Source organism: Urocitellus parryii, chromosome 12, assembly GCF_045843805.1.
Source record: "Urocitellus parryii isolate mUroPar1 chromosome 12, mUroPar1.hap1, whole genome shotgun sequence".
Lineage (NCBI taxonomy): Eukaryota > Metazoa > Chordata > Mammalia > Rodentia > Sciuridae > Urocitellus > Urocitellus parryii.
The window spans coordinates 24,133,433-24,277,611 of record NC_135542.1 but is presented as its reverse complement, the minus strand read 5'-3'; the positions used below and the strand labels follow the sequence as shown (position 1 = coordinate 24,277,611).

Genomic DNA, 144,179 nt, shown 5'->3' with positions numbered 1-144,179 from the left:
AAAAAAATGCACAACTGGAAAATGAGATTCGTGAACTTAAAAAGAGGGTATCAGAGTTTAAGCAAGAAACATACAATTGAAACAACAACTCCATGATTTAAGGTATTATATCCTAGAATGAAAGAATAGGTGAATCCTTTCCTTTATTCCAGTAGAAATAAGAAGGAGAATTTTTTTAACTGCTGACTTATCTGTTAGCACTTTGCAAGGGAGAAAACTTGAATAAATTATAAAATTCTTACAAATATGGTAGTATATTATTAAATGTGATTACTTCTAAAAACTAAGTGCATATTTTGCCTCATCACATTTTTAATGGCTCCATGGAACCCCATCTGCTAGAAATCTATTTATTTAAGAAACAGAATTTGGGATTGTTATTTCTTTATATTTTTAAATTTTATTACAATTAATGTTTCAAGAAATATCATTTAGAAAAAAAATAATTTTCTACTCAGATACCATGGCATCTGCCTATAATTCCAGCAGCTTGGAAAACAGAGACAGGAGGATGAAAGGTTCAAATCAATCCTCATCAAAATAGCAAACTAGTGATATGCTGTTTCCAAATTTTAAAAAAATGAAAAAGGCCTTGGGATGTAGCTAAGTGATTTAGCTTCTCTGGGTTCAATCCCTGGTACAAAAGATGGGGGTGAGAACAAAAGAAAAGAAAAAATAATTTTCTATATTTCTGTTTACTTTGAAAAATTTTCAATATAGAGTTATTTGGTTAAACTTGGGAAACTTTAAAAAGATTTCAGGATTTTTAAGTTGCTCTCAAGAAGTTTGTATTCCACCAATGAGGCATTTTTCACTGCCCTGAAACATGCTTCTATACATTTACAGTTTTTATTCTGATGTTTAGGATCAAACCCAGGGTTTTGTGTGACTAATATGATGTGCTAGTGCTGAGCTACACCCTCAGCTACACATTTAACAATGACATTAATTAAAAAGTGAAATGGAAACTGATTTTAAATTATTTTATTCTAATTCACTCTCATCAGAAATTAAATTTGTTCAGATTTCTATATTGAAAGGACATAAACTTTTTAAGGTATACATGACACTAGACTATATGTTGATATAAATTTATTTTTATGGCTAATATACCATTGTGTGTGTGTGTGTGTTTGTGTGTGGTGTATATATATGTATATGTATGTATATATATATATATATATATATATATATATATATATATATATATATATATACAATATTTTCTTTATCCATTCATCTGTTGAAGGACATTATTTTTCATTATTGGATTAAATACTAGGTCCTTTCTTGTTCAAAAGTGGATTTTAATTTATTTGTAAAATACATAATGATCAATGAGGAAATTTGAAAGTGTTACCATAAAAGAAACATAAAAAGGGTAATAATAGTTATTGGATTTCTTATCCCAGTTTGGGGTTATAGTAATACAAAAGATATATTTTTCATATCTTTATTTTATTTATATGTGGTGCTAAGGATTGAACCTAGCACCTCACCCATGCTAGGCAACCACTTCATCACTGAGCTACAGTCCCAGCTTCAAAAGATACATATTGAAAGAAGAATTTCTGAATATGCTGTTACACTGTAAGCAAGTTGTAGGTATACCTGACATATTATATGAAGATAAATTATATTACTACTGAATTCATAGGTTTTTACACAAACAATAAGTCTTTAAAACTTACTTAGCTTGAAATTATCTTTTTAATTGGGGAGGATCTATGATAGTGCAAAAATAATCACCTTTAACTTGTCAATTTACCAAATCCTTTCAAAATTCCTTTTGTGTAGTATCTACTTTCAATTATGTATGTTTTCGACAAGATTAAGGGAGAAACTAAAAATGTTAAACTAGAAAAACTTCAGAGAAGATAGAATTTTTATGAGGATACTAAATCAGTATGCAAAGATCCAGAAAATAAAAAGAAATTTTTGTTTTCTGGCAAAAATCAATTAAAACATAACTATAAGTCCTGCAGCCAGCAGACGCTTTTGCAAGCGGCTGACACCCGGAGCAGCTTGGCCCGCTCTGCCCGAACCGGCAGTTGGCCTCCGCCATCCGGGCTCCCCTGGGAGGCCTAGTGCTTGCTCTGGGAGCAGCGGCCTCACCTGCCCGGTTCCTAACCACGTGGCCGCAGCTACCTGGGTCTACAGGTGGCCCCCCTGGCGGGCGCAGAGGTCCAATCCTGCAGCCACCAGCAGCTTCTGAAAGCGACGGCGTCCCAGAGTGGAGTGGCAGCCCAAACCGGCAGACGCCCCCACCATCCCAGCTCTCCCGGGAGGCCCTGCTCTCGCTCTGCGAACAGCCAAACCACCCGCCTGGATCCTAGCCATGCAGACACAGCTGCCCCGCTCTTCAGGCGGCTCCTGGTGGCCCGACTCAGCTAGAAGGGTCCCCGCATGGTCCAGCACATGACCATGCCCTCCGGGCTCTGCTAACAGCCCCGCCCACCTGGCGAACAACTGGGAAAGTGCAAAATCTCTTCGTGGACGTGACCGCAAGGACCAAAGGGCTCTCGACCCCCAACTCCCCCTACTGCCAGAGTCAGGCAGACCTGAGACCCACCAGCGGAACAGGCCTAGAGGCCTGCCAGCATGGTAGACACGTCACTCCAATTGGAGTAGGGGCAGAGCAGAGCAGCCACCCGCATCCGGATCAGGCCCAACGACCCAAGGGGGTGGTAGTCACATCGCCACAATTGGAGTAGGGGCAGAGCAGAGCCGCCAACCAAACCCGCAGGGTGGGCAGACCTGCGAACAACCGGCAGAGCAGGCCTAGCGGCACACCAGAGCGGTAGACAAAACACCCCAATTAGAGGAGAAACACAGCCACTGCCCGCCCTGCAAGGGAGATTTTTCAACTATACAAGAGCAATATAAATAATTAGGGGGAAAACCTCATAAACACAACAGTTTCACCAAGCAGAAAGAAACGTGAGCAGCATGAAAAGACAAGGAAAGAAAGGACCACAAGCAATGCAGGTCAACTCAACTTTAGAAGAGGTAACAGCTGCAACAGAGGGAATGTCAGAGACAGAGTTCAGGATATACATGCTACAGATGATGTGGAGTCTCAAGGAAGACATGCTACAAAAAAATCAGACAATGAAAGATCACATTGACAAACAAATTAAGGAAGTAAAAGATCAATTTCACAGGGAGATAGAGGTAATAAAAAACAAACAAATAGAAATGCTAGAAATGCAGGAAGCAATAAACCAACTTAAAAACTCAATTGAGAATACTACCAGCAGAGTAGATCACTTAGACGATAGAACATCAGGCAATGAAGACAAAGTATTTCAACTTGAAAAGAACATAGACAGCTCAGCAAGACTGCTAAGAAACCATGAGCAGAACATCCAGGAATAATGGGATGACATTAAAAGACCAAACTTAAGAGTCATTGGGATACAGGAAGGCACAGAGCTCCAAACCAAAGGAATAAACAATGTATTCAGTGAAATAATACGAGAAAACTTCCCAGACTTGAAGAATGAGACAGAATCCCAAATCCTAGAAGCCAACAGGACGCCAAATGTGCAAAATCATAAGAGATCCACACCTAGACACATTATAATGAAGATGTCCAACATACATTATAAGGAGAGAATTTTAAAAGCTACAAGAGAAAGGAAGCAGATTACATTTAGGGGTAAACCAATCAGGATAACGGCTGATCTCTCAACACAGACTCTGAAAGCTAGAAGATCCTGGAATAACATATTTCAAACACTGAAAGAAAATGGGTTCCAACCAAGAATCGTGTATCCGGCGAAATTAAGCTTCAGGATGGAAGATGAAATTAAAACCTTCCATGATAAACAAAAGTTAAAAGAATTCGCAGCTAGAAAACCATCTCTTCAAAAAATCCTTGGCAACACATTACAGGAAGAGGAAATGGAAAATAACATTGAAAACCAACAGCAGGATGTAGGACAGTAAAAGGGGGAAAGTAATCAAAGAGGAAAACAAAACAGGTTTAGTAACATTAATAAACAAATATGGCTGGAAGATCAAACCATATCTCAATAATAACTCTAAATGTTAATGGCTTAAACTCACCAATTAAGAGACACAGGCTAGTAGAATGGATCACAAAACAAGACCCAACAATATGCTGCCTACAGGAGACACATATGATAGAAAAAAATATACATAGACTGAAAGTGAAAGGTTGGGAAAAATCATACCATTCATATGGACTGCGGAAACAAGCAGGAGTATCCATACTCATATCTAATAAAATAGATTTCAAGCAAAAGTTAATCAAAAGGGATAAAGAGGGACACTACATACTGCTCAAGGGAACCATACACCAACAAGACATAACAATCATAAATATATATGCTCCAAATAATGGTGCAACTATGTTCATCAAGCAAACACTTCTCAAGTTCAAGAGTCTAATAGACCACCATACAATAATCATGGGAGACTTCAACACACCTCTCTCACCACTGGACAAATCTTCCAAACAAAAGTTAAACAAGGAAACTATAGAACTCAACACAATTAATAACCTAGACTTAATTGACATATATAGAGTATACCACCCAACATCAAGCAGCTACACTTTTTTCTCAGCAGCACATGGAACCTTCTCAAAAATAGACCATATACAATGTCACAGGGCAACTCTTAGACAATATAAAAGAGTAGAGATAATACCATGCATCTTATCTGATCATAATGGAATGAAACTGAAAATCAATGATAAAAGAAGGAAGGAAAAATCAAGTATCACTTGGAGAATGAACAATAGGTTACTAAATGATCAATGGGTTTTAGAAGACATCAAGGAGGAAATTAAAAACTTCTTAGAGTTAAATGAAAACACAGACACAATATATTGGAATCTATGGGACACATTGAAAGCAGTTCTAAGAGGAAAATTCATTGCCTGGAGTTCATTCCTTAAGAAAAGAAAAAAACAACAAATAAATTATCTCATTCTTCATCTCGAAATCCTAGAAAAAGAAGAGCAAAACAACAGCAAAAGAAGTATAAGGCAAGAAATAATTAAAATCAGAGCTGAAATTAATGAAATTGAAACAAAAGAAACAATTGAAAAAATTGACAAAACTAAAAGTTGGTTCTTTGAAAAAATAAATAAAATCGACAGACCCTTAGCCATGCTAACAAAGAGAAGAAGAGAGAGAACCCAAATTACTAGCATACGGGATGAAAAAGGTAATATCACAACAGACACTTCAGAAATACAGAACATAATCAGAAATTATTTTGAATCCTTATACTCCAATAAAATAGAAGATTGTGAAGGCATAGATAAATTTCTTAAGTCTTATGATCTGCCCAGATTGAGTCAGGAGGATATAGACAACCTAAACAGACCAATGACAATAGAGGAAATAGAAGAAACCATCAAAAGACTACCAACTAAGAAAAGCCCAGGACCAGATGGGTATACAGCAGAGTTTTACAAAACCTTTAAAGAGGAACTAACACCAATACTTTTCAAACTATTTCAGGAAATAGAAAAAGAGGGAGAACTTCCAAATTCATTCTACGAGGCCAATATCACTCTGAGCCCTAAACCAGACAAAGACACTTCAAAGAAAGAAAACTACAGACCAATATCTCTAATGAATCTAGACGCAAAAATCCTCAATAAAATTCTGGCGAATCGGATTCAAAAATATATCAAAAAAATTGTGCACCATGATCAATTAGGATTCATCCCTGGAATGCAAGGCTGGTTCAATATACGGAAATCAATAAATGTTATTCACCACATCAATAGACTTAAAAATAAGAACCATATGATCATCTCGATAGATGCAGAAAAAGCATTCGACAAAGTACAGCATCCCTTTATGTTCAAAACTCTAGAAAAATTAGGGATAACAGGATCATACCTCAACATTGTAAAAGCAATCTATGATAAGCCACAGGCCAGCATCATTCTGAATAGAGAAAAATTGAAGGCATTTCCTCTAAGATCTGGTACAAGACAGGGATGCCCTCTCTCACCACTTCTGTTCAACATAGTCCTCGAAACACTGGCCAGAGCAATTAGACAGACGATAAAAATTAAAGGCATAAAAATAGGAAAAGAAGAACTTAAATTATCACTATTTGCAGATGACATGATCCTTTACCTAGCAGACCCAAAAGGGTCTACAAAGAAACTATTAGAGCTAATAAATGAATTCAGCAAAGTGGCAGGATATAAGATCAACACGCATAAATCAAAGGCATTCCTGTATATCAGCGACAAATCCTCTGAAATGGAAATGAGGACAACTACTCCATTCACAATATCCTCCAAAAAAATAAAATACTTTTGAATCAACCTAACAAAAGAGATGAAAGACTTATACAATGAAAATTATAGAACCCTAAAGAAAGATATAGAAAAAGATCTTAGAAGATGGAATAATATACCCTGTTCATGGATAGGCCGAACTAACATCATCAAAATGGCGATATTACCAAAAGTTCTCTATAAGTTCAATGCAATGCCAATGAAAATCCCAACAGCATTTCTTGTAGAAATAGATAAAACAATCATGAAGTTCATATGGAATAACAAAAGACCCAGAATAGCAAAAACAATGCTAAGCAGGAAGTGTGAATCAGGTGGAATAGCGATACCAGACTTCAAACTATACTACAGAGCAATAGTAACAAAAACAGCATGGTACTGGTACCAAAACAGGGGGGTGGACCAATAGTACAGAATAGAGGACACAGAAACCAATCCACAAAACTACAACTATCTTATATTTGATAAAGGGGCTAAAAGCATGCAATGGAGGAAAGATAGCATCTTCAACAAATGGTGCTGGGAAAACTGGAAATCCATTTGCATCAAAATGAAACTGAATCTCTTTCTCTCGCCATGCACAAAAGTTAACTCAAAATGGATCAAGGAGCTTGATATCAAAACAGAGACACAGCGTCTGATAGAAGAAAAAGTTGGCTACGATCTACATACCATGGGGTCGGGCTCCAAATTCCTCAATAGGACACCCATAGCGCAAGAGTTAACAACTAGAATTAACAAATGGGACTTATTCAAACTAAAAAGTTTTTTCTCAGCAAAAGAAACAATAAGAGAGGTAAATAGGGAGCCTACATCCTGGGAACAAATCTTTACTCCTCACACTTCAGATAGAGCCCTAATATCCAGAGTATACAAGGAACTCAAAAAATTAGACAAAAAGACAACAAATAACCCAATCAACAAATGGGCCAAGGACCTGAACAGACTCTTCTCAGAGGAGGACATACAATTAATCAATAAGTACATGAAAAAATGCTCACCATCTCTAGCAGTCAGAGAAATGCAAATCAAAACCACCCTAAGATACCATCTCACTCCAGTAAGAATGGCAGCCATTATGAAGTCAAATAACAACAAGTGTTGGCGAGGATGTGGGGAAAAGGGTACACTGGTTCATTGTTGGTGGGACTGCAAATTGGTGCAGCCAAATTGGAAAGCAGTATGGAGATTTCTTGGAAAGCTGGGAATGGGACCACCATTTGACCCAGCTATTCCCCTTCTTGGTCTATTCCCCAAAGACCTAATAAGAGCATGGTACAGGGACACTGCTACATCGATGTTCATAGCAGCACAATTCACGATAGCAAGATTGTGGAACCAACCTAGATGCCCTTCAATAGATGAATGGATAAAAAAAATGTGGCATTTATACACAATGGAGTATTACTCTGCATTAAGAAATGACAAGATCATAGAATTCGGAGGGAAATGGTTGGCATTAGAGCAGGTTATGCTAAGTGAAGCTAGCCAATCCTTAAAAAACAAATGCAAATGACTTCTTTGATATAAGGGAAGTAACTAAGGACAGAGTAGGGATGAAGAACAGGAGAAGAAGATCAACATTAATAGACATGAGAGGGGGGAGGGAAAGGGAGAGAGAAGGGAAATTGCATGGAAAGGGATGGTGATCCTCAGGGTTATGCAAAATTACATACAAGAGGAAGTGAGGGGTAAGGAAAGAATAATACAAGTGGAAGAAGTGTTTTACAGTAAAGGGGGTTGAGAGAGAAGAGGGGAGGGGAGGGGAGGGGAGGGGGGATAGTACAGAATAGGATAGAGTGCAGAATTCATCAGACACTAGAATGGCAATATGTAAATCAATGGAAATGTAATTGATGTAACTGATGTGATTCAGCAATCTGTATACGGGGTTAAAAATGGGAGTTCATAACCCTTTTGAATCAAACTGTGAAATATATCAAAATAGATGTAATGTTTTGAACTACCAACAATTAAAAAAAAACATAACTATATTTAACTTCAGATATACCTTAAAAGAAGAAAAGGCAAAGAGAAAAAAAATGATGATATGCTACATGAAAAAAATAAGAACCCATTAAAAGAAACAGAATATAACAAAGAGGATCAAGTGAGAAAGCAAGCTGAAATCTCTGTACAATAGATACAGAATTGGAGACTGCAAGAAATTATTTTAATCAGGTAAATGAACCTTCAGTAAAGTTTCAAGTTTTTACTTTATTTTATCTGCATTATTTATAAGGTCACTTTAACTTACTGTATGTGGCCATGTTTCAATTAATGATGGCAATGTGGTCTGAGGAATGTGCTGTTTGGCAATTTCACCAACATGCAGTCATCATGTGTGTGTACATCCACACACTTCAGACATCTCCCACAATTCCAGGAAATACAGACTTACAGGACCTCCACTTACATGAAGTCTGCTGTTCCACAAATCTTTGGTATGTGGGGTATGAACTACTATTTTGATTTAAAACACAATATTATCTGACTCTAAAATTAAATGATGACATTTATGACAAAACTAGTTACAGCAAATCTTAGCATCTGGTAGATGTTCAGCATTTGTTTTCTAAATGAAGAAGTTTAGTTTAATAACTAACATAATTACCAATTTATGGGTTTTTTTATGTTAAGATACAGACTAAATAGCTATGCAACTAGTTAAAACATTTTTTAAAAGTGTTTCACAATTACATTTCTGCCTGTATTTAAGAAATGTTTTCATTCACCCAAATTTATCTATCATTTGTGCAGTTGAAATGTAAGAAACTGACTCATAAACAATAAATTTACCTTTTAGTATTATTTTTTAATCTTTAAGGTACCACTCTTTAATTAAGCTTTTGGACTTCTATCACCTGCTGATATACAGCCAATATCTTGCTGAAATAAATTTGTAGATTTTAGCAGAAAAAATTAAACCTACAGACAATTTCCATGAGACCAGAATTCCAGAATTTATAATATGAAATTTCAGTAATACATATTTACAAACAAAAAGGGATAGACATATGCAGAAAGAAAATGTTTCCTGAATTATTTTCTTCTGTTTTGAAATGAGTGTGTGTGTGTGTGTGTGTGTGTGTAACATAGTTAAACAGTAACTCTATTAAATCATGGGAAAATATAGAGGGATTTAAATTCATAAATTTATAACTAGAATGTACATATTTTAGAGGTGAGGGTGGCATTTTTTGTCCTATTGAATTAAATAATGTTCTCAATCCAACTCTATTTCTCTGCAGCAATCCCATGATGACTTTAATAACAGCCTTATAAAGAGAAAAGAATTTTCATATTTTCCACAGGAATAGATGATTTTTCTATGATATCAAAACCCTTGCTTCTAATAGTAAATTTCTAGTTTGGGGAAGTGACTTCACTCTCTTATTGTGTTAATGTGTCTTACTATTCCACTGTTAAGTAAGGAGGAAAAGTGGGGCCAGTAAATACCCTGGTTTTGTATATCATTTTTCTCACTTTTGAGAAGGGAAAAAAAAAAAAACACTTTGCTCCAAGTAATCTCCTACTTCAGCACAAAACACCTTTGGAAAAAATGGCATACCATAATATGTTCTTAGAAATAAATTACTGGTAAATATTTGTTCTTAATACATACGATCCATTTATTTGCCTTATTTTATATTGAGTCATCTTTCAAACTTCACTGAGATGAAACAAATGCTACTGTGTAGCAATCTTGGGATTTTCTGAGTAGAGCCTTACACATTTTGCCTTATTTGTCATTTTTATTTTGAAACACAGGCCTTCTTTGGCGTTTATCCATTCAGAGGACAGAAATAACTGACTTTGTGGATTAGTATTAGAAGCAGAGGCAAAAGACTTGGATAAATCGTGCAACTTGCCTATGTTTTTAGCCTTGCGCTCCTTTTCAGAATTTTGATACATTGTTCATTGATGTACATAATGTATTTAATGCTGTTCCTACATTTATCATTTGTCAATACATGCAATTTTTATTCACAGCTACACAATATTAGAAAACAAAATATTCTAGGAATATTTTTAGGAAAAGACTTTGGGGAACTTTTGTATGTCTTGGTAGATGTAGACCTAAGGCTTTTACTATGGGCTGGTTGAATACATAAAGTATCAGATGATGAACATATTTTTCTTAAACTTAAATGTTCTTGTAATTGCCACTGAAGCCATCCCAAAAGATAGGTCCATAATAAAATATTTGGGGTTTTTAACTGTTTAACGTGTAGATCATATGATCCTAAAAGTGGATCAATGTGAGAAATAGTGAATTTTTATTTTTTATTGACTTTTTTAAGGTATAATTACAGTAGAGCAGGTTTTGTATAGTATGTAACTTTTTCTATTTAGGATCCCATTCCTGTGGTTGAAAATGTTGTAGAGTTTTGCTGGTCATGTATTCATATGTGAACATAGGGATGTGATGTCAGATACATTGTACTTTCTTTCCCCTCCCTTCTCAGCCCTTTATTCCCTTCTGTCTAATCCAACAAACTTCTATTCTTTCCTACCCCACACTTAGGTGTGTTATCATCCACATATTAAGGAGAATATTCAGACTTTGGATTTGGAAAACTGGCTTATTTCACTTGACATGATACTCTCCAGTTCCATCGATTTACCAACAAATGCCATAATTTCTTTCTTCATGGCTGAATCCGTAGTTTATATATGAAACATTTTCTTTATCCATTCAAATGTTGAAAGTCACCTAGGTTGGTTCCACAGCTTAGCTTTTGTGAAAAGATGCTGTAAATATTTATGTGGCTGTGTCACTATAGTATCATTTGTGTATATACTGAGGAGCAGAATAACTGGGACAAATGATCTTTCCATTCTATACTGCTTTCCTGAGTGATTGCTTGGTGCAATGTATGAGTGAATCTTTTCCCCACATTCTTACCAACATTTATTGTGACTTGCATTCTTTATATTTATCATTTTAACTAGTGTGAGGTGGAATCTCAAAATAGTTTTAATTTGCATTTTTCTAATTGCTAAAGATGTTGAACATTTTATTTTCATATATTTGTGAACTGTTTGCACATCTTCTTCTTTGAAGTGCCTGCTCAGTTTTTTTTTTTGTTCATTTATTGATTTGGTTATTTGTTTGTTTGTTTTGTGTGGGGGAGGGTGTTTCTGTGTGTATGTTATATTTTTGAGTTGTTTATATATTCTGGAGATTAATGCTCTATCTGAGGTGTCAGTAACAAAGATTTTCTCCCACTCTCAGGCTGTCTACTCACATTCTCGATGGTTCCCTTTGTTGTAAAGATACCATCCCATTTATTGATTCTTTATTGTAATTCTTGTGCTTTAAGGGTCTTTTTGAGGAATTCAGTTCCTGCACGAACATGATGGAGTGCTGGGCCAGTCTTGTCTTGTAACAGGCCTAGGATTTTTTTTCTAATGTCTAGGTCCTTCATCCACTTTGTGTTGAGTTTTGCATGGAGTTAGAAATAGGGGTTAAATTTCTCCTACTACACATGGGTTTTCAGTTTTCCCAGAACCATTAGTTGAAGAACCTATGCTTTTTCCCAATACATGTTTTATAGTGTGTTTGTCTAGTACTAGATAACTGTATATATGTGGGTTTTCTTGGTGACTTCTCTTCTGTGTCTGCAAAGTTATTTTTTTTTTTACATTGGAAAACTAACTAATAACTTAATCTATTCTTTCATTCTGGTGTAATGAAGATTTTTTATTCCTTAATATTTTTTTATAATCAGGAATTGAATGAGGGTGCTCAACAACTGAGATGCATTTCCAGCTATTTATTTATTTATTTATTTATTTATTAATGAATGATTCAGGGTCTCACTGAATTGCTGAAGATTTGTTTGAACCTGTGATCCTCCTGCCTCAGTCTCCTGAGACATTGGAATTAGGGGCATATGCCTCTGGACCTGTCAGTTCTTACATCCTTTAAGTTGTAACTTTCTTTTACTCTCATAGATCCATTTTCTTGAATTCACTTTTGAACTCTTGGGGATTTATATTTCTATAAGCTCAGAAGTTTACATCTAACTTTTATTCAGTGGGCTATCTATTTATTGAAACCCTTTCACCATATAAATGTACAGGTTATTCTTTAATTTCAGTGAAAAATATGAAATAACATTTTATTAAATGCTAGCTAAATGTTTCCTTGGTTTTATTTAGGTTTCTACTAGTGATAGGACAGAGAACAAGCTATTGCATCAATATTACGGGAATAAGGATGAAATCTCCATGAAGAGACTGGGAATGGACACAATAAAATATCAGAACCTGGAAAATAAGTGCTTTGAGAATCCTCAAATTTTAACAGAAAAGAATAGCACTCTTCCATGGACACAAAAATTGAATGAGGAAACACTTAGGAAAATATTCAAGGACAAAAAAACAGTTGGATATTTGGAAATCTCAGAGTACACTGGAGAGTGGGAAAACAAAGCATAGAAATACCAGAAACAGAAGTCAAATCCCACCCTACCAGACCTGGTACTGATCCACACCATCATGGTGAAAGTCCAACACCAAAAAGAAATCTAGAACTTGCTTTCCAGAAAACAAGAGATGAAGACTTTAGTTCGCAGAAAGAAAATAATATTAATATATCTAACCTAAAAGTTATTTGTGAGATTTCTTCCCAACAGGTTCCAAAGTCTGAAAAAAAAATGACCTAGAAAACAAGCCATGTCAGACAAGAGGTACTCTGAGAGTAATGACTTTGGCTACAGAACAAGTAAACAGACACCTAAAACAAAGACAGTGCCAACTGAAGTGGATGGAACACCGGTATCAAAATGAACAAAGAAAAAGGAATGAACACCTCAGAAAGCAGGAAGCTTCTAGAGAGAAGGTACCTAAACTACAAAGTGAAACTACATTGTGTGAAGACCAATTGCATGACTATCAGAACAAAGGTGACAATAAAAAGATGGAGTTATTAATATTCAAACCCAAATTTATTATGTTATAAAAAAACTTCAAGCTCAGAATGAAAGATATCATCTCATGCTGGAAAACAAATATTTGGAATTAATCAATAAAACCAATCATTTAAAAGAACAACTGGATCAATATGGAAAGGAGAATGCAGAAGAAGTAAGTATCAAGCAAGTTAACTGCATAAAGGGTCTTCGAAGGAATATTCAAAGTGATACCTGCTTATGGCTAAATGTTGAATCTTGATGAATATAAAAGTGTAGATATTAAAACTGTGTTTTCTATATCAAAAGAGTACAACCTGTTTTCCAGCAAATATAATTTAGGCATCATTCACAGCACAACCAATCTGTGTTTGAACTGCTAAGCCTTCCAATTTCCCTATTCTGATTCTTGCACACTGTGTACATATTTTAAAATATCTATAGTTACTCATATGCCAACTAAACACAAAAGACTTAGATCGATTTTAATATTTAAAAAGGAGGAAATTTTTTGAACCTTGGGCCTGACAGATCCCTCAATTTAAGAAGTTATGTTTCTTATAAAGATTTAAGAGATTGAGTTACAGATTTTTTGTAGATGTATACACTGACATTAGTAATATGGTATCAATAATGTTGAAACAATATCTAATTTTGGTGCTGTTAATTCAACCCAAATTTTACACATATTCTACCAATAAGCTACATTCTATCACTGAATAACAATTTTAATGTGTTCTCATTGCCATACTTTAAGTTCACAATGAAACAGATAATGGAAATGCTCATACCTAGTTTCAATTAAATTAGTTACTTTGACATTTCATTCCAGATTTCCCAGTTGAACTGAAATGTAGATGCTGTATTTTGTAATAGACTTTCTCCACTATTTTTATATATTTCTAATTGGTAAATTTATTTTTAGTCATTTCAATTCAACTTAAATCTGAAAATAACTGTCCTGATATTTTTTGTTTTCATTCATGACTTGTCCACCTCTTTAAAATCATCTATATGTCATTGTCGTAAATTGGGACTAATGTGATGAATTGCAGCAAAACCAAATTTTTTTCATCTGTAATTTATTGCATATATCCATGATAACTTGCTAATACTTTTCTTCATTTCATGGCCCATTTCCTATTCTGAAAGTTATATAGTGTCTTTAAGTAGAGAGATAATTGTAGCCATCTAAATTTCATTAATTTGTCACTGAACCCCCATGTCCAGACTAATGAGGGTGGCAGGGTTTATGTACAGTAGGAGTGGTGTGAGGACCAGTGAGAATTCTAGAAGATATGGACAGGCAGTGAGGTGGAAACCAGGTTACCTAGGGTCTCCTTTATTCTTTGTGAAAGTATATTGGAATTATTGTATCAAAGATTCATGAATGTATATTGGAATTATTTTAGCAAAGTTTAAAGATGTGAGGATGTGGGGTATTAATTTGAGCTTCTAATAAGAGAGGGATAATAACCTCTGCAGAATTCACCACCACCAATGAGACCTGTGTAACCATTTCTCATTGAGAATTCAGTAGGTTGTTAAACATTACAACTTTATCAAGGGCAGTATGTAGAGATACAGGGTTTGACCCTGTTGTCTAAGGAATGTGATAGTTATTAGACAGGAGTACACAACCTTCAGTTTCCCTAAGGGAATTCAGAAATAAACAGGAGTGTACAAACATGTAAAAAAAAAAAAAGAGAGAGAATAAACGTGTGTAATGATATTTTTTCAGAGTAAACATAATTATAAAATGTTATTAATATACTTTTAAAGTGAGCTGAGTAACAAAATCATTAACAGAAATATCAGATAGTTGTGAGACTGGTAACATGAAATTACCATTTGTATCAGAGTTTTCACTAAAAGATTTACCACATTTTCACATAAATTTAAAAGACAAAGACAGGATTTAATGAAGACACTAAGACAAATGACAAGTATGTCTAAAACTGAACATGTCATATTCTGTAAATCTACATCTACTTAAGTAATAAAAAATGTTCTGGGATAGTAATTTCAATGAACAGCTTTCTATATATTTTAATTATAATTGATTTTATTATATATGGGGATTTTTATACTGCATTTATTTCTTACACTTAAAATTGTATTTTGGAATTTTTGTCTTACAAACTCATGCATCTTTTATTAAAATATCTAGTCTGAGGAAAGCTGAGACTTTTTTCTATAACCCAGAAGCTTTTAATGCTATCTCTACTTTCATGTTACAATAAGAAAAATTAAATCAGAGGTACTTTTTAATAGAATGTTTCAGAAAATTTTGTTACTTTTACTTTCATTTTTGTGCATCTATACAGAATCTGCAGGTAATTGATAAATTATTTTTTTTAAATGTGTACAAAAAGGTTTTATGCATTTCTTAAAATGCAGGTATATTTTAGGTTATTGTTTAATTATTGAAAAACTTGGGCTGTTTCTTTTTGTTTTATTTTAGATACATTATGAAAGCATATAAATATTTGTATTATTTCTAGACTGATATTCCAAACTAGTAAATAAAAAATGTTAGCTAAGTTTTTTTTTTCAGTAGATCTCTTAAAAGGCATTTTAATGATATATGTAATGCACATCCAATTCACCCATTTAACATGTAAAATTCAGTGTCTCTTAGTTCATTAACAGAGTTATATAACCATTTAAACAGTTAATTTTTAGAACATTTTCATGTTTTGAAAAAAAACCTGGAACCTTTTAGTCTTCAGTTTTTTAATCCCTACACTTCCAAAGTCCTGGAAAACTACCAATATATTTTTTACTTATTTATAAATGTAAACAATAGTAATTTACTTATTTATTTATTTTTATTTTTACATATACATGTCAGTAGACTGTATTTTCATATTTAAATACATGGAGTATAACTTCACATTATTTTATTTATACATAATGTGGAGTTACACTGGTCATGTATTCATATGTGAACATAGGAAAGTCGTGTCATATTTATTCTACTGTTTTTTCTGTATTCATTCTCACTCCCATCCCTTTTGTCTAATCCAATGAAATTCTATTCTTTTCTCCAGCATTCTTTACTGTGTGTTAGCATCCACTTATGAGAGACAACTTCCAGCCTTTGGATTTGAGTGATTGGCTTATTTCACTTAGCATGTTAATCTCCAGTTCTATTCATTTATTGGCAAATGCCATAATTTCATTCTTTCTCCCAGCTGAGTAATATTCCATTGTGTGTATATGACACATTTTTAAAAATCCATTCTTCTATTGAAGGACACCTCATTTGGTTTAATAGCTTAATTATTGTGATTTGAGCTGCTACAGTCATTGTTGTGGCTGTGTCCCTGTAGTATGATGATATTAAGGATTTTGTGTGTAAACCAAGGAGTTAGATAAGTGGGTCAAACGGTGGCTACATTTCAAGATTGCTGAGGACTCTCCATACTTCTGTTCAGAGTTATTGCACCAATTTGCAGTACCATATCTTTGTCATACTTATGTTGTGCTTTCTATATTGCCTGTTTTTGTTGACTTTATCTCTTTTACTCAGAGCTCACATAAAAGTAAATTTTTCTTTTCAGGAACTTTCTCTGACTTTTCTTTCACCAACAGTATTTGCATGGTGATCATCTTATTGAGCAATAAATTCACTCAAGGTTAGAGTACTATCTAATGTTCACACCTATTCTAGAATGAATGGAAAATATTACTGACCAATATTTTTTAAACAAAATTATTATTTGATATCAAGCAATTATTTTTGTTAGTAGATTGACCTGATAAGTCTTTTATTCTATTTCAGTGATAAAACATAAAATTAAATTAACATAATCCAATAGTGAATTCATCTGTATAATGTTCATACTTTTGTTAGTATTTGAAAAAATCTTCTATATAGATTTCCCCAACATTTATTATGCCAGAATTGGAATTTATAGATCTGTAATTCTTGACCAACAGAAAAGCTAATATATCTTATTATAGAAACTTAATCTACTCATCAAAATGCTGGTATAAATTATGTTTTGTTGCAATTGAATTTATGTAAAATTTGTTGTTTCAGTTTGTGTCAAATATTTTAAATATCTTATTTTCATGTTGTGTTATTTCATACTTATTTTATTCATGCAGATGGATGATCTTACTACAAAGATGGACAATGTATCTTCAAAGCATTTACATTTGAAAATAAATTATGACTTTTTTATGCAGAACTTTTTTTGGGGGGGTGGAAGTATACAAGATAAATTTGAAAAAAAAGAGAGAAATCAAAAGAAGTTGGAAGAAAATGTTATATACTCCCCAAGGCACACACAGAGCACTGGAGTAAAATGAGGCCAAGGAGTATGGTAGGAATGTGACATTGAACAATGAGCAAGATGGAATTTAGAGGAGAAGTAAAAATAAGTACTTCTGGTTTTGTAGGCTATCTTATTTATCTGCAGTGTGTTTTGATCCATTTAATTGTAAATTCTATTTTGGACATATATATTACATGTGTATTCTATATCTCTAGAGGAAAGTTGTTGCATAGATTTCTAAGAGGAAGAAAACATTTGATAACCCTTAAAATACCTCAGTTTACATCATTCTTATAGCTAATTCGATCTGAGTAATGATTTTCATCAGATAACTGTTGGATACTTGATAATAGTGGGCATAAATAAAACTATGAGGAGAAAAGAAAAAAATGTGATGCAGAAATATAACATACTTTTGAATTGTTAGGTTAAATTTTTCAACTTCTATATGTTGAATTGATTCTATTATTCTTTAAATTGTCAGATGATCTAAGTACTAACATGAGAATGATTCATGACTGAGATCACTTTCCAATGGTACATAGCTAGCCTAGCTTGTGCAAGGGCCTGGGTTCCATTTGCAATAGAAAGGAGGAGGAGGAGGCAGGAGGGGGGAGGGGGATAGGGAGGAGGAGGAGGGCAGGGAATGTGGAGGGAAAGGAGGAGAGGAAGAATTCAATTATTAGTTCTTATTTAATGTAATTGAGAGAGAGATGAGAGAAGTTTTAAGTCTGGCATTTTTTTTTCTTCACATTTAAAATTGCTGTCTGAATTTTTTACTCAGAACTAAATGAAATAAATACATAATAATTGGGTTCTAATTTTTTTTTAAAAAAAATACTCTTTATTTTTTTTAGGCACATTCAGTAGCTGCATAAATTTCAGAGCAGTTAAAAAAGACTAATTTTGCTTCAATAAGAAGTCAGATGGAACTCAGAATTAGAAATCTGGAATCTGAACTGAAAATTCTAAGAAATACAACTGAAAGAGTATAGGCACTTCTATATAGAAGAATCCAAATTTGAAACGTATGTCAAAACCTAGACTGAAAGAGAGCAACTTAGTCTCCTTAATTTGTCTATAACTGCATAACTTTGAGACAGGTTCATGAGATCAGTAGCATGCAAAAGTAACTAGATAATAAATTTGTGGAATTAATGTTAGGAAAGTTTATCTTTCACCCACCTTTGCATTTTACATCTGGAAGCAAACTATCAAGCTTTCTTCCCCTACTGTTCTCCTATATGTAATCTGGTCTATTAGACTTTTAGTTAAGTGTTTTTGAAGTTTTGTAATTCAGATAGTTATATTGTGACAAAACTGCTTCTATGTGGAAACATGAACAAGTTTCACAATTTTGAAAGTTTATAACTTAAACCTTAAGTGTCCAGTGTTGCTATAAACTACACTCTGAGTACATTCTAATTCCTGATATATTAACTGCTTTTTATTTTAATCTTTGATATTATCCTTACATGTACATAGAGACAAAGTGTTCTATATAGTTTTTCCTCTCTACATTATAATACTTGTGATGAAAGGAAACATAATCACGGGGATGAAGGGAAGTATAACATGCAAAGTGGTTAAATATATTCTCGTCGTCATTGTTCGGGCCTGTAAATGACAGAATAAATGGGCAGGAGTCTCTTGAAGCCCTGGTAACAAATTCATGAGCCAACTTTCTTGGCAGCAGCTTTAATATATCTTGATCACCAACCCAGCTATCTTGTTCTGCACCAGTGGTTGTTGCTCTGAATTGTCTCAGTGCCAAATGCTTAATTTACCTAGGTAATAAGTCGAATGTGCATGAAAATGCTTGAAAAAATCTTCAAGGAATATTCTTTAAGTCCTTGAACTAGTTCACTAAATATGAATCTTTCTAGTCTTAGTAAGATTTTCTAGTTGCATATATTTAAGGAAACCAACACAATAAAATGGCTTTGGTAGTCAGCTAAAATAATGTATACATCATCTGCTATATTTATCTTTAAAATACCAATATTTCTAAAGGCTTCCTCAAGAGTCTTCCAAGGAGAATCTTTCAAGAAGGCAGCATTGTTACCTGCCACACCATACATCTCTGATTTCTGTCTCTCTTTCTCTACATTGCTTTAATTGCAAGTTTGAAGCCCCCTAGAAATATGTACACTGCTTTAGAAAAATTACGAACCCATAATTGCGTGCACTACCTCTGTTCTGATTCTTTTCAGTGTTGTGCCCACTTACTTAGAATTTCCACCTACTCTTTTTTAAAAAATATTTTATTTAATTGTAGATGGACATAATGTTTTTATTTTGTTTATTTATTTTATATAGTGCTGAGAATTGAACCTAGTGCCTAGCACTTGTAGGCAAGTACCCTACAACTGAGCCACAATCCCTCCACTTACTTTTATGACTACTTTTTAAATTATTCTTTTATTTGATGATAATTTAAAAAATGCTTTTATATATAGATAAAATTGAGGTTAATTTTGACATAAGCATAAAATTTATTGTGCTCCAATTAAGTGACCAGTACTTCCACTTTATCTCCCCTGCTTCATCCCTGTGTTCTCTTTCTTCTGCTCTACTGATCTTACACATATTTGTAGTTTTTAAATTTTTTAAAATTATACATTATGGATACACATGAAGATGAAATTTACTGTGGTATGTTCATATACATACCCAGAAAAAAAAATTATCAGATTCATTCCACTATTCTATACTGAGTGTTGTCCCCAACTGGGTTGGGTTGGGTTAGTTTTAGGATTAGGGTTATGGTTGCATTGTGTAACAGGAGCCCTTCAGTACAACAAGGTGATTTTCTTTATACTAAGACTTCATTTGAACAAGTCAAATATTATTCCAGCAATGATGAGCTATATTTTTAAGAGCTGAAAAAATATTCAATTATTTTGAATCCATTTGAAGATATTTCTATAATATTTGAAAAATCTTATTCAGGGGTAATATTGTAACAATGAAATATCTGCTTGAAAATGAACAAATTAAAGATAACATCTTGCTTTCATTGTCTGTCATTGTTGTTTGAATACCCATGTTAGTGCACCTTGGTTTAGAGATTCCATGCTATTTCCATTTTTTTTTTTTTTTGTAAAAGGGATTGAACCCAGGGGCACTCAACCATTGAGCCACATACCCAGGCCTATTTTGTACTTTATTTAGAAATAAAATACAAAACTCAAGGGTCTCACTGAGTTGCTTAGAGGCTCACCATTTCTGAGGCTGGCTTTGAACTCAAGACCCTCCTGTCTCTACTTCTTAAGCCACTGCAATTATAGGAATGTGTCATCACACCCTGCTTCCATGGTGTTTTGATGATCTTCTTAGCACACAGTAAAGTCGTGCATACCTGTGGAAATGTGGCCTCAGCCTTATTCTTTTATTTGCCATTTGACTTAAAAATATCACAGGAGTACAAATCTAAACTTTAAAAAAACAACACTGAAATAAAATAGTGTGACAGAAATAATTTTATTATATAAATTATAATGTAATTTAATAGCTGATATATATATATATATATATATATATATATATATATATATATATATTTCAGTTTCTTAGCTTACATGAATACCTTTCTGAAAAAATGAGAGAATCAGATTTGAAGTGCTTGAGTCATGAAATTGGATGACTATGTACAAAAACAGCATGAAATTTAGTTGTTATGCATGATGCAAGTATAAGTTCTTATTAGTTCTTATTAGTTCTTACCAGAAAAAAATGAGATAATTTACCATTTACAAAAGAATGATACATTGTGTGCGAATGTAGACACACTGTAAAGGGAGATTTTGGGGGGCAACTCTTTTTTCATAGTATTTCTGTGAGAAAGTGATGTTTCTTTTTTACTTATTCATAAGCTAGTTTATTTAAAAATTAATCTAATACTTCTACATTTCCTTGTGGAACATTAGTTTTCTATATCATTCTAGTCTTAATGAGAGAGTTTAAAAAACACTCTTCTATCAAGATACAAAGATATGTCTCCTTAATCACTGCAGAATGCCACAAAAGAGGAAAGGAGAAAAATACTAGAGAGGAAGAGTGATAAATTATTTTATGTGTGTCTGTGAATATTTCATAATCAATTCCACTATTATGTATAATTAAATGCACCAGTAAAAATTTTGTTTAAAATAATTTCCTTGAAAAATAGAACAGAATAAGAGAAAGACAGGAATGGGAATTCTGTCAGTCAAAATCATTTTTTTCACATCAAAATTGTAAAGGAATTGGATGTCACCTTATTGTTATCACAATGACATACTTACCATGTTTAGTAATCTATTTTAGACTCTTTGGAGGGAATTATTAATAAAACAGCTTTTATACAAAGAACACTCTACATGGCGATATTTATATTAAGATTTGAAAGTATTTTCACACATTTCTCATAAAGTACACATCTAAAATGCCCCAAATGCTTAAAATATGCTGGTCATTAACTTCTGAGAAGAAATCAATTACAATTAAAGAGCTATGTATTTTTTTCCAAGTCTGAAAATCAAAATCAAAGATCTTAAGTTTGAAATTGCTTTTTTTTTTTTTGATTCTTTCCCACTATGAAACTGTCAGACTATAGGTGAATTTTTTTTGTGGGAAAAAAAATGGCATCACCCATTTTCTGTTGTTTCTGGCCAAAATGTATGACTGTTACTGACCTAGTAACAGTCATGCATTTAAAATACCCTGTCCTGACTCCATCGTTAGTTTACATGTTGCCCTCAAGAAAAGTATGAAATTTCTTAGCCAAAAATTAAAATACTCAAATCACTTGGATTTTTGTCAGGTTATTAAGCCTGTCTCCTCTCACTTGCTTACTGTCACTTTACTCTAGACTCTACTGACACTGTTCCACTGTGATTCCATAAGTGTTATTTCTCATCTTGGTGTCTGCATGCACCTCTTGCCTCTCTGTCACAATTTCTCCTTTTCCTTCAGATGTTAAATCACATATAACTTTCACTAAAGTACCTGAAACACTGACACAAATTTGGGACAGAAGTCCCTTCTAAGTGTTCCAGTATTATCCCTGTCATAATGCCAATGACTCTGTATGAAAATTGCCTGCTTGCCTGCTTTTCAAGCTATGGTATATGACTGGTGAGGGATGTCCATTATCATCTCCATGTTGTCATTCCAGTGCTTGCCAGAATACCCTAGAATATGGTTGTCAAATTTATGCATAAAGGGTGGAAAACCCAAAGCTCTAATACTTGGTCATAATGATAACTGTGTATGAAAATATGGGTATATTGCTTTTCAATTTTATATTGTGAACCTACATATCTATTTTCTCATTCTTATAAACAATGAAAAGTTCTCAACTTCTTCACTGATTCATACTTATAAAATCTTTGAGGCAAAAATATAATTCTTTTTCTCTTCACTTGCTGCAGAATTTGAATCCTGACCATGGGAGCTTCTGCCTTAAAATTTACTAATAAGCCAAGAAAAGATGTACTTTTGGAAACATCATAAGGATATACAAAAATTTTAAGAAAAAAATATATGAAAGCTAATATTGTGTTTTTAGACTGTTGACATAATATTTAAATTGTTTATAAAATGTATGATATAAAAATTTATTGAAATGGATGTGTGTATCATATATATGAGGAAATATTCGAAATATGAAAATTATTTACATCTATAAGAAAATTTGAAATGCAATTGCAAACCCAGTTTTTACTAAGACGTGCTTTCAAACTATCTAAATGCTAGCATTTACACTCAATTCAACAACCAAATTGTCAACACTAATTTGATAGATCTAAATATCACATTAATGATGGATTATTTGTATTATAAAAATATATCACGGAATATGGATCCAGAGAATTAGGCAACATTATTTTGGTATACTGGTTACTATTATATTCACTAGTGGATAAATGTATTAAAATTATTATACTGCCATCAAACATACAATCTATAATATTTTATAATTTTAATTTGAGGCACTGACTTAAGAATTTTTCCTAATAAGAAACAATATTTGCTTAATTTTTTTTCCATTTCTCGTTGTTTACACAATCTTGGGAAATAATAGTAAATTTACAGGTTCTAATATAAAGTAATTTTGTCTGCTGAAGCATTTTAAATTGAATTGCTAACATATACTATCATTCATGATATTTTTAGTATTTTCTACAAGTCAGAACATGCTAGATAAAGGCAATACAACCTTCATTCATTATGAATGAATTTTTCAAATATTAACAATTAACAGTATACTTGTTAATCATATCAGTTTCATTATAAAGGTTATTTTGTTATCTAGCATGTTCTGACTTGTAGGAAATAATAAAAATATCATGAAATATGGCATATATTAGTAATTTACTTTAAAATGCTTCAGTGGACAAAAGTAATTTATAGTAGAACCTACAACTTCACAAATATTTTCCAAGTTTTTATAAAGAGAAAAAGGAAAAAAAAATTAAGCAAATGCTGTTTCTCAAATCAATACTCATACATTTTATCATAATGCCTTCAACCACTTAATCCTCAGATTATTTTCATGTTTTTCTAGTAGCCTGATATTGTCCTTTATAAAAATATTTCGTTCAGAGCCATAAAATTATCTTAATTGTTGTATTTTATAGATGCCTTCAGATTTAAATATTCCTTAGTCTTTTCTTAACTTTCATGACCTTGAAACTTTTCAGCGAGAAAGCTCATAAAATGTGCTTAAGATAGATTCTCTGTTTTTTTTTTTATGATTGGAACTAGATTACATGTTTTTTGGCAAGAGTATCACAGAATAAATTCTGTGATTTTCTCTTTGAATGACATCATGTGACCTATAATATCATCATTACTGCTGATGTTAATCTTAGTCATTAAGGTGGTATTTGCAGGATTTTACTTTGTAATTATTTTTTGTGGGGAGATAGTTTGAGACTATAAATACTTTTGTTAATTATTCACCATAAAATTTATTCATTTATTAAACCTATAAAAATTCATGGTTTATTTTATTGAGTATGCTGTTAATTATTAATATTTTAAAAATTTATTTTTCTTTCAGAAATGTTCTATTTTGACAATTTCAGATTTATAGAATATTTAAAACAGTAGTGAAAAGAATTCCTAAGAAACATTACCCAAATGTTACTATTTTGTTAACTGGTTTTATCTCTTCTTTTCCATTTCTAGATAAGTATAGGTACATAAGAGTTTTTTTTTTAATCTGTGAGCCATTTGCAAGATGCACACAATGTCTTTTTATTCCTAAATATTCACATTTTCTAAAAATGAGAAGTTTTCTTCTATAAATATGGTGCAATGATCAAAATAGGGAAACTATATTATGAATATTCACTCTACAAATCTTATTCAAAATTTCACGTTATTTTAACAATTGTCTTTGAAAAAAATAAATCCAGTTTGGGGAAGTTTGAATATCAATTATTCACTGTGTCCAGTGGTCTTTTTCTTCTTCTATTTTTTTTTTTTTTTAATCTGCGATGGTTCCTGAGTATCTATGGGCTATTCAAGACACCTATTAATTTTTGAATGGTTTATGTCAGTAGTCATTCTGTAGATTTTCCATCAATTTAGAATCATGATGTCTTCTCATGAGTGGATTCAGGTTATGCCATTAGAAGAAGACCATCATGTATGCAATGCCTAGTTCTTACACTAGAGCATATTCTGGAAGCACTGAAAGACATGGTCAAAAATTATGATCAGCCTCTAGTAATTTTGGACATATTGTCTAGGATCTAGAGTCAACCTCTACTTAAATGTAAGCAAATATATGGGGCCTCAATCACACAGGCACAAGAAACTATGGAGATATACAGTGTCAGTTGGTTCCATCTCTGGTTATTGTTGACTAATTATTTGGTTAAGTAGTATCTGCCAGGTTGGTCCATGGTAAACATGGTATTTATTTACCCTTTATATTTCATAAATATTTTGTGTGGAGATACTTTGAAAGTTTATAAATATATCCTTGGTCCCTAAATTTTCACCTACTAGAATTAATATTTCATTGATGATTCCTCCTTGTGTCAAATTATTACTATTGGGATAGCCAAATGATGATTTTTTTCATTGATTGTATATAACCAAAAATAGAAAAACCAACCAAAAGAGGGCAATAAGAAAAAAGCTTACCATTTTGGTACTCTCTCACCCCAGACAGATGTAGACAGCAACTGCAATTTCAAGCTGATTACACATCTTTTTGATGCGTCCAATTCATCCTGGAGTACATTTGACTTTCTTGCAAAACAAAATGTTTCAAGCACATCATTTATTTTCTTGTTCCAGAGCTAGAATTAGCTGGAAGCTCTGTTTTCTGTTAGAGGAGGAATATCTGACCAGTATTTGTGTTGGTTTTCATTTTTACCTTTGGGGTTTTCATGTTAAGGACATGTATCATATCTATAATATAAAAATGTGTATTTTTTTTAATAAGTTTTTAGTTGTCAATGACCCTTTATTTTTTTATTGATGCACGGTGCTGTGAATAAAGCCCAGTGCCTCACTCATGCTAGGTAAGCCCTCTACCACTGAGGCACAACCCCAGACTAAAATGTGTATATTTTATATAAAAAACACATGAAGAAGGGTCTTTTGCATATATTCTGATTTTGTCTGTATATATTCATTTATAAAAAGATTTATACTGATAAATTACATATACACATGTAAAGAATATTTATTACAAATTTTTTTAAGAAATTGTCTATGTACTCTTTAAGAATTCAGTTTTTATATCTGTAAAATAATGTAGTATGTAATCATTTTTGAAAATAAGGTGAGATTTATAGAATATGTATTATTTCAAATACAAAACATATTTAAAGCTCTAGTTTGTTAACACATCTTAAGTTCATTTTGTTCTAATACTTCTAACAACTTGCCAAGTTGCAGAAAGAAGCTGCCTGCCACACTGGCACTCTACCTGGTTACAGAAATTGTATTCATAATTAAATTTTAATTTTCATTACCAGTTGATAAGTACTCAAAATATTTGACTCTCAAATTAACCTGAATGCTGCTGGTGAATTGCACATAGGGTTCCCTGTTCCACAAACCTGCCAATATATTTGGTGATATTAAAATTATAACAGGGAAATATTTCTTCAGAGGGCCACATCATGAAAACTTTAGGCTTTGTGAACCAAATTTTTTCTGTGGTAATAGCCTCAAATCTGCAATATATAATAACTGAATGCCTGATGTCATTCCAATAAAACAATATTTTCAGGGTAAGGGGGTGAGGCTCAGTGGTAGAGTACTTGCATAGCAAACACAAAGCCTGAGGACAAATCTCAGCATGGCAAAAGAAAACAACAGTAGAAACACTTTATTTGCCACACTTTATTTGCATAACCACTGTCCCACTCCCTGCTCCCTCACCATCTTCACCATCTAGTTGCTTGACAGGGAAGTTTTCTCTGGGAAGATCATGCTTCTGGTGATGAGATACTGTTCCAGAAGGGGCTAAAGAGTGATGAACCAGGGAGAGGAGGGTTCACCCAGCTGAATCTAGTCCTCAACCTCAGCCTGGAACTCATACCCATCTCATCAAGTATTCTGATGATCAAGTATTCAAGGCCTAGGAGGGGTCTGAGGCCTGTCTGCACACTTGTCAGGCAAGGGATTCTGGGTTCTTACTGAAGAGCATTTGCTCATTTGAAACTCACTGTTCAGACTCCTGGGAGCTACAAATGGCCTTTATCAAACAGTCCAGGTGTGTACTTACTCACCCCAGTCTCCAAATACACCTTCTTATTTGCCCAGAGTGGCTGTTGTCCACAATTATTATTTAATTAGTATTCCATGCAGACCAGACCAGGAGTTGCACTTTCCAGGCCAGAAAAAAAGGTGGTGAGAAGTTTTTGACATCTTTCAGCATTGCCATTCTCCCAAAAAGTGAGGAGGTGGAGGCTGGCTCCTCCAACTCGACAAATGGGCAAACACAGTGCTATTTCTGCAAGAAGTTTTGTACCTGAAGACCTGACTGGAAGCTGCAAGAAGCACAAAATATAACCAGAACTTGTCACAGGACTCTGCACACTGGTGTTTTGCTATGTTCAGAGAATCTCAGAACCTGTGGAGACTTACCTATACATCTGGAAGTTAGTGTCCACTCTCTCTCCTTATTTCTCTCATTTCTGCTGCTATAATTCATGACAGCAAGGAAGAAAAACAGTTTTTCCTTATCTGCTTCTTCCATGACTTTCTACTCCTTTTCCCCTTCATTTTCTCTATGGGAACCTGTGTTTAACAAGGTTAGTCCACATTATGTGCCCATAGGGGACCCAACAGCTTCAACATTTGGAACAATTTTTGCCATCAGGATAGGAATGAATGAGGAGCTAAATTGGTGCTGACAGTGTATACTGAGATATCTTTTCCACATTTGGGGCCTTGGGCTCACCTAATGGAGGAACCACACTTGAGATAAGAAAACATGGGCTCTCTGTGCTTCTGCTTTCTGTTTTCTCTGTTTCTTTAGTTAAGTCAATTCTACCTCTGGACCTAAGGTCATCAGGTATGAAGCAAGGGTGTTGGATTGTGTATTCATTGTCTGGGATGTCATAAACAAAGGACTACAGACTGGGTGGCTTACACAAAGAAAATTTATTTCTCACTGTTCTGGAAGGCAGAAGTCCAAGACCTAGGGGTCAGCAGTGTTGGTTTCTCCTGAGGCCTCTCACCCTGCTTATAGGTACTCTAAGCATCTTCCCTGTGTTCACATAGCTTTCCCTTGCAGTGTACCTATGTACTAATCTTTTGTTTTCTTTTTAAACTTTATTTTTTATTTATTTATCTACTATTTATTTATTTACTAATTTATGTATTGCTGAGGATTGAACCCAGGGTCTTTCATGTGTGAGACAAGTGCTCTACCACTGAGCCATAACACCAGCCCCCTAATCTTTTCTTATACTGATAACTTGTATTGGGCCAATCCTGATGACCTCATTTTAAATAAATTATCTCTTTAAAGATCCTTTCTCCAAATCATGAGATATTTGGGTCATGACTTTGACATCTGAATGTTAAAGACATGGAATTCAGTCAATAACAGACCAGATCAGCATTGTCCAAAGCATGGGCTGCTGCTACTGGTGAAGATGACTTCATGTCAAAAGAGAAATCAAACTTGGAGAACTATCCATTTTTCTGAGTACTTGAAGAAGGAAGTGTTCTGCTTGATAGTAATGTGTCTTTAACATATTTTTGACACTGGTACAAATGGAAAGCAAGCCGCAGGCACAGACCCTTAGGTGGTAACCATAAATATATTGGTTACCTATTGCTGTGTAACAAATCACCCTCAAACTCTAAGTACTAAAAAAAATGCACCTTTGATATACCACAGTTTCTAGGTTCAGGAACTCAATAATGACTTAAGTGGGTGTTTCTGATTCATGCTCTCTCCTAAGGTTCCTGTCATCTGAAGGCTTCACTTGAACTTGTGCATCCACCTCTAAGGTGGCTCCCAGTTGTGCTGGCAGTTGGCAGGAGCCCTCAGTTCTTTATCTTCCAGGCCTCTGCCAGCCCGCTTGAGCATTTTCACAGTGTGGTGGCTGACTTCCTTCAGAATGAGCAATAGGATAAACCAGAGAGAAACATGGTAGCAGCATTTCTTATATTTAGCCTTGGAAGCCACTTTCATAGAACCCTATTAGGTCTCTGTGGAATGAGTAAGATACAGCTGAGCTTTATTCACTGTAGAAAGATCTCCACAAAGGCATAATTATCAGGGATCACTGGGAGCATCTCAAGACTGGTACACTAGAAATTTATACGTTTTATCTTCTGCATTCTTTTTAGTGGCGTGCTGTCTGTGTTATTGTATAACCTGCTTTTCTTTACTCAATAATATGTTTTTGAGATATTCATTGGTATAGATCTGATTCCTTCATTAATTTGTGAGTATTTGTCATTTTTCTTTATCCTTTGCCCTATTAATGGTCATTTAGATTGTCTCCAACTTTTGTTCTTATAACAATGAAAATCTTTGTACCTGCCCTAGCATAAATAATGAGAAGAGAAATTGCTGGGTTGTAGAATGTGTGTATCTAATTGTCAATTGCCCCTTAGAATATTCACATGAATTTCACAGCTATTCACAGAGTAGGAATGTTTCCATTTCTCTTTGATATAACCAACTCTCCCTGCAGCCAGGCATTTTAAATTTTGCCAATCTGAAACATAAAAAATATGTTTTTATTATTTTTATTTTTGGTTAAAAACACATCAAATTTCCCAATGTAGCCATGTTTAAAGTGACCAATTCAGTAGTGTTAACTATATTCACATTGTAGTGGAACAGATCTCTAGAACTTCTTCCTCTTGCAAAACTGAAACCCACATTCATTCAATAGCTCTCCATTTGCCTTCTTCAGCCCTCAGATGCTACAATTCTTTTTGTTGTAGAAATTTGACTACTTAAGATACATAAAGATGTGTACATAGTACATATTTGTATTTTTTTGCATCTGGCTTTATCTCAGCATAGTGAACTCTATGTACATCTAAATTGTGGTATGTGACAAGATTTCCTCTTTCCAAGTTTGCATAATATTTCATTGTATGTATATGCCATATTTTCTTTCCTTATTTGTCTATAGATGGAATTTTATGTTGTTTCCATACCTTGGCTATTTTGGAAAATGTTGCTATATACACAGGTGTATAATTTTTTTTTCAGTTCTTCCAAACATATATCCCAGAAATAGCATTGATGGGCAACATGGCAGTTCTGTTATTAATTCTTTGATGAACCTTTATGCTGTTTTCAAGTGCACTCACCTTTCTACATTACTACCCAGGGGACAAATTTTCCAATTTCTCCACATTCTCAACAACACTTGTCATTGTTGTGCTAACAGTACCACTCAACATTTTGATTTTATACCTTACCAAGCACCAGTGGGTTTAGGCATCTATACACAATCCCTCTTGAACAATGGGAAATTATACTTCTGGGAAGTTAAATCCCTTACCTCAGAGTACAGGGCTCATCAGTTGTAGAGCTAAAGTATAAGTCAGGATCATGGCCCACAAAGCTATATGCATCAATATGTCACCCTGCCCTCAAATTTGCAGTGATTCTTTAAGAAAAGAAAGTAGGGGAGAAAGAGCTGCTCCATGCTTCTGAATTCCTGCCTTTTGAACTCCACATGAGTAGAGAATCTGCCAAGCATTGTTGTTTTTGGACATGCAGGCTAAGTGGCTTTTGCCTCCACCTGGAAGGAAGTAGCGTCCATGCTAATACCCCAGATGGGAAATGTGTGACCAGAAGATTTGCTCCATTGTATGGGGCTGGATGCTTTCCACCAGAACTGTTTATGGGATACATTGTTTTTGCAAAGTTATTTGCTCCAGTAAATCTCCAAGCTCTTCAGGCCCACTTGCCATATAGAGGGTAAGATTTATGGGTAACAAGAAGTGTGGGCAGGAAAGGTTTATGAAAGAACAGATCCTCTGGGAGATTTCAGGAGTTCCCTCAAAAAGCAAGATTGTGGCCTATTTTGTTCTATTTTTGAAACTGGATGTGCCAACAGGGTGTTGAACTTTTCTTTACTCTTGGTTGTGGGTGTCGATATTGTTGTGTTACTGTCTCTATTCCACATAGAGCTCACTTCTGCATATTTCCATGTGTGTTGCTGAGGTTTTGAGACATTACCTTGGTTTTGTTTTCCCTGGTCTTCCTGCCAGAAATATCATGCCCCTAACAGCATATACATGTACCCATTTGTTCTGAATCTACTAGCAGATGGTTCCTGTAGTGCCCAAAGAAAACACTCCCCATTCAGAGGCACTGCTCCTGGTGTGGTCTCAGTGTTGTAGTTCTGTGACAGAGAATGCATTGTGTCTGACATGTGGCAGGGTTGTCAGCTGCTAACATGTGCTGTCTCTTCATTGTTCTCTCTTTCTATACACCTACCCAGTCAGATAGACAGACTTTCCCATCACTGGGATTTTCATACTGTTCTCAAACCTCAAGAATTAGGCTGTCTGATAGAGAAGGATGCAGAAAGCAGGAAGAAATATCAGGCTTCTTACCTCCTCTGAGCCTCAGTGTTCTTGCCTGCACAATGGCATGATAATGTCACCCTGGAACCTGATATTCAGGTAGTCAAGCATATTGATAGCTAAAGCACTTAGAACAATGCCTGGTACCTGGAAAACACTTAATAAAATGTTCTTGTTATTTCGTTGGTCTAGACCCTGTGCTAGAGATGCAGAAAAATTAAATGAGATGTAACCTTGTCTCTAAGAACTCAAGGTCAAGTGAAAGCCACAATGAACCATCTAGTATATGGGGGAAGGGTAGAGAAGAGTGCAAAGTGGGCACTTATACCTGACGAGGGTATCAGGGGAGTCCTCTCGAAGAAGGTGATATTCAAACTGAGGCTGAAAAATGACTGCCTTTGCTACTTAGGCAATCCCACCAAAAGCACATCAGAGCCTCGCTTGACATCATTGATGTCTATAACTCCCATAATTATTCATTCATTCATTCAATCAGTTAACTAAGTATCCATGAACACCTCCTGGTGATATGATACAACTTGAGCATTAAAATGAAGCTTGTCAATCCTTTTGCAGTCACTGAGTCCCCTCCCTGGTCCTAGCTGGCTCCAGGCACAACTTTGACAGTGTCCATAGGAAGCCAAAAATGGAAGTGAAAATGAACATGTAGGTTCACTGTCTAGCCTGTGACTTTGCCAAGCTGCTCCATGGCTCTGCCCCTCATCAGTCCTGTTAACACTGGGAGGTGACCTTGGTTCCCATTGGAAAAATGAAAATACTGAGGCCCAGAGACAGTTGTGTATTTCCATGGTGCCTTCCACTTTGTTTGTCTAGGAGACCTGGAGGAAGGCAGTATCTGCCACGGCAGGACCCATCATAAGCACGCTGTCCCCACAGCTTGAGTGTGTGGAACTAAGCTACTTCTGGAGGTCTGTGACTCCCCCAGTATTCCTCCCAGACTAAACCCCCTGTTGAGAGCAACTAGAACTTGAATGTAAATGGTTACTCCATGACCCATATTCCCTTGGTTCAAGAGGTCTTTTCACCAAAAGACTCCATTGTTTCAGAATTCCTTCCTATTTTCTACTTTCACCAAGATGGTGTGGGGCTGTGGAAGAGAATCCAATGCCTCAAGCTACTGCTCTGTAAGCCCTTGCCAGTCTCTGGGACAGTGACCTCCTTGCCCTCTGTCACTGGTTCAGCAGGCTACAGTTGCAGGTCCTACAGCTGCTGGACTTCTGGACAGTGATGGTCCACCCAGTCCACTTCTGGCACCTGCAAGTTGACCAGCCCTACTTTTCTGGTGCTAATTTTCTGCTAGAAAACTTGTTGCTCCACCCGTTTTCCCTTGGTCATCTCTGGTCACCTTGTAACTTGCAGTCTCAGAGCCACTTCACCCCTCCCACAGCAACTCCTGTTAGTCTCACTACCATAATCAGTTTCTTTCTGTATCCCTCTTCAGGACACATGGAACTTTCTAGAAATTTTTGGATGCAAACTGCAAACTCTCATTCTGCCTAATCACACTGTATGCTGATTATATTTTGACATTGTCCCTAGTCAGAATTTCACATTGGAAATGATGCCAAATCTTCTCTGCTTCTGACTTTTCCATGCCCTCTATCTGCAATCTTCTGCGAGGAGTTCTGCCTAGATGAACATCTAAAATCTGACCACTTCCCCACCTGTCTCTTCTTCTTCTTCCATACTTCAGGCTCCACTGGGCTGGAGAGGGGCTAGCCTTTGAAGCTGCCAGAGAGGTGACCCAAGGGAAGATGTCAGATGATCAGAGAACATATGGTAGCAGGTATCAGAAAATTTTACCAGTTACCCTGCCCATCGATGTTCTTGAGAGGACTAAATGGCATTGTGCATATATATGCTATCTGTTCAAATAAGAATAGACCAGAACAGATGGCTTGGATTCACATCCGACCTTCACCAGCAGGAAGCTGTATGACATATGACATTTCATTTAAACTCTAAACCTCAGTATGCTTGGCTGTAAAATAAGAATAACATTAACCCTCACCTCACTGACTCCTGGGGTGAAATAACATGTCTAAGTCCAACTCACACATGTGTTTGGATGCTAGTGACAAAGTTTGAGTGCCAGTTTTGGAGGGATTTGTGTTATTTGGTGCCACCCTGAATAAAAGTGAGTTTTTGTTCTAGTACCGAAGAAGGAAATAGATGCTGGTTTGGTTCCTAGCAAGTGTCCCTGACCACAGTTGGTAAAGTGGTCTCAGCAGAGTGCCTAGTACAGAGTAAGTACTGGAATTATTAGCTAGTGGCAGTAATACTGATCATGAACTAAGCCAAATGGGATCTAAAATTTTGAATTAGTGTCTACTTGGTGGCAAGGCTATTATGAAAGAAAGTCAGCGGAGTCCCTGGGAATCCCTGTGGGAATCCCCTTATTGTTTCTCTGCCAGATCCCTGTCTACATCACACAGAGTAGGTGCTTAATATTCTGTTGAGTTAATGAATATGTATATCTCTTAGGTTCAGGTGGGTTTCAGCCTCCCCCACTACATTTTTGAATCTCTGTCCCTATAACCTTCACTTGACATCCAAGTGATTTTTGTCAGGCACTTATTGGCTGGGTTCTACCCATCCCATGGTGTGCAAAAGCAAAACAGCATATTAAATTTCATTTCCAGCACTTCCTGGCCTGGGCTTTATGGACCCTGTCCTTCTATTTGCAATGCATGTCCCTTCTCAACCTCCAGCAAGTGCTGATCCAGCAGCTCAAAGTAAGAGGTGTGAATTTCTTCTCACTGTGTGGTCATGTTTCTTAATCAATAGCCTGACTTGTCAGCACCAAGTAAAACAACTTTGATTTGAAGAGAAAGAGGAAGCCAAAGGACATGGGGCTGAAAAAGCAAGCAGAGAAAGAACCCTTTCTCCATACATTAATTAGTTCATTAAGTCAACAAATACTAGCAATTCTTTGAGCAATGACAGGGTGCCACATGCTGCACTAAGTGCTATATGCAGATTTGCTCATTCAGTCCTCAAAATATTTCAAGGTGCTGTGATGATTCTCATTTTATACATGAGATGAATTAGAGAACATCTAGGTCAGTAGCTGTGGAACTCTATCCTGAGTTAACTCTGTGCCCAGGCGCCAAAGATGTAGCAGTGAATGAGTAAGACAGGTCTTCCTCATCCTGCCTAGGGGTAGGATATGCACGAAAGCCAAACAACTGGGGGCAAGAAATGGGAGAGGATGGTTAATGGGTACAGGCTTGCAGGACAGCAACAATCACATCTAATATTTCAGGACATGGTGGGGTAACTATGCTTGACCACATTCAATTGCATATTTCAAAATAGCCACTAGAGAGGACTTGTAATGCTCCCAGTAGAAAGAAATAATAAGTGTTTGAGGTGATGGCTATGCCAATTTCCCTGACCTGATCACCATGCATTGTATACATGTATCATAATGTCACACTAGACCCCATAAACATTTACAATTATGTGCCAATTAAAATTTATATACACATATTTATTAAATGCATACACACATATTAAAGCAAGCATCAAATTCACAGTAATTTCAAATAGTATTTTTAGTTAGGCATGCTTTTGGAGGCAAGTAGAAGATAACCTGATTATCATGGCTCACACCCTAGGCCTTTGATTTTCTCCCTGGAGCAGAAGATAGGAGGATGCTGGTACTGAATAGGTGGCTCTGACATTTGCATCCTCCCTGGGGTCCTGCATTGTTCAAACACCTCCCCTCCTGTCCTCATTCCTGTACTTCAGCAGGAGGTAAAGAGGTGGAAACAGTGTCTATATCAGGTAGGGCAAGCAGATTTCTGCATCTCTCATGGGCCACCTCTGCCCAGCTGGCCACAAAAAAGAAGAGCAGTTACATTGGAAGTCATGTCCACTACCAACAGTGCCTGATACAGAAAGTACCATGGAAGAAATTTACATGGGATAATTGCTTAGAGGGATTCAGTGCAAAAGGTAGTCAGGGAAAGTGACATTTGAATCTCTGTAACCAGGAGCCAGCCCTGAAAATACTTGGGACACTTTTCCCCATAAAGAACATCACAATGCAAAGATCTTTGTTTGGAAATGATCATGGGGAGATCTCAGGAGACAGAGGCCCAGGGTAGTTGCAGCTCAAGACCAAAAGAGAGCAAACAAAATTAAGGCCAAAAGGGTGAAAGGAGCTAGATGGTGCAGGTCCCACAAGGAGTTGAAAGTTATTTGGTTCTAAGTGTAGTGGGAAGGTGAAAGCATTTCATCAGAGGACTGACAAGATCTGATTCATGTTTTAAAAAGAATTACTTCGGCAGAAGAGCTCTTTTGAGAGTGAGGAGGCTTAATAAGAATATCTAATTCCAGGTTATGTTATAGTTTTTCACAAATCCTTCCTCTTGGTTAATTTTTTCTTCCTCTTACACACCCCCTGCCTGCTGCTTAATTCAGGGAAGCTCTTGAAGAACTGGACTATTTCCTGCCCATCTGTCTCTCCAGGGCTTTGCACAGGGCCAGACATTTGGCCAGTGATTGATCAACATGGCTTGAACTGAAATGGACAGAAGCGAGTACTTTTCTCCAAGATCTGTGAGCTCCTGCATCAACGCACCCTCCACTCACATCTTTTGGCTAGGTCAGTGGCTCTCAGCTGGGTAAGTTTGCCTCCAAGGTGATATTTGGTAATATCTGCATGCATATTTGGCTGTCATAACTAGAGAGAGAGTGGGGGAATGCTACTGGCCTCTAGTAGGTATTGGCCAGGGACACTGAAGAACATTCTACAATATGAAGGACACTCCATGACACAGAATTCTGTGGCCTCAAGTGCTAATAGTGCTGAGGCTGAGAAAATGTGGCTGATTTACATGACTGCTTTTTTATTTCTCTAGTATTTTCCTTTACATATTTTACTTTTAAAGTGGAGTTTTAAAAGACACCATAAATTACTCCCCAAAAGTAGAAACTCATGTCACTTTCTATAAATAGATGATAATTGGAAGATACATACTCAGAAAACTAAAATCTATGGCATTCTAGCTGGATATTGTGATGAGCTCAAGACTCCAAACCTGAAGCTTGCTTTCTCTTTGTTAAAAATAGGCTGTGATCAAGGTCCTAAGGATTAAGAAAGACTGAGGAACTATTCCAGGTTAAATGAAAAATATGTGTAATCTGATTCCTAATTGGTTGTGCATCAGAAAAAAAATAAAATTATTGAAAATGACTTCATTGGGACAACCAGAAGACTTTGACTATAGATTGTATGTTGGATAATATCATGGTGTCCACATTACATTCCTGAATTTGGTAACCATATTGTGGTTATACAAAGGAATGTCCCTGGTCTTAGGAAATACTTGAAATATTTAGAACTAAAGATCCTAACTTTGGAATCTCAATGCTTTAAAATAGTGTGTGTGTATAATATGCATGTGCATAAAAATATACCTATACACATATAAATATGTACAGGAAGAGAGTCATGCACACACAAGAGCTTACAAGGTAAATTGGTCAGAAATAATAGCTGTCAAATCTAGTGTATAAAAGATTATTTTGCTGTTCTTGTAACTCTTTCATAGCCTTGAATATTTCTAAAATAAGAAAAAATTACACAAACAAACAGAAACTCTCTTGAATTTACTTCTCATGGCACAAATCTCAAAAAATTTTTTTGGAGAACTGGTAGAGCACTTGCTGTGCATGTGTGAAGTACTGAGTTCAATCCTAAGCACCACATAAAATTTAAATTAAAAAAAAACAAGGTATTGTGTCCATCTACAACTAAAAAATACATAAAATTTATTTTAAAGTTTTTTAGGAGCTCAGGAGGCCTTCAGATGTTAAATGGTTTTTAGTGAATTGAATGATTCATGTTTTATTCCCAAAACTATTATCAAAATTAAAATGTATCCTAAATGGAAAAAAAATAGTATCTGCCCTGTCATTAAGTTTATGTAGATAAGATAGCCAAGTTATCTAAGAATCCAACCAGACTTGTTCTTTTTTGGAGGGGTGGGGCAGGGTGTGCTATGATTGTGACATCACATATCTCCAGAGCTGTCATTTTGCACATTCATAGGAGAATATGTTTGGTTGTATCCTGAGATTGTGATGCTCCTAGCATGTGTTGACTGATAATAAAGAAACACTAGCAGTAAGAGAGAGGTGTTGCAGATGGACTATGCCCAAGAGACTTCATTATCAGAAAGACTGAAAGAAAATAGTTTGGATGCTGATTTTCCTCACTGCAGTTCACTGTGTTCAATTCACCCAGAGGCCTCTGCTGGCTCATCAGCTGGCTGTTTCTCTTCAGTCTCATCAAAGTGCTGTTGTGAGACTCAGGTTCCCCACCTGCGAAATGGAGATAATACAGAGTAAGCTGACTTGGAGTAGGGTCATCCTGCCCTCTGAAGTCTCTAGCTATTACTGACATGAAACTCAACCCCCACCAGCATTCCAAGTGCCTGGGGGAAATTCCAATGCCTCTGCAAAGATGTCATTGAATTCCTAAGACCTTACATTCTTATAATACCTAGGGCTCAATTTCCTTCTGTCTTGGCTGATGTCTTGTTGGTCCTCTGAGTCCTGTGACTTTGTATGTAAATCCATTGTCATAAGAAATCAGTCCTTTGCTGGGATTTCCAATACACACATATACACACAAAAAGAAGACATACAGGCTCAAAAATATACACACAGAGATGCACTCTTATTGATGGACTCAAACACATAGAAATAAAGACAAACAAATGTACACACACAGATATGGACTGCCTCACAGAACCAAAAAAAAAAAAAAAACACATAAAAATATAGACAAACATACTTATAGACACTGACATAGTTAGACATACACACACACATACAAATTAATAGACACAGAGACCCATGGACACAGACACCAAGCTTGTATGTGCCGCAGACTTTACAAAGGTCTGGGGATATGGAAGGAGTTTTTAATGCAAACAACTTGTATAAGTTGTGAATGCTAGGAATCTTCCTTCAAAGCTCCCTGAACTTCTGTCCCTTTCCAACTTTTATACTCCCTGCCCTTCCCCAATATTCTCCTCCACTGTTCCCCTTATCAGAACAATTTGTTTCTTTTAAACTCCCTAATTTCAAAGTCTGCTCTGGACTTCTCTTTGCACCTCTCTCCTCTGATGATCTAGCTATGCTGAGAAACACCCTCTGATTTGGTCTCCTGCCCTCACATCAGGTTTTGCCAGGGAAAAAGAGCAGGAGAGAGATTTACTTGCCAACTGATGTGAACTATGTCACATGCCCTCACACAGACCTAACCTAAAATGCTGGTGTGGAGCTCACCTCTCGATTCGATCATTATTAACCAAGGGTTTTGTATTGGTGTTGTTTAAAGTATTTTTCGCCCTCTACAAAATCACAGAATATTCCCGCAGTCCCTTCACCCAGATTCCTCTAATGTTAACTCTTAAAAAGATTAACTAGGCTGGGCACAAGGGTAAATTCCTGTAATCCCAGAAACTCAGGGGGGTAAGGCAGGTGGATATCAAGCATGAGGCTAGCCTCAGCAAGTAAGCAAGGCCCTAAGCAACTTAGCAAGACCTTGTCTCAAATAAATAAATAAAATAAAATAAAAAGGGATAGGGTTTTCTCTCAGTGGCCAAGCACCCCTGGCTTCAATCCCCAATACAAATACATAAATAAGTAATTATAGTATAACTATCAAAACAAAGACAAAAACCTGGGTATAAAACTATCAACTAATCTATAGACTTTATTTGAATTTCACCAATTTTCCTTTAAGGTATTGTTTCTGTCTGGGATCTTGTGTTGCATCTAGTCATAATGACTCCTTAGTCTCTTCAAGTCTGTGGCAGTGCCTCAGTCTCTCTAGTCTTTTATGACCATGATCCTTTTAAAAGATGCTGGTCAGATGTTTTGCACAAGGTCTCTCCTCTTGGATTTGGTGTTTACTTATGATTTGGCCGGGAGAAGCCACAGAGGTGAAAGGTCCTTATGGGATTATTTGGTGGGAGGGGGGATACATCAACATGACTGGTTAGGAGTGATATTAATTTCAATCTTGTGATGCTTCTTGGATTTCTTATTATAAACTTAATATTTCTGCCTTTGTGATTAATAAATATCTTGGGAAAGATACCTTGAAAATATCTTATTTCTCTCTTAATTTTTACTTATTTAGGGGATGTGGCTCAGTGGTAGAATACTGGTGTGTCATGCATGAGGCCCTAGATTAAATTCCCATACTAGAGGAAAAAAAAATGTTTTTGCTCACTTACATTTTTGGCATTCATTCATAGATCTTACCCATAACACTTATTATTATGGTTTCCTAAAGGTTATTTTATTTTTATTTCACTTATCCTTTCTTTATTTATAAACTGTAATTATCTTTAAGGAAACAACTCTCTATTTCTCTATTTTTTTTTCCTATTTTTTTCTATTCATATGGACTTATGGTTATCTATTTAATTCTATGACTTATAGTCCAATACTATATTTAGTTGCTCAAAATGTTCCAACTTTGGCTGTTGGAAACTCTTTCATATTGTTTCCTGTATCTTTTCAATAAGTCCCTATCAAATCAACCAATTTATGCTGCAATCATTACATATATGTTACAAGGAATCCTCCTGATATATGTAATTATAATGTACCATTTAAAAAAATAAGACCCTATTCCTTATTAAGTATCTCTCTATTTTCTGCCACCACAAGGTGTTCCAGGATTATTTTACATTTTTCCTGCTCCATTTCTGGGAGCAACAATTTCGTCAAGTCTCTATTATTGGAGAATAGTATTTAGGATCCAGATCTGGGTGGAGATCTGTCCTGCTCATTTCTATGAAACAAGAGTTCTAAGTCCTCTTAGTGTTCAGAATTTGGAACTATGTTTTGTCTATAAATGCATGCATACACATATATCTCTTTTTCTTTGTTTTCTTTTTCCTTTCATTAAAAAGCTTTAGTTTATAATGATACTACTAATTTCAATTCTTTACAACAGTGTTCATCCTAATGCCATCTTTTTTTTTTTTTTTTTTTTTTTTGTACTCGGATTGAACTCGGGGACATTCTACCACTGGGCTACCTCTCTAGCCTTTTTTATTTTATTTTGGGACAGGGTCTCACTAAATTGCTTAGATTGGTCTCAAACTTTCGATCCTGCTGCCTCAGCTTCCTGAGTAGTTGGAATCACAGGCCTGCACTACTGCACCCATCTAATGTCCTCTTTCCTTACTTGTAACTGTGGAATTTGTTCTTCCTTTTCTTTTTTACATTGAAAGGCTGTTGCTTACATATTGCTAAATTGTGAAAAATGTTCCTCGATCATGCCTCCCCAACTTTTTTCTCCCCTAGAAATGGCTGACACAAGAATACAAGATAGGTTGCTATATATTGCTGTCAGAAGCTACACAAAAGAGAAGCCAGCTGATTTCATGGTCCTTCTTCATGCAAAAAGCACTAATCATACCCTTTATGCTTTATCAGTAATGGGGTACAGGAGGGTCAGTCCAGGCTGTGGAATGTAAGCTCATTGTTCCAGCAAACTGAGTCAGATGAGATGGGAATGAACATTTATTTAAGCCATTGTGTGTCATCATGGTTCTGGAAAAAAAAAAAAAGAAAAAAAAAAAAGCTTTTTCTCACTCCATCCCTCTGGGAAAAATTCCCAATCTGAGGCCTTCTCACTTAGGTCATTGGCCTTCCTGGAGGCAACTTGCCCCTTGGGCCACCTCTTTATCTCTTCATTGATTTCTGGTCTCTTCTCATACCAACAATGCCAACATACCTGCTGTTTTCTTTTCTTCCTACAAATGGGGCTCTCCTTTATTTTCCACATGCCCTCTGGGTGTTCATCTCAGTGTGGGATCTCAGCAAACACCACTCAAAGCTTGGGTCTTCAGAATATTTTCAATCAGAAAAATCAAGATTCCATTTTTTCTTAATTCTGTAGCTTAAGCTTTGGTTTTCTTCAAATGTTTCCTGTTCTGATGACATTTGGGTTGTGGGGAAATGATCTGTTTTCTTGTCCTTTTATAATAGCCCAGACTCATTCAACAGGCAATCTCAACTGGAAATGCTCACCAAAACCCAAATTTTGCCTACTGTGCTTCAGATATGTGAAAGATGAGGAGGGAAGGGGGACAAGATTAGATCACTCTGAGGGCATTATTATTCCCAACTAAAATCCCCATTATTAGAGTTCCTTCTAGTAAGAAAAAAATAAGATTTGTGCAGGTATTTATCCTTTTAGAGTTATCAATGATTCCAGAAGCCCACAGGCCTTTTTGACTGCCATCCTGATCCTCCCATAGGGAGACATAGGGGCCACCTCCACAGTGGCCTGGGCTGACCATAAATAAATTGGAAACACCCATAGTGAGAAGAATGTCAGTGAAAGTGGGAGGCTAAAGAGAACCTATGTTTTCTTAGCCATATGCAGAAAGCCTGAATGGAACTGTCTGGCAGCCACAGACTTCCCAAGGATGCACTGGACAGATTCCTGGAGGTACCAGGGAGATAATTTATGATTGGGACACCCAAGCATTACAAGACTGTGAAGAACACATTTTGAGGATTCTGAGAATACTATGCATTCTAGGAAGGAATGTTTAGCACAGTCACTTAGACATAGTTGGAAGTATGAGTGATAATATTAATGATGACATCTATGGGAGTATGCTGAGTAGAGATAATAGCAGTGTTGTAATAAGAAGATACTCATAACAACCAAGGTGGTTGGGATTTAGTTCATGTCTCCCTTATGAACCAGGCAAGGCACTCAAGTTTACATCTTAATAAATTCTCACAACCATGAGGCAGTTACTCCCATTATTCTACTTTACTTCTGACAACTGAGATTCACAAAGGTGGAGAATTGTACAGTGGTCACAAAATTACCAGAAAACAAAGGCATTTCATAAATATTTCACTGTGTGGTCTTGTTGAAAGGATCTGTCTTGTGGGTTGTAGGAATGTGATTTAGATGAGTTAAGCATTCATGGGGTCATGGCTGGTGCTTTAGCACAGTGTCCCCAATGCTAGTTACATGACTCAGAGAAAGGAAACTGAGACCCAACTGCAACCTAACGATGGAGATGCTCAGTCAGCCAGTAAAGGAATTGCTGTTGGGGGCAGTCATAGCACCAAGGATGGGGCCACCCAACCAAGTATTCAATAACCTGGCTGGGGTTCAGAAACAAGGTGGTGAGGATTGAGGGAAGGCATGCCAGACAGACACAACAGCAGGAGCCAAAGCACTGCAGTGTGCAGTAAGTGGCATGATATGGGCCTGCAGTGACAGGCAGTTTAATGCAGTCAGAATACATGGTTAAAGGTAAAGGGGGAAACAAGAAAAAAATCTGGAAGAGAAGAAGGGACCGTAAATGAATCAGCCAAGGCCTTGGGCCCTAGATAGATAAAAGCCTGGATCTGGAGTCCAATTTAGCCCTGTGCTAACTATTTTGAATCTGGGCCACATATTTAGAGGTTTTCTAAGCTTTGTTTTACATAACTGAAAAGCATAGTGACAGATAATAGTCTCCATGTTAAGCTGACATCTTGGGTACCTGGTCTGTGGTTACAGAGTTTATGAATGCATTTGCCAGGAAGCATATCTACTTTCTATTACATGTAAAACTTTATTGTTCATCAATTGCTTATATATTCTTACTTACTTTTGCATATTTCAGGTCATTTTCCCTGTTAGTAGTGTAATTATTCTGGCTCTGGGCTTGTCCTCCCAGTCTAGGTATCCCTCAAGGGTAGACACCATATTTTAATCTACCATCACAAGATGTAGCCATGCAGGAATCTCAACCTTGCTAGACCATTAGAATTCGTTGGGCATACCAGACAGCTGCACAGGTCTGTTTCCCATCCCAGATGTATTAAACTAGGACCTTCAGGATTGTGGCTTGAGCTTTTACTCTTGACCAGCTGGGCAGAAAAATGTTTGAATCAATGAGTAAACAATCATACTGTATGTACAATTGTCCCTTGGTATCCTTGAGAAACTGGTTTCAGGACCTCTCCTGGATTCCCAAATCCATGGATGTTCTACACTTTATACAAAGTGGATATTTGTATAACCTATACATATTTTTGGTACATTTTGAATCACCTCTAAATTACTTATAAACATAGTACAATGTAAATTATATGAAAATAGTTGTTATACTGTATTGTTCAGGAAATAATGACAAGAAGAAATTTGTATACATGTTCAGTATAAATGCAGTTTTTAAAATATTTTTAGTTACATATGGACACAATACCTTTATTTTATTTGTTTGTTTTATCTATTTTTTTTTAATGTGAGACTGAGGTTCAAACCCAGTTCCTCACATATGCTAGGCAAGTGCTCTACAACTGAGCCATCACCACATCCCATAAATGCAGATTTTTAAAATTATTTTTGTAGTTGTCAATGAACAGCATGCCTTTATTTTGTTTGTTTATTTTATGCAGTGTAAGGGTCAAACCCTGTGCCTCACACATGCTAGGCAAACACTCTGCCACTGAGCTATAGCCCCAGCCCTCAAAGCAGTTTTTTTAAAGAAAGTTTTTGATCCTCAACTGGTGGAACTATGGATATAGGAGGCCAGCTGAATCAGTCAGGATAGACTACAGCAGGCTATGATAGTTATTAACCCCCAAATTTCAATGGCTTAAAATCAAAAAGATCTGTGTTTTGCTCACATTATGCAACAATGATAGTTTGGTTTGGTTGATAGTTTTCTCAATGGAGAAAACACCATCACGGGCATTATTGTTTGTCCTATCAGAAAGACATATCTCAGGCTCCTCTCTCACTAGCATTAAATGCTCTACCCAGAAATGGCACAAACTCCTTCCATGTACACTCTTTGGTCAGGACTAGTAACTTGACCCAGAAGTCAATCCTGCAGGTGCCCAGAAGGTGGAGAGCCAGAAGTCATTGGTGAGCAGTGCAAATGACTACTAGACTCTACAAAATTGGCACCACCAACTTTATTTCACAGCAATACTTACGAGGTGAGTTCAAAGCCAAATAGAATATATGAAGTGGAATTTGAGATTTTTTTGTTTTTTTGGTTAGGCTCAGGGCCCTATTTTTTTGTTTTGCCTTTTTAAAAAAAATTTAATGAGGCTAGATGGTATATGGCATTAATCTTGGTGGTTAAAAGCCTGGAATCTGGATGGTATCCAGACCTTCAGCTCTGCCACTTACCAGATGTGTGAGATGGGCAAGTAAAAAACAATTTATACCCATCAAAGAGGCAATCAAAAGATGTGAGAGGCCAAGGAAAGAGGTTCTTTCTCAAATTGAATGCTTAGAACCAGACAGCACTTACCTGAGTAGGACTGATGAGGAGAGGGCTACTTTAGAAGATAGCACACTAATTCGGGTGGCTCCAGGTGGCAGGGAGGATGCATGTTTATCCCCCACCAATTGCTGTCTTCCTGCCTGACCCAGTGTGAATGTTCGGGCTGTAAGAAACAGAGAAGCCAAGTGGAGTTGGTTTAACCACATGAATAAGCTAAGTAAAGGAGATGTACAGGCTTCCTGCATATTCTCTCTCTCTCTCTCTCTCTCTCTATTTATCTATCTATCTAACTTCATTTTGCAGTATGGGGATTGAACCATGATCTTGCATGTGCACTTTACTACTAAGCTACATCTCCAGACCTTTTGGAAAGCATTTATATTGAGATACGGTCTCACTAAGTTGCATAGGCTAACTTTAAACTTGCCATCATCCTAGCTCAGCCTTCCAAGTAGCTGGGAATACAGGCATGTTCCACCTCATCTGCCTGGGGCTCTCTCTTAAAGCAGATAAATTTTCTATTACCATTGTCTCTAGCAAGCTTCCCCAAAATATCCTGGGCTCTAATGGCTTATGAGAGGCCAGTGTTCTTGGGTAGAAATACTAGCTGCTTTAAGTAGAAAGGTTAGTGCACTAGAGGATGTTAGGCATCCCAAGAATCATTGGTAGGTGCCGCAGTCTTGGCTGGGCACAGAATCACGAGCCACTCACAGCTTTGTAGATTCAAACAACAATTCTTTATTCCCGAACTCACACCGGCCTCTACACACATTCTGGGGAAATCCCAGTTCTGCCGCCGCCCAATTCACCTACTCCACGAGGCTTTTTTCCAAATACTTTTTGAATCTCACGAGAACTCAAGGGGAACTCAAGCAGCAGGAACGCCCTATTCCCAGCAGCAATAATCTTCAGCATCCAACTTCCCTAAAACCAGTATTGTCTTAAACCGGGAACACCCTAAACTTGTCTTAAACTGGGAACGCCTTAAACCCAAGGAGCAGGATACTTCCTCAAACTGCAGGATACACCCTAAATCTGGATCCACCCTCGTCCTTGAGCAGGGTCACCTTACATGCAATGTCAACAGCAAAATTCCAAGGCAAGCCCATTTAACATGGGGTACACTGGCAAGGAAATTTCGATGCGTCATTCCTACTTGGCAATGGTCCTCAGCAGGTAGGGCTGGAGAAAAGAACTTGAGGCTAAGCTTCAAAGAAAAATGCCCCAAACCACATGGAGGCTTGGCCAGATGAACTTAGGATGGCTTCTTCCTTGCTTCCCTGGAGTGCCATGTGCCAGGAGTCTTCCGTTGCTTCAACTCCTGCTGCTGTCAGCCCAATGCTGCTTATCCTAACTGATACAGAATTATCAGACTAAATGTGTTAGTGAGTGGACAGCACTTGGAGCTGTGCTAGGCACCTTGTGGCTGCCCCTTTGATGTAATTTCGCCTCCTGACCCACTCTTTCAGCTGGTGGATTGGGTTGGGTTGATATGTAGAAGGGGACTCAAGTGCTCTGGCTCATATAGCAGAATTATTTCCTGGAGAGTGAACTATGTTGGAGGGTGAGTGGGCCTGCATTTTCTAACAGACATAACTATCATGTAAGGAAGACTCCAACAAAGGGGTAAATTGAACCTTAAAGGCTCATGATTTTACAGAACCTGACCCAAAAGATGTAGACTATGCTGCTTGTGGAACAGGATCAAACTCAGACTCAGGTTCAAATTATGACTAACTATGAACACTTATGCAAATTTCTTCATCTCCAGGACTGGAAGAATATATACCTTCAATAAATTTTAGCTCCTCTTCTTTAGAAACAATTATTACAATTTCCCCTGGAAAGAAATGCCATGTGTCTTCTCCCTAACATCATGTATATTCTATCTCCTCTATGCCATTCTATCATACTTTGTATCAGCAAAATGTTATCCAAGGAGACAACAGAATTCAATACAGTCTCATCATTTTCTGGATCCTGCACAAAAAATATCACAGGGAGACCTTAGGAAATTCATGCAATGAAGCTGAAACATTTTATTGATAACAATTGTATCAAGATTGGGGGATTTTAGCAGATGACCTCCTAGGTGTGTCTCTGTTTACTTTGGTGAACATTGGGGCCAGGGATGGGGTGGGGAGTGAAGACTGGGGCTAAGAGGCAGTGCCCTTGGTGCAAGCAGGGACAGGGCCTGGGGGTTGTCATGGAGGGCACTGGTTTGGGCTCCAGAGGAGCCCAGATTCCAATGTGGGTTCTTGCCACTTCCCAGCTGTATGACTTGGAGCCCATTGCTTAAACTTGCCACGCTAATTTTTCCTCTGTGAAATAGGGAGGATGGTAATACCCTCTTAGGGCAGTTGTGAGGATCCAAGGGGTGTGGTTAAAGTTCTCAGCTGCTATGATTACTATTTTTACCATGGGGGCTGAGGCTCGCAGGTTCAGGGCCTGGGCAGGCTTATGCGCAAAAACACCTATGGGCCACATAAAACAGAGGTGCTGCCTAGCACCTGGGTTTTAATCCTTTGGGGTCATGGGGTGGGTGGAGTGGATTCAGGGATGGGGATATAGAGAGAAGTTTGCAAGAATGGCTAGTACTGACCCTCAGGCGCGGTGGGTGGTTTAAAGGGGAGGGGCCAAGCTAGTTCCAGGCTGGGTTTGCACAGTGGTGAGGGCGGAGTAGTGAGGGGAGGACCAAAGTCTCGCGAGATCTCACAGCGCTGGCGTTAGTGGTTGCAGAGGAGACAGCAGGAGAGGTGAGCAGTGGCCTTGGGCAGAGGTGGCGGTGGCGGCGGCGGCTATTGGGAGTTGAAGAGGGTGAAAGCGGCAGAGACCCATCCCGTGGCAAGGAGAGTGGGGCGGGTGGGTGGCCAGCTCTTCAGAGGCAGTCCAGCAGGGCCTGGGGCTGAAGCGGCTCCGCCTGGTCGGCGCCATACCTGATGGTGCAGGGTGGGACGGCGGGGCCTTGGGCCAGTTGCCCCTGGCCAGTCAGATCTCGCGCTCAGTTGGACCCCGGACCCACCTCAGTCTCCCAGGGTGGTGGGTTTGGCACTGCTGGCCATGGCTGGCTCACTTTGCTGTTTGCCAGGCACTTAACTTGTTCACTTCCATGCTAGGGCGGCACAGAGAGGTGCAGCGCCCTGCCCAAAGTTGCACTGCTTGGATGTGGTGGGATAGGGCTCCCAATACTTGCACAGGCCTGTGCCCCTTCCTTGCCTCCCGTCCTTCTCCAAGCAGTGCTTGCAGCTGGTTTCCTGGGGTCCTGGTGGGGCTGCAGATGGTGTGTCAGACCCACTCTGAAATTAGATGCAGCATGGTATGTGAATTCATTGGGAAAGGGTTTTTTTCAAGCCTTTTGTTCAATTCCTGTAAGGTCTTCCACCCCAAATCTGTCATTTGGTCCTGTGTGAGAGAGAAGAGGTGGGCATAGAGTGACCTTTGAACACTAGGTGTGGGGTCACTAGTCCAAGGCTTGCCTCAGGCAAAAGAAAGTTTGATTCCCATTGAAGCACGTGATTCTAGCCTGGAACAATTGGTTGTCAACCACAGAAACAAGGCCCCTGTGTTTGGTGTTGAGCATTTGTAGAGCCCACTTCATTACTGAGCAGTGAGGTTCCTAAATCAGAGAACCTACCTACACACATAAGTGAAAGTGGGTATGATACTTTCACTTACATGTAAAAGAGAAATAAGGGAAGAACAATGTATGATATGCAGTGCTGTCTCACTTATAACCAGAACTTTTAGCTGTGGTGGAAGACAGCATGCTTTTGAGTGCTTGCACCTGCTGCTAATGAAGAAGTTTGAGTTAGTTAAAAAAAAAAAAAAAAAGAGTATTAGGATCTAGTTCAAACAAGAAAATCAAAGAGGGAGATGAAGATGGAAACTAGGGAGAAAACACTTAGTGCTGGGATAACTTTATTTAAGCTAATAAAAAGGAAAGGCTAGATTGAAGTAGGGATGACATGTCAAGGTCAATTACAGGGTGCCTCAGTCTACCCACAGGTCATACTATGGCCCTTCCATGGATCCCTTTACCCACTGTGTCACAGGACATCCTTTGTGTCTTGTGCTTTGAGATACTACTACTTGAAGGAACAGTAATGTGTTCCTTCAGTTGCTAGTAATAACAGTAAAGTATTCACAAGATTGAAATTTTTGGATTCATTAAGGTGAGATTTATCTGCTATCTCATACTGTTAGCATATATATTACTCTATGCATACTCATTATTAAATTTATGTTGTGTTAATGTGTAGTGTAAAGAAATGAACACTAATATTCAGACAGTTTCCTTATTCTGCTGAATCATCCCTTACTACTTTGTCTTACATAATTAGAGGCAAGCTGTGGGGTTTCCTATAAAAGCTTTAAATATTATGTCTTTTTTTATTTTTTATTTTTTTTTATTTTTAAATATTATGTCTTAAAGAAATGCTCACTTAAAGTGGGCTTGATTAAACCATTTTAAGATCAAAATTCTTGTGACCATGATGAATCTTGATGATACAGATCCATCCCACCCAAGCATTGTGTGAAGCCTAGATCCTGGCTCCCAAATACTAAATGCCCCAAGGTGTCCCCCAAACTCTTTCATAACCAAAAATTTTTCTTAAGGACATTTCTGACTCTTTGAGAATACTATTAAGAACATATCCATTATCTTCTTAATTTTAACAAGAAAGGGGTGACAAACAACTTTTTTTCTAGGAATTTTTTTTTTTCTAAAGTGTCTGACATATAACATAGACATGGTCTTGGTTAGTGACACTTTTGTCAATTATTCTAGAATCTTGGGAGGCAAAGTTGTTTCCTGTCACAAAATCTTGTCTGTGTTTGATGGGAATTCAAATTAGAAATGTTGACAACACCAGAATCATTTTAGAAGTTTGATGTTAGAAAAGAGTTGGGCAGTGACAGCAGTGTGTATGATAGCAGGTCTGAGTTGAGTAGAATATACATTCATGTCATCACTTAGGGGCTGGGTTACTTACAGGGATTGGATTGAACCCATAGGTGCTCTACAACTGAGTTATAACCCTTTTTTCCTTTTATAAAATGGGATCTTCTGAAGCTGTTGAAGCAGTCTCAAACTTGGGATCCTACTGCTTTCCTAATTTCTTACTCCTTCAAATAGCTTTTTTAAAACAGATTATCATATCCTTTAACTTGAATGAAGGGGGGAAAAAGCATATTTTTTGTGATAACCACACCAAGATTGCTTTTCAGCTTCTAATTTCAGAGCAAAAAATCTATATAAAAATCTATTTAAAGCTTGTTTTTAAGTCTTATCTATAGGTGTCTCTTTCTCTTCTTTGTGTAAGTATTCTTTTTAACGTTTAAAAAACTTAAATGTTAAAAAAAAAACTTTTTAATGTTCTTTTTGTTAAAAGTTAAAATGACACAGCCATGCTTGGGAAAATCTGATTTCCAACTGCTTTGCCCCTCCCCCCTTCACCCATCTTTCTTGGATAACCTCCTTTAATTTATTTCCAATAGATGTCAATTGTTTCCTTTTATAGTTGGAGAAATGCCAGTGTACTATATTCTTTTTATATAAACTGTAGCATAATATGTAACTAATTCTGTCCCATGGCTTTTTCTTTATATGCTCTTGAGATCTTTTCCTATTAGTATTTATTTAGAAAGAATATAATCTTTGTTTATAGAAAACACTTTAAAAAAAAAAAAACAGCTGTGTTTAAACAGCATCTATTAAGTGCCTTGTTTACTTAACCAGCCACCCTTGTGGGTATTTGGGTCTTCTCTAGGTTTATCACAGACCATACTGTGGTGAAACAGCCTGTATATATATCATTTTACATATGCAGGTACATCTGTGGGATGCATTCCTAGAAGTGGGATCACTGTGCCAGTGGGCATGACATTTATGGCTTTGTTAAATACTTCCTTTCTTAAGTGTTGCACCATTTTAAACTCCCAAAAGTACAGTTGCTCCTCCTTATCCTTGGAGGATTGGTTTGAGGACCCCTTTGTGGATACTGAGATTCAAGAATGCTTGAGTCTATTATATAAAAAGCATAGTATTTGCATATAACCTATGCACATCTGCATACTTTTAAATCATCTTTAGATTGCTTAAAAGACCTAATACAATATTAATGCCATGCAAATTGTTGTTACACTGTATTATTTAGGGACTAATGGCAAGGAAAAAAGTTAGTATGTATTCTGTATGATAATTTTTTAAAATTTTTTAAATCCAGTCTGAATACCACAGATACAGGAGGGCAGATTGAAGTGTATGAGAGAGTTCTTGTTTTTCTGGGGCCTTTCCAATGTACTGTGCCTTTACAACCCTTGAATTTGTTAATAGTTTGATGGATGAGAATTATCAATATAGAGTTGTTTTAATGTACATTGCTATCATTATTAATTAGGTTGAGCTCCTATGCTTAAAAACTAGTTTTACTTCTTTTCCTGTAAACTCTCTATTCATGTGTTTTTTCACATTTTTGTTTTAAATTGCTTTTTTCCCCTTATCAATTTCTAGAAATTTATAAATTGTAGAGATTAGCCCTGTGTGATATGAATTGTAGTTTTTCCCCAAATTTTCACTTATTTTTTATTTACTTTCACATATTTTGATATACAGAAGTCTTACATTTTTTTCTTTGAATTCTACAGTTTATATTACTCATTATGGTATCTTGATATTTTTTTAAAATTTTTTCTTTATTTCTATGTGGTGCTGAGGATTGAACCCAATGCCTCACAAGTGCTAAGCAAGCACTCTACCACTGAGCTACAGCTCCAGTCCAGGTATCTGTATTTTAAGTCACTGAAAGGCCTCCAAATTTTTAGAATTTGCCCATGGTTTTTTTAAGTACATTTATGGTATCACTTTTATATTTAAATGTTCAAACTAGGATTTTTTCTGGTGTTCAGAATGATGCATAGGTTCAACTTTATCTTTTTTCTGTGTGCCTGGTATTTTTACCTGTTGATTTTAGAGCCCTTCTTTGAATACTCTTATGGTATTGTTAACTTTTGGATGTATTGGGGTGTGTCTGGTGTTTGTATTCTATTAGTCTTTTTCTTCATACACCAGCATCACATTATTGGTTTTATAAAAGTTTTAACATCTTTTAAAACTAGTTTCCCCTTGTTGCTTTTCCTATTCCTGGGAATTCTTGCTTGCTTATTTTTCCATGAGTACTTTTGAACTATTTTGTCTAGTCCCAGAAAATCAAAAAATCTAAAAGAAATAAACATCACATTAAATGTGTACATTTAAAATCTATTTAACTTCTCCAAACTTTTTTTTTTCAAGTGCTAAGAAAGAATGTAAGACAGGAAAATAATTAAATATTTTCACTGTGGTAAGTGTTTTATGATTTTACATCTTAAAAATTCTTTAATTATTATTATTTATTCTGCTTCTTTAAGTTGTAAAAGGGATAATTTTTTTAGGAGTGTTTCAGTTCATAGAACCTGTGGGTGGTAAGGTGGATGCCAATAATGTGATCTGTCTGAATAATGATGTTTGTCTTTCCCTATCTCTTTGACTCTAATATTTTAATTTCTATTATCTTGTCATTTTAAAGTGTGGTTCTGAGAAGGAGATCCTGTATTACATCTAGCAACATTCAATGAATTCTTTCCTCTTAAATAGGAGGTTGAAAAGACTTGAAGTATTTCTGGTGATATAGAGGCACTTCTTTATCTTAAAAGTTTGTTGTGATTTTTATTATAATAATTAGAAAAATTTCTACCCATAAAAACAACATAATAACAATATTAAGCCCTCAATTCCTTCACAAAGAAATGGCCACCATTAACTCATGTTTGGAAACTTATTGATGGATATGAAAGTATACAGAAGACTTTAAATAAATAGCAGTAAAAAAGACTCAATAAATAGCAGTTTCTCTCTATATGAAGCTATGTGGTGATTTTTAATATGTTTTATATATCTCTATTTGTGAGTTGAAACTGATGTGCATAATCATGGGTTATCAATTAACTGGCTGCCTAGTTTTATTTTTTTTTAATTTTTTTTTATTTGTCAGTAGATCTTTATTTATATATGCAGTGCTGAGAATCAAACCCTGTTCTTCACAGGTGCCAGCCCAGTGCTCTACCACTGAGCTACAACCCCAGCCCTTTGCTGCCTAGTTTTCCATCATTTAGAGGCATCATACTTTATCTATCTACTCCTTTGATAACCATTTACATTGTTACTTGTTTTTCTTTCTTGTGAATAATGGTATGTTGATGATAGTATACTTATTCATTTATCTTCTTAGAGGTATAACTGCCAGGTCAAACATTATATATGTTTTAAATATTGATAACTATGGCTAAGCTGTTATCTGTAAAAAGTATCCCCTTCAATGACCATGGGAATCTTATTTTCAAAACCCTTGCTCATACCAAGTTTTGTTAATCTTTTTAATCTTTGCTAATCTAATATGTAAGAAAAAGTACATTTTTGTGATAACATGTTTTTAGTTGGTGTTGGGGATTTAACCCAGGGGCACCTCACCAGTAAATTAGATTCCCAGAACCTTTTATTTATATTTTATTTTATTATTTTGAGACAGGGCCTCACTAAGTTGCTGAGGCTGTCCTTGAACTTGTGATCCTCCTGCCTCAGTCTCCTGAGTTTCTGGGTTAACAGGTGTGTTCCACTGTATTCAACTATTGAAGGAAACCTTGTGTTATTCAAAGATTTCTTTCATTCAATATTCTTATTAACAGAGAATTCTCTCCTTATTTACATACTTGTGACTCTTATGTGTCAGATATTCTTAGGCATAAATGTGATGCAAATATTTAAATATATTGAGTTGTTTTTTTGTCTTTTGCCTTGATTTTAAATCAATATTAATATTTGAAAACTTGAGGTTTGGGATGTGGCTCAAGTGGTAGTGTGCTAGCCTGGCATGTATGAGGCACTGGGTTCAATCCTCAGTACCACATTAAATTAAAATAAAGATATTGTGTCCACATAAAAAGTAAATATTAAAAAAAATAATTGAAAACTTGATCAACCAGCTATAATTGTTTTGAATACAGAATGTTTTCCTCTGTAAAGAGCATTACTTTTTTTTTTTTATTCACTGAAGAGAAGCCTAAAGTAACTTTCAAAATAAATTTTTTAATAATTTTCAAACATGGATACCAATGGCTGAATAGCATACAGAATATTATTTCCATAATTGGTTGATAATATAGTGTTTTTGAGTCATGTAAACTATGTGATTGTGTGTTCATGTGTAAACCTATGTGTATTAAACCTATGTGTATTTCTTCTGTCCAAAAGATTTTATCATGTCCTGATGTAAATATGATTTTTAATTTTATGTTTGCTTTAGATTTTATTTCAATCAAATAAGAGTTACATATAAGGATGGCCTCACATGAAGCAGATTCACAACTTTGTCATTGACCTACTGTTTATTCTTTGGATTAATAAAAAAAAAAAAAAAAAAACATTAAACTGTGTTCTATATATAAAGTACATCTTGATTGCCTTTCCTGAGGGGGCTTTTGTTTTCACTTCAATTAACATTGTCTACAGAGTACCCCAAGCAACTGGTGATTTATTCACCAGATTTTATTCAGCACTGAGTACCTACCTACCTGGTGGGCATCCACAGACACCCAAATCATTATTTACTTATTTGTTTATTTTTTTGGTACTGGGGATTTAATCTAGGGGCACTTTACCACAGAAACACATCTCCAGCCCTTTTGTTTATTAATTTTTTATTTTGAGATAGGATCTTGCTAAGTTGCTTAGGGTCTCACTAGGTTCCTAAGGCTGGCCATGAACTTAGGATCCTCCTGCCTAAGCCTCAATCTCCCAATGGTTGATATGTATTTATTATTAGGTTAAAGATGTGAAAGTCAATACCCATACATTTTAATTTAGAGAAGACTAAAATAGTTTCATTTAATTTAGATGTGAATAACTCTATGGCACTTGCTACTATTTCATTTGATGGTACTATGTTTCAAAATTTGATTTGTACTATATTCTAGTTAATTTTTAAAATCACATAAGCCATGTATTTTAAATCTTTTTTTTTTTTTTTTTTTTCATTTTGGGCAGAGTAAGTATTTAAACTAGGTATACTGCTGGATTTTGTTTAAGATCTGTTTATGTTTCCCAGTATAGGCATGGCAATATTTTTCACAATATGTTGTTTGCAAATAAGGATAAAGTAAATGCCCAACCCACAAATAAAGTAAATATAATTGTATGGTTTACATTTTTTTTTTAAATAAAAGCAGAGAATTAGATTGCCAGTATTTGAGTAGAATGAATAAGTCTTTGTCTGGGACCTGTCTGTGAAGTATTTCTGACTCCTAAACCAGTTTTTCAAGGCCAAAGTAAATAGAGAGATGGAAAAATTAATGATATAATAGATTTAACCAGTGTTTTATTCTGTATTTTGTATAGTTGATTTCTATTGGAATACAGGATTCTAAAGAATAAATGTAACTAGTTTTAATTAGTATTATTGCAGAAGTAATTTTTCATGTGAAAATCTTAAAATCAAATAATCCTCCAGCAATTTTTCTTTGCACTTTAATTTGCCTAGCAGTTGTTTCTTTTTTTAATATACATTTTTTAGTTTTAGTTGGACACAATATCTTTATTTCATTGATTTATATGTGATGCTGAGTATTGAACCCACAGTCCTGCATGTGCAAGGCAAGCACTGTACCACAGAGCCATAACACTAGCCCCTAGCCATTATTTCTTAATACATAGTCCAAAATTAAATCAAGGCAGACTTGAAATTATTGAGTCTTCATTATTGGACAAGATTAATGAGGTTTTTCTGAGGTTTTCCTTCTGGGATCTTATTGTGGCTAATGATGTAATCTTATTTGTTTTCTAAAATCTTGAAGTTTGAGGTTCTTGAATCTCTTTTCTGTGGCAGTAGAGGAATTTATTTATACAGTGCCTTTTATTATACTGATGAGTTCATTTCTTTATTTTGTGCCCTAATGCCTACTAAAAATATTCCTGAAAAGTGAGGGATTAAATAGAAGTTGTAATTAAAATGAAGGCTTTATCCTTTATTTCTCCTGTCAACTGCATTTTTAAAATTTTTAAACTACACTTAAATAGATATTAAGACTTTATTACAGTGCTTGGATTGTGGCTCAGTGGTAGAGTGCCTTCCTGGCATGTGTGAGGAACTGAGTTTGATCCTCAGCACAAAAATCAATAAATCAATCAATCAAATAATCTATTATGTTCTACAACTATCAAAAAAAAAGACTTCATTAAATATTACATCGGTTGGATTTTGTGCATTTGAAACAGTTTCTTCCTATATTAGGCATAAAGCTTAATTTAGACTGGCATAGTAAGTGATCATTTTATTGGAAAGTTGGGTAAACAGAGAAGTTCAGTCTTCCTGTGAAGAATTTGAGACTTTGTACTCTATGAGATAAAACAGCTTTGCAATCAAGGTGGTAGTACTGAGCTGCAGTGGGAGGAGAGATGCCAAGTGCTGGTGTACAGTGTAGATAAGAGCCACTCTGGGTTCCTTCTGTGGACTTTGCAACTGACCAGATCTCCCCAAGGGGCACTGTTAACTCAAAGTCTTATGAGTGGAGTTTTAGAAAGAGGAGGGAATAAGAGTAGCTTTGGGGCACAAGGTCCATAATGATTTCAGAGCTTAGTGAAACTCACAAAGTTCTGAACATCCCATTCCCCTGAGAAATTTCCTCCCTCCTAACCCTGAAAGTTTTGTCCAGTGTGTGACATAATGCAAATTTGTGTGGAGCTAGGCAGAGCAAGTCTATTACTACAGAGTCTAGATGCTGTCTTTAATTGGACATCCAGCATGGGAATATGGCTGAAAACCACTATCCCCCTCCCCACCCTTATCTATAGCAGTGCAATTGGAATTTCACACAAGCTTTTCCTTCTTTGGTTTGTTTAGAGAGGACACCTAGGTGAATATTGTGTTTGTGTATGTTAAACCCCCTGTGTTTTGTTTTAGATATATTTCAGTCTGTTCTAATATAACAATTTTCTTCAGTCTGAACATTCTAGAAGCCATCACTCAAACATTAATTGCTGTCAATGAGAAAGGATATCTTCTCACATCTTTTCTTGGTGATTGAAACCATCCCACTTCTTTTTTCTTTTACCTTAAAAACAGATTACTGACACTTGGAAATTATAAACATATTGCATCAATCTTTATGGAAAGATTACCAATTATTGCACTGCAAAATAGGCATTTCTTTCTAAAAGAGTGTTCCTCTCCATGTTTTTCTCTCAGTTCAGTACTTTTAAACACCTTTTAGGTGAATGAATGCTTTGTGTCATGCTGTGATTTAATATTTTTAGAGACTTTATTGATAGCTTTTCAAAAACCTATGTGGGAGGGGAATGGAGGAGGAAGATTATTCATTCAGTATTAAATCTTCATAGATCTTTAGATGTTTACAAGGTAGAAGGATGGCCAATATTAATTACCCCTACTCTGGTATAAGTTCTGAAATGAGTATTTGCTGTGAAGAGTTGTGAACAGTGAGGATTTTTGTGGTGGGCTTGGATTGAGCATTGCACTGTGCTCTTTGTGTGCATTATTACTTCATTTTATTCTCAAAACAATAAGGACTCAGTAAAATTGTGAAATTTGTCCTTGGGCATGTAGCTAGCAGGTTTAAAAAAACAAAAACAAACAAACAAAAAAATATCACTTGAATTCAGATTTCTCTATCTAAGTTCCAGTACTTTCTTATGCATACAGAGAAGGGTAATGCATACAGAGAAGCATATTGGTAGAATCTTAGAAAATTGTATTGGACTTCAGAGGCTGCAACAGGAAGATCAATAGTATAAGGCCAGCTTCAGCAACTTAGTGAGACCATGTATTAAAATAAAAAGGTCTGGGGGTTTAGCCCCTTTATAGTACATCCATGTGTCGTTCAATCCTCAGTTCCACTAAAAAAGAAAAAAAAAAGAAAGTTGTTAGACTGTTTCCATTGTTGTATTGTAGATAATGGAAATGTTGAAAAGACTGACAAGAACTTTATTCTCTCACCACCCTTGCCCTAATTCATACTATCCTTTTTATTTTTAATGTTCCTCAGCATCAACTAATGAAGTCTAGGAGCATGCCAGGGTGTCTGGCTCATTGTGTTCAATACAACATAGGCTTGTTTAATTTAGCAGCACTCCGAAATGAAAGGTTCATGCTGCCAAGTACAAACAGAACTTCTGTGGGATGTTAATTTGTTTATAGGAGAGAATGCTTGTTTTTCCTTGCTTTGTGCTAATAAATAAGCTGGCAGATTTTTTTATGAGTATACAAGATTTTGACTTGTTTATATCCATGTAATTGAAAAGAACTGGATAGTCTTAATAAACATTTTTCTTTTTGTAGTCCTTGGTTAGTTTCATTCTGTAACCTGCCAGCTAATTGTGAATTGCATTCTCTTTTGTTCTCTGCTCTTTTTACTTTGGATCTGGTTTTATGATTTGTTGCAATAGGGATTTATTGGTAGGAACATAGATTATTTCCCCATTTGAACAGATTATATGTTTTTATGATAGATTATTCTGTCACAGGCAGAGTGATTCACCAGAGCCTTGTGCAGAGGTGTTACTATATGACTTTGTGTAGCCATTTTTAAAAATAACAGCTTTATTGATATATAATTCACATTACCATGAAGGTCACTCCTGAAATGTGCAATTCATTGAGTTTTAGTATATTCACATAGTTGTGTGCCTATCCTGCTATCTAATTCTGAAACATTTTTATCACCTTCAAAGAAGACACATACCCTTTAGTCATCACACTCCATTCACTCTTGCTCCATGTAGCTATGAATCTCCTTTCTCTCTTTGTGGATTTACTTGTTCTGGACATGTTATATAATTGTAATCATTCAGTATATGGCCCTTTGTGTCTGGCTTCTTAGCCTGTTTTTGAGGTAGCACATCACAGAACTTTATTCCTTTTTTATTGCAAAATAGTGTTCTGTTATATGGATACACTGCAGTTTGTTTATCCATTTATTAGTTGATGGATATTTGGGTGACTTGCACTTTGTGGTTCTTATGATCATGCTGCTGTGAATATTTTTGTTTTTGAGTTGACTTATGTTTTCTTTTGGGTAGATACTTAAGAGTGAAATTTATTGGCCATAAGTAACTCTGCCAGACTGTTTTATGAAGTGACTCTACCATGTTACATTCCCATCAACAATGTTTGAAGATTCCATTTCTCCATATCCTTGCCAACACTTTACCATGGTATTTTTCCATAGTAGTCATCCTAATGGGTATGAAGTGGCATCTCATTGTGGTTTTCATTTGGATTTCCCTGATAACTAATGAAATTGAATATTTTCATGTAATTGTTTGCCATTGTTTATCTTTCTTAGACAAATGACTATTCAGATTCTTTGCCATTTTAAAATTGAGCTGTTCTTTTCTTGTTCAGTTGTAATAGTTCTTATGTATTCTGGATGTACACAAATGTACTCTTATGAGATATGTGAAGAATAATGTTTTTCTTATTCTATAGTCTTTTCACATCTTATGAAGCATGTAGATTTTTTATTGGAGTCTAATTTACCAGTTTTTTGTCTCCTTATGCAGTTTCTCTGAAATTTTCTATAAGTTAGAAAACCTCAGACCGTATTTCTCAAATCTCCCATTAAATTTTTTTCTAAAGAAATAATGGTCATTTCATTAACTACACAATGGGTTAGAGATATTAAAAAAAAATGTGTTTTCAAATATTTTCATGAAATTAATGGGAGAAGCCCAAGATTTCAAACCTGATATCTAGTGCCCTCTTTAAAATCAGAAAATGTCTTTGAGTGTTCTGCTTAGCTCAGAATGCACATATTATTCTGTAAATATTTATAGGTGTCTAATGTATTCTGAGGACTTGACTGGGCTTGGAGATCCAGGAATGCTGGGGACATGGTCCTGTCCTTTAGAAACAAGAAATCATGTGCCAGCCTACAGATTTCTACAGAGGGTAGTGGTGCCAGTGGAGGATAAGGGGCACTGTCTGGGTGAGAAATCCTCACAGCGAGTCAGTGCTGGTGCTCTGTCTGCAGAGATGCATGGATGATCAGAACCTTTTGTTATAATCTTTGATTCTTCCTTTCAGATACTTGCTGCTGTGTGTGTTGTGTACATTGGCACCAGTGATCTGTAACAGCAATATATATGGATATCGATGTAATGAAATGTAGACATCATTGTGATGACTTTGATACCCAGGAGCAAACCTGAAGAAAGCCACTTTTCTTTGATTTCTTCAGGTTTTCAAGAATGGGAACTTCCTACTTACTAATTAATTCAGTGTGGTGGGTGTGGATTTCTGAGGTCCAGCCCAAAGCCAAGCAGTTCTGGGTAGTCAGAGCTAAAATGTGAGTCAAGGAGGAACAGCTGTTTGGCTGGAGAGAAGATTGTGTATAGAGAATGGGGTGAGTCCTGTTAAAGATTTTAGATCTTTCTTTAATAATGCAGAGCTATTGATGAGTTTGGGTGTGTGTGGGGAACATGGTTTTTCCTGTTATTGTATCACAGATGGTGGTTGTGAGAACTAGAAATAAGAGAATTGTGGGGCTGTTGGACTAGTCCAGATAAGTGCCAATGAAGACCTGAGCTAGTGTACTGATGGTTGAGGTGAATACACAGACTGGAAATTTTTTGAACATGCAAATCTGGATGCTTGGCTGCAATCAACCATCATAAGTTAAAAGGAGGATTACTAAAGAAGAAAGATTTCTGAAGAAGGTTTCAAAGGAATGAAATGCCACAGAAGCCAGCAAGATTTTAGGCCCTTGGGGTTAAAAGTGACAGAGCAGGGGTCATCCTCAGGCTCTTCAACAAGAGGGAGGAAAGAGGGTCTCCTCCCAGCTGTGCTTTTTTAAAATCCCAAGAGCACTCTTTTTTTTTTTAAATGTATATGTATTTTTTAGTTGTAGATGAACTTTATTTTGTTCATTTTTATGTGGTTCTGAGAATCAAACCTGTTGGCTTACATATGCTAGACATGTTCTCTATCACTGAGCCACAACCCCAGCCCCCAAGATTACTTGTAGGCTTGGTTTTATTGTCTCCTGCTAAGGCAGAAGCTTTGGTGGGAACTCCCTGCTATCATCACTAGCATTCCCAGAATTTGGGAAGCATTGTGGAGCAGAACCATCTGTTTTTTTTTTTTTTTTTTAATTCAATCTGGCTTGGACAGTTAAGATTTGAAGCAGAAGGTTGAGAAAGCCTCAGAAGTTTGTGGAATGAGTAGCCTGTCATGATAGCATTTCTGTGCAAGATCAAGGTTCACAAGTGAGTAGACTAGAATGCATGAAGTAAACCAAGTTCACTTTTAGACCAGCTTAATTTGGGATGTGACTGTCCAGATGTTATGTTCCTGTGACTATTCACTTGACTCTATTCACTAATAGAAGCCTCTCTAGGGACTGGTTATTTTCTTTGCTATGACTTCCAGAGCCTAGCATTACTGTACTTTGCACATCTGTGAATGAATGCATATAGGTGGCCATGCATAGCAGGCACAGGATGGATCATTTGATCAAGAAATATAGATTTAGGAGCCCCATGTAGAGCTAAGTGATTGATAAGTCTTGAGATTTATTCTTATTGGCTAAAAGACTTTTATGAAAGTTCAGTTGTGGTGTGGACCTATAATTTTCGTGTCTAAGTAACAAAATTGTGCCTTTTTGCCCTGCCTAGAATTTAATGTCGGTAATTATCTGTTGATAATCCTGCCAGTGATTTTGTGTGTGTGTGAGGGGCAGATTAGAATCAGACTTGTGATAAATAGGGAAATGAAAGTGATAAGGCAGAGAAACTCTAGTTTTTTTAAGAATAACTGAGTTATAGGATGATATCTTGGAAGTTATTTCAGTTCACTCCTGTAAACTCCCACTAAAGATGTTTATAAAACACTTGGAACAATATATATTGTACTAAGAAAATGTGCTGTGATCTACTCTAGAGATACAAATCAGGGAACTTAATAAATCAGGTCTTATTTGTGAATGGAAAGGACTGAAAGTTCACCTTAAAAGTAAGAATTCAGTTGATGTGAAGATTGTGTATTCTGAGTAGAAGAAGTTAATGTAGTTCCATTTCTTATTCAAAAATAAAATGATTACAAATTTCATATTTTGGCATCTTGAAATCTGACTCCTGATTCCTATCTCTTAATAGTTATTGGAATACCAGTCTAGAATGGAATTCAACTTTGATATTTTTACTCTTTAATTTTGAGATGACTGTGCTTCTAATTCTGTCTTCACTCCATATTCAGTAAAGCCAAATTATTTTTAGCTTAGGTATGCCATAATTTTTATTATTAAATTTCATAAAAACTTAATTGTGTTTATGTAAATTAGTAATATTACTCTCCTACTTGGGAGAGGCTGTTTGTTTCTTTTAAAAAATTAAGGCAAAAATATAGTTATGTTAACTTAGAGGCTAAATATTTTTGTCCTACCACCCTATCATATAACACAATATCATAGTCAGTTGCATATTTGTTTGTCCCTTGCTGTATGTGGGAAATTGGCTTCAGAACCCTCCTTGGACACCAAAATCTGCAGATGCTAAACTCTCTTATATAAAATGATGTAATATTTGCATGTAAATTATACCCATTGTTCCATGTACTCTCTATCGTCTCTAGATTATTTACAATATCAAATATAGTATAAATATGGTGTAAATAATTGTGATGTTGTATTACTTAGGGAATAATGACCCTCCAAAAAGTCTGTACATGTTCAGAACGAAAGCATGTTTTTTTCCCAAATATTTTTTATCTGCAGTTGGTCAAATCCATGCATGTAGAACCCTGGAATATTGAAGACCAATTTTTAAAATATTTATTTATTTATTTTTTTAGTTGTAGTTGGACACAATATTTTTATTTATTTTTATGAGGTGCTGAGGATTGACCCCAGGGGCTCTCATGTGCTAGGTGAGTGCTCTAATGCTGAGTCACAACCCCAGCCCACCAATGTGTTTTTAACAATTATGTTTATTGTCTCAAATCTTCCTATTCCCTGCAGTATATGTGAGCCTTTTAAAAAAATTTACTTAATTTTTTTTTTGCCAAAAATCTTTCAGATGCAGCAGTGTCTTTTAGCAAGTTGTAATAGACATTTCTAAGAATTCAAATTAAGTTATAGCATCTCAGCTTTTTAAATTACTGTAAGATACCGTGGTTTCCTTCAAATTTAAATGCTACAGGAGGGCAGTAATTGACAGTGGAGGTGTCAAGAGGAACCACAATTTGGCTCTTAGCTTCAATGGAACTCAAGCTGTATTGTTATTTCACAATATTAATTACAATCAGTATCAGAGATGAGATGTAATGTTTCATAATTTTAATTATAAGTGGTTAAATATCTTTGCTTTTTTTTTCACCAATTTACCTAAAGCAAACCATTTTCATTTGTAAAACTCCAAAAAAATCAATAAATAGAAGATGCAATAAGTGAATACTATGGTTGTCTTCTTCATCTTTTGTTTAGCATATTGCTTCTCAGTGAAGATAAGAGTACTTGGATATTGTGCTTGCAGAACTAATTGTCTAGATTACATGGTTACTGAACACTCAGGATTAATAGTGTTTAATGTAGATATGAATTTGGGTATGATGTGTTTGAAAGACGTGTAGAGAAATCATGTCAGTCAAAATTCATTAACAGCTCATTGTTTAGCAAAATTATACCTTTGAGAACACAAAACATGACAGTTTTGAAGAATCTGAACAAATTTAGAAGAAGAGTAAATTTTTAAGGGAATCTGAAGCACATACCATCCACAGTTACCACTAACAAATGATTTTTATAGATTTTTGGGTACCTGGCATGAGTTCCTGGGTTCTTTTTGTTTAAATTATTCATTAGTTGTAATCAGTTATACATGACAGAAGGAAAATGCTTCAATTCATTTTATACAAATCGAGGAGATGTTGGGTTCTTTTAGATAAACAACCTTAAAGGGTAGTATCATTGCAAGGGGAAAAGATAGTGAAAGGTTTTCAAATGGCTGCCCTTGCTATATTGTAAAAGGTCTTGTATATTATGGCAGAGCTATGGATGGTTTTATTTTTGGTGAATAATTAAGCTTGTATCTTCTATAAAATATAGTAATTTCCATTCTTGGTCCAGTTAGCTGAGTTCAGTAATGAAGAATATGCTGTTACAGAATATTATTTTTGATACCAACTGTTAGAGAATTTACTTAAAACTTTCTATTTGTTATTGATATTTAAAAAAATAATAATTTGGGGTCTGTCTTTTCATATCCTTTTATATTTCTAAGCCAGAATGACTACTTAGAGCTGGCAGACTCCATACTTGCTGTGTGTGGAAGTAATTTTTAATCTTTGTTCTGAGTTCACTTAAGATATGAGAGATACTTGTCACTTTGGAATTCTAAGCTGTTAGTATACAGTTCTTCAGTCATGTTATTGAAATTTATTATTTTAACCTTTAATTAGAAGAGTAACTGTTTTTCGCTGCCTGTGGTCTGCTTCCATTGCTGTTCTTTCATTATGTGATTTAAGTGTTGCTAAACCTTACAAATTATTCCAAAAGAGACATGGAATAATTTTGTAATTTGGTACTGTCCATTCTGCAAAAAATCCAGTCCTTTTAACCATAACATACAGAGAGCACATGTGCAGTAAATATTTATTTGAATTAATGAATTGCTTTAGGGCTGCTTTCAAACACAGTGTTTTCAGTATTTAGTGACTGAGCCCTCACTACTGATAGTTTAGCTAAACATTCAGACTTCATTTGAAGCCAGTAAACAGACAACTGTGCAATCCAGGGAGATCAATTTGTTAACTTTTCTATCCAATAGTAATTTAGGTTTATTTTGAGTGAGAGAGAGAGAGCATTTTTTAATATTTGTTTTTTTAGGTTTTGATGAATACAACATCTTTATTTCATTTTTATGTGGACCTGAGGATCAAAGCCAACACCGCACCCATGCTAGGTGAGCACGTTACCACTTGAGCCACATCCATAATCCAGTAATTTACTTTTACAGTCGTGTTTATATAGAGTAAATGTCAAAGGAAAAGGTGTATTTGAAGCAGTTACATGAGTAAGTTTGCTACAGTGAAAATTTTCGGTATGCTAACGGAAAAGGGACAATGTAAAATTGATATTATATAATTCAGGTAGCTCTTTTTAAAGACAGTTTTATTGGCGTATAATTGACATCCAATAACCTTCATGTTTAAAGTGTATGATTTAATCATTTTTGACACATATTCACACCCAAGAAACCATCATAACAATGAGGAAAATGAAAAGATCCATCACCACGCCAAATTTCTATGTTTTTCTTTCCTCGTGGTCCTCTGTCCCTTTCTCCAGGCAACCACCAACCTACTGATCTGCTGTCACTATAGGTTAGTTTACTTATTCTAGTGTTTTATGTAAACGGATTTATATCACATGTACTACTCTTTTTTTTTTTTTTTTGCTCTTTAACTCAGTGTAATTACTTTGAGATTTGTCTCTGTTTCTGATTATACCAGTTGTTTATTCTTTTGAGTGCTCAAAGTATTCCATTGTATGGATGTATCTGTTCAACATTGACAGCCATTTGGGTGTTTCCAGCTTTTGGCTCTTAGAACTAAATATATCTGAACAACTGTATTACAGATCTTTGTGTGGATTTATGCTCGCTTTTCTCTTTGGAAAATACCCAGAAGTGATATAAGTAGACCATGTGGCAGGATATTTTTAATTTTTAAAACTGCAAAACTGTTTTCCAAGTTGTCGTTTCCTTTTACATTCCTACCAGCGGTGAAAGAAGAATCAGATGCCCCAAGTCTCTATCTTAAATACTTACTGTGGTAGTCTTTTTAAATTTTATTCCTCTAATAGATACATAGTATTACCTCATTGTGATTTTTAAAATATTTTTTTAGTTGCAGATGTACACAATACCTTAATTTTTTAAATTTATTTTTATGTAGTCCTGAAGATTGAACCAAGTGCCTCATATGTGCAAGGCAAGTGCTGTGCCACTGAGTCACAATCCCAGCCCCTCATTGTGATATTTATTTGTATTTTCCTATTGACTGATGATGATGTTGAGCATATTTTCACGTGCTTATTTGCCATTCTTTGGTAAAGTATCAAATCTTGTATGCTATTATTTAATGGGGTATTCGGTTTTCTTATTTATTAAGTTTTAAAAGTTCTTTTTATATTCTGGATACAAATTCTTTATCAGATTTATGATATTTTGTTCCAGGCTGACATGTTTTACATTCCCCTAGCAGTGTCTTTCAAAGAACAGATGTTCTTAATTTTGATGAAATTCAATTTACTAATTGTTCTTTAATGCACTTTTGATATTATATCTAAGAACTCTTTGCCTAACCCCAAGTCAGAGAAGTTAGCTCCTGTTTCCTTGAGAAGGTTTATTGATTTAGGTTTTACACTTAGGAATATGACCCATTTTGAGTTAATTTCTGTATGTGGTACAAGGCAGGGGTAAAAATTCATCAGTTATTGTATATGGGTTTTTAGTTTTCCAGCAACATTTATTAAAAATGAACATTGTCTCTTTGCTGACTTGCCTTTGTACCATTGCCAAAATAAGTTTTCTGTGTACATGGGTCTATTTTGGCCTCTATTTTGTACCATGATCTACTTGTTTATCTTTATATCAGTACCACATTGTCTGAATTACTTTACCTTTGTAATAGTGTTTGTCTTATGATTTTTTTTTTTTGCAAAGTTCTTTGGACTGTTCTGGGTCCTTTGCATATGCATTGGAAGTTTATAATCAGCTTACCTGTTTATACAAAACAGCCTGCTGGGATTCTGAGATATTGGATCTATGAATCAACTTGGAGAGAATTGACTTCTTAACATCATTGAGTCTTCCAACAAATCAACGTGTTATTTCTTCCCATTTGTATAGATTTTCTTTAATTTCTCTCAGCAATCTTTTAAAGTAGAAATCTTGCATATCTCTTTCAAATTTGTCTTAAATATTTGACATTTTTGGTATTATTATAGTATGTTTAAAAAATTCAAAATAAAATTTTTCATTACCAACAGAACAGTTCAGTTCCGTATCTAGCTCTTGTATCATGCAGCTTTGCCAAACTCACCTTCTAGCAGTAGTTTTTTTGGGGGTATATTTCATTGGATTTTCCTATATAGATAATCTCATCATTTAAAATATAGCTTGAATTCTTCCTTTCTCACTCTAATGTCAGTTTTTTTTTTTTCTTGCCTTATTAAAGTAAGCAGAATCTCTGGTATATTGTTGGATAGAAATGATGGGAGTGGTCTTCCTTATCTTGTTCCTTATATTAAAAGAAAAACGTTCAATCTTTTTTAAAATTATGTGTGCTGTTAAATATAGGTTTATTTTGTGGATTCTTTTTTATCAGAATGAGACTGTTGTATTCCTAAGGTTTTTATTGTTGTTGTTTTTGAACTAAGAATGGGTATTGGATTGTTATTATTTGTTTGCTAATATAATGATGTGTAATATGTTTTGAATGGCAAACCAGCTTTGAAATATTAGCATGAATCTCATTTAGTCATGAGGTATTATTCATTTTATATATTATTGTATTTAATTCATTTAAATTTTGCTTGGGAACTGGATGTGGTGGCATACACTTATAACCCCAGCTACTCTGAGGCAGGAGGTTCACAAGTTCAAGGCTACGATGGGTAACTAAGTGAGACCCTGTATCAAAATAAAAAGGACTGAGGATGTGGCATTAGCCTAGCCACATTAGAGCATTATCTTAGCATGTGTGAAGCCCTGGGTTCTATCCCTTTTTACAACCCCCCACTCTCCCCACAATTTTTGTATAGGATTGTGCACCTGTGTTCATGAGAGGTATCAAAACTTCTTGTAATGTCATTGTCTGGCTTTGAGAGCAGGTTAATGCTGGCCTCAAAATAAGTTAGGAAGTATTTCCTCCTTTTCAGTTTTCTTATAGAATTGGTATAATTATTTTTTTCCCTACATGTTTGTTAGAATTTTCCAGTGAAGCTATCTGGATCTGAAAAAATTTTAAGGGAAGATTTTCAAGCTACAAATTCTCTTTTTTTTTTTACTTTTTTTTAATTGGTTGTTCAAAACATTACAAAGCTCATGACATATCATCTTCCATACATTTGATTCAAGTGGGTTATGAACTCCCATTTTTTACCCCAAATACAAGTTGGAGAATCACATCAGTTACACATCCACATTTTTACATAATACCATATTAATGACTGTTGTATTCTGCTAACTTTCCTATCCCCTACTATCCCCCCTCCCCTTCCCTCTCATTTTCCCTCTCTACCCCATCTGCTGTTGTTTAATTCTCTCCTTTGTTTTTTTAAATACAAATTCTCTTAAATATAAACCTGTGACTACTCAATTCAGGTTTTCATTGTAGGCGAGTTTGGTGGTATCTTTCTAGAAATTTGTTGTTTTTATTTAGGTTGATGGATTAATTGGCATATGTCCTTTTCACATCTCTACAAACTATGGTGATATCATCTTTTCTTTCCTGATATTAGTAATATGTATATTCTCTCTCTTTTTCTTCATTAGCCCAACTGGAGGTTTCCACTTTTTTTTTCTCTCTTCTCAAAGAACCAGTGTTTTATTTATTTATTTATTTTTTAATTTTTTATTTATTTTGTGTGTGTGTGTGTGTGCTTGGGATCAAGCCAGGGCCTTACACATGGTAAGTACACACCATACTACTGAGTTATACCCCAGCCCAAGAACCAGCATTTAATTAGTTTATTTTTCTCTATTTTCTCTACTTTTTTCTGTTGTTTATTTATTGATCTTTCTGCTCTTTCTTCATTACTTCTTTTTCTCATTTACTCTCTGCATGTGATTTAATTATTTCTTTTACCATATTTAAAAATTTTTATACATAAAATATGCTTCTTTGAAGATTGTGATTTAAATTATTTCCTCCCTGAGACATAATGATATTGAGGCACAGAGAAGTGTGCTGTAGCTCATTGGTAGAGTGTTTCCCTCACATATGAGGCACGAGGTTTGATCCTTAGCACCACATAAAAATAAATAAATAAAGATTTAAAAAAAAAAGAGGAACTAGCAGAAACTAATGTTTGGGGTACCTTACTTTGTTGAAATCTGTGAAATAATTTCTGAGAGCAAATCCTAAGTGTTATTTTTTTGTTACTTTCTTTTGCTTTTTGCAGTGGTAGGGATTGAACTCAGGGATGCTCTGCCTCTGAACTACATCCCCAGTCCTTTTTATTTGGGGGTAGGGTCTCAGTTGCTGAAGTTTGCCTTGAACTTATCATTCTATTGTCTCTGTCTCCTGTGCAGCTGGGATTATCGGCACCTGTGTGCCCAGTTTTCCAGTGTTAGTTTTTTTTTAGATGGACACAATACCTTTAATTTATTTACTTATTTTTATGTGGTGCTGAGGATCTACAGGAGAAGAACATGACCCTCTGAGGACTGGAATGTAAATAAAATTTTTTATTTAAAAGGGGTTTCCTGGAATTAGTGCTTAAGAATTCAATTAGAAATGGTGAACATGAGCCTAATTAACCTAAAGTTGTCATGGCAGAGGGTACTTGAGAGTTTTATGTTATCCTACTGTCAGTTCAAAGTCAAGAAGTGTACCTGGTCAAGATTCTTTTTGATCTTTTTTTAGATCTTCAAAAAAACTGAAGTTCAAGAGAGCCATGCTATTATCTTTTTAGAGAGAACACACTTCCTTCTGTCAGAGTGTCACCCTGTTCCTCCTTCACATCACTTCTAATAAACTCATTGCCTGCCACTCTGATAAGTTTGGAAACTTATATCTTGATTGAAAAAAAAAAGTTTGCATTTGAAGGGGGTGGTCTTCATTCTATGTCAATTTTTCTGAGTGTCCCAGCCCTGTATCACTAAAAGATCCTTGCCAGCTGAAGGGCTATCAGAGACTCCCTGGAGTGCCTTCACTTCTTAGTTTATACTGCTCTCTAGAGGGAAAAGATGCAGGGAATGATATTCACTAGGCACTCCAAAAGAATTTAGACATGGTGGCTGTTCAAACCTTTTGTTAAGCAGTTATGAAACCCACAAATAGGACAATATAGGAGGTTAGAATGAGGACACATCACACCAGAAATTCTTAAAGGAGGAATTTCAAATCAGACATTGTGATAAGGTGTCTGTACCTGGGAAGACAAAGAACACAGACAAATTGTTCTTGTTTTTAAAATTGTCAAGTTACACTTGTCTGCTTTTCTCTCATGTGAAATCCTCACAAAGAGAAACCAAAATCTTTAATCTGACATCCAGTTCTTGGAGAATACTGCATTTATTTGAAATGTACAATAGAAAAAAATAAACAGTTGATAAGGCAAAGAGGGAATGCTGGCATTAAATATGTGAACAGAGCTGAGTGCAATGGTGCACTCCTGTAATCCCAGTATCTTGGAAGGCTGAAGCAGGAGGATAATGAGTTCAATTTTAGCTTCAGCAAAGATGAGGTGTTAAGCAAATCAGTGAGAATCTTTCTCAAAATAAAATACAAAATAGGGATTGAGATTTGGCTCAGGGGTCCAGTGAGTGAATACATTTTAGAATGACTTGTTATCCAATGACAGATAAATAATCCACTCACTATTGACTGGATGCCACAATTCAATCACAAGATAACAGCTAGTTTCTATGTGGAAAATACTTGGTATCTTATAGACAGTGTGGTGAAGATGTTCCTGCACTTCCTGTCTGACATGGTCATAGTGTGGGGGATTCTGTGGCAGGGCTGCACCACCATGGGTAATGTTTAGTGTTTTGTTTATGATACTCATGAGATAGATAATAGGGCATACAACAACAGTCAATAATAAAAGTAAAAGTTGCCTGAGATTGCAGGAAAATTCCCAGAATGAGATTAAGGATACAAATAAGATATGTCCTGAGATGTATTTTAGTATCTCTGACAATACAAACAATAGTTTTATTTCTTAAGATATTCACAGGGAAAAGATTGCAAATTAAGGTTCCTGAGAAAAGGTTAACAATTAACACTAAGCCCCTCATTCTAAAGTCACAACCTGTCCAACATACATTCCTTTTACTAACAGAGCTTTCTTTGCCCTACACAGGAATTCATGATGAAAATAGGAAACACATAGTTAATAGTAATAGCAAATGAGTTGAAGTGCAGAGCCTGCTCTTTAATTAAAAATTATAAGGAGATAAGAATTCAAAATTTGATGAAGGACCAAAGAAACTCTTTCAAAAAGCAGTTAAAAAGGTCATGTGAAAAAAAGAAAATTACTTTGGGAAAACAGAATAATGTAAAATTTTGTATAGATATATTTTAAAGTCAGTTCAGAGTAGTAGGCTTTTATGTCATAGGCTTTCACTATGTGTATTATTAGGACTTTAGTCATACTTCAGGACCCCTGGATTCCTGCTAGGGCTGGACACTGGAAATAATAATTAAAATTTTCTTCATTTAAATTTGAAGTTGACTCTGTTGATGGGCTGTATTGAATTATAGAAAAAAATCTATATAGACATAATGCCTGTGATTTGTGCTAATATTCTCATAGTACCCCACACCAAAGAAAAAACAGACATCATAATTCTATTATTATGCTCAAGACAAAATTGTAAATAATTTATTGTTTAATTCCTTATACTCTGGGTTCTGGAATACTGAGAGATCTAGAGACCTGGCACTGTTCACCTCTTGTTTATTTTATTACACTAGAAACTTTAAAATTTTATTTTTGCCCCATTTTTTGTAGAGGAGTAGGGACAATGCTGCCTCAGGGAATTACTTATGAGTTGAAGTCTCAAGCTCTTTTCTCATAAGGCCAGAGAACAGAAATATTAAATAAAATTTTAAAGTAATTGTGATACTTAACTTTTATATAAATGCACTTCTGTCTGGGCTAGATCTAAATATTGAGAGGAAACTCTGCCATGAAATAATTTTATCCTGAGGCATTTAATGCAATTCACAGCAAAAAAATAATAATAAAAAAATAATAAAATAAAATAAATTAAAAATAAAATAAATAAAAAGATTCCAAGGCTGTGAAGCATGCCTGTAATATTGTAATATCAGTTACTTGAAAAGCCATCAGAGGAGAATTTGAGACCCTTCCTCAGGACTCTATCTATGTTTCTATTAATCCTTCAATCCCTTCATCTGTGGTCCTGGGACTTTGTAGTGAATAATACCCATGGATATGATCTCCAGTATTTTTTTTTTCTACTGACAATTGAACTCAGGGGCACATGACCACTGAGACCACACTCACAGCCCTATTTCTATTTTATTTAAACACATCATCTCAGTGAGGTTCTTAGTGCCTTGCAATTGCTGAGGCTGGCTTTGAACTCACTGTCCTCCTACCTCAGCCTCTCCAGTTGCTTGGATTACAGGCATGCACCCCTGCATGTGTTAGATCCCCAGTGTTTGATCAACAAAAACAGAACAGACAAAAACCTGCCTTTGTGTCCTTATTTGATTCTGATATGGATGAAATTTACTATCACTCAAAGAGTAGGCCTACTGAATTAAACAGACAGACAGTGTAGATCTGTAAATCAAATCAGGTTGAATCTAGGAAGCCAATTTTGAGTGAATCTGCAAAGTTGGAGACTATCCCCTGAGGGATATTATCAGGAAACTGCCCCTGCTCCAACCTGTTGCCAAGGTAACCTGGCCCAGGAATTTCCCCTCCCTACAGAGAGCTATAAGATTGTTAATGTGTCCTTGTACTCCATCCTGCCCTCCCCCCTTAAACCCACCTATTTCCCAACTTTAGGCCATCCCACCAAGCATTTTTGGGCCTAGACATGTTCTCAGGAAGGAGAAAGATAAGGGGGCAAAGGCAGGAGAACAAAGGAAGCCTAGGATATATAAAAAGGGTAGAACACCTTGCTTCTTGGGATACCCTGATACCAGCTATGTCCCACTTCTCCCTTGTGGGAGAAGTCTATGTTACTCTTTTGTAAATAAACCCTGCTTTGTATGCTTGCCTGAACATGCTTCTCTAATGTTCAAACTTCAACATGTGGAAAAGTAAGACTTGTCATTAGTTACCAGTGGTGTCACTACCAGCCTCAATTTTGGAGGAAGTTCCTGAAGCCCTTTCCAATCTGTCTCTTGGGTGAGAACTGTCCAATCAAGACACAGCCAGTGATGAGGGGGCAGACTTCCACAGTGTTGGATTCCTTTTGTTTTTGGAGTCTGCCATTCATTGAATCCATTTCTATGCTTCCAGGTTTCTGTGCTACACTGGAGCTGAAAAAAAATATAAGGGGAACACTAAGCATCCTGAAATCCAGGAAATGGTAAGTGTGTGTTCTTATTTTGAGACTGGGTAGGGAGGCTGTTTGAAGCCAGTGGGATTGGCAATGTTGGCTGGAAACTCCTCATAATTGTCTCCAGAGTCTGGTGGGTAGAAGGTCTCTCCTTGGCAGCTTAGCCTTTAGTTTTCTCTGACTAGTATAGTGGAGCTTAGATCAGTATTTGAGACCTCAAGTCTTTTGTTCCATAATTGTATGGTATTTTCAGGGCCTTGCTGAATTCCTATGTGGGCATCTGTGTGCCATTATCTCAGCATGTCCCCAGAATATGTGGTGAAGACTGGGATAATCATCAGAAGAAGACCCCAACTTCATTAGTTGTGTTCCTGTGTGAGAGAAGCTGTGGCTTTTTTAGGGACCCCTGTACTTGTTCCTCCTAAGTGTTTATTGTTGTCGTACATATATTTATTTATTTTAGACCAGGAATTATTCCCAGGGGAATTTATGTACTGACCCACATTCTCAACCTTTTTCTATATATTTATGTAGAGACAAGGTCTCACTGAGTTTCATAGAACCTCACTAACTTGCTCAAGCTGGTTTTGAACTCAACATCCTCATGCCTCTTGAGCTTTTTAAATGTAGACTAAGAAGTAACTCAAATCCTGAATGGCTATTTGATAGTTAAGCTCTTTATAGGTCTGAGATTAAACCCCAAATTTCCAGCTCTCTTTACATTCTCAAAACAGGTTTCTTGCTCAACTTGATTGAGAAAAAATAAAATAAAATAGATAGTAAAATGACAAGGCAGCTGTATAATGGACATCTTATTTAACCACACCTGAAGGTTAATGGATAGATATGTTAATGAGCACCATTAAGGCCTATTCAAATTAAAAGAACTCTTGAGATTCACCTTCAACCAAATTCTTTGTCCTTTGGGTGAATCCAATTGGAAGTCACTGGAAGGAGGATGGGATACCAAAAGGACAAACTTCAGCCTAGTTGGTAATAAGAATGCCTTTTTCAATACTCATTTTAAATAGATTTTAACCAATGCTCTGCCAAAAACCATATTTAAACTTCCAACCTGACACAGAAAAAATGGGTTCTTCTGCTATCATGCCCTCTGAAAGAATCCCCCATGCAAAGACACTTCGCCGGGAGAATTCCAATTTTGTTGCAAAAAGCTGTGTGCTTATATAGAACTAAAGGGGAGATGGTAGGGCTTAGATAAATGGCAGGCCACCCGTTTTTTGGCAAGTTCTTCCAGATATCAGTTCCCGCGCCCAGGAATTAGTTCTCATTGGGGCTAAGGTTCCCCACCAGCGAGGTTTGAAATTGGCGCCCGCGGGAGAATTCACAAGGGTGGGAACTTTTCGCGCCACTGCAGAGAAGAAGAAGGTAGGAAAAAGAAGTCCTTAGGCGCCATGTTGGGTTTTTTTCTCTGGGGTACGGCTGCCATTTATACTTTTCCCAACATTCCTCCCTTTTTGTTTTCTTAGGAATTGGGGCTTCCTTAGATCTGGCTGCTACCTGCTTGGTGGGGGCGCCGTAGGGCCTAGAAAGGGAAGTGGAGGAATGTTCGGGGGGCAGGTCTGGGGATATCATGGCAGCCAGAAATAAAACCCAGTGGCTATAGACAGCTACTTCCGTAGGGGTGAAGTCTATGAAAGTTCCCTGAAGCCACACGTCGTCGATGGCATTGAACCAGTCCTGGATGGAGGAGATTGGTGGTATCAGCCACTGATCCTGTAACAGAGACTCTAGGAAATACTGGAAGCATTGCCTGGACATGGCGTCACCAGCACCTGAAGAAGATCAGAGCAAATAAAAACAGAATGAAGATAAAAATTATAGCAAAGGTCAATTTTTGGCAGAAGTTTCATGTTGGGAGACTGACAGAGAAGAGGCCAAGGGCCATGAGTAGGCTTAAACGGACATAAAGACTTATGGATCCAGAATGGCAGATTAAGAGGTTCTTTGGGCTCGTTGTCTCCAGCTGTCTGATGTCCGTTGCATTCCATCGTGCCTGGTAGGGAGCTTCAGCACTGAGTGAACTGTTCTCTTGGAGATTTTGGGGGTTCATTGGTCATCAGAGGCTGGTAGCGCCTAAGCAGAAGCTGGTTGAAAGTTTGATTAGAAATTTTCTGCAATTGGGTTTGAAGGAACTTCATTATGCAGGGCAAGAGAGCACAGAAAAGGAGCATCCCAATTAGGGGCCCCAAGAGAGGTAGTCAGTATGTTGCAACAGAGGATTGGAAGAACCCCCTTATGGGATTACGGGAGGTGGGTTTGAGCAATTGGGTTGATAATTCCTGCAATTTAACAACATTTTTTTTATTAGTCCAGACTCATTAACATAGTAGCAACATTCCTCTATGAGGAACAGGCATGTACCCCCTTTTTCTGTAGTGAGAAGATCAATCCCTCTTCGGTTCTGTAAAGCCACTTTTGCCAATGAAATAACCTGCCCCTGCAAGGAGCCCAGAGACTCAGCAGTGGTATCAAGTGTTTCCTGCAGTTTTTGTTGCAGGTCATTGGATGCCCATAGAGCATGACCTAGAGCTCCACCAGAGAGTCCGAGACTCGCCACTGATGTTGTTAAAGTGAGGCCTACCAGAACCGGCAGAAAGACTGCCCTACAGGTGCGGGAAGGTAGGGCCAGCTGTCGGAATTCGGTAGGAGTATACAAAGACAGCTGAGGAACTACAGTAACCAAGAAACAGGTGCCAGAGACATTGATTGTTGAGGTACTTAAAGACCCGTTACACCAGAGGAAATATCCAGGTTGCATAAACACAGGGCTCGATGGGGTGCTATAGCTCAAGGAACAAATGGGTAAAGGATTCATTGTTGGCGGGTGGAAACAGATGAAAGGAAATGAAGTATTGGTGGAGTTACTTTCCCATAGTGGGATACGTGTCACATGTAGGGGTTGTCCTTTCTTAGAGAAATTGTAGGTTTTTGCTGAAATATTTCCTGCTGCTAATGGGACTGCTGCTAGAAGTGGACGACTAAGTGAAGCACAGAGAAAGCACTGAGAAGTAGGCACAGAAAGAGGGGTGGAGTTTAATAATCGAAGAGTTTGGTGTAGCAAATTGAGCCATGTGGGAGGGAGGCCTGAGGGAGCTGAAGGCTCTGAATCCTCTTTGGATGGGCTATGGATAAGATCTCGAAGTTTTGATTCTGACTCCTTGATGTGTTCGACTACCTGGATGGTTGCCTTAGGTGGCATAATCAGGGTGCGGCCGACAGTCATCCACCCTGTGGGTCTGGCTGAGGTTGTCCGAGCATAGACAGCAAACTCAACATACTCCCAATGTTTGGCCTTGGAGTCAGGTATATCTAAAGTATAGCATCCATGGTTATCTGATGAAGAGCCTTTATGCCATTTTAGGTAACTAGAAGTCCATCCTACAGGGTAACCAAGTGAGTGGTAAGAATAGCTACCACATTCATCATGGAACCTGCATGACCAATAGGGGCACCCATTATATATCTCAGGCCACCAATGGCAATAGCCTTTGGTTTGATCAAAAAGGAAGGAAATGAAAGGCCAGTTCTAGCTACCAGGGATGAAGGTCCTGGAAGGTGATAGTTTTAGGGAAATAGAGGTGCAGTTGTGGATGAAGCAAGTAGTTGCATCCACTTCGCGGACCTTCAGCATGCCGTGTTCTGAGTATCATTCCCTAAGAGTGAATAGATACATGGTAGGAGAGGAGGGTAAAGACCGGTCCCGACAGAGCACAGAAAATAAGCAGAGCACAAAAAACAAGCAGAGAGAGAAGACTGGGGTGTTGGGAAAGTTCATTGTGCCTTTTTTTTTATTTTTTTATTTATTTTTTTATTGTTGGTCGTTCAAAACATTACATAGTTCTTAATGCATCATATTTCACAGTTTGATTCAAATGGGTTATGAACTCCCAATTTTACCCCGTATACAGATTGCTGTGTCACATCAGTTACCCTTCCATTGATTGACATATTGCCTTTCTAGTGTCTGATGTATTCTGCTGTCTGTCCTATTCTCTACTATCCCCCCTCCCCTCCCCTCCCCTCCCCTTTTCTCTCTTTACCCCTTCTACTGTAAATCATTTCTTCCATTTGTATTATCTTGTCTTACCCTTCCTTTCCTCTTATATGACATTTTGTATAACCCTGAGGATCGCCTTCCATTTCCATGCGATTTCCCTTCTCACTTCCTTTCCCTCCCACCTCTCATCCCTGTTTAATGTAAATCTTCTTCTCAAGCTCTTCGTCCCTACCCTGTCCTTGTTTACTCCCCTTATCAAAGGAGTCATTTGGTATTTGTTTTTTAAAGATTGACTAGCTTCTCTTAGCATAATCTGCTCTAATGCCATCCATTTCCCTCCAAATTCTATGATTTTGTCATTTTTTAATGCAGAGTAATACTCCATTGTGTATAAATGCCACATTTTTTTTATCCATTCATCTATTGAAGGGCATCTAGGCTGATTCCACAATCTTGCTATCGTGAATTGTGCTGCTATGAACATCGTTGTAGCAGTGTCCCTGTAGCATGCTCTTATTAGGGCTTTAGGGAATAGACCGAGAAGGGGAATAGCTGGGTCAAATGGTGGTTCCATTCCCAGCTTTCCAAGAAATCTCCATACTGCTTTCCAAATTGGCTGCACCAATTTGCAGTCCCAGCAGGAATGAACAAGAGTGCCCTTTTCCCCGCATCCTCTCCAGCACTTATTGTTGTTTGACTTCCTAATGGCTGCCAATCTTACTGGAGTGAGATGGTATCTTAGGGTAGTTTTGATTTGCATTTCTCTGACTGCTAGCGATGGTGAGCATTTTTTCATGTACTTACTGATTGATTGTATGTCGTCCTCTGAGAAGTGTCTGTTCAGGTCCTTTGCCCATTTATTGATTGGATTATTTGTTATCTTATTGTCTAATTTTTTGAGTTCTTTGTATATTCTGGTTATTAGGGCTCTATCTGAAGTGTGTGGAGTAAAGATTTGTTCCCAGGATGTAGGCTCCCTGTTTATCTCTCTTATTGTTTCTTTTGCTGAGAAAAAATTTTTAGTTTGAGTAAGTCCCATTTGTTGATTCTAGTTGTTAACTCTTGTTCTATGGGTGTCCTATTGAGGAATTTGGAGCCCGATCCCACAGTATGTAGATCATAACCAACTTTTTCTTCTATCAGATGCCATGTCTCTGATTTAATATCAAGCTCCTTGATCCATTTTGAGTTAACTTTTGTGCATGGCGAGAGATAGGGATTCAGATTCATTTTGATGCAAATGGATTTCCAGTTTTCCCAGCACCATTTGTTGAAGATGCTATCCTTCCTCCATTGCATGCTTTTAGCCCCTTTATCAAATATAACATAGTTGTAGTTTTGTGGATTGGTTACTGTGTCCTCTATTCTATACCATTGGTCCACCCCCCTGTTTTGGTACCAGTACCATGCTGTTTTTGTTACTATTGCTCTGTAGTATTCATTGTGCCTTTTTTAAGAGGAACTGGGCTGCGGGGAACACCGTGTGAGCCGCAACTTAAAGGGGTGAGATGGGTGTGGAGAGCAGGAGTAAAGGGGAGGTTCAGGAGGTGTTTCTTGGAGTTCCTCTGGGGTGGTCCTGTCGTCAGCAGATGGGGCCTCCTGGTAATATGGCTTCAACCTAGAAATGTGAATCCAGGGAGTGATATGGTTGTCTGGTAAGGAGAGTTTGGCGGTGGTGGGGGTACAGAGAATGACAGGATAGGGGCCTTCCCATTTTGGGGTAAGAGGCCCTTTCTCCTCTGGGGTATTATAATAGACTAGACTTCCAGGTGTTAAGGGAAGAGTGTTTGGAGAGGAGACTGGGTCCGGAAGAAGCCAGTCCTGATATTTCCAGAGTTCTGAGCAGAGATGAAACAAGAGAGGCAAAGACAAATCTCGGGTGAGAGGTCCTTGTGAAACAACCAACCCAGGGGGTATGAGCGGTCTTCCATACATTATTTCAAAGGGAGACAATAAGGATGGTTTCTTAGGGAGAGCTCTGATTCGAAGCAAAGCCAAGGGAAGGAGTTTGACCCAGTCTAAGTTTAATTCCATTTGGTAAGGACTTCTTTTAGAGTCCGATTTACCCTTTCCACTTTTCCTGAAGCCTGGGGGCAATATAGACAGTGGAAATGCCACTTGAAGGAGAGGGCTTGAGAGACCCTTTGTGTGATCCTAGAGATAAACTCAGGGCCATTGTCTGATTGTAGGGAAGTGGGCATACCAAACCTAGGGATGATGTCTGCCAGTAAGATTGAAGCTACAGTGGAAGCCTTTTTATTGGAAGTGGGAAATGCCTCCACCCAAACAGAGAAAGTGTCCACAAAGACAAGGAGGTATTTATTGCGCCGTACTGTGGGCATGTTGGTGAAGTCTACCTCCCAGTCGGCAGCAGGAGTGTGTCCCCGAGCTTGGTGGGAGGGGAAAGGTTTAGGCCTTAAAGGAGTACGAGGGTTGGTCCGCTGACAGATCTGACAATTAGAGGCTATATTCTGTAGCATGGCTTTGTCAGAGGGGGTGTGTCACGACCCCTTGCCCGCAAGGAAGACGCAACTCAGGAATCTTCTTTCAGCAGTTTATTCAGGTCCTTGATATTTCTTCTAATGTATCCCAGATGCCCCTCCCAGCCTTAATAAGGCATCTCAAGCCCCAATGCGAAGCTGCCAAGTGGCACTTTCTCATAGGGTGTTGAAAAACCATGCGCCAACTCTCCCAAATAAGGAGTTGTTTGTCACAAACCACAGCGGAGCCAGCAGCATCTTGTAATGGCGACCATAGTCTGCAGAAGCGGCAGAAGCGGCTCACCACAGTTCCCCCCTTTAGTTTTCTTAAAACAATACAGGCGAGAGTAGAGGTCCTATCCCACTGTACAGAAGTGGCTGCATAGTATGGCTCAGCCCTAAGGAGGGCCCTTCCCCAGATCTGAGGCCATATCAGCCGACGCCTTTTTTCGTGGGGCGGGGCGTGGATAAAGTGGGGTAAGGAAGGACGTCAAACCCGCATGCAATAGGACATGCTCTCCTTGAGGTCCACTTCAAGGATCACTCAAGTGCAGTGCCTTGCCTTGCATCTTGTATCGTGACGATGGTGGACGAAGGGGGATAGCTGAGGTTGAACTGTGGCTGTTTATAAACACAACGACAAACAAGTTGGCAGCACCCTGAAAGAAAGGCACGGACTTTAAGGCGATAGAGAAGCACTAGTGTGGAAACCCATCTGCGTGCAATGGCAGCAAGACCGGCAGAGTGCAAGGGCTTTCCAACACTAAGAGAATAGCCAGGAAGGACATGTCGATCCCAGTGCAATGTTATAATAACTTGGGGTGGAACGACCATGTCAAAGATTTACTGTTTAAGATGCGCAAGCCAGACTTGAGATGAGTTGCCATTTTCTAAAGCTGCAAGAGCTTGTATGATCATAGCCTTATCGTGAGCATTGCGGGCCTTGAGGCGACAGAGAAACCACAAACAGAGGAACATACCGAAGCAACACATTGCACCAAAAATGCCTACCCCCACCCACTCTTTAAAAAAGGAAAAGGCAGAAGATATCCAATCGGTGAATTGACCCAAAGTCACGGGATCGACACGGGTACTGTTCAAGACAGCTATCTGGGTTAGTTGAGACTGGATCATGTCTTCCGCTGCCATGGACCAATTCCCGGCCAGGTATTCGCCAATGATGCGGGATGCATTCCTGGAATCATTAAATCTGACAGAGGTTATGCATAAATGTGCACGTTGGTCAACACAACCCAAAAGCACCAAGTCAGCCAATTCTTCTACCTGAGCTTGGAGTAAATCTATTCTTTGGTTGGCAGCTAAAATCCCTGACAAAATATGTTGATTAATTGTGTTTTGGGATTCAAGTATGGTGGAAGTTTGTTGAACAACTTGATTAATGGTGGCAGCAGTTTGTACTTGATTGGCCATGGCCACTCCGGCCATAACCGCTGCAGCAGCAGATACCGCCACGACTGTCACTATAGCTGCTGTGATTCCAAAATCTCTGCAGACTCTAAGTAACTCAACAATAGGGAATTTATCAGGATCCGCAGTGACCGGGATTGGGACAAAAGTTGGAATTTTCATAACCACTGCTACAGTCCAAGAACCATTCCAACACTCAGATAAGAGACAGGTAACATTAGAAAAATCCAGCATCCCTGACGAGGTGTCATTAGCCAAAAGGAACAGGAACGGGGATTGGACACAGACCATTGCAGGGGGCAATGTGGCATTATATAACAGAGCGTTGAATGAAACAGATGTAAGTCTATTACCTCGTTCACTCTCCCTAACAGTGCCAGAAACATTAGCCAACCAACTTTTGGCTCCTAGCAATTGAGCCAATGCAGAAATATTGGCTGAAGCCCCCTTTTCATTGGAAATCAGCCATTGAAACCAGGACCAACCCACTCCTGTAGAGGAGTTGGCACTGTTATGAAAGTTATAAACATACCTCTTAAGAGAGGGGGAAAGGGAGAAACCTTTAGCAACTTGATGTTTCTCCCAAGAATGATCCTGACAAGACGTAAATGTTGGGGGAAAACCAAGATTAGGGGTACAGTAAGGAGAGGCCTTGAAATGAGTGGCATTATAGATACTATTAGAAGAAGGAGGCACTGGGATTAGCACCTCGGAGATAATAGCCAAGGTAGTTATGTTTAAAGCAGAGTCATTTGCGGGGGTCCCTGAAACTACTTGGCTCAGTATGGCACTGATAATGCTCCCTGAGACCTGACTGGACCGCAATGGGTCCTCCCAGTTAGTCAAATTTTTGGTCTTAAGGCTAATGCAATTAGCGTTCCCAAGGCTGAAGCAAAAAACTCCTGTGAGATTAACTTGAGATTGACTAAAAATGCTCTCCATGTCCTCTCTAGGAGAGGCACAGGGAGTGGACATCTCACATGAGGTAGAAAAAAGAGTGGGGAGGACACTAGAATTACCATGAACCGGCATCGGCATTGGCCATGCCCGTGCCACTGCCCACCACTGCATCGGTGTCGCCTGTGCCATCGGCATCAGCATCACAGCCAGAGCACTCAGCAGGATGAAGATCCTCATCACAGGATTGCTGTGGTATCTCTTGTTGCTGGCTGGTTGATGTCAAGACTCTTCTTGTCAGGCGTTCAGGGACCCACAAGGGTTCCATGCGATCCTGGGGAAAAACACATACAGATCCTCGCGCCCATGTCAGCACGGGGTTGGGGCCGTTCCATTGGCCCGTAAGAACATCTTTCCACTTAACATAGCCAATCACAGAGGGCTGAGGGGACACATGTCTATCGGCCGCAGAGCGACCATGAATATCCAAATTCAAAAAATTAATGGTAAAGAGAGCTAAGGACAGGCGTTCTTTAGGAGTGTGTTCAGCTCCTATTCCCCCTTTTTGTTTTTGTAAAGTTTCCTTTAAGGTGCGATGAGCACGCTCAACAATGCCTTGTCCTTGAGGATTGTAAGGCAGACCATGAGTAAGTTGCACTCCCATAGTAGAACAAAAGGATGTAAATTGTCTGCCAGTAAAAGCAGGTCCATTATCAGTCTTAAGGGATGTAGGAGCACCCCATGCTGCCCATGCCTCTAGGCAATGAGTAATAACATTACGTGCCTTTTCTCCCAATAAAGCAGAAGCATGAATAACTCCAGAGCATGTATCAACAGAAACATGCACATACTTGAGGTTACCAAAGTCAGGAATGTGTGTCACATCCATTTGCCAGACAACCAATGGCTTCAATCCCCGTGGGTTTACTCCATAATTAGGGGGATGAAGAAATGTGACACAATGAGGACATTGTAATACTATCTGCCGAGCATCCGCTCTTGAAATGGAAAAACGCCTGCGCAGCGTTAAAGCATTAACATGGAAGTTCTGGTGAAACAATTTAGCCCCCTCTAAGGAGGAAGCCAAGCATATCAACTGACCTCTAGTGGCTGAGTCCGCACAGGCATTACCCTGTGATAACGGACCAGGAAGAGAGGTGTGAGCCCGGATGTGCATTGGATAAAAAGGAGCAGTGCGGCTACAGATAAGCTGTTGAAGCTGATTAAAGTAAGCAGATACATTATGGGCATCACTAATAGCTCCCACGGCCTCCAGGACTTTTAGTGCTTGTACCACATAGATGGAGTCCGAAATGAGATTAAAAGGAAAAGAACACTGTTTAAAAACCTCAATAACAATTTGTAGCTCTACTCATTGTGGATTTCCAGGGGCAAATTGATGCTGGACAGGGGGAGAATCATTAATTACATAAGCTCCCATTCCAGACTTGGAACCGTCAGTAAAAATATTAACAGCCCCCAGAATAGGACTGGGTGAAGTTACCTTAGGGAAAATGATGGGATGTTCCTTAACAAAATGGAGTAATGGATGAGAAGGGTAATGATTATCAATATTGCCTTGAAATAAGCAACATAGAATAGCCCAGTTGTCTAGAGTAGCACACAAAACATTAAGTTGAGCTTTAGTGTAGGGTATGAGAAGAGAAGAAGGTGACTGTCCGAAAAATTGAATGCTTTGTTGAATCCCTTTAAGTGCTAACGCTGCAACAGCATCAGGATAGTATTCTAAGGATTTTCCTGGAGATACATGTGGGTGGATCCATAGTAAAGGCCCATCTTGCTACAGTACTCCAGTAGGCTGCCGCATAGTGGCAAGCACACATAACTGGAAAGGTTTATCACTCTGGAGCCTGCATAGAGTGGCATGCTGTATAGCTTCTTCTACTTTCATAAGGGCCGCTCTAGCCTCTTTGGTGAGGCTACAAGGGGAAGCAAGATCTGGATCACCCTTAAGAGTAGCATACAAAGGCTGGAGCACAATATTAGGAATATGTAAATATCCTCTTATCCAATTAATATCTCCCAGCAGTTTTTGAAAATCATTTAGAGTTTGGAGATCCTGAGTTCTTATGGTGATTTTTTGTGGTTTTAACTTGTCATACCCAATTGTCGCTCCCAAATACTTAATAGAATCCCCCGTTTGAACCTTTTCAGGTGCGATATGCAGTCCATATTGAGCTAACAACTTTATTAGTTCTTTATAGGCCTCATTAACCGTCTGTTCTAATTTAGCGGCCAATAATACATCATCCATATAATGAATGATCTTAATGGAGGAATACTTTTGTCTGAGAGGTGCGAGTGCCTTCCCCACATACATCTGACACATCGTAGGACTATTAGCCATGCCCTGCGGCAACACTACCCACTCAAACCTTTGATCTGGTTCCTCGTGGTTACACGAGGGAAGGGTGAAGGCAAAACGCTGTGAGTCTTTAGGATGCAAAGGATGCAAAGGAATAGAAAAGAAACAGTCTTTAATGTCAATAGCAATAATATGACAGCCCTGAGGAACAGAGGAGAGCAGAGGCAGCCCTCTTTGAATGGGCCCCATAAGTTGCATTTGAGCATTAACTGCTCCTAGATCATGCAGCAGGCGCCACTTTCCTGATTTTTTCTTAATAACAAATAACAAATATGGGAGTATTCCATGGAGAAGTAGAAGGTTGGATGTGACCCAAGTCAAGTTGTTCTCTAACTAGGTCATGGGCTGCTGCCAATTTAACCGAGGGAAGAGGCCACTGAGGCACCCAAACAGGCTCCTCGGTGAGCCATGTTATGGGTATTTGAGCCCCAGTGGCCCCTAGGAAAAACCCAGACCAAATCTGTTAAGCTTTTGATGACCTTGTACAGGATGCCTATGCCCCTGTAGATGTTTTCCTAGTCCTAGACCTGGCCTATACCCCATATTTTGCATAAGTTGTTGAGACACTGGGGAATAGTCATTACTAAGAGTGAACCCCATGTCTTTCATCAGATCACGGCCCCATAAAGAAATAGGTAAATCAAGTACATAAGGCTGAAAGGTACAATTATGTCCTTCCAGGTCCTTCCAAGATAGATGTCTACAGCTGATTTGAGGGGCTTGAGCATATCCAAGTCCTCTTAGGGATTGATCAGAAGTCTGCACTGGCCATCCCTTAGACCAGTCCTTAAGGGCTATAATACTACGGTCTGCTCCTCTATCCAGCAATCCCACAATAGATTTACCTTCTATGCTTAATTCCAAAGTGGGGCGATTGCTCATATTCAGTCACAAATAGGCACAATTCCCTCCGGTGGTACCAATCTCATTTCCCGTCCGTGACCTTGAGTCAGCAGGGAAGTGGTTATGCAAGCTAGGCAAAATTAGTAATTGAGCAATCTGATCCCCTGGAGAGATAGACACAATGCCCCTTGGAGCTTCCACCATAACCTTTACTGTCCCTACAGCATCAGGGCTTATGACTCCGGGAAAAACATGAAGACCTTGCAAGATAGAGGATGCACGTCCAATTAGCAAACCTACAGTGCCAGGTGGTAAAGGCCCTTTAAACTCAGTTTCCACCAATTGGACTCCCATCTTAGGTGTTAATACGAGTCTGGAGGTGGAACAGAGGTCCAATCCTGCGGCGCCTGTAGTGGCTCTCCGCGTTTCATGGGATGGCGTAGAGATGGCCAGGTCTCGGGTTTGGGTGTGACACTCTCCACTGCCCCATATATTTGTGGGCCCTGGGGTAGGGGGCCCCGTCCGCCGTTTTTTGGCCCAGCGGAAATAGGCTGTCCATGGATGTCCCTCACTGATCTATACTCTTTTGCCCAATGCTTCCCTTTTTTGCATTTTGGACACAGCCCCGGTTGACGAGGGCCATTGAAAGGGCCACCATGAGGAGGTCCAGTAAAATTGTCTTTTTTGGGACATTCACGTCTGAAATGACCAGATTGACCACAATGGAAGCATGTTCTGGGACCAGGACCGCCCCCTTTGGCAATCCGAAGGACAGCAGCTGCAAGACCTGCATTAGTTAAAGGTCCTCCAATCTCTCTACACACCTTCATCCATGCTTCTATGCCCTTGTTTTTATAAGGAGTGATTGCTGCTTTACAGTCCTTGGTGCATTGCTCAAAGACCAATTGCTTGATAAGGGGCATGGCTCTATCAGGATCCCCAAAAATCTTTCCAGCGGCATCCACCATCCTTCCTACAAAATCTGAAAAGGGTTCTGTAGGGCCTTGTAGAATCTTGGTCAAATTACCAGACACCTCTCCTCTATTTGGAAGTGACTTCCATGCCCGAATGCAAATGCTGTTAATTAGATCATATGCCTCAAGAGGAAATCCTGTCTGTTGATTAGCAAATCTCCCCTGCCCCAAAAGCATATCCTTATCCCAAGCGGGGTGTCCCGCTGCATGGTTTTGGGCGGCCTGCTCTATTGCGCCCTCTAGCACAAATGCTCTCCAGTCCAAATATTTACCCAGGGAAACACAAGCCCGAACAAGACTAGCCCAATCAGAGGGAGTCATGCAGTATCTAGACAAACCCTCCACCTGAGTTAGTGTGAAGGCGGCATCCACCCCATAAGTATGCACGGACTCCGCCAGGGTCTCCACAATTTTGAAATCTAAGGGTTCATGGAATCTTCCCCTATTGTCTTCCTGAAAAACTGGATAAGCAAGACCCATCTCAGCATTAACAGCCCTCCATGTTTGGGCATGGAAAGCTCTCCCTGAAACACCCCCACCGTACGGCGGTGGATCCGGAGGATCAGTTTTCTTGAGCCCCTGTTTATTTCTGTTTCCTTCTCCTATATCTACACTCCCTAGCTGACGAGACAGCCTCCCGAGCTCCTCCTCCTCATCCTCTTCTTCCTATGACCCACTTTCGCATGGGGGTGTGCGCAGCGCACTGAGATCTGGATACAATCGTCTCCTCCCCTGTTTCAGGCTCCGCACACTCCCATCCTTCTGAGATACCTCACTTCTTGCTGGAGACAATCGTCTCCTCCCCTGTTTCACACTCCGCACACTCCCATCCTCCTGAGGTACCTCACTTCCTGCCGTCTCTGACTTCTCCTCATGTAATTGCTCTAGAACTTCCTGTCCTTTAGTAAGTGCTTCCTGACGTCTGCCATCTGTGTGGCAACTACGGACCATCTTCCAAAGGGGTATCACCCCACCCTCTAATATGCCCTGCTCAGAAGCAAAGTCAAGATCTTTGCCTAATTTATTCCAACTAGGTATAGTAAGGCTGCCCGAAAATGCAAACCACGGTGCAGCAATATCTGTCTTTTGTAAAAATCTCTCCAAAGTACTACGTTTCACTTCTAGGCCCTTGGAACGTAACAGGCCATCTAGGGCCAGGAGAAGCGGACTTGAAGATGCGACACCCATGACACAACAACAAAAGAAGCACAAAAAACAACAACAAAAGAAGCACAAAAAACAAAAGTGAAAGTAAAAGCGAAAGTACACAGTGCAGCTGCAATAAAATGTAACGCTCTCTCTTTCTTTACAGAGGAGCTGCCCGCTTTGATCGCGGATCCCACTTACCTGGGACTAACCCTGCTTTGATCACAGATCCCACTTTCCTGGGACTAACCGGTGCACCACCCCTGACTGACTGAAAGTTCTGGTTCCCGGGTTTCGGCACCACTTGTCGCGACCCCTTGCCCGCAAGGAAGACGCAACTCAGGAATCTTCTTTCAGCAGTTTATTCAGGTCCTTGATATTTCTTCTAATGAATCCCGGATGCCCCTCCCAGCCTTAATAAGGCATCTCAAGCCCCAATGCGAAGCTGCCACGTGGCACTTTCTCATAGGGTGTTGAAAAACCATGCGCCAACTCTCCCAAATAAGGAGTTGTTTGTCACAAACCACAGCGGAGCCAGCGCCATCTTGTAATGGTGACCATAGTCTGCAGAAGCGGCAGAAGCGGCTCACCACAGGGGTGAGGGAAAAGAAGCTCTGTAAAAAGAGGGTCAAAGACTGAGAGTCGGAATGGAATAGAGTATGAAGGAACTCGAAAAGATCCTTGTTCTTAACTGGAAGAAGTAGGGGATTCAGATGAGCTGTCTAAAGTGGCCATTATATGTCCCCCAGGGGGGCCATAATTGGAAGTGGTAGCAGCCATTCGTGCCACCTGGTCAGCCTTGGCATTGCCCTCAGTGATAAGAGAGCCATCCTTCTGATGGGACCTACAATGGACAACTCCCAACTGGGTGGGTAAGTGGGAGGCCTCTATCAGATTGGTTATAAGAGTCGAATTAGTGATCGCATTACCTTTGGTGGTAAGTAGGCCTCGCTCCTTCCATATTGCAGCATGGGATAATAGAATATGGAAGACATATTTTGAGTCAGTATAGAGGGTGAGGGATTTGCCTTGAGCTAGAAGGCAGGCACTAGTGGCTGCTATGAGTTCAGCCTGCTGGTTGGTAGTTCCTGAAGGCAGAGCTTTGGCCTTTATAATCTCAGTGGCTGAAACTACAGTGTATCCAGAGTAATGAATGCCATTCTGCCTAAAGGAACTGCCGTCAGTGAACCAGATAATGTCAGGCTTAGTGAGTGGTCCCTCAGAAATGGAAGGATGATAGGGGAGGAAATCATCTAAGGTTTCCAAGCAATTATGAGTTGGGGTGTCAGACGTGGGAGTTGTTGGGAGCAGTGAAGCAGGGTTCAGTGCAGAGCAGGGGAGGAATGTAATATTAGGGTTTTCCAGAAAGGAAGTGAGGAGTGACAGAATTCTGGATGGAGGAAGGGTTTGAAGGCCCTTATAAGCTAGAAGATGCTTCAAGTGCAGGCTGTGATATTTCACTCTCTCTATCAGGTTAAGGGGAAGTAACTTTTTTTTTTTTTTTTTTTTGGGGCCATACTGTAGGAATCTTTGTGTGTGCCTGGTGTGACTTCATGTTTCAAACTGGAGTTTTTAAAATGGAGTTGTTTAAGCTCAGGGCTAAGGCCATCCTCACAGTTCCAATTAAAGACTTTTAAAAAATGTAATGGGACCTTAATTGATGTTCTTCCCTCCATATATGTAAGACCACTTTATTAAAATGACCTGTAGAAGCATTCCAAACATTTCCAGCAAACATCTTTGTCCTAGTGTGGAGGAAAATAAAGATGGGACTGGACTTGAATTAAACTATAAGGAAGTTTAATCACAAGGGCTAGAGTACATAGTGAATCTGAACATCAAAAGCCATGTGAGAAACCTGGTACATTAAAAAAAAATAGTTATCAATGGACTTTTATTTTACTTATTGATATGTGGATCTGAGGATCAAACCCAGTGACTCAACATGCTAGGCAAGCACTCTGTTACTGAGCTGAAACCCCAGTCCTAACCTGATACATTTTTAATAACCTCTTTTACATAGACATTAACCAGTAGCCTTAATACTTTTTCAATATCTGTTTGGATTGAATTAATAACCCAGAAATCAGTGAAGCAAATAATCTAATTTTATCTCCAACTGTGGTTTCAGATATCACAGTGTGTGAGTTAAGATTCCCCTTTAAAGAACTTAACTCTATGTTGTGTTCTCATTCCAACCTCCCATATTTGCCAAGTCCTTAGTTTTAGATCAGTCTGACATAAGGTGTCCACAGATATCAATGTCTCTTAGCCTATTTAGAAAATATCATTATCTGAGTCTTGTCTTCTGGAGATCAGTTTGAACTATAAGTGTGTAGAATCTAAGGGGAGTAGTTTGATGCTGTGAAGCTGGAAGGAATCTTTTGATGTTCCTTTCATCTAAAAGGATGTTTTTTTGGAGGGTGCATACCAGGAATTAAACTCAGAGGCACTCCACCACTTAACCTCATCTCCAGCCCTATTTTACATTTTCTTTGGAAAGAGTTGCTTAGTGCCTTACCATTGCTGACGCTGCTTTAAACTCTCCATCCTCTGCCTCAAACTCCCAAGCCCCTGAGATTAGAGGCATTTCCCACCATGCCTGGCTGGCATTTTATTTTTTTTTATTAGATACTGTGAATAAAGCTACAATAAAAATGGAATTGCTGTTATTTCTTTGAGAAAAGTTTTCCAATTCATTTAGATGTATGTCCAGAAATATTATTACTGGATTATATGGCATTTTTTAGCCAGATGATGATGATGATGATGATGATGATTATTATTATTATTATTATTATTTGAGTCACTATAGATTAACCCATGGGCACTTTGTCACTGTGCTATACACTAACCTGTTTCCCTTTTTTTGAGACAGCATCTCACTCATTTGGTTACAACCTTGCCAAATTGCTGAGACTGGTCTTAAGCTTGAGATTCTCCCTTGTTACACTCCTGAGCCATTGGAGTATAGGCATATGCAGCCTTGCTTTGCTAGCCAAAGTTATTATTAGTGGATTATATGTCATTTTTATCTTGAGCTTTTGAAGAAACTTAACACTTTTTTCAAAAAATATATTTATTAATTTTCACTAATATTTTTACATGTATTTGTACACTGGCATAATTGTAATCTTTCAGAAATTATTCACCTTAGTTGGTTTTGCACTGGGAGATAAACCCAGGAGTGCAAACCACAAAGCCACATCCCCAGTCCCTTTTGTGTTTTATTTTGAGACAATGTCTAACTAAGACACCTGAGAAGGGGAGAGATTCTTCTCCCCTTTCTTTCCTCCTCCTGCCTGCTATTACTAGGGAGCCCAATTGGTAACTTCTCTTATCTTAGAAATGTAAACAGCTGTGTGAAGTCCCAGCTCCATGCCAAGAGGCCTTGTTTACATGGTTTTTTTTTACAAACTACTCTACTGGATCCATGTTTGTGAGAAACTAGTAAGTGGGTGTACAGTACCTGGAGTGCTGATTTCGTCTCAGCCATTGGCCAATTAAAACAGGGCAACATTGAAATTGAAAATTTATCTACATTGAACTCTTTTGTAGAGACTCTTTTGGTGACAGTCCAAAAATCAGCCAAGTTCAAGTTTTCTGGAGAAGCCTAGTTAAAAATTTCTGTGGAGAAAACAGGAGCTACTTCAATGGAACTAAAAATGTGTCTGATCCCAAGAAAGCAGTTTTTTCAAACTATAGTATTTATTTCATTTTGAGTGTACTTCATATTTGCACCCATTTTTCTGGTTTCAACAGCATGGATGAACATATTTGTAGCCTTATGCTATCATATAACTACATGTTATCAGGATTAGAAGCACAATATTTTATATAGGCTTTGCTACTGTTTGAAGAGTATCATGTATATTAAATAAACACTTTACACAAAAAAATAGCAATTTATATTCTTTCTCTAATTCAAGAGAATTTGTTTCTTGCCCTCATCAATACTGTGTAATTTTTTTGGCATCAGATGTTAGTTTACATTTTTATAATTTGTTAAGATGTTAAGAGGTTTTAATTTTTGAACATTTCTCCTACCATAAGTGTCATTTTCTTTTTTATTAAATATTCTTAACTTTTATGTGAGCTCATGAGTTCTCCCACTTCTCTTTATACCTTTTCTTAAAATTATTTTATTATTTATTTAATTGTGGCTGGACAAAATACCCTTATGTTATTTATTTATTTTTATGTGGTGCTGAGGATGGAACCAAGAGCCTCACATGTGCCAGGTGAGTGATCTGCCACTGATGCAGAACTCCAGCCCATCTTTGTACCACTTAACAAAAAAAGTTTATTTCTTAATGTTGCCAAATTTATAATTTTCAAACATATTTATGTAACTTTCTGAAAATAAATAACTGCTCTGTTTTGTGGTTCTTGAGATTTAAACCAAAGTTGTCATTATGCTCATCAACATACCCAGGTATTTTTTAAAAATCTCTTTATTTTTATTTTTATTTTATTTTCTTTAGTTTCTTTTTTTTATTGGTTGTTCAAAACATTACAAAGCTCTTGACATATCATATTTCATACATTAGATTGAAGTGGGTTATGAATTCCCATTTTTACCCCAAATACAGATTGCAGAATCACATCAGTTACACATCCACATTTTTACATAATGCCATATTAGTAACTGTTGTATTCTGCTACCTTTCCTATCATCTACTTATCCCCCCTCCTCTCCCCTCACATGTTCTCTCTCTACCCCATCTACTGTAATTCATTTCTCTCCTTATTTTTTTTCCATTCCCCTCATAACCTCTTATATGTAATTTTGTATAACCATGAGGGTCTCCTTCCATTTCCATGCAATTTCCGTTTTCTCTCCCTTTCCCTCCCACCCCATGTCTTTGTTTAATGTTAATCTTTTCCTCCTGCTCTTCCTCCCTGCTCTGTTCTTAGTTGCTCTCATTATATTAAAGAAGACATTTGGCATTTGTTTTTTAGGGATTGGCTAGCTTCACTTAGCATAATCTGCTCTAATGCCATCCATTTCCCTGCACATTCCATGATTTTGTCATTTTTTAGTGCTGCGTAATGCTCCATTATGTATAAATGCCACAGTTTTTAATCCATTCATCTATTGAAGGGCATCTGGGTTGGTTCCACAGTCTAGCTATTGTGAATTGTGGTGCTATGAACATCGATGTTGCAGTATCCCTGTAGTATGCTCTTTTAAGGTGTTTAGGGAATAGTCTGAGAACGGCAATAGCTGGGTCAAATGGTGGTTCCATTTCCAGCTTTCCCAGGAATCCCCATAGGGCTTTCCAAGTTGGCTGCACCAATTTGCAGTCCCACCAGCAATGTAGAAGAGTACCCTTTTCTCCACATCCTTGCCAGCACTTGTTGTTTGTCTTCATAATGGCTACCAATCTTACTGGAATGAGATGGTATCTTAGGGTGGTTTTGATTTGCATTTCTCTGACTGCTAGAGATGGTGAGCTTTTTTTTTTATGTACTTGTTGATTGATTGTATGTCCTGCTCTGAGAAGTGTCTGTTCAGGTCCTTGGCCCATTTGTTGATTGGGTCATTTGTTATCTTACTGTTTATTTATTTATTTTTTTCTCAACAAGAGAAACAATAAGAGAGGTAAATAGGGAGCCTACATCATGGGAACAAATTTTTACTCCTCACACTTCAGATAGAGCCCTAATATCCAGAGTATACAAAGAACTCAAAAAATTAAAAATCTATTTATATAGAGACAGGTTGTTGGCAAGTGGCCAAGCTAACCTTGAAATTTTAACCTTTCTGCCTTAGTCTTCCAAATAGATGACATTATAGGCAAGTACTATGACATTTTCAATATAAATCCCTTTTATTCATTCTGGGGATTGAATGCAGGGGCTATTGACAAATGAATCATATTCCTAGGATTATTTTAAATATTATATAGTGACAGATTCTCACTGAGCTTTTTAGTGACTCTTTTTGTTGTGGCTGAAATTGAACTCACAATCCTCCTGCCTCAGTCTTCAGAGTTTTGGGATTGCAGACATGCTGAGGGCCATTGCCAAGTAGGAATGACGCATCGAAATTTCCTTGCCAGTGTACCCCATGTTAAATGGACTTGTCTTGGAATTTCGCTGTTGACATTGCATGTGTGTTTGAGAAAGGTGACCCTGCTCAAGGATGAGGGTGGATCCATATTTAGGGTGTATCCTGTAGTTTCAGGAAGTATCATGCTCCTTGGGTTTAAGGCGTTCCCTGTTTAAGACAAGTTTAGGGCTTTCCCGGTTTAAGACAATAGGGGTTTTAGGGAAGTTGGATGTTGAAGATTATTGCTGCTGGGAATAGGGCGTTCCTGCTGCTTGAGTTCCCCTTGTGTTCTCCTGAGATTCAAAAAGTATTTGAAAAAAGCCTCGTGGAGTAGGTGAATTGGGCGCTGGCAGAATTGGGATTTCCCCAGAACGTGTGTAGAGGCCCGTGTGAATTCGGAAATAAAGAATTGCTGTTTGAATCTACAAGGTGTGTGGTGGCTCATGATTTTGTGCCCAGCCAAGACTGTGGCACAGGCATGTGCCACCACATCTAGCATAAATTCCTTGTTAAAGTAACTTTTGACAGATATATATGGATCATTGAATCTAGGGGTGGTATACCCTTAAGCCACAGCCACATACCCAGGCCATTCAATATTTTATTTTGAGACAGAAACTTCCTCATGGTGGTCATGGCCTTCCTGTGTTGACGAGGCTTTCTTTGAACTTTTGGTTCTTCAGCTTCTACCTCCCAAGTCATTGAGATTACTTGTGTAATATCATCCACAGATATATTTTATTTTTATATTGAAGAATATAATACTTCTGAAAATGAGTTTCTTCTGGTATTAATAAAGCATATAATAGTTTTCTCAAAAATAATTCCTTGTCCCAATGATTTTTTTGGAAAATGTCATATTTCTATTTCTGCAATGCACTGCAAACTTTCTCTAAATTTCAAGTTTCTTGTTGTTTGTTTTGTTTCATTTGCTTTTTCTTAATATAGGTTCTGTGTTACTTACACACATCTATTTATTCGTTTTATTATAAGGTATTTAATCATTTCTATAAGTTCATATTGTACAACAATGTGTGGTAAAATCCATCTTGTTCAGTGATGTACTTCAAGTAAATATAATATGTAGCCTGAACATTTGGCAATACAAAATTCTAGATGTCAGTATTCTCTATGACATATAAAAAATAAATAAAATAAATTAAAAAAAAAGTTAAAATTTTAGAGTTCATTTCTTGCAATGTATACCTATTATTAAATGAGGCATATTTGGTACAGGTACATATATAATACTTTTATATACAATTAATATTTTATTGCTACATCTCAAATTAATCATATCTCTTTCAATTTAATTTGTCTTTTGGAAGCACCCACACATGTCACTCTATACAGATGTACATTTTTTGTAGTGTGAAAATTTTGCTTTTGCTTAGTATGTTCTGCCTTTTACTCTCCTTTTTATGAAATTGTCTTTTCAAAATTATTCATTTTCATGAATTTTAGATGTTTTATTTTAACTAGTGAAGTCTGTAGATTTTCTTTTTATCCTCAGCTTTAGGTGCATTCCACTATATAAAGTTTTAATGTTGTGTAATTGACCTCTAATATTCTGTAAAATTTACCCCCAATTCTGAGCACTCTGGACTATTGATGTCTGAATGGAAAAAATCTCAAAATAATTCATGCACAAAGCAGGAAATGGATGGAGCAGAATGAAAGACTGGTGGATGCTAAGTATGTAGGTGACATTATTTTTTTTTAAGTACTGGTGGAGGGGCTGGGTTTTTGGCTCAGCTCTAGATTTTTGACCTAGCACATAAGAGGCCCTGTGTTTGATCATCAGCACCACATAAAAATAAATAAATAAAATAAAGATATTGTGTCCAACTACAACTGAAAATAAACACATTAAAAATTGTGGAATATATGAGGGTAGGGAGAAAAAGATCAATTAAAAAAAAAACTTGAGCATCAGAAGGGTTCAGATGCAACAAGTCTACAATGGCATTATGAGGTTACAGGGGTAGTGTTCTTGGAAGCAGAAATAAAATTTGGGGAGAAAGAAAAAGGTAACTGTTGCACTATTCCCAAGTGAGAGAGCCAGGTGAGTGGATTCTGTTTTTAACTCTTCCTATCTAGAAGTGGAATTGACAGTTCATGAGGTATGCCTCAGTAAGTAGTAGAATACCATATCGAAGCACCTTTACACTTTTTCAAGGCTACAAGCTCTCTTTTAGAATTTCAGTCACATTACATCTTTGTAATTTTTAGTTATTCATTCATTCATTCAATTATTTATTTGTTTCTTTACTCACTTTTTCTTGTCATTGTTTTTACATTCCTAGTGATTATATAATGGCATAAATATCCTGAATGTTAACTTATCTAATATTGGTTTATGTGTTTATGTATATACTTATTATTTGAACAATTTCCCCCTTGCCAAGCCTGATTTATACTAAATCTTAATCTTGTTTTATAAATACTTGATAAAAACACATTATTTTGAACAGCTTAAGGATCTATTTCATGAGCATAATTCCAATCACAAACTAAAGTGGGCATCTGTGTCAATTAAAAGCTGTGTCAAATCTCCTCTTTGTTCCTATTTACACCTAATATAGGAGTCCTGTCTCACTTATATATATTTGAGAACATACTAATTTCTGAATTCAGCATTTAATAAATGTAGATGGGTTTTCATCAACAATCCCACTATTGTTTTTAAATTGTTTAAATCCTTTACCATGAAAGTTTCACTGAATACCCCCCACCTCCCCCCCCCACCTCTCTCTCTCTCTCTCTCTCTCTCTCTCTCTCTCTCTCTTTCATATTACAGATTGAACCCAGGAATGCTTTTCTGCTAAGAAACATCCTCAGCCCTTTATAAAATATCTTATATAGAAAAAGGGTTTTTGGGGAGTTTCTTAGAGCCTCACTAAGTTGCTGAGGATGGCTGCCTTTGAACTAGTGATCTTTCACCCACAGCCTCAGAAGACTCCAGAATTACAGGCATGCACCACTGCATAGAGCTTTTGATATTCTCTTTAAAAAATCAGTCACAACTCTAATAATTGAAATTCCATTTACATAACTCTTTTCTAATGTAGTAATATATTACCATCTAAAATATTTTTTGAAACAAATTTATAAGATGACTACTATTGTATTCCCAGAGTTTATTCTGTTACCTCTTTAGGATTGATAAATGGTCTTCTTTCTCTTCTTTCTTCTTCTTAGATATGTGTGTCTCTTGTTATCAAATGGGTCTATGATAAGTGTGTTGAAAAATATGATTCTAAGCCTATCACAAATCCCCACATTAAAAGAGTATTGAGAGCAGAAAAAGAACAATATTCATAACTAATGAATCACTTTCAGTGGAAGCATAGTACCAGTTTCCAACGTGGAATGCAATCAAGATGCATCAGTGGTAAGGTGGTGTCAGAACCACCACCGTAGGGATTTGGGGACCTCTAAAGTACCATGTCCATATCAGAATCTTTTACTCACCTTTTAAATACAGTTACTGCTGCTTGCATAAAAAATAAAACACTATGTATAAGAAAGGTGAATGAAAATTAAATCCTCTGGAGGCAACAAGGTTGATCTTTAACTAGTTGATAATTAGTAAAATAAGAAAGACCTTGCAATAGCCTCATCTTTCTCAACTACATGGAATAGAACATTTAGATGTACTGAACTGAAATGACAAAAATGCATTTCATGGAGGTGGTATCAAAGAAATTTTAATGGCAGAGTCCTGGAAATGTGGGATTAAAATATAAACATACATATACAGTTAAACAGAGAAAAAGGTAAATGATAAGCTCATAAATGCAGGGGTAAATTCAGTGTACATGAGTTGTATGTACAAGATAATGATAACACCTAAAAGATGAAGAAAGTAGTAATTGAGGTAATACAGAACTCTATAATTGTGGGGAATAATAATAAAATTTAATAAAAATAGATACTGTTATATCCCTTTTGGTATGCCTCTTTTCTCTGCTGTTCATCTGAATTTGATTCTCTCAAATAAGCTTAGCTGGGTAAAGTGCTTTCTGAGTTTTGTTGGTTTTTTTTGTTTTGTTTTGTTTTGTTTTCAGGATTTTGTCAGCTATGTCTTTTTTTTTTTTTTTGAGAGAGAGAGAGAGAGAGAGAATCTTAATATTTATTTTTTTTAGTTTTTGGCAAACATAATATCTTTGTTTGTATGTGATGCTGAGGATCGAACCCCGGCCACACGCATACCAGGCAAGTGCGCTACCACTTAAGCCCCATCCCCAGCCCTCAGCTATGCCTTGTAATGCCCAGTCCTGAACTTACTTTTGTTGCTCTTTTACAACTATTCTCATCTGCAGAGGCACAAACACACTTCACTCATTTTGTTCAAGGAACTGACTTTTTTCTATCTTTGCAAACAATGTTTGCCTAGTAGCTGTGGCTGCCTGGTTAGGAACCGGGCGGGTGGGGCCGCTTATCCCAGGGCGAGAGCTAGGCCTCCCGGGGGAGCCTGTATGGCGGAGGGCTGCCGGTTCAGGCGGGGCGGGCCAAGCCACTCAGGGTTCCAGTGGGTTGCAAAGGTGGCTGGCGTCTGCAGGACTTAACTTCTGCACCCGCCACGTGGGCACCTTTATCGCCGAGTAGCTGTGGCCGCCTGGTTAGGAAGCGGGCGGGTGGGGCCGCTTCTCCCAGGGCGAGAGCTAGGCCTCCAGGGGGAGCCGCCTGCCGGAGCGGCTGATGGTTGGGGGACTAGACCTCTGTGCCCGCGTGGCCTTCCAAGATCCACTTCTCTGGGGCAACCTGTCACTTCGAGTAAACCTACCAGTTCACGGCAGCTCTCCTCTTAAGGAAGTTATGCTAGAAGTTCCTCCGTAGCTAGGCTGCAGCTGTTTCGATGAGTCTTTCATATCCCGTTAAAGTGGAGACGTTGGAGTCGCTGCTTCCTCGCCGGCCGCCATGTTGGATCCCCCCTGAATCATTTTTTCTTGAGCATTTAAAAAACCTTAACAATTTTTTCAAAAAGTATATTTGTTAATTTTATGTTTTCATCAATATTTTTATATGTATATGTATACTGGCATAATTGTAACTGACTTTTCTCTATCTTTGTAAGCAATGTTTGGAATAGTCAGTCTATTGGAGGGTCTTCCATATCATATAATATGGTTCTCAGACCCTGTGGGAATTGAGGGTATTTACCTGCTACGTTACTATCATCTTCCCTGTGAGAAGGCTTCATCTATCTTTTGTGTTTTGAGTACTCCACCAACTCAGAAGAGAAGCATTTGTGGTCACAAGCTAAAGAACACTAGAAGCTACGAGATTTGAGAAAAATGCAAGGAATAGTTTTCTCTTAGACTTTTATAGGAAGTATGGCTATTTCATCACTTTTATAAAAATTCATATACTCACTGTCACTCACACTGTGAAAGTCTTGTATTTAAATAATCCATAATTATAAAAAATAATTTCTTGTTATTTCATTTCAATCAGTGACTTAATTCTTTTTTTAGCCATACTAAAAATCAGAAATTACTGCAAATTAAATATATGTATTCAAATTTCCATCATGATAATGTGATCAGCATTAAGTAGGAATTAAGAGAACATTGAACAAAGTTGCTATAAAACATGATTGAAACTTCCCTGCCTTTTAAGAGTGTCAGAAACAGGTTGAAGAAACAGCTTTAAATTTCTGAATAGTATGTAAGTGTATTTGTGATTCATTTTTCAGTACCAGTTTCCAGGGCTGGGGATATAGCTCAGTTGGTAGAGTGCTTGCCTTGCATGCATAATTCCTGGGTTCAATCCCTAGCACTAGGAGAGGGAGAAGGAGAGAGAGAGGGAGAGGGAGAGGGTGAGGGAGAAATACCAGTAACTTTGTGATGTAACTTATTGGTGTTCTTTAATAAACTATTCTTTTCATGTTAGACATTCACATGTTCTCTTTGCTTTTAGTTACTTCTGATAACTTCTGTCTTAACTATTATTTTCTCATGAGTCTAATAGGGATACATTTTATTATTTAGAACTAAAAAAAACCTGATTTTTCACAAAAGGAGGTTTTCTACTGTTATATATATTCTGATCATTCTTGTTTTATATTTTGGAGATTGGCTGTAACATTTTCAGCTTTTTAACCTACTCAATTTAAACTTGGTCAATTTGTTGGCTAGTTTCCTATCATTTGTTTCATCAAGTGAATGTAATTTGCTCAATTTTATGGTCTCATTCTCTAATTTTCTACCTCATTGATATTGGTTTCTTCAAAGTTTCCCATCAAAGTCTCTGATTGGTGGTGGAGATAACTAGAAACTAAACTCAGTGCTACTAGAGTACTGAGCCTCATACCCTGACCTATTTTGTATTTGATTCAGTGTCAGGGCCTCACAGATTTGCTTAGTGCCTTGTTGCTGAGCATAGCTTTGAAATTGAAATCCTCCATCCTCAGTCTCCAGAGCTACTGGGATTATAGGCTTAAGCCATGTTACCCAGCTAGATCTTGCACATTTTAATTTGATGTCATTTTAAACTTGCAAATACAACTATGTTGCACTTACAGAAATATATTTCCATTCATTATATTAAACTATTATTGTGGTAGCAATTTTTTGGGGGGAGTAATGTTTCTCTTTAATTTCTCTGTTGTACTTACTAAATTAAATATATAATATATCATGTTAGTGTCATGTTATTGGCACTAACATGATATATCATTTAATATTTTTGTAGCTATCTTGTAACTACAAAAATTTAATATTATTTACAGCATTTAATATTTTATAGCTATCTTGTAACTAAAAATAAATAAGCTCATATTTCTTCAATCTTAAATGACCCCAATGTAGCTAGTTTCAGACACACTTTTTAGTGTTTGTACTCAAATTTGTCATTTTATGATCAGTAAGCCAATGAAAAAGTTTAGATTCATTCAAAATAGAATCATTTAATTGTATTTATTCAGGTTATCATCACATTTGATAAGCCTATAAAGAACATACTAGTGTGCTTACTTCATAGGTGATTGTGAGTTGTTTTAGTAATTAATATATTACCACAATGTATCCATTAGAAACAGCTCATAATTTACTCAGTGTACATTCTTTAAAATATGATCTTTTGAGAGACCTTTAGCATGAAAGCATGATGATATACATGAACGTTTAGCGCAGCAGAACTAATGAACAGGAAAAAAAAATTCTAACTATTTATAATTTCTGGTCCAGAAATGTAGCTCAAGAAAATAGACCAGTTAAGTTACAAACAAAAGTATAAAAGGCAATAAAAATACACGTTTTCTACTTTCTGATTGGATATTGAAAGCAACGTATAAAACTGCATATTTAGAATATGTCTCTAGTACCTCAAAAATTAAAAAAAAAACTCACACTATGTGGAAAGCATTCTAAATATTCTTCTTTATATTATTTGACACATATTTTGGGGTTTCTAAAGAAAAACATGTAAAAAATAGAGAGTGTCTTCAGACTTTAGTGTTTGACATTTTTATTCATCACACACACATATACATTTGGCTTTGTATAAAAATCCTAGTTTAATTCTACTAATATACACTTTTTTTCAGAGTGCAACCAAAGCCTTCAGGATGTGTATCTTCTAGTCTAGCATGTACTTAGTGCCACATTAGTTATTCACCAGTAGAAATCAGCCCTCATATGGGCTGAGGAGAAACTATCATTCAATTTCATTTAATCCAGGTTTTCTCTTAGTGAATATGTAGGAGCAATGCTCTGTTCTGAATTCTGTAAGCCCACCAACGTAATTAAGGCACTGATTAATTAATTAATTAATTGGTTATTTTTTAATTGTATTCTGGAATTAGCGTAAGTAAATATGTGGCTCTTTATATTATTCTTCTTATTTTTATTTTTTCTTTGTAATGGGGATCAAATCTAGCAGTGCTCTATAATTGAGCAAAATCATATCTGCTTATGTTGTCCAATTTGTTTTGTACTTTCATTAGTATCAGGAATTAAACCCAGAGAAACTTAACCGCTGAGTTAGTTCAAAAACTTTTTTTGTTGTTAAATTTCTGTGGTTGCCTTTAACCTTGAGAATTACCTGCTTTTGCCTTCTGAGCTACTGTTATTACAGAAGTTCACCATCATAACAAGGAGTCTTGTACTTATTGGTTGGCCTCACCATCACAACTTACTAAAATTATAGATGTACACCATCATGCCTGGTGCTTGCTGAGCAAGTGAGGTACTGGGTTCAATTCTCAGCATCACATATACATAAATAAATAAATAAAAGTCCATCCACAAAGCATGTATATATATATCACTGGTTATTAAGCCCATACTATTATAATAATTAGGCGTCATGAATCTGGATAATGAACTAAAAGTAATGTATATATCCTGGTCTCAGGGGATTACAATTCTTCAGTTATTTACAATATATATCTTGTACCTTTCATTTGTAAATTTAATTTATCTCCTTCAAGTAGAAATTAAAATTGAGACTAAACAACATTTAGTGCAGATTTTTTTCCACCTATGAACTAAGTGCTGATTTTGTAATTTAAAGAACTATTAGATAATTAATTCATTTTTAATAAATTTCAGGTATTAGTTATTTTAGGGGTTTTGGTGATTGACCCCATTGACCCTTTACCAATGAGTCACAGCCTGAGTATTTTCAATTTTAAGACATGGTCTCTCTTTGTTGCATAGGACCTCTCTAAGTTGTTAAAGTTGGACTCCAACTTGCAATCCTCCTGACTCAACCTTCAACATTTCTTTAATTACAGTAGTGTTCCAGTGCCCCCCTACAGTTATTAGATTTTAAGAGAGCACAATTGGAAATAGAATGACCTTGCTTAGTATTACTCATATATGTGTAAATAACATCAGGGAACTTTATCCTCAGGAACTTATTTCTCAGTTTTCATTTTGTCTTTTAGTAAATGCTTGTGACTCCTTTTTCATAAATCTGACTGTCCCTATGCATAGTTCCTTCTGTCTGAAAACATGGCCATGAGATATAGATGATTTTTGTTTGTTTTAATAGAGACCTGTGCCTTGCTATGTTAGAATAAGACCCAGAACATATGCACAAGCATAGATAAAAAGATTGCTGACACTTAACTAGAGCAAAAGCGGGATTGAGGAGGCTGAGGAACCCAGAGAACTGAGGAGTGTGTGAGACTGAGAACACTAATCAGCAGGGAGATCAAGTTTATATTCTATATAAAATAAATAGGCAATACAAGAAAGCATATGTATGAAGTATTAGAAGATAGTAGTTAATCATGTAAAATATTTATTCACTCATAAAACAGCAACAACAATCAATAGATTATTAGCAGAATGTTCATTAGAACACAATAAATGTTAATTTTAGCAATAAGAAATATATATAATACAAAGTTAAAAATTGGCATTAGATATCCTTTCAAAAAGAGATAAATAGACAGATATCTCAAGACATACCTGTAATCCCAGGACTGAGGGCTGAGGCAGGAGGATTATAAATTGGAGGCCAGCCTAATACACTTAGAAAAACTGTCTGCCACTGTAAAAAGTAATCAAAAGGATTAGGGATGTAATTCATTGGTATATGACCCCAAGGTGCCCTCTGTGTCTAAAAATGCAAAACAGAGAGAGTGAAAGAAAGATAGAAAATAAGGGGATTAGAGAGAGAGACAAAGAGAGACAGAAAGGGAGAGAGAGAGAGAGAGAGAGAGAGAGAGAGAGAGGCAGGCAGGCAACCAAGATTAAAAATGTATGTTTGTACATGGGTTTTGGAGAGAGAGAGATAGAGAGAGAGGGAGGGAGGGGCAGGCAGAGAGAGAAAGAGAGAGAACAAACCATGATTAAAAACATACATTTGTATATGGGTTGTGGCAAAACAGTGAAACACCTGCCATGCTTGTGCAAGATCTTGGGTTTGATCTCCATCAGTACATACACACACACACACACACACACACACACACACACACACACACAAATATTTATTAACATAAGAATATTAAAAACTAGACAACTTTACAATAGTGGTTGATGTATAGACATAGTTTTCTTATGTACTTATTAAAAATTATAAAGTAAAAATGAAAATTAAAAAAGCCACAGTATATTCACATAAATGTAAGTGGATCTCATAATGAAAACTCAGTGTTTTTTTGAACAATAATTAGTTACATTTTTATTTTTCTATTTTACTGGCTAGAATTTTGACTGCTTTATGCATTCCATAAATTATTTATCTTTTAATTTCTGCAAAGAATATGTGAACATAAAATTAACTTTATAAATATTTTCAGGGTGTAAATCTTTATCATTTAGCATATTCACATGTATACCATTCCAAAATTTAGTTTCAGGAACTATTTTAGATGAAAAGAAATTAATGTCCACTAGCAGTTTTTTCTTTCTTTATTTTTTTTCTTTTTCTTTTTCAGAAAGCTCTTGGCAATGACTAATATGTGTTTTTGCTTCTTGAATTTACTTGCTCAGAAAATTACAAATAATATTAATTGTTAAACACATTACAGTTTTTCTGCTTATTTTCAATTAGCTTAAGGTTTCCATGTACACATTTATTGTAACATTTAGTGCTCTCATGAAACATACTTGTTCAATATTGCTGGGATAACAGCTCAGAGGTAGAGTGCTTTTCTAGCCTGTGTGAGGCCCAAAGTTCAATTCCTAGTAACAGAAAGATAATATTGCTGAGTAATATTCTACTGTAAAGATTTACATGTTTCCATTTATCTATTTACTTTGCATTGATTTTACATTTTTGGTCCTTATGAATAGTCCAGCAATAAATATTCCTATATGAATGACAGATTTCTAATTACTTTTGTTATATTTCAGAGGTAAATGCTTGTTCATCTAGTAATTCTTTATTGTACCAAAAAATCACCAAGTTAATTTTACTTTTATATAAAAGAGGAATGAGATTTTCAATTTTCTGCATAATGACCTATTTTTCTTTTCCATATTGATCCATTTTAGGGTTTTTTTTGCAAATGTTAATTTTTTTTACATAATGTAAAATATTTGCATTTGGATAGGCAAAAGGAACAAAATAATGCTGCAGAAAATAAACACATAGTGGTTTATTCAACAGTCTCACAAAAACAAATTAGAACTGTGTCAAAAATTTGTACATGTCAAGTGCTATGAAGTCATCTAGATCTTAGGACTTATCATTGACTTAACAGCTTGAAAAATTTGAGGGTCTCTGGGATGTATAACATCTTTCAGTGGTTGAGTCTCTTATTGTGGGGTAATTATGAAGGGTGCATTTTGGCACTGGAGTGTGAGATCCTAAAAATTATATATATATGTATGTGTATATATAATATATATGGGCTGTGGGCTCAATCAGCTTCTTAATAAGGAGGATTGACTGCCCTCTAGCCAATGTGAGAAACTGGAACAAATACTTCTTTGAAAACAAAAAGGAAAACTTCATAATTATGTCTTCACTTTCATGTTGAGGTGATTTTTTGTACAGAAGTTGTTTCAAGTCCAATTATTTCTTATTTTTACTTTGGAAGCATAACTAAGACTTCACAGTTAAATCTGATTTAGAAATATGTAATTGCTTTTTTCTTAAGTTTTATAGTTTTAACTCATATTCTAGTGTAAGATACATTTCATATTAAATATTGTACATAATGTCATCTAAAATCCAATAACATAACTTGAAACATAAATATGCATTTATATCAATCTTGCTTAAGGCATAGACTACTTATTCTCCATTTAATATTTCTAACAAAATTTTCAAAATTAAATTGACTGGAAGTGTGAAGTTTACTTATAGGCTTTCAGTTTTTTTTTTCATTGTTGTATTGTCCGATCTTGTTCATATATGTACTACCTGAATATTCAAATAATTATGATGCTTAAGGTGATAGGATATATCAATGTCAATAAGATATACTATGTAACAATCAATAATTTTTACTTAATTTTATGAGACATAAACAAGAACAACTAGTGAGAAAAATTGAAGCACAATATTTCAAATTTTTTTTTTTTTTTTTTGTACCTGGGGTTGAACCCAGGGGCACTGCACCACTGACCCACATTCCTATACCTTTTTATTTTTATTTAGAGACAGAATTTCTCAAAGTTGTTTAGAGCCTCACTAGATTCCTGATACTATCTTTGAACTTATTGTTTTTCTATCTCAGCCTCTTGAGCCACTTTAATTTTAGGTTTGTACTACCATTCTTGGCTAATTTAAGTATTTCACAGTGATGCAGTATTGTTCACCTGTATTATTGGAAATTATTCTCACTTATTAACAGAAGTGTTAGTAATCAAAAAACTTTAGGATAAATGTGGACTTTTTAGTTGATAGCTGACACTGAATTTTCATCTCTATACCAGGATCCACTCTTGTGACAGGGGTGGCTTAACTTACATCAGGTGTGTTGTAGAATTGATTTTTATTTAAATTATTATTTATTTTTCATTAATTTGTATTCATAGTTTTTAACTAAAACTAATATTTGGATTTCTTTCCATTAAATATTTAGAATAATTATTGCAATTAAATTTAAGATGTTATCCTATCAATGCATATATATCATAATCATGGAATTTACTTCCAATTTATGTCATTTAAAAATCATTTTGTATTGACACAAGTTCCATGTAGCTTCATGTTCTTATATAGAAAGAACCAGATAGTAATCTCATCAGAGAGTTCTAGTGCATTCTTTGGTATCTTATTTAAAAGCGCTGGTTCTGCTACACTCTCTTATGGGTTTTCAAATTTTCCTTTTTAGCACTTTTGGGAAACAGATGAAGTATTCTTTCTAGAATTTCTAAAGAATGCTTTATCACCATTCCTGTGGAATGCATTGTAGTATTTTCATGAAAATGTATTGTTGATTATTGATTTTCTAAATTGAGACTTCAGCAATTACTCGAAATTATTCCAAGTCCTTTCTGGAAGCTTCAGAAGAACACTCTTGAGTATATTATTTCCATCAATGATATACATAGTATGAACAAAGATCCTGTTTTTTCTGGTATGTCTATTCAAAACCTCAAAGAGTAAGAGAATTTGCATGTGGTATGTGGTCTAGTGGAATTTTGGGGGATTTAGAGTCACATGCATAATTGATTCTGAATTCTACCTAGTCTGCTTAATAGCTGTGGATATTTGAACACATTTAGTTTCTTCAAATCATTATATAAGCTTAATGTATAATATAGGGTAGTATGATATAGAGTGCATGATAAAAGCAATTATTTCTTCTTTTCTGTACTTATAAACTAGGTATTGTGTTTTTTATCTTGACCTGTTAAAATGCAGAATCTGTTTTCAAGTCCAAGATCTAATATTTCTTTCTTTTCTTTTCTTTCCTCCCTATCTCCTTCCTTCTTTCTTTTCTTTCTTTACTTCTTTCTTTTCTCCTTCCTTCCTTCCTTTCTTCCTTCCTTCCTTCCTTCCTTCCTTCCTTCCTTCCTTCCTTCCTTCTTTCCTTCTTTTTTCTTTCTTTCTTTTTTTTTGTGGGGGTATGGAGTACTAGGGATTGACCTCAGCAGCACTTGGCTACCAAGCCACATCCCCAGCCCTATTTTGTATTTTATTTTAGACAAGTTCTTACTGAGTTTCTTAGTTCCTTGACATTTCTGAGGCTCAGTTTAACCTTTTTTTTAACAATCCTCCTGCCTCAGTCTCCTAAGCCACTTGGATTTTGGTCATGCACCACTGTGCCTGGCATTTTTTTTTTTTTAATTTATTGTGGCTCATAGGAACCAGTAAAGATGAAAGTGAATAGTATGGTACCTAAAATCAAAAGGTCTTTATTTATTTTTATTTTGCTTTTCAAATCCAGTTGTGTACAAAATAACAAGCCCACATTAGAGGAGGAATTATCAAATCAGAGAATTAAGGTGCTTCTGGTGAGAATGATAGCTTACCCTCTGAAGTTAAGCAGTCATCAGCTAACTGTTTCTACCATGAAAAAACAGATAAGGCCAGCATGAGTTAATTGAAGACCAATCATCATCTAATAATTTCTAGGCTGACTCATCTATCAATTATAATTGGAAACCAGGATTCTGTCATACTTTGGGAAAATTCTGTGGAAAACAGCAGTTGCCTTATTGGTACTGTTTTTCTTTTTCCCTAATTTAAGTCCGGATCATTATTGAGGTGCTATTAGCTTATGCAGACATGCATACATCACATTGATGCTAAAACTCTCACAGTACCTCATATCAAATGAGGAAACATCATCACATCCTAGGCATTAGGTGAAAGGCTAAGTTGTAAAATAAGATGTTTGTCTTTAATATATTTAAGTTTTAGAGTCAAAGCTGTGAAAAGATATACCAAAATGAGACATCCAACTCTTGGAACTCTGTCTTCTCTTTTATGCTGTCTGACATCTGAAATGAAAATAAGTTTGTGTTCAGAATCAAATTGAAATAACGTCATTATCTTTTGGACCCTGTCTGTTTTGTCTTCCTTCTCTTTCTGAGGGTAGTGCCACTTTTGCTATTTGGTTTTGTGGAAAAGCATTGATTAAAAAGTGTATTCTCCCACCTCTTGCATAGAATGAAGGGGTCCAGGCTCTTTGATTTGCCAAGGTCAGAGGAGCCATATTCTCAAAACTGAATGTAACCACTATGAATTAAGATGTTCTAGAGCCTTAAAATAGAGGCAGCAGTGAGAATTTAGTTCTAAATACATATATCTTCTTTATTAGTAATTATATATTTGTCACATAATAATACTACTCTTGATATATTCAGTTTTCTGATTAAAATAAATTTCAACTATGTCTTTTTTAATTGTATATATTAAAATACTTAAAAACTAAACCTGTGCTTAACACTATTTGTATTGGACATTAGGGGGTTACTTCCCAGTTGAGAGCTCTAACTGCCTTTTTAGAAAATAGATCAGAAAAGTTAAATACAAAAAAGTTATTGCCCATTATATGGTTTCCAATAATTAACAATAAGTATGCATATAATTCATACATTGACATTATCCTATATAAAAGGCTTAATTTAAATATACTACTGCATGGCTAGACTCCATCACTTTTGGAAAAACTTGCCTTTTAAAAAAGCTGTTATCTGTACTCAATTCTAATCACCTTAAAAGAAAAATGAAGTAAATGTACCCAAGAACTTGCCTATCTTGACTCCTTCTGACCTCATTCATTCCTGGAGGTGGTGCCATCTCCTGTCATTTGGATAGTAGGCTCAGTGGATTCAGACTAAGAGGGCAGCAGTTTATATTCAGTTGCTCTTGGGTGATAATTGTTCAATCCAACATATGATAAGTACAAAAGGTATGACTTACACTATCTACTTGAGTTTTAATTTCTGGAGCTTGTCATTCTTTCAGATTCACTTCTAGGCTTCCTTCTCAATGCTCAGGAAAACCAGATTCTGCTTCTACCCAGATAATAAAAATAATCTATAGAGAGAATGCAAGTCACCCTGAAAGCCAGGTAATAATGACTGTGCACAGTTTTTAGACTGTATCTGTACACTGGAAAGGGAGACTCTTTTTGAAAGACATTTGAAACAGCAATTACTATGGCTGGAAGTGGTTTTGGTAGATGGGAACTGCCCAGCAGACTCCATGCAAAAATGAATCATCTTATAGAGAAGTTCATTCTTAGTCTCCTCTGGCCAATTCAGTGGGAAAAAAACATCAGCAGCTGAAATTCTGAACATTCTGTCCTATCCAGTCATAGTATCTTCAGCCATGGATTGGAGCATATGTGGACATCTTTGTTCTGGATGCATGGGATCTCCTCAGATTTTGTGGTACTGATTGGTATGATCATCAAGAGAGAATCCCAAATCCAGATGTATTTTTTTTTTCTCTGCATAAAAGTGTTGCTGGTATATATAAAAGTGTTGCTGGTATATAAGTGGTATATAAGAGTTGCTTTTTTTCTCCTGTGCTTTCTGTATGTCTGAGAAGCAGGACCTCAAATTCAGAACTCTGGACTTTTTCTTCCATCGAATGGAAGATGTTAAGAGATTACATCAGTCAGTGAAGAAAAAATTTCCTGCTGGGAAAAGTTGACTGTCATGAAATTTTTAGACGGGCAAGCTGGAGACTGGATCTCTTTGTGTGCTGAACACCCATAAATGCATAAACCAAATTATTTGTGATTTAACTTCTCTGTCCTGATCTCAGGGTTTTAAGCCCATGGATGCCCCTGCATGAACATAGATAAGTATCATTTTTTTCTGTATTCTTAGTTCTATGAATGTGACAATCTGTTTTGCTATAAAGGTAACATTTAACTTTGGAAACAAACAACCATACTTCTGTCTGTTAATATCATTATTATTTTATTATTTTAGATAATTGAAGAAAGGTGTACCATACTACTCAGGCACATTGACAGTCCTATGTCAAGCTTATTTTGAGTAAGCATCTCACTAAGATGCTTAAACTAATCTTGATTTTGAAATTTTTCTTTATTTTCCTTCTAAATTGCTGGTTTCATAGTCACCACCACTAGATATACTGTATAAATTTGTTTCTTATAAAAACTTTGCATATTTTATATTTTTCTTTTATATTAAATTATTATTATTATTTTTACCAGTGAATGCTTTATTAAGTCATACCAAGAAATGATACAATAGCATTTTTTTATTCAGATACTCCATTTTTTTATGCAACTTTCTTTGGAAACGTTGTCATTTTTTTCCATTTTATTGTAGTTCAATTTCTGTGTTTTATCATTGTGTAAATTGCCAGAGTCTTTTTAAATATTATATCTTTAGTTCCACAGGGCTAATTTTTCACCTCATTATGAGATCTATATTTATGATTTATTTATGTAATTATACAGAATAATGAGTTAAATATGTAGCTCATTTAAAATCCTACAGTCATGTGTGCCACAATGTTTTATGTACTCTAATGGCTAAATAACAACCTAGGTATATAGTGGTGTATATCATTAGAATTATGTAAGTACCCTGCATCAAGAGCAAAATAACAAAATCACCTTATGGTGCATTTTCCAGAATGCATCCACATCATTAAATGAGGCATCATTATACACACCATACATTTTAAAAGTATATAATACATAAAGAATACTTTAAAATTTTACTAAGAAATAAAATTTTACATGTGAAATTTACCAGAATTATTTTAATTTTAGTTGTATTCTCAATGCAACTTTTGGAATTACTGCTAATTTTTATGCTATATTCACTGTTAATATGTTTAAATATTACTTCTTTGTTAGTATTTTTCCTCTACTCTCTACCTATAAAAATATCCTTTCTCAAAATATTGAGACCGATATACAGCTAATGAATTCTTAGTTTTATTTTTAATTCATAATTTAATAGTGTAATTACTTTCTAACCATAACTTAGACATATTTTTCAAAATGTGTCTAATTTCCAAAAACATTTACAAATTAACAAATTTTCAAAAAGTTTACAAATTTTTTTTCTTTGGTCCTGGTAATAGAACCCAAGGACTTATGCATGTGAGGCAAGCACTTTACCACATTTCAGCTCAATAATGAATTAATTCATTCATTACACCAAAGTATTTTCTAGTGCCCTTTTTTAGTCTCTTCCCCACCACCTTTTGTGAAATAATTTGATCTTATTTAGTGATGCAAGTACTTAAACTGCACCAAAACTCTACAGATCAATGAATTATTAAAAGTGGAACCTACTTGTAACTACTATTTCTATTAAGAAATAGAACATTAATGATGCTACAGAGAAGAGCTTCATGTCCTATTACTTTCAATATACCCTCCAGTCACCCTAGTGGTAACTTCAACTTTTCCATTCCAACTTGTTTTTTTAATGTATTATTCTTTAAAATAATTAATATATACAGGAGTGGGACCATTTATTTATTTAATTATATAAAAGATGAGTAAAATATGTAATGCATTGTGTAGGAAAAACAATCTTACACCAAATATGCTTAAAGCTTTGTTGGTGGAACTAATTGGAGGGTGATTCAGGAGTCAGAAAAAAGAGGGGTAGCTCAAAATGTCAGGGATGGCGCATTAAGAGTTCAGGTATGAGACATTACAAGAGTATAAGGATTTGGTGGGATTGTTTAAAGAAAAAGAAAAAAAATAGGTATGAGTTACTGGAGACAATCTGAGGGAGCTTAAATGGAACAGGTCCAGAAGTGGAGCAACAACAGATTTAAGTTGGATGAGCAGTGCGTGGAGAGGAAGAAATTAGTAGTCTTAAAGAAAAAGAGTGTGACATCTCTGGTAGGGGCAGGAAGCCAGATGTGTTGCATACTTGTTTGATTACACTATTACATCTTTAAGTTCTAGTTTTTAGGAATTTCTAAATATGAGGCCACTGGGGTAAATATTGTGCTGCCACAGTATGTCTTGTTTTCTCTCACTTGGGATGAATGTTTTTCTCATCTAATACACAGTTCACAGCTTCTTCTTCCTCCTCAGATCCATTCTTTTACTCACTCACCACTTTTTCTTCTACTCTCTCTAGTTTGCATTTTCTTCCATTGTGTCTAGGTTCAGATCCTTGATTCTCAACCCTGCCACATTCCTTATGCTTTACTCTGACATTGTTGTGGTACTAGGCATAGGCTTATGGGAATCTTGGTAACCAGGGCCTTGACTTAGGGAATCTGGAATGTAGAAGGTCACGGTAGATGCAATCTATTTTCATGATGAAAACTGCAGTGGTAATTACCTGTTTAAACATTCAGAATATTTTGTTGCCCAAGAATAGAACTGATGACTCATTAATGTTCACCTATTTAGGCAGTACCAAACCAATTTTTCCACAAGGCTCTAAATTTTTACATGGCAAAGAAAAGGATTTGACAAATCTAATAAATTAGCATGTTTGTAATTTCAATCTTTTTTTCCCCTTCTTTTTCATGTTTTCCTTCCTGATTGGTATGCAATAGTGAATTTGCTTTAGTGTTAATTTGTCTCAGTTGTAGTGATTTATACTCTTTTTTTTTGAAAATTTATGTGATGGTTGAATATTTCTTCTTTCATTAAGTGGATTTAGAATTTTTTTTTTTCTGTAACATACTCTTTTGGTATGTCTTTTTTTCACAAATATAACTCCACTTTCATTCTGTCATATCATTTTTTTGCTACATATGTACTTTGCAAGTATTTTCTCCCAATTTATATTTTAGCTTTGATCACTGAGTGTTCCTCATTCTAAAATAAATATTAAAAAATGCCCTTTAGGTACATAAATCCATGGAAATATACAAGGAAAGTTTTTAGAAATTAAGTAAAAGAGCTCACTGATGTAGTTTCTCCTTTACCAGTTTTCAAATAAGTACCATGCATGCTTATTGTAAGAGGATGATCAAGGACAGGCAGAAAGTATGAACAGAGTATTAGTTGGAATAATCCAATGCCCCATGGGATTGAGAGAGTTTCCAGGGTTCCAAGAAAAACAAATAAGACCGGCAGTCTGGACATGGCTCTGTCCTCTGCTCTGCATCTAAAGACAGTGTATAATGTCACATTTTTTACCCATTACACTCACTTTTGTGCATAATTAACCTGTTTTTGCTACATTCTCCTGGCTCTGTGTTCCCTCTCTTTTTTCATCCACTGTGCATAAAATATCCTTTTGTGTGATTCTTTCAATTATTCTCTGCAAGAATAAAATAACTCAATGCAGCATCTGCATTCTATATTTCTACAGTTCTCGGATTCTATGAAGTTTGAATGTCATAACTTACTGTGACAGCATCATGTGCTCTCTCTCACACTCTGTTATCTATATCTATATCTATCCATATGTATATCTATCTTTCTAAAATCATTTTAGCTTCTAATGGCTACTGGTATCTTTTCTGTGGTTACAAATATTTAGATAGATAGATAGATATAGTTACAGAGAGTTTGTCTCTCTTTACTCTTTTGAAGGCTGCATCACTACAAAAAAGAAGGGAAACGTAACCACAGAAAAGAGACCAATAGCCATTAGTAGCTAAAATGATTCTCTTCCAGAGTTTGTGAGAAGAGTGTGGCTTTGTTAATACTTTGATATTAATCCTCTGTTGTGATAATAAAAACATCCATGTCTATAAAAGAATGAGTTTCTATTATTTTAAACTGTTATATTTGTGATTATTTCCTTTGGGAGCAATGAGAATCTAGGGATTTTTTGCAAGTTTAATTGATGATGTGACCAAACAGAATGATGCTAAAGTGGTATGAAATATAAATAGTTGTTGTTCAGGTTGTGCATATATTTGCAAATTATAATTGAAAGGTGCCTATCATATTTTCAGAAACAGAAACAACAGCTTGGTAAAGCAAATTCTTCAAAATTTTCAGTATTTAAACTTTTTTCCTTTAATTTCTTAACTTCTGCTTACTGTAGATGTGACTTTAGGAAGTACTCTATGTTTTATAAAACTTCTCACTACTTATTCTTTATAAAGTATTTTGTTATAAAATACTTTTGAATATATTTTATATTTTGCAGTGTTCATGTGTAGGGCTGATTCTGACAAACTTTCTGAAAATATTTGTTTTTATTTTTAAAGATTGGAGGAATTCTTTATTGCTTCTGTCATCTACTTAAGTGAGAACAGGAAATTTACTGTTTCATGTTTCCTTCTTTCTCTGAGTGGATGTATTTGTGTCTCTTCAGTGGTCTTGTTTTTTTGTTTGTTTGTTTGTTTGTTTCTGAATTGTAGGTTTGTGAGATGCTCACCAATGTTTTTAATATGGTGAAAGTAAGATCTTTTTATCTCTTGCTATATTAATTCTGTTCTTTCCTCAAATGAGTAATGACAGAACTTAAAAAGTAGATATTTTCAAGGTCCTCATAAATGAAGTGTGTAAAAATAGGATACTTTAGAGAAAATGAAAAAGTCAACAAAGCATATGCACTTGGGCTTCTGATTAATGTGTATTATGTGGTGAATTTCTGGCTGAATGTTATCTAAAGTGTGTTTTTATTGTGTAAATACAATTTTGAGAATGAAGACTTAAATTCACAATGGTCACATAGAACTGTTTTTCATCTCTAATGTGTTTTAGAGTTTTCACCAGGGGTATTAAAGGATCTCTATACTCCTTATTGTGTAATGTTTAGTGATTTTGGAATTCTTGAATTGACTTTCCTAAAAACTTTAGAAAGCTGAGAGCAAAGTATCTTGTAGAACATACAACAATCAGTACAAAGAATAATATATCCTGTTAGTTTTACCATACAGCCTAATTTTTTATAATATATTAGAAATCCTTATTTTGGTACCATTGATTGAACCTAGGTACACTTAAGCACTGAGCTGCATCCCAAGCTCCTACACCTTTTTAATATTTTTATTAGAGATAGCATTTTGCTGAATGACTTAGAGCCTTGCTAAGTAACAAGGCAATATTTGTCCTTGTGATCTTCCTGCCTCATCGTTTCAAGTCACTGGAATTATAGGTGTGTACCACCATGGATAGCATACATTATTAGTCTTATGATTGATACTTGTTTATCTTTGTTTTATAATAATCTATGATTTTTTGTACAAAAATTATATGGTGTATTTTGGGATATACAATGTGTACATTAACATTTATAGTAATTGCACAAAGGGTTCAAGAAAATAAACAGTCAGTGGTAAGGTTTTTAGTTTGTATTTAGTAAACAGATATAATATTGACTCTAATTAAGTTGAAATGATAATATGGAAATTATGATTTTCATAGCAACCAGTAAAAATAAAATATAGTGTCATTGAAATACTAGGAAAGAATAAGCTGAATGGAATAATTATTTATTTAAAATTATGGATGGCCCCACTAGTCCTAATGGTTCAATATAAGAGAAAACTCAAATGTTCTTGAATGTTTAAATGAACAATTTGAAGTGCATCCATAAATGACACCTTACTATGTTACCAAGCCTGTCATTGAACTTGCAATCCAGCAGTACCAGACACCTTCATTGTACAATTATTGGCATGCAACACAACCCATGGCTTAAGAAATTTTCTTTAATAATTGTCTCCTATTAAATTCTTTGATAAAATGATGTGTTTCATAATCAAAACACTTATAACTGTGTCCTGTGCCTGGTGTATTACCAGTAATTTTTAACTGAGTTGAATGGGGAAAAATGACTCTCAAAGATCAGTGTATGCAAAGGACATCAATAATACAATACAAGTTCTGTGGTTTAAATAACTGCCTCATAATGGTCCATGTATTAGAAGTCTGTTCCTAGGGTTGTTTTATTTAGTCAAAACATTAGAAGGTAACGCCTATTGGGAATTCTTTAGTTCTTGGTAGAGTATGTATTTGGAACAAATTGTTGACACCTGGTGCAATTTTATGCCATGTGTTCCTGCCATAATGTGCTTACTCACTTCAAATATAAAGCTGTAATACCAGTACCATATCAACAAGAATCTCCAGAATTTTTATTTAAAATACGATTTTTTCTATTTGTTAGTTGATTATCGCAAGTCCTTTTCATAGCTAAAAACAAAACAAAACAAAAAACTGAAAAATTGTCTAGCTAAATTCATGAGTATATATCTTATGTGTCTTTGCAACTCATTTTTTAAAAGATGTTAATTTAAAGTAGTGTTTATTAGTTTTATTATACATGGTAATTTTTTTTTCCAATCTTTCAAGAACACTGATGGGTGGGTTTTTCTACAGGCATATGAAATCCAGGGTTATGGATTACATTATTTTAATGCATTTTTTCTTTTTAAAATTAAAGAGCCCTTCAAGTGCCTGTACACTTAAGACAGAATTGGAAACCACTGGTTTCCAGTTGAAAATGCTTTAAGTCTCTGTGTTTTCCTTGTGTGCTGTGTGGATTTGTCCACTTCACCCTTTCATGTGGGGGTTTATAGTAAACAGATTTGCCATGTTGAAAAAAACATAAGGATGATTTTCTTAAATTTTGAGGTATTTACACAAACTGGTGAGGAAGTATTTTTTTCAGTAGATTTATCTTGTTCCCTTGCTTTCATATCAAGAAACTATTTCATAAAAAGAATGTCTAGGTTTAGACTAGGTTCAAAATTACAATAGACTACGAATACAAAAAAAATAAATAAACTACGTTGAAGATATATTGTATGTTATGCACATTTTTACTATTATATCATGGTGAGAAATAAAAATTAATCATTTAGCTTAATTTTCAAAACATAGTCCAAATTGATTTACCCAAATTATACCCTGTTAAAAAAATACTTGAGTGTTCTTGAAAGTATTTGAATAGTAAAAAGTAGTTAAAGATATGAAGCTAAAAATGTGCTTCTATAGCAGAGGTGTAATTTTTTAGTTCATATAATCCTCGAAAAGTTTTATTTATTTATTTTTGTTTTTTTGGTGCTGGGAATTTATCCCAGAGTCTTTTGCATTCAAGGCAAGCATTATCAATTGAAATATATTAAGAGCCATAGAAATGTAGCATGATTATATAATCTAGAAAAATCTTTGAGTTTTTGAGACAGACAGTTGTGATTCTGAGTTGAAAACCTGAATAGCCTCTTACTACCTGTGGTATTGTAAAATTGTATTAATTTACAATAGACATACAAATATTCTCTAAAAGAAAAGAAAAAAAAAAGAGTATACAATGCAAAAATATCTCCAGTTCCATATACTCCCCTGTATCCCAGCAAATTGGCAATTCTGTGTTATAGCTCTCCTTATCAAGAGGTAGTATATCTTTGCCAATATGTGAATAAAAAGTATGGCTATTATATTATATCCAGTAGAAGAGGGTGAATATGGAAACCTACTGGTATTGTGCTTAGACCTAAAGTATGTTGAATTCTTCCAGCTTTTATCTTTGTAAACTTCATCATCTTAAGAAGAAGAAGAAGCTCATATTAGGATTATAAAGGAGAAGAGACCATGTGGATGAGAATGAAAAGACCAAAATGGACAGTCATCTCTCTTCCAGGAACAGGGTAACCATGTCAAATAGTGGAGCATACACATGTAAAATTTCTGCTGAAATCAGAATAGCTCAGATAATCAATATAATTTTGGCTTACTCAAAAACTGTTCATTTGAATCATGAATTAGTAAGTTTTCTGGTAGTTTGTAATACTTGATAGCTTAAAATACATTTAATAGAAACAGGAAGCCAGAATTCAAGACATAATAATTTCAAATTAACTGCATAGATTTAGGCATGGAAGAAGCACTGAATTTATTTTTCTTGATTTAATGTAAAAGATCTGTAAAATAATTTTGAGTAATGCCAAAATGCATATAGACATGAAAATGTTATTAGTACTTTAATTCACAGCATACTCTCCAACAAAAGATAAGCCAGACAACCACAGCTGGATCACTAGGATGAAGGCCCAATGGAAAAATTAAAAAATATATAATCTTTTTGTTCACAACTAAAAAGTATATACAGACATGAAGATATATGAGGACACTTCCCCCTGGATTTGCATCATCAGTTGTTTGCTCTTTAATATATGAACAGCTACTATAACAGTTATCTTTTTGAAAGAATGGCAGGCTTTAGGCAACTCTCATCGCAGCTTCCTGAGTCTAAAAATATTATTTCTTTCTCATTTGGTTTAAAGGAGAAATATTGTTAAGGAAAACATGTTTTCTTAACTCTGATAAGAAAGGAGGGTTTCAGTCATTCAATTTTTTGCAGTGTAGGAAACCACAGCACTTAATATATACTTTTGATATCGCAGCCACTTGCCATATGTGGCTAATGAGTTCGTGGAATATGGCTGGTCTACCTTGAGAAATATTAGAAGTGGAAGGAAGTGTGAGATTTGAAAGTTTAATGAAAAACACATGTAGTTAGCTAACAATTTTCATTATTTCTCTATTAGAATAATAAAATTATGAATAATATTGGGTTAAAATATAAATAATTTTTCTAGAAATTATAATCATAATTTTATGTAATAAAAATTTTAAATTATTTTATATCTTAAATTATTGTATAGTACAAATTATTTGTTGTAACATAAATTATAAGAATTTATAGACATTTATTATTATAATTATTTATTTGTTTTACTTATGGCATCTAAAAGCTCAGTTATACATATTTATCATTTTATTTTTTAGACTATGCATGATGTTATAGAAGATTATCTACTTTTTCTAAACTCTAGCTGCACCAAAATTCCTGAACAAGAGCTGAGTGCATTTTGCATACCCATTGCCTCATGCATGCTAGGCAAGAGTCTACCAGAGCCACCACCACAGGCCCTTGAGTATTTTTAAAAATGATAAGTCTGCAGGGCTCGACATTATGAAGCAGAAGAAAGGGGTTGAGTAAAAGTAGTCTGAAGTAATTTTGAGAACCTTGGCTTTCCTGAGGTCACCTTTGTAATCTTTTAACCCTACTCTAAGTTTGGTAAAGCTCAATATACTGCCACCTCTGGCCCTAAGAATGGGGTTGACAGTGAGGATTCTACTTTTTGTCCTGTTCCAGATTGGTGACCTCTTCCTGGCCTGAAAGTAACTCTGTGTTTTCTTGACTACACCTCTTCAGAGTGGATGTTATAGACAGGATCAGGACATGAGAATTTTGACTCATGTAAATAATTCATATTTGGGAGGAGCTGTGGTCCAAGGAATTCTCAGTTTCTTTTTCCTTACCAGGTGGAACCCAATTTTTAAAGTGCATTTTCCAAATGTGTGGTAAGCATGATTTTCCTAAATGTCATCTTTTGTCAGCTAATTCACTATATTATGAAGTATGGTTCCGTGGAACATTTCAAATAGCACATAGTTTTAATTCATCTTTTCCTTGGTTTTGGATGGAATTTTTAAAAGTGAGTGAGTGTGTATGTGTATGGTTGTACTTCTACATGAAACATGGGGTTAAAACATGAAACTCTTTAAAAAGTATTGGTACCTAATGCTGTATGTGAAGATGCATGTTCATAGTCTCAGTATTTTAGTAGGCTGAAGCAAGAGGATCAATATATTGAGACTAAAAAATAAAAAGGGTAGGGGGATGTTGCTCAGTGTGTAGACACTGCTGAGTTTAATCTTTAGTATTAAAATTAAAAACATCTTTGAACCTTTTGTTTATTTGTCTTTCATAAGCATAGATAGCAAGTTTTGGGTCCCCTTAATAAACATTAGTATGATGTCTCTTGAGTATCTGCCATGTCTTTGAGTGGCCATGGTGTAAAAATTACATGAAGCTAACCCATGGTACCCACAGCTCCCATGTTGAATTACCTAGAGAATACCAAACTGGGTGTAATCCTTTCTTCCTACAGAGTACCTTGTGGTCAGGAAATGGAGTACCTTGTTGAACTAGATGAATACTCTAGATACTCTAGAGATTACAGAAATATCATTTATAGGATTCAAGTAAACATCAAATATTGAAATATTAATATTATTTTCCCCAAATGTTATGAGGTTCAGCTCCGCAGAAATATATTGCTGCTCTGATCCATTGATTTTGTAACTTAAAAGAAAGGCACATATGACTTTTGACTTCCATTTTCATACTCATCTAGGGAAGATTTTTTTATAAGGTGCCAGAATTTGAAAGGATAATAAACTGTAGCAAGGATTTAAAAAAAAAAAAAAATCCTACTGTGTTTGTGCAGATGTCTTCAAGGAAAAACTCACTATATGCTAATTGGAAGATATAATGTAATGCCCCATGTTTGAGGTGGTAACTAAATATTTAAGTAAATACCATATGGTTTGAGAATCTCTCACTTATTCTAATATTTTTATTACATATAAAATGTAATTTATCACTAATATTTGAAAGGTTTAAAAAAAGTTTGCAAAGAGAAAAGATAGAGTTAAATGTCAAATCAAATTGTATTCAAACTAAGGTAATTTTTTGAGCCTGTAAAAGAACATCATTGAAGGTTAAGTAAGATCTTAGTTGTATTTATGGCTATAATATTCCTTGCTGTAGAGCTATTTCTAGAATGTCAGGTTAGGAAAATTCAGAGATAGGTAATAAGCAGCTTTTGTTTTTCTAAATCTACATTGCAATACTTCAGGGTCATCAAACATAAGATATGGATGCATCCAAAATCTTATGCTGTCAAGGTTTTTTTTTTTTTTTTTAGAAGAAATAGCGCAAATAAATAAGGTGAAAGTAAAATGGACCAAAGGAGGTTAGGGTTATAAAATTAATAAAATTCTGGGCATATTAGGCCATGCCAGTAATCAAAATAACCTGGAGGTTGAGAAAGAAAGATCAAACCTGAAGCTTAGTGTAGCAACTTAGTGAGACACTGTCTCAAAAAAACATAAATAAATAAATAAATAAATAGCAGGCCTAGAATATATCTCAGTTGTAGAATGCCCCCTTACCAAAAAATAAATCAAAATTCCAGATGAAGATTCCTTTACCCTGAAGCCAACAAATACTTAGGAATTTTAAGAAAATTGTGTGTATGTTGTTTTGGGCTGACATGAGATGGCTTAATATTCTAAGGGTTTCACATAAAGGAGAGACTTAAGATTCACTTTTTTTTAAACAAATATTTTGTTCTTACCCCTGAATATAAAAGTGTTCAATTAATTTTTTATGGAGAAGAATGTGAATATTCTGATTGAGTTTCTAAACCATCATATTTAAAATAGTGAGGATCTTCTAAATCATATTTGGAAGGGAGCTCTTCTGTAGTAGAACAGAAAAATTGGAGGTAATATCTTCAACCAGTTATTTCCTAAAATGGCCTATAAAGTGTCCCATTTTTCTCTGTCATTTTTTATATTCTATGCAAGGTTTCAATTGTCAACCTCCCTATTTACATAATTTATAAGAAGCGGGTATACATAAGTGTGTTCTTTTTTATCAGAATAAGTAACTTGTTTGTGTAGATGTAGAGACCCCTAATTTATAGGAAATGAATCATAAATATAAATATTATTCTATTCTGGGACTTGAAACTGGCACTTCATTTAGGAAAATTTTATAGGCATAACACCAGCCTTGTGGGATATGTACTAGATGTTATCAGAATTGAATTATGAGACTACTAATTGTTGAAATATTGGTTGTTGTTTGCACATTTAGTATCAAAAGTGGTTGCAGAGTCAGAAGTCGTGGCTCACACCTGTAATCACAGTGATGTGGAAAAATGAGATAGGAAGAAAGTAAATTTGAGTCCAATCTCCGTAATATAGAGACCCTAAGCAACTTTGTAAGCCCATTTATCACAATTAAAAAAAATATAAAAACTTCTTGAAATGCATTTCAGGGGTAGAGAGCTCCTGGGTTAACTCTCTAATTAAAAAAAAAAAATAATGCTGTTTCAGAAGAAAGACATCACATAGAATGTTAAACTAACTTCATGTATGTGTTGGTTCACTAGTGATAAGTGAGACCCTGAAAAAAGATGTATTTCTATGTAGTCAGCGGGGCATTTAGGGTGCCAGAACCTTTCAGAATTTTTGTTCTTAATTGCTTAGTATTCTCTCACTTTCTACTTTGAAATGAGCCAGGTGAGGATACAGATTCACAGAGTGGTTTTACAAATCTGGGAATGTTAAACCTGATGTGTCAGTTTCCTTATGAACTGAGAGATTAACAGTCTGTTCACTTAATTTTTTTTTTAATTTTTATTTTTTGTTATATAACTTTGTTCCATGTAGTTCAAGTTGACCCAAGTACCTAAGTGTTTTGTAATAGTTTGATAGTTAAAAATTTTATCATTTTAGAAGTGTGATATTGTGGTCTGCAGAAGTAAAAATATTTTTTTAAGATAGTATAGATTTATGGTATTTTTAAATAATGAGAAGATAGACAACTTTGGAGATAACCATTCAAATAAATATGTGGACTGTTGAAAGTTTGGGTGTGTCTTTAGTGATCTCTTATGTCTTCAACACGCTAAGGTGACCACTGTTGTATAAGTATAGTTATTACTTATATTTTCACTGTGTATGTCTCAAGTATCATTGCTTTGTTTGTTGTTCTTCTTTTGAATATTCAATAACTAATTGCAACTATTATTTATCCTTTGGAATTATGTTGGATTTTTTTCACTTTTTTGCTTCAGTGTTTTGCTTCTCATGCGCTGCTCCCTGGGTTTCATTATACCAAATTTATCCACCAATTTTACTGCTTATAACAAATTATTGGCACTGGGATTATAGCTCAGTTGGTAGAGTGCTTCCCTTTCGTGCACAAGGCCCTGGGTTCAATCCCCAGCACCATAAAAAAAGTATTTTATTGAAAGGTTGACATCACTACCATATGTGAAAACCACCTCTTTTAACTCATTAAAATTTTTGTGAAGTTAAATACTGTGTCATAAATCATATGGTTTATGTGATGTGTATTTATTCATTTTTGCTTCAGGAACCATTGACATTATGGGATGTGGTCATTGATTTTTCAGAGGAGGAATGGAAATGCCTGGACCCTTCTCAGCAGACTTTATATGGAGATGTGATGTTAGAGATCTGTAGACACCTACTCTTTATTGGTGAGCCTAAATTTTATTCAGAACTTCTAATTCAAAACCAATACTTAATTTTTTAACTGTATAGAGTATCTTATGCCAGCTTCTATTTTGCATAAAAAAGTTTTAGTTTCTTGTTTTTTAGGACAAAGATTAGGCATTTGTTTTTGTAGAAAAGAAAGTGTTAAATATTTTTCTTTATCTTTAACTTATCATTTCTAATTAGTGCTCACAATGTAGAGAATAAAAATGGTTTCAAAGTATTTTAGTGTTTTTGTCTGAAAAAATGATTTGGAAAATAATTGTGTAGAACCTTAAGGGTGTTTTCTCTTTATTTTTTTCTATGGAAGAAAATATTAAAAAGCCTTCTGTAGTTATCAAGAAAATAACAAAATGTGACATACTCCATTTTCCATCAAAAACATCTTGCTCTCTGTAAGTTATCCTTGGTCACCTTTCTTTCCCCCAAAGAAATAACCTTGGAATTTGAAGAGAAAATTGACAGCAGACATATATCAAAGTGGGTAGAAATCAATGAAGCAAAGAATACAGATAAGAGGTTCAAATGTCAAAGAGGAATTCACATTTAAAAATGTTAATTGATAAGCTAAAATCTGACACAAATTATTTTTTTCAAACCTAGGTTTATTTCTGTTGCAATAATTAAAGAGCATTGCATGCTCTATGTTTATCATGCATATGAATTATTTAAGCTCCTTTTTGTTCTCCAGTGATCTCCCTACATTCAAATACACAAAGCATTGTTTAAAAAGAAAAAGACAGAGTCAAGAGGCAGGAAAGGTGGGATAATGGCAAGGAGGCCAAGCTGCCTCATATCAATAGGTTAATTTAGTTCATTGGCATCACTACTACATATTGTTCATTTTATTACTAGGCAGATTACCAACTTAGCAACATTATGCACCTTATTCCTCAGTTATATACTAAGTAGTAATGTGCAATTTTAGGAGTTTTGTGTAGCTCTCAAGAAAGTCCATTGTATAAACTTACTGTTACATACATAGTTTTAGGCTCAGTGAAACATTGTGCTTATCTATAAAGAGAGTTCTTTTATTCCCAGGAGCTGTGTGCCAGAGATCATATTTGAGGCTGATAACACTCTAGTGAAGAGCATTTTCAAGCAGGGAATTGACATAGCACCTTGACATTGCACATGTATTTTTTTTTATTATTTTTCTGCCATGTAATAAATAGCTGTATTTCATAATCCCTGCTCCTAATGGTTATGTAAGTATAGCTGATCAATGTGGTTTAAAGAAGAATTTTCAGGGCTGGGGCTGTAGTTTAGTGGCAGAGGGCTTTCCTCACATGTGTCTGGTACTGTGTTTGATCCTTAGCACTACATAAGAATGAACAGATATAATAAATGCATTCTGTCCACCTATCACTACAAAAAAGTAAAAAGAAATATTTCTATTGTAATACAATTATCCAGAATTTTGTGGGTTACATTTTTCTAATTCTTTTTTTTTTTTTTTTTGAGTTTCACTCTATAGAGAGCTTCAGTGTTGTTCATTAGGTTTTCTCACATCCGTGATATTGTTTTTATTTCTATACCTATATGTTATAATTGAACAGAAATTATCATGATTTATCACTTTAGGAAAATATTAGTTGAAGTTAAACTGCACGTGAACCATGTTCCAATTTTCAATCAAGTTTTCTATGATTTTTTTCACATGTATAAATATTAACCCTTTTTATATATTATTTTATATAGTACATTGATTGTTTATACTCAGTTCTTGTGCTTAATCATATAATTTATTTAAGTTTATATATTTATACATACACACACAACCACACACAGTGGATTGAACTCTTATAATACTGAGATACATCATCATGCCCTTTTGACTTTTAGTTTCCAATAGACTCATGCTAAGTGGCTGAAGCTGAAATTCTATTTCCATGCCTCAGCCTTTCTTCCAAGTTGCTAGAATTAATGGCATATTCATTATCTCTCTCTATATGAATCTGTTTTTGTCTAGGAGTAAGACTTTAGTATTTTAAAATTACCATAAAGATGTTTCCAATTCTGTTTATCTTTTATGTATTTGTCAAATTTTTAATTTTGATAAAAACTGTATACTGTATAACTTTCCTGAACTTACTGTCTTATATATTTTGAATTTACTGCTCAGTAGTATTCATATAAATTGGTAAGATTTAAATTTTGTAAGATTTTTTTTCTAGAATGTGTGTATCACATAAAAAGTAAGTTTATTTTTCCTCCTAACAAGTGATTCTATGTCTCACCTTTTCATCCCTGATGCCATTCTTTTTGGTGTCTATATTTGGCTACAGTAGATATCTCTCATACATAGAGTTACCTGGTATTTGTTTTTTTAATTGGTATTACTATTTCACTTAATATGCTATCTTAAAAGTTGAACATTGTAAATATTACACAATTTCTTATCTTTGTAAAATTTTAAAAGTTTTCATATTTCATTTCAAGTTCCCTACATGTAGTCATGTGAAATGTAATTTGATTGGTTTGCCACATTGGTCTCTGTTGAATGTTGTTTTAATGATAATAGATCTGTAAATATATTTTGATTTGACCATCAAGTTGAGGGCTAATTGATGTGCTTTAAGTTTTATTACTCATGTCTTCCTCATTTAACCTCAAGTTAAAATGCTCTATTGAATATTGTAACTTTTATTGTATTTATATAAGGAAACATTTTTTTTATTTTAATATGTGTAGTTATGTATGTACCCAGGATATTCCATTGAATTGTTCAAATAACTTATTTTGTACATGCAAAAATAATATTTATTTTTTGATTGGTATTACATGGACTTCATAGATTACTTTGGGTGCTTTAGGCTTTTTTTCTGTAACAGAGGTGTTTACCCTCTGAGCCACATCTACACCCCTTTTTTGGGAAGGTTACTGGGGATTGACTTTAGGGGCACTTGCCCACTGAGCTACATCCCAAGCCCCATTTTGTATTTTATTTAGAAACATGGTCTCCTTCAGTTGCTTACCACCTTGTTTTGATGAGGCTGGATTTGAGCTCACAATCCTGCTGTCTCAGACTCCCAAGCTTCTTGAATTAAAAGTGTGTGTTATCACGCCTGGCTGGCAGCTGTTTTATATATGATTTTGTTACATTGTCTAGATAAGTTGCTTAGGGCCTTGCTTAATTGCTGAATTTAGCTTTAAACTCATATTCATAAATTTAAAATATCACTTTTGCTTTTGATTTCTGTCTTATTATGTTATGTTAGAATGCAACTTCAATATTGTAATATCTGTTAACATTTGTTTTGTGCGTTTAACCTGATTTCTTTGGAATAATATTCGAGAGACTACAGAGAATATTGCCTCTGTAAACCAAAATGGTTTTTAATGTTATTTGAAGTTTTTTTTTTTTATTCCTTTGGTAATAATGCAATTCTATTTTTTATTCTTTGCATTAATTGGGGATTGATGTCTCCTATTATTATGTTTTTGCTTTCTATGATGTTGAATTTTGTCTTTTCTTTCTGTAGATGAAAAACATTATTTGAGTTACAAACATATTCCATATTATTGTATTCTAAGGATTTGGCATATTTATTTTTATATAATATTCTACTTTGTCTCTTATTTTTATAAATATTATCAACAATTTTGAATGTAATATTTGTTTTATCCTTTTGTTTTTAATCTTTTTGTGACCTTATATCTAAAGAGAATTTTTGTAGATTTAAATCTGACATAGTTAACATATTTTTAAGTTTAATCTTGTTTGTCATATTGTGTTTTGATTAGTTTTTTTTTCAAAATTGTTTATTGATATTGAAATTAGTGATGAGGAAATACTTCTATAGTTTTCAAGTTTTGTTGATTTCTTATATTTTTTTTCTACTATTAAAATATGCCTTAATGTGTAGCTCATACATTTTAATGGTGATAATTTACTTTTTTCAATTTTTTTATCCTTGATGTTTATTTTGTCATTACTTTGTAAGTATTTAACTGCTTAAAAACAGTAGAATAAATTGGAAATTACATTCTTATATTCTTAAATGAATATACAACCAGTGTAACTCCACATGATTTACCACCAAAAGAATAGATTGTTATAATTTATGAATGTATGATATATGAAGATACATTCTACTCTCATGTATAACTAAAGGAAAATTAATGAAAAAAAATAAAGTACTTAGTTTGCACTACATTTTAATCTGAATTTATTGATTTTCTAAAACAATCAATTTCTTTACATGTGTTGCCATGATTTGTTATTGATGTCACACCTGCTTTACTAATTTATACTAATTAGCAAATATTTATGATAATTTTTATGCTTTAGTTTTCCACATTCTATTGTAGAATGAAATGTTTTACATAAAACAATGAAAATATAATAAAATATATATTTGTATATATTTTTCTTTTCCACAAGAGCTTTCAAATTTTATATGATTTCTGTTGTGAAGAATATTTTATTGCAAATATTCCACTGATTATTTCTCTTACAGCAGGTCAAGAAGTAAAGCAATTTTTGAATATTTTCATATCTTTAAAGATGTATTTTTCATAAAGTTAAAAAAATGGTATTTGTAGATAAAGTATTCTAGGTTCATTTTTTTTTTTCTTTCAACATACCTACCTATATATCCCAATTCCTTTCTGGAAGTCTTCTGCAAAGAAATCAACTGTTAATCATAAAAGAATATCTTTGTTAATAAAATTTCTCTTTTTATATCTTTTGATATCAATTATTTTTTGAAGAGTTTTAAAAGTTTGGTTATAAATTTATTAACTTTTTTCATTTATTTATTTATTTTGAATTCAACTCAGAGGCACTCAACCATTGAGTTACAACACCATCACTATTGTGTATTTCACTTAGAGACAGGTTCTCACTGAGGTGCTTACTGCCTCATCATTGCCGAGTCTGTCTTTGAACTCCTGATCCTCCTGTCTCAGCCTCCCAAGATGCTGGGGTTAATGATATGCACGACTGTGTCCAACACTACCTGTGTCATTTAATTAATTCTAGCATTTAATATATTTTATTCCTCAAATTTTTAATTCATAAGACTGTGTGTGTGTGGGGGGGGGGCTGGGAATCAAGCCCAGCCTTTTGCATGTGAGTCAAGCAATATACCATCTAAAATGTATCTCCAGCCTGAGACATCTTTAAATGAATATTTCTAGTATATAATTTCTACTTTTTCTGTTCCTATTTTTCTGAATTTTTTTTCAATTTTTGACATTTTTATTTAGTTTAATAAATATCTTTCAAGAGGTTATTGGGCATTGCTTAGATAATTAACAACATCAATTTTCCAACTCTCAACTTTTGGTTTGCTTGAGTAGATTATACCCTTTATTGTGTGAGCTATTATTTTCATTGAGATTTTTCTATTTAAAATATGTTAAACTAAATCATCATAGTGATTTTGGAAAATATTTGGAAGTTACAATGTAAACAAAACAGGTCATGTGCAATGATATATAAATGTAATTCCATATAATTGGGAATCTATGGCAGTGGAATGCCAGGTTGAAATAAATTTTAGCATTGTTGTAATAAACTGTCTCAAAAAAAGTATAAACATAGAAAGGTCTATGGATGTATTTTAGTGATAGAATATCACTGTGTTTAATCCTAAGAAATACTTTCCAAAAAGATTAAAAAAAAAAAAACTAAATAAGAGATTTATTTTCTGAAACATTTGAGTCACAGGTGGAGTTAAATATGTTGAAGTGAAGGGCTGTGATTGTGATATCAGTCAGTTTGAATGTTGTCTTCATCTGTGGTGCTACAAATTCTTAAGATGATTTTCAAAGTTCTCACAGCTTTTGTCAGCATATTATATTAAATTCTGTATATTTGTTGAGTAATAATGGCTTTAAATTATTCTGTTCTGGTGCTACTCCCCTCCCCAACCTTGATGAGTTTTTATATATTTGCAGAGTCTATTCCCCGTAGTGTCATAAGTGGAATAACTTGCTATTTTAATTTATTTCAGGTATGACTTCTAATCCAAACCAAGAATTTTCAGAAGAAGAAGAAATAAAATATTTTTTGCAAAACTTGATAAAGAGCAGGTATGGATACCAAGAGAGTTATATACTTAATTTTAAACAAGAAATAGAAATTAAAAGAGAGGAAAGTTCAAAAAATTTTTAATAAAGAGAAAAAAAATAATGAAAATTATTTATACACAAAATTACAAATTAATCAGGTTACATTATTACAAACATCTCAGAAGACTGACTCCTCAACTTGTGACAGCCACTTTTTGTTTGGTTAAAATTTTTAAGTACATTATTGTAATTTTAAAATATTTTGTTTAAAACCACTACAATGCACAGTATTTTCAAATGCAAAAACATGTATCAACCTACATATATATTCAATGTTTGCAAGCTATTATAAAGCTGAGTCTTTAAAATACCTTCAGGAAAATAAAGACTCAACCAGTTTTGGAAGCTTTAGAAATAAAACTAGAATAGAAATGGGCATTTTAGTAAAAAAAATCTAAACAGTAATAAAATGCTTATTAATCAGTTATGTTTTAACTTTTAATAATCTCTATGTGATTGCACATTAGATAAAAGTCTACAGATCACTAATACAAAATTGCAATATTCTAATCTGTTTTATGAAGTTATAACAAGGTAATTTTCTACACAATATAGACAAATTGTCTCATCATTTAAACACATGTATAGTATTTTTACTTAGAGACAAGAAAAATATTCAGATTAAGGAGAAATGGAAATGCTGCAATAAGCCTCACTAGGACTTTCTGTTGAAAAGAACTATTGATTAATTAAATATGTTTAAGGTGAAAGTTTGGTAGCCATTGCTTTTTAAATCCATTAATAATTAATAAAAGTGAAGAGAAGCAGCAATGTCCTTCTAAAACACATCAAATAAGCATACAGCTCATCTGTCATGTAAACCAATTGAAACAAAGGAAAGACTCAGGAACTTCTAGCACAGTCTCTCAGAAAACCCAAAGCCCAAATGGCATGCAGGAATGCATCACACCTCAAAAGCAGACATGGGGGTCTTATGAGAACAATGTAAGTCTTCTGACACTCTTCTGGGCTCATGCTGAGGAGTAGAAAATATGCCTGGTGCATAAGCAGTAGGGAAGGTGTGGGGCTAATGAAGAACAATGAAGGGCTAAAGCTTGTAATTGTAAAACTTTTAAGACAATTAAAACAGCCACATTGGTGAGGTAAGACCACCTTTGAATGGGACATGTCTTACCATGTAATTTCTCCTCCTTAGGGAACAGAGACCTATAATGTCTTTGTCAATCCATGATTCTGTCTACTGTTTCAGGATACCATTTTTGTAGACCCTTCTCCCTGAAACTTGATGGTTTGAGTCAAGGTTGCTTGTAAATATTTATAATTTTAATTCAACTTGAAGCACTCTTTGTGTAGTTACCTCTACTATCTATTTATGACTCACAAGTTAGCATAATCACTCCATGTCATGGGACCTAAAACATTCCACCTGAGTCATTTCCTTCTTGGAAAGTGATGAGCCACCTGAAAAAAAAATGAATACTGAAATAAATAAATAAAGGAATATGACACAAGGCCATAACTTATGATAAAAGAGGTAAAACACCTTATAGATTCTCTAGACCACATAAGATCTAAAAAAAGATGACTAGATAATTTTTCCATTCTTTATTTAAGGGAGTGTACATCAAAGGTAGGAATAAAATTTCAACAGTAAAATTTTTTCTTTAGACATGTAGATTGGCATTCTAGCAAGTCTCACCCATCTCTATGATGCTGTGGCTATGTGGCTCCAATGGATGATACGATCTCCAGTGCCATGCTGAATTTAGACAAAACTAGGTAGTATATAACATGTATTGGATAGTCTCAAACAAGCTGGATTTCAACTGTGAGTTCCCAGATACTAGTCTTTTTTCCTAATGGATTCCTTGCTTTTTTAAAAAAAAAAAAATTTCATGCAGAGTTCATAGATATCTTTCAGCAGATCCATCTGACATGCACTGCTTCATCTTTCATATCAACAGGGATTTTGACCAGTCTCCAAGTGAATACCCAAAATATCTATGCATTCTGTGGTTGTGGGTGGAATGAGAAAAACTTTCCAAGTGTAAGATCCAGAGACTTCCTGGATCCTATACATGTCCCCAGTGAACTAAATCTCAGGCCATAGCACTACTCATCTGTGCATCTCAAGGAATATGTTTTCAACAAATCCAAAGTATTTTCTAACTGATTTCAGTGAGCTAGTTACATAGAAAGAATTTTAACAACACCCTCAGTGATATATATTTTTGCTGGAAAATTGAGCAGCCCAGCTCAGATGCAGTTTGGTTTTTGGCTTAATGAAAATGCTCTGGCACATAAGTGCCATGTTTATGTTCCAGTGCCTGCAGGATTTTCCGCAAATTAAAACCAAACATTAGTGTGTTTGAGGCAAGTTGGAACTGTAGGGATATGGGGCATTGGCTAAGCTGGAAAGAGACAATGACACATATGGCAGTCATATTTGAGGACTCGTGTGCTTTTAAATATATTTGCACAGCATTTTGTAATTATACCCTTCCTCTAAAAGATACAAAATTTTCTATGCAGTCAATTTCATTCTTTAGTTAGTAAGTGGAATAATTTGAAATGCACCATTCTGTAAATATCCACAAATATTTCTGTTCAGGACCTGTAGACAATCTCTACCCAAAGTAATTAGCAGTATATTAGATTTGGTGTAAAACAATGTAAATTCTGTGAAAGTAATTAAAATTTCCCTTTTTTTAAATCCTAGAAAACACCCATGTGATCAGTTAAAAGAGCTTTACAATGATAAAAGTGAAAAAGTTTTCAATCCATGCCAAAAATTTATTTATCCAAGCTTTCATAATCAAGAGACAAATTACAGATATAAGGTATGTGAAAGCGTTTTTAATAAAACTACAAGAATTCCTGAACTCCAGAGAATTAATTTTGGTGGGAAGCCCTACAAGTTTAAAAAATATGTAAAAGCATTCAAAGATCCCTCAATTGTTTATCAGAGCAGTGATAAATCCTCCATAAGTAAAAAATGTGAAAAAATTTTTACTCAAATTCCATCCATTACTAAAAACCATAGGCTTTACAATGAAGATATACCCTACAAATTGAAGAAATGTGAAAATATCTTTAAGTGTTGCTCAAACCTTTTTAAACACTACAGTAATCATAGTGGAGAGAAAATCTGGAAAGGTAAAGAAAGTGTCAAAGCTTTTAATCAAAAATCACACCTTACTGAACACCAGAAAATTTATACTGGAGAAAAGCCATACAAATGTACAGAATGTGGCAAAGCTTTTCATCGAAAATCACACCTTAATCAACACCAGAGAATTCATACTGGAGAAAAGCCATACAAATGTAAAGAATGTGGCAAGGCTTTTAATCAAAAATCGTGCCTTCCTCAACACCAGAGAATTCATACTGGAGAAAAGCCATACACATGTACAGAATGTGGCAAAGCTTTTAATCGAAAATCACACCTTACTCAACACCAGAGAATTCATACTAGAGAAAAGCCATACAAATGTAAAGAATGTGGCAAAGCTTTTAGTTACAGAGTAAGCTTTACTCAACACCAGAGAATTCATACTGGAGAAAAGCCATACAAATGTACAGAATGTGGCAAAGCTTTTAATTATAGAGTAAGCCTTACTCAACACCAGAGAATTCATACTGGAGAAAAGCCATACAAATGTACAGAATGTGGCAAAGCTTTTAATCATAGAGTAAGCCTTACTCAACACCAGAGAATTCATACTGGAGAAAAACCATACAAATGTAAAGAATGTGGCAAGGCTTTTAATTCAAAATATTACCTTAGTGAACACCAGAGAATCCATACTGGAGAAACGCCATACAAATGTAAAGAATGTGACAAGGCTTTTAATAAAAAATCAGGCCTTACTCAACACCAGAGAATTCATACTGGAGAAAAGCCATACAAATGTAAAGAATGTGGCAAAGCTTTTAATTATAAACTAAGCCTTACTCAACACCAGAGAATTCATACTGGAGAAAAGCCATACAAATGTAAAGAATGTGGCAAGGCTTTTAATTCAAATTATTACCTTAGTGTACACCAGAGAATCCATACTGGAGAAATGCCATACAAATGTAAAGAATGTGGCAAAGCTTTTAATTATAGACTAAGCCTTACTCTACACCAGAGAATTCATACTGGAGAAAAGCCATACAAATGTAAAGAATGTGGCAAAGCTTTTATTCAAAAATCACATCTTACTGGACACCAGAAAATTCATACTGGAGAAAAGCCATAGAAATGTAAAGAATGTGGCAAAGCTTTTAATTATAAACTAAGCCTTACTCAACACCAGAGAATTCATACTGGAGAAAAGCCATAGAAATGTAAAGAATGTGGCAAAGCTTTTAATTCAAAATCTCACCTTAGTGAACACCAGAGAATCCATATTGGAGAAATGCCATACAAATGTAAAGAATGTGGCAAAGCTTTTAATTATAGACTAAGCCTTACTCTACACCAGATAATTCATACTGGAGAAAAGCCATACAAATGTAAAGAATGTGGCAAAGCTTTTATTCAAAAATCACATCTTACTGGACACCAGAAAATTCATACTGGAAAAAAGCCATACAAATGTAAAGAATGTGCCAAAGCTTTTAATAAAAGATTATACCTTACGCAACACCAGAGAATTACCATACAAATATCAATAATGTTGCAAAGCTTCTCATTGAAAGTCACTCCTTAGTCAACACCAGAGACTTCGTATAGGAGAAAAGCCATACAAATGAAAAGAATGTGGCAAAGTTTTTAACCCAAAATCATACATTATTTGACACCAGAGAATTAATACTGGGGAAAAGCCATACTATTGTAAAGAATATGGCAAAGCTCTTTATCAAAGATCACACATTTCTAAACACCAGAGAATTCATACTGGGGAGAAACCGTACAAATGCAAAGAATGTGGCAAAGCTATTTTATTAGGAAAAGTATTGTTGTTCACCAAATATTCATACTGGATAAGAGCCATGTCAATATTATGAATGTCGCAAAGTTTTAAGTGTGCTTCAATTGTTAAAAAGAAATAGGTCATTCATACTTGAGACAATTCTCACAAATCTATAGACTGTAAAAGTCATTTGTTGTAAGATCACACCTCATTGGTCACCAGAAACTTCATACTGGAAAGAGAAATTACAATTGTCCAGAGATAGCTCTGCAGTGCTCACTCCATAAAACCTCAACCCTTGCCCAACTGGCCATTACACAGGAGCCCATGGAAGTGGGCAGGAAGAATGGTTGGACCCTTGGCCCTCTTTCCTTCGGTGGACCTCTCTAGTTTCACTTGTCCTTTCATCAGTTTATGTTTGAATTGATTAAATTCAAATCATTTTTTTCCAAGCTATCTCTGTACTTAAAGGCCTCTTTTCTGTCAAACTGACACATTAATAAAACCATCTTATGCCTGAAGTCTATGATCACATCAATGATTTTTCCATAACCTCAGATGGACAGCATGTTCCTTTGTCAATGTCTTATTTATTTTATTTTGGGGGTATACTGAGGATTTAATTCAGGGGCACTCAAACACTAAGCCACATCCCAGCCCTAGTTTGTATTTATTTATAGGCACAATTTCACTGAGTTGATTAAGGCCTCACTTTTAGTACTCAGGCTGGGTTTGAACTTGTGGTTCTACTGCCTCAGCCTCCTGTGCTGCTTCGATGACAAGCATGCATGTCAATGTCTTTTGCTCTGAGGTTAGTTAAATTTCACTCAGGATTTTATGGGCATAAAAAGCATTAAAAAGATATTTTTGTCACACTTCAGGCATCAGATTCTAGCTTTTCAAATAATATATCTTAGCTTTTTACATCAAATGCAGAGTTCACAAGTTTGAAACCAGGTGCTGAGAAACAAAGATTTTGAACAGCAAAATACAATATATGTTGTGGTTAAATTCACACATGTAGTGGGTGTGAATGCTCATACTGAATAGACAGCAGTAGTCCTGTCTATGACCCTGAGAGCCCTAAGACTCCATCCATGACTTTGAGCCCCTGATCCTCCAGAGGGTTTGTACATATGAGAAAGAAGCATACTACATTTATTCACCTCTAAACATACTATAGCAGTGACTAGCAGACCAGGGGTAGCACTGTGTGTCTTTGTACCAATGTTTTGCTCTGCTTGCATATATCTGACATCTGTTTTTGAGAACACTGAGTGATTTCCTGATGAAACATAGTTGCCTTTTTTTCTTTTAAAAGAAAACCACAGCCCTGTACACTTTTTAAATCAATGATTGTGTTACATTTGAAAAAAAAATAAGAATTGTTAAAACGGTGTCAATGAAAAGCATTTGGACTGATGAGTCCATCCTGCCAGTAACACTTACAGGGATACAGTTGTGTCACCCAGGGAAATGTCTGTCCCAAGCCACATTGTGAAAGCTCAGATAGTTAACATCTTTCCCAGAATCCATCCTCGGCTCCTCAAGGTGCTTCTTTCCAGGGAATAATGTTTTTAACAGTCAATAATGTATGAGGAAATCTCTTCCACTGCAGTACTTCAGGTTCTCTCAGGATTCTGGAAGACTCAGTCTTCATCTGGGCACAGTGCTACACAATTTTCATCCAAGCAGCAGGAGAGGCTGAGGAAGGAGGATCACAGTTTCAAAACCAGCCTCAGCAATTTCACAAAAATCTAAGCTACTTAGGAAGATCTTAACTCTAAATAAAAAGATTTGGGGATGTGGCTCAGTGGTAGAGAGCACTTTGGTTTGATCCCAAGTACAAAAAAAAAAAAAAAAAAAGACAAAGAGACTCAGGTTTTTGTGGTCATCAGATTCAGGTTTTTGCTGTAAATAAGTCTGAATAATTGCAACATTTAAAAAGCTTTTTTTCTTTAAAAAATGATAACAGCTATAGTTACTTTGTGATAACAATTCAGACTCAAAAATCATGACTTAATCAACACCAGAGAATTCACACTGGAGAAAACCCATAGAAACGTAAAGAAGGTGATAAAGCTTTTAATAAAAGAACAACACCAGAGAATTCATACTGGGGAGAAACCATACAAATATCAATAATGTGGCAAAGCTTAGGAAGATCATAACTCTAAATAAAACAGACCCCAAAAAGACACAGAGACATCCTTGCAAACTCCACTGCAAGTGTGAACTTAGCTTTATACCTCACTGCTCAGAAGTTCTCAGCCATGGCAGTGGTTATACCCAGGGGACATTGTGCCTTTTAGAGGCATTTTTTTATTTTCAAGGTAGGGAATACGATTACTAAACATCATCATGTTTGGCAAGCCCCTTGCCAAAAATAAGTCTTCAGTTTAAGCATGCTTAGGCTCAGGAACTCTGGGGTAGATCATACATGCTGGAAAAAAAAACAACACTGGGATTTTTCTAATGTATTATTTTCTCCCCAGTGCTTTAAGCACTATGATTGTCTCCAAGTAGTGAGGAAGGAAGAAAGAAACAAAAGAAGGAGCAAAAGGAGAAACACAGCATATTATCAGAAGAAACCTAAATCCTGAATGCAGGAGAATTATTAATTGGGCCCTGATTGTGGTGCTACTAATTCTCTGACAAAGAGTTCTACCCTCCTTCCCAAACCTTACCAGTCTCAGGTCAGTTGTCAATATTGAGCCAGATGCCTGTACTTGAACATCAGACAAGATTCTTCCTTAGCAGAAACCCCATTGAGGATGTAGTTTTTCCAGCTCTTCTATTCCAGGAATGAATAGTGAGTCACTGAGGACTTCACCTGCATTCACGTGCACTCATGCGCGCACGTGCGTACACACACACACACACACACACACACATATTCAGAAGATCAGAATCTGCAACCCCATGCTGAAGCTGGTGGCCTGGGACATTATCTTGCCATGTACAAGAAAAACATTTGACTTCTGATCCTGCACATTCCACAATTTTCTGTGCAGTCTTTCACTTTCCCCTTCCAAGGTGCTATACCAGAGGGAAAAAAAGGTCCAGTGAGATTCAAAGCCATGCCCCTGTCCTCATCTCTCTACCTGAGTAGTTTGCCTTGTCCCAAACATCCTGAGCTTGCCCCAGGCAGGTATCACCTGGTTATAAATTGAGGATCAAAGGACAGAGAAGAGACTGTTGACAGGCATTAGATTTCTCTGCTCTGCTGGCCAAGCTTTATGCCTCACTGGAAGATACTCTATTAAAACAAAAAGTCCTGCTGCTGTGCCATCACCCACAAGGGTCTATAGGGTCAGTGAAGCAAAAAAATAATAATCACAAACACAGGTTCTTGCCTGAGGGAGTAGAGAGCAAGCCTCTAGAAGGACCTACAGAGTCATTTCCTTTTTTTTTTTTAATTTTTTTTTCTGGAAATAGAATGTACTTGTGTTACCACAGCCTTTTACAGCCTGGACTCTCTTTCTTTGACAATGGGGCTGTGCTGACCATGAAAGGGATAAATTCTTAGACTGTGTGTATGTGTGGGTGTGTGTGTGTATGTTGGGGGCAGAGGAAGGTACTGGAGATTTAACTCAAGAGCATTCTACAGCTGTTCTACTATACCGGAAGAAAATAGCTAGATGTGTTTTTGTAAATTTCACTGTGTGCCAGCGTCTCACTAAATTGTTCCAGCTGACCTTGAACTTAAAACCCACCAGCTTCAGTCCCCTGAATCCCTTCGTTTATAGGCATGGACCACCACACCCAGGCATGCTCTACTTCACCCAGTCATGACCTTCTGTAGAGAGTTAATTCTTAGAGATAGTTAGCCATCTTCCCAAGTTCATGTGAAATTTAACTAATATTATTTCCATACTACCAATATCCTTCCTATTATGCTCCCAGCATTCAAAGTCAGCTTTGTCTGATCTAATCATGGCATGTCCAGGTACCAGAATACCAGAGATGGCTCATGCCCCCTAAAGCTAACTGAAATTATAACATACTAACCCTAAATCCACTTATGCTGTCTCATCTTTTCTTCCTGCACAAATACAAGAAAGTCTCTTTCCCATTTTCTCCATCATCTCCCACACCCTCATCTCCTGATCAACACTGGAGCTTCCCAAATGCCTCTTCAGTACTGCTTGCAGAAAACTGTTCTCTGTGACAGTGCATGTGTTTATGTGCATCTTCTATATATGTTTAAAACAAACTCAAGGTACTCTTATGGCAATGGAAAATCTATAACTCTCAAAAGGGCCAGAGCAACTACATCTGTAACCTGTACCACTTGATCTTTTTCATGAGGAGGCACTGAAGCCCCTTCTTTCTGTTAGGCCTTCCCCCTCTTAGAGCTGGAGAACACAAAGTGCTGCCAGAGGTGAGTGTAAAGGATTGGCACTGCACCTGGAATGTGGGAATTGTGCAGGCACTGTTCCTATTGCACCATTGTTGTAAACGTGGGTTGCAGAAGAGATACATTAGCAGATAAAGTCCACAATAATCTGGAGTAGAGCTAGGCTTGTATGCCAAGATTCAAATTAAAGATATCTTCCCACCTTCTCACTTACCTTCCTTAAAAACATGTTAAAGCATCAAAAAAGGCAGGCCATATGTTCTGGGTGTTCATAAAACCAGATTATACTTTTCAGGAGAAGAAAATATTGTCTCTACTTTTCTCCTCCAGATTGGTATCATTAGTGCCTATGACCATATCTCTGCCACCACCAGGACTTAAGTGTGTGGGGAAATAGTCTGCCTGTCCTGTATGGGGAGGAGGACCTGTACCATTCTAAATAAATTTCCAGCTACAGTACTATAGTAGTACTCTAGTCAAAGACCCTAGCTTCATATAACTTCCTAGAATCTGAAGTAAAACATTCCTCAGCACAGGACACTTCAGGGACTATGATGGAAGCAACCAACAGAAGAAAATCATGGTCCATCCAATCATGGTTATAGTGCAGTAACATGGCCTTTAGAGATTCTTTTTTTATTTTTTTAAATATTTTGTTTTTAGTTTAAGGTGGATGCAATTTATTTAAATTTTATTTCTATGTGGTGCTGAGGATCAAACCCAGTGCCTCATGCATGCTATGAGAACACACTTCCACTGAATCACAAATTCAGCCCCCTTTAGAATTTTTAAACAAGAGATTGGGTATTCTTTAATCTCTGGAAGATAAGTAAGAGTTAAAATGTTTACAGGGATTTGACTCTTAGCTGTGGGTGTTGTGGTTGAAGGTCTTAATGGGGTCATTGCAACAGGATTCCCTGAACATCTCAGCAGTAGAGATCCATGCACCCAGCCCCTTAAATCTCAGGGTCTGTCCACCAGGGCTGAAATTAAGCTGTAAGGTAGTGAGGTCATAATAACTTTTTTTTTTTTTTGTAAAGTGAAACAAAGTGTTCTTGGAGGAGAGACTAAATCAGGGCACAGATTCTAAGCCCCAACCATGCAACTGAATGGATAATTAAAATTAAGATTTTTGAGCCAGTCTGAGTCTCATATAATGAGGCTGAACTGCAACCTGAGAATTCACATTTCTATCCAGTTCTCTGGTAAAACTGATGTTTGTCTGGGGCCCAGTCTTTGGGATGCAGGATCAACCATAGTATGACTTAGGCTAATCTACTTCTTGCTAAATGATAGGGGATAGATTTGAGTGGGGAGAGCATGAGGTTCAGGGAATAATTCTATAAAAGTGGGTGTCACTGTGCTGACCCCCACATGCTTTTCTATCATGAAGAAATTAACCTGCAACCCGGCCTGACTTAAGTGGTCAGGGTATATCACATTCCTCAGTAAACTGTTATCTGCAGGAGAAAATCAGGTATAAAATAATGTCCATAAGAGGAAGCTGTGTTACCCTTAAGAAGGGAACTTTTGTGACTCTTTCCATGTACCACATTCTTAAACCAGAGAGATAAAAATATTTTTTTCCTAGCTCTAAAATCTGCAAGAATTTATGGTTAAGAATCCAATGAGAATCAGTTGCATTGGCCAAGGTGACCTAAAGTTATCATAGCAGTGGGGACTTGACAATTGGATGTCATCCAGGTGTCAGTTCAAAGTCAAGTAGTAGGCCTGGGTGGGACTCTTTGGAATCTTCTCTGGGATACCCAACAAAAGTGGATTGCATGAAAGGCACACTGTCTCTCTCCCCTTTCAGAGGAACCATTATCTACTATGAGAGTGTCCCCTTTCCCTGTTTATCCATTCAATAAACTTATGCCTGCTTTTCTGAGTGAAATGTCTGAAATATTTCTGACTTAGTTACAAGAATTAGAGTTTGAAGGGGGGCCTTCTTACTGTCTCAGTTTATATGAAGTCACCAACCTTGTATCATTAAACATTTAAAAAGTTCTCATGATCTACATTAAACTTGCTCCAGCTACACTTTCAAGATTTACAGAGTTGTAGTCTCCAGCTCTTTCAGGAAAAGCAAAAAGATAGAGCTAAGATCAGCTAAGATAAAGCTAAATGGTGTGACTGTCTTTTTCCTCATACACTTGTAGTTAGGACAAACAGGAGATAAGGTTGAGTCCAGTTCCTGTGCAGCGAAGATCTTTGGTTCCCACTTCTGTGTTCAAATACCCAATGAGGTTAGGATGGTCATCATCCACAGTATTTGAGGCCAGGAATGAGATGTCTCCACAAGATACATGCGCATTTTCATCACTTTCAAATAAAGATTTGCATGTGATGTGTTTTATGGTAGAAAATCATCAAAACAAATGGTATGGCTGTGCACTGGATAACCAGAAGAATTCCATCAGAGGATCAGTTCCATCCTGTATCTCCAGCATAAGGGGCTCTGGTAAATACTTGGCTCAATAAACGACTCTTAGTTTAGAAATAAGCAATGATCTGATCTCCACCCACAAATCCTGTTCAGCCTATTCAAACCACTAGTGGATAGAGCCAATCAGAAGTTATCCCTGCTCAAGGGACACTCAAGAAACTGAAAACCATAACCTTGCTTTACCTGTTCTACTCATTCAAGAAAAGTATCTCAGTTGATGAGGTTTTAATATGCATTGCAGAACTAGTAAAAAAAAAAAAAAAGAATTTGCCTGAAACTAAAAACAAATTATTGGCTATAAATGTATGCCCACTTATAAATGTAAGTTTAATACAGTAAAACAAACAAACAAACACTTTCAGAGTTAATTTCTCACTGAGCAACATTCCCAGCCCTATTTTTTTTTTTTTTATTTAGAGAGAGAGTTGCTTAATACTGTGGTATTGCTGAGGCTGGCTTTGAACTCAGGATGCTCCTTCCACAGGCTCCAGGGCCACTCGGATTACAGGCATGTGCTACTGCACCTGGCCCCAAATTTACTTTCTTTTACAAGTAAAATATCTGTAGGTAGTTCTTACTTAGGCACAGCTGATTTCAGGAATCAGTGTCCTTTCATCACTCACTTCCCATTTCATTTTCCCATTTTATTACAGGGCAATAAGGTTTCCATGCTCACTTTCTACAGTTATTTGTGGCCTCTGGAACAGTATGTCCAGACCAGCTCAAACCAACTTGGTAGGTTAAGAGCCGCTTGTTCAGGGGGCTTCATGCTAAGACTTCCTGGTCTGGGTAACCTGTCTGACTCACCCCACATAAAGTGGAATGCAGAAGGTGATTCCCAGGAAAAAACACAAGCAATCTCTTGAAGAAGAGAAAACACACTGGAGACAAATAACACATTAGACTCCCTTCTGATCTTCAGGGAAGCGATTTTCTATACTGTGGAGCTGAGAAGTCTATGTTAGTTCATGACACTGTTCACGCACTCAGGGCTCAGGACATCCCCACTTCATAGATGAGGAAAACATAACTCAGAGGGGGCTAAAATTCCTGTCGAAGGCCACTGGCCTTGAAAGTGGTAGACCTGAATATAAAGACAAATCCAGACTGTTTTGAATCAGTCTTGACCTCCCACCTCAGGACTAGTCTCTATCAAGTACAAGAAGCTTCTCATTGACATAGAGGAGGGAGAGGGGTAGCAGGAAAGATAAAGATTCCCTGATAGAACTTCACATAGGCCCTGTACTGGTAAGTTTGTTCCTGAGTTTGGGAGGTTTCCTGCCTACTAATACCTTCTAGTGATTGATACACATATATATTCCCACATCACCTTTGCAGTTTTGGCATTAGTATTGTTTTTTGTTCACTTATTTTTCTTAAGTCAACTTGCCTGTTATACTTACAGAAATGTCCTCAAAACCTTAAGTGTTTGGGCCAGTTTTAAATCAAAATAAGTAATGCTTGCCTCAAATAAAAAAAATAGTCTTAAAATTTGATAAAAGTATTAAATGAAAGGCTAGACATCTGTTCACCATTTAATATCATCCCAAAACTGAGGTGGGGTCTTCAGAATAAACTTGGAAAATTAGAGTTACCAGGTCACACTAGAACACAAATGACCCCTATGCTCCTCCTCTACATGCAGTTTTCCATTCCTGCAATTTCCTCTGCACTCTAAGAGCAAGTCTAAGGAAGTACCAGCTCCTCTAAACCAGGATGCCATGTTATCCTACCCAAAATGTGGCCAAGTCTCCACACCTTATCCTCAGGCTCTAGGTCCTAGCCACTGCAACCCTAGTTTAAGAACACATAGTTTTATAGGTGTATAAATTTATTCAGGGGCCTTGGTTTCTTCTAGCACTATTTTGCCTGAATATTGTATCATGTTAGAATTTCCATTTTACCTTTAGTGTGATTATTGCTTTAAGTGCTCTGGGAAGAAGTCACCAGGCTTGCACAGTGTATCCAGGAATCCAGGCAGTGCTAGGCCATACACATATTTGCCTACTTTTCTTCTGCCTACCTGCTGCACAAATGTCTGTCTTAGACCAAATTTTAGGGGAAGACACAGAGGCCACCAACCCCCAAATCAAGGAGGGCCTTTGAGAGTAAGAACAAATACCAGTCACTGTGAAGAGGAAAAAGTCAGTCCTCAGGGACCTGGTCTAACTATCTTGCACAAACAGCTGTGATAGAGCTGTATTTGATCAATATCCCCTAACTTCTTGCACAAGGTTTTCTTTTATTCAACTGTGATTATTTCTATCACAAATGACATTGATCTCCTTTCTCTAAGGATAGAATGTGTAAACTTCTCCTTCTAAAATTGTTTAGTCTCTGTGGAACAGCCATGTAGTCATAATGACTTTCTCTCACCTAGCAGATGAACCACATGGCATCCTAGTAGCTAATGATCCTATAGAAATAGAAATTTAAAAAAAAAAACTTGGAAAAACAAATGGATCTAGAGAACCCCACCACACCTTGCCCTCATCCTGCAGACTCCAAGACTTTTTATCCTGTGGGTGGAGAAGGTTTCATGTGACTGCTTAAACCAGAAGGCTGCACATAAAGGACATTTCCTCTGTCTCAGAAATCAATATGAAGTCATTGTGTCTTCAAGAAGGCAGGTTGTGGCTTTTCTTTCACAGTTGGCCACTTAGCTTCCTTCTGCTCAGCCCTGTTTCACAACTGGGTTTAAGTCTGGCTCCTCTCTCAGTTTGGTAAGGGTCATCCTTAGGTGATCAATGCATCCCACCTATTCAAACTCAGTACAACTACACCAGAAAGACAGCTGAATATGGGTGAGAGACACAAAGAGTCTAAGGAACAGAGGTCCAAACAATTTAAGGACAGATATTCTCCCAAACACCTAGAATTCCAAGAAAGTGTGATCTTGTTGAAAAGGGATGGGAGAGAACAGAAATAATTCCCCAACCAAGAATTCTTTCTCTACACTCACTTTTTGTTTTATTATTTGGGGAAAAATGTTTATATTTTACAGATTATTTTTAGAATAGCTAAAAATTATAAGGAACCTAATCATCCAAGGTAGCAATATGGCTGGGTATCTATGGTGCAACTCTTCTAAAGGCTCTTATGCAGACCTAAGAATGATGGTTTAAAAATATGGATGGCTTAATTCAGATAATGTTCATATGTAAAAAAAATAGTTAATTGCATGTGTGATGAGATTACTACTGTGCTAGGTGATGCTACATTTCTTGAGCAAAATGTTTCAACCCATATACAACTATAGTGCACCTAGTGAACTTCTGGACTAGTGCATTCAAATATAGAAAGATATGACCCAAGTCTTATCCCAGTTTCCACTCAGTGCCTCAGAGTGGCCTGGGATACCCAGCTCTGGCCTGCATGCCCTAAACAGCTGTCCTTAAGAATTTATGCTAGGAAGCTCATCCAGGTGCCTAACCTGTCCTACTTCATAGGAGGTGCCACACCAAGAAGAATGACACTGTATTTTGCAGAGTGCATGTGGTCTTGAGGATTTATTTTTTTTTTTAAATTTTATGTCTTAGAATGGACATTCCAATGAGAATGAATGTGTTTGTTTTGCTTGGGGGTTGAGCTCTGACCCTGACCTCAGGGGGTATACAATTCAGTATG

At 36.2% G+C, this 144,179-nt stretch overlaps 1 protein-coding gene across 1 annotated transcript; it reads left to right on the top strand.

The window, feature by feature from the left end:
• The first annotated feature begins 81,093 nt into the window (after positions 1-81,093).
• On the top strand, positions 81,094-133,086 carry LOC113178322 (uncharacterized). The gene is made up of 3 exons (XM_077791727.1): positions 81,094-81,240; positions 122,658-122,752; positions 131,562-133,086. Exons 1-3 carry the CDS (start codon positions 81,094-81,096, stop codon positions 133,084-133,086), a joined length of 1,767 nt encoding a protein of 588 aa, XP_077647853.1.
• Positions 133,087-144,179: the final 11,093 nt, after the last annotated feature.

Excerpts from the sequence above, each read along its gene's own strand:
- LOC113178322 (XM_077791727.1), top strand. The coding sequence starts at position 81,094 with ATGGCCACTCCGGCCATAACCGCTGCAGCAGCAGATACCGCCACGACT. Across the intron at positions 81,241-122,657 it reads TGACCGGGATTGGGACAAAA|GAACCATTGACATTATGGGA; the intron begins GTTGGAATTTTC and ends TTTTTGCTTCAG. Across the intron at positions 122,753-131,561 it reads ACTTTATATGGAGATGTGAT|AAAACACCCATGTGATCAGT; the intron begins GTTAGAGATCTG and ends TTTAAATCCTAG.